The 144,179-nt window shown below is 42.6% G+C and overlaps 7 protein-coding genes and 1 pseudogene across 12 annotated transcripts in view; 4 read left to right on the top strand and 4 right to left on the bottom strand.

Moving 5' to 3' along the window:
* LOC139410124 (retinal homeobox protein Rx1-like) overlaps positions 1-7,434 on the bottom strand; it is an 8,493-nt gene extending 1,059 nt beyond the window's left edge. Inside the window, exons 1-4 of the mRNA XM_071155569.1 lie at positions 7,134-7,434; positions 4,838-5,230; positions 1,474-1,727; positions 1-231 (exon numbers count right to left, since the gene is read on the bottom strand). The exon at positions 1-231 is cut by the window's left edge and continues 1,059 nt beyond it. Coding sequence (XP_071011670.1) covers positions 1-231; positions 1,474-1,727; positions 4,838-5,111 — 759 coding nt within the window. The 5' untranslated portion in view covers positions 5,112-5,230; positions 7,134-7,434. The remainder of the gene's footprint in view (positions 232-1,473; positions 1,728-4,837; positions 5,231-7,133) is intronic.
* A 24,264-nt stretch (positions 7,435-31,698) lies between these two features.
* On the bottom strand, positions 31,699-43,445 carry LOC139410122 (megakaryocyte-associated tyrosine kinase). 2 transcript variants are annotated; one of them, XM_071155568.1, is made up of 13 exons: positions 43,326-43,445; positions 41,427-41,484; positions 41,090-41,200; positions 40,770-40,885; positions 40,328-40,547; positions 36,671-36,764; positions 36,407-36,472; positions 36,184-36,283; positions 35,922-36,006; positions 35,643-35,716; positions 35,233-35,428; positions 34,911-34,997; positions 31,699-33,309 (listed from the first exon to the last, which is right to left on the bottom strand). In XM_071155568.1, the coding sequence occupies exons 2-13, from the start codon at positions 41,433-41,435 to the stop codon at positions 33,136-33,138; spliced, it is 1,332 nt and encodes a 443-aa protein (XP_071011669.1). In that variant the 5' UTR covers positions 41,436-41,484; positions 43,326-43,445; the 3' UTR covers positions 31,699-33,135. The 2 variants fall into 2 exon arrangements, with proteins under 2 accessions (XP_071011669.1, XP_071011668.1); XM_071155567.1 differs by lacking the exon at positions 43,326-43,445 and adding an exon at positions 41,919-42,008.
* Positions 43,446-48,500: 5,055 nt separating this feature from the next.
* LOC139409103 (zinc finger RNA-binding protein-like) lies at positions 48,501-68,861 on the bottom strand. 3 transcript variants are annotated; one of them, XM_071153801.1, is made up of 19 exons: positions 68,746-68,861; positions 63,856-64,114; positions 63,563-63,677; positions 63,082-63,300; positions 62,608-62,912; positions 61,564-61,749; positions 61,114-61,333; positions 60,809-60,963; positions 60,595-60,714; positions 58,467-58,648; positions 57,555-57,681; positions 57,179-57,390; positions 54,460-54,631; positions 53,124-53,298; positions 51,599-51,687; positions 51,286-51,381; positions 51,068-51,179; positions 50,659-50,756; positions 48,501-50,379 (listed from the first exon to the last, which is right to left on the bottom strand). In XM_071153801.1, exons 1-19 carry the CDS (start codon positions 68,796-68,798, stop codon positions 50,200-50,202), a joined length of 3,075 nt encoding a protein of 1,024 aa, XP_071009902.1. In that variant the 5' UTR covers positions 68,799-68,861; the 3' UTR covers positions 48,501-50,199. The 3 variants fall into 3 exon arrangements, with proteins under 3 accessions (XP_071009902.1, XP_071009904.1, XP_071009903.1); XM_071153803.1 differs by having other exon boundaries at positions 58,503-58,648; positions 68,746-68,853; XM_071153802.1 differs by having other exon boundaries at positions 57,179-57,387; positions 68,746-68,844.
* Positions 68,862-70,451: 1,590 nt separating this feature from the next.
* Positions 70,452-83,014, top strand: LOC139410121 (caytaxin-like). 2 transcript variants are annotated; one of them, XM_071155565.1, is made up of 13 exons: positions 70,452-70,550; positions 72,582-72,681; positions 74,575-74,633; positions 74,862-75,113; positions 76,919-77,092; positions 77,328-77,430; positions 77,698-77,829; positions 78,109-78,195; positions 78,560-78,658; positions 78,968-79,003; positions 79,147-79,209; positions 80,586-80,655; positions 81,211-83,014. In XM_071155565.1, the coding sequence occupies exons 2-12, from the start codon at positions 72,605-72,607 to the stop codon at positions 80,617-80,619; spliced, it is 1,116 nt and encodes a 371-aa protein (XP_071011666.1). In that variant the 5' UTR covers positions 70,452-70,550; positions 72,582-72,604; the 3' UTR covers positions 80,620-80,655; positions 81,211-83,014. The 2 variants fall into 2 exon arrangements, with proteins under 2 accessions (XP_071011666.1, XP_071011667.1); XM_071155566.1 differs by lacking the exons at positions 70,452-70,550; positions 72,582-72,681 and adding an exon at positions 73,551-73,670.
* A 13,617-nt stretch (positions 83,015-96,631) lies between these two features.
* Positions 96,632-100,354, top strand: LOC139410120 (nicotinamide riboside kinase 2-like). Of its 2 annotated transcripts, none has more exons than XM_071155563.1 (8): positions 96,632-96,857; positions 97,780-97,870; positions 98,318-98,366; positions 98,588-98,762; positions 99,128-99,199; positions 99,347-99,453; positions 99,580-99,665; positions 99,758-100,354. In XM_071155563.1, the coding sequence occupies exons 1-7, from the start codon at positions 96,832-96,834 to the stop codon at positions 99,663-99,665; spliced, it is 606 nt and encodes a 201-aa protein (XP_071011664.1). In that variant the 5' UTR covers positions 96,632-96,831; the 3' UTR covers positions 99,758-100,354. The 2 variants fall into 2 exon arrangements, with proteins under 2 accessions (XP_071011664.1, XP_071011665.1); XM_071155564.1 differs by having other exon boundaries at positions 99,761-99,952.
* Positions 100,355-105,838: 5,484 nt separating this feature from the next.
* On the top strand, positions 105,839-108,112 carry LOC139409727 (protein-lysine 6-oxidase-like; annotated as a pseudogene).
* A 10,630-nt stretch (positions 108,113-118,742) lies between these two features.
* On the top strand, positions 118,743-127,856 carry LOC139410119 (myeloid-derived growth factor-like). The gene is made up of 6 exons (XM_071155562.1): positions 118,743-119,025; positions 122,747-122,797; positions 123,027-123,088; positions 123,316-123,397; positions 126,649-126,721; positions 126,969-127,856. The coding sequence occupies exons 1-6, from the start codon at positions 118,882-118,884 to the stop codon at positions 127,046-127,048; spliced, it is 492 nt and encodes a 163-aa protein (XP_071011663.1). The 5' UTR covers positions 118,743-118,881; the 3' UTR covers positions 127,049-127,856.
* Positions 127,857-138,333: 10,477 nt separating this feature from the next.
* The window catches only part of LOC139409102 (tumor necrosis factor alpha-induced protein 8-like protein 1), a 16,029-nt gene continuing 10,183 nt past the window's right edge, over positions 138,334-144,179 (bottom strand). The window contains exons 2-3 of the mRNA XM_071153799.1: positions 141,034-141,313; positions 138,334-140,608 (exon numbers count right to left, since the gene is read on the bottom strand). Coding sequence (XP_071009900.1) covers positions 140,320-140,608; positions 141,034-141,305 — 561 coding nt within the window. The 5' untranslated portion in view covers positions 141,306-141,313 and the 3' untranslated portion in view covers positions 138,334-140,319. The remainder of the gene's footprint in view (positions 140,609-141,033; positions 141,314-144,179) is intronic.

Raw genomic sequence — 144,179 nt, 5'->3', positions numbered from 1 at the left:
CTGCAGGCCCTGTCCTGGGCCCATGAAACCCGGGATGCTGTGGACTGGGGTGGCGCTGGACAGAGGGGAGGTCAGCCAGGGGTCCAGGGGGAGGGCGTTGCTCATGGGCCCCATGTTGCTGTGCATGGGTGGCCGGTTGAAGGAGAGCATGGGCGAGTCATGCAGCTTCATGGTGCTGGCGTCCATCTTCTCCTGGCGCCTCCATTTGGCTCTGCGGTTCTGGAACCACACCTAGAGGAAGGCAGAGGGTTTGGATTTATAGTCCAGAGTATTTACAGCACCGATCGTTCCAATTGGTACCAAATGGGTTTAGAATTGTGCTTTATCAAGCTACCTATTTTGGTTTCTTAGTATCCTCATAAATAAATAATCATTGTATTGAAATGTTCTGAGACCTTCAGTGTTGTCCTTGTTTTGACCTGCTCTAAGACTTAGCCCCCTTTGCACTGCTGTCTTGCACAATTGTTGGGATGTCCCTAGAGAACCTGGGACCTGAGCCATTGTCAGCAAGGTTTGGACAGTGACACTTGTCTTAATTTAAAGTTTGGTACCTACTGGAGTCTCAGAGCACCTATGGGCATAATGTGCTGATGTGGAGCATGTTCAGGCCCTACAGTAAAACGTCATCCCTCAGCAGGTCAAGTCCATAATATCAATATTTTAGCTGCATCCGTCTCTATTCAAGTAAACCATCTAAATAAATCATCATCAACTAATTGAACAGTGGTATTCTTGAATGGTTAGTATTTTGGATTTCTACATTTTGTTGGATTGGAAAAATAAGCAATTTGCCAATTGTAATGCACTCCAATCAATTGCCCTGGGCGCTTCGTGAACAACAGCTATAGTTGTATTTACAGTACAGAGTATTTTAACTGTACTGACCAATCTTAATCATTTCGACCTTCATCCATACCTACTGTGTCATTTTGCCGTGCTTTAAGACTTTGCCCTTAGATTCTGCTATAAGACCTTGCCCTTTTTTCTGCACTATGCCCTGCTAAGACAACCTTCTTATGTCTGACCTGAGCTTGTGTGGGCAGGACACAGCTTGCTTTGTTACTTGTCTGTATTTATAGTGTAACGCCTGCTGTGAGTGACCTTGAAGCTCCTGAGGATCTAGAAATCGGCCCAACAGTAAAGATGTCCTATCGTCACTCCCCATTATCATCTAAAGATTCAGAGAAGGTATTTCTGACCCACTGAGGTTTTTCATTAGAAAACATAAGCCCTTTAACCATTTAACTCACCTGCTGATGTAAAAAAAAGGCTTTATAAATACATTTGATTGATGATTGATATTCAGCTTCAATCAATTTACCTGGGGGCTGAATTCACATTGGATCAAGGTTGCACCTGATCAGAGATGTTAGTATTTGAGTCCACTCCTAGTCACAATGATTGGCAAGAAAGTCAGAGGAGTTGACCAGGGCAGAGCACAGTACCAGTAAAAGTGGTGGTGGACAAACCTACCTGAACTCTGACTTCAGGCAGGTTAACCTTCATAGCCAGCTCCTCACGGCTGTACACGTCGGGGTAGTGAGACTTCTCGAAGGCACGCTCCAGCTCGTGCAGCTGGTACGTGGTGAAGGTGGTGCGGTTGCGTCGGTGCTTCTTCTTGGGCTGCTCTTCCTCGCAGGGCTCCGGACTTTTCCCTCCATTGCTATCCACACTCTTCCTCAGATCACTAATTTCCCCATCACACTTGTCCGAGTACAGTCCTGAATCTGTAGAGCCCATAGCGAGAGAGGGAAGAGATTCACATTAGATGAAACCATCAACAAAGTGACTTGGACTCATTTTGATTTAACCAAACAAGCTTCTTTGGCTTTCTTTGCAAAGGTAAGTCGTTCATTCTCAAGCTTTGCGTAGTTAAGTATCGTTAGCTTGTGAGACAAATGTTGGTTTCAGGCTCTCCTATCATCAATAGCCATATGTTATGTCTAATCAACATGTCTGTCTTCGCTAGACAGGGATTCTTCACAATTAAAAGGCCAATGTGAATGAAAAATCATTGAAATGGGAAAAGAGGAAAAAGACAGTGAAGAAAGGTCTAGCTGTTGAAGAGTTAGGGGTTGACAAAAGCTGAAAACATGGAATATTCAAATGAGCTCCACAACCCCTTAATAACTTGTTTGTTCTGAAAACGTCCCAGGACACACACATTTGACACCTGCAACAATAGGCTACTGTAGGCCAAATAAAGCTGAAGTTGTGCCTTACTCTACGCATGCAGAAAGACATGTAGATTGTCCTCCTGCCTTGTAACGAAGCATACATGAGCAGCATACATGAGCAGCATACATGAACAGCATACATGAACAGCATACACGGCGCTGACTCGCTAAGGCTTTCACTGCAGGTTTCCACTAATCCTCAGAGGGAAACAGATGCAGCCTGTTAATTCCTCTGATAGCTTCCATGTATTCTTAACTGTAATCTACGTAGGACCTTCATTTGTATCAGTCCCATAATCAGGAAAATACTGTAAACATTACAAGGTAAAAGCCATAAAACGCTGTCATCGTGGTTGTTGAATTGGAATTATCAAAAAAGGGTAATCAAATTATATTGGGCACAAAGATGACCATCAGATCAGTTGTCTACGCTTCAGCCATCATAGCAGTGATCTGTGCACTAGTCCTGTCTGGTATAATTCATTATTGGTAAACACATTATCTATCGGGACACTTTATTGGGACAGCCTTTATTGACACATTTGAAATATTACTTCATAATGGTAACATTACTCTCTTATCAATTCTGTAATTTGTCCCTCACATAAAAGTAATAGGTTGTCAGTTTGGGTTGGTATTGTGGGTGATATTCATGACCAGTTCCCAATGACCACATAACTGTATAGCACATGGAGAGATAGGGACTCTTTGGGTGTTTCACTTTACAGCAGTGGTATTCAAACTTTTTCGCCAGAATTTCAGAATTTCATTTTTTCCCCAGTAATTTCTCGAGACCTCACCCCAACCAAGCACAATCTTAAAAATCTGTACATTTAAATTTTTACATAAACAAATAACCTTCAATTCATTACATTTTCATGTTTTTTTTTCTAATTATTTTTCTGAAAAATGTTTGTACATCGTCCCATACAATAATCTGTACTCTTTGTTAAATTATAAATAAATAAAATATTATTTAAATTTTGGCGACCAGGTCGCGACCCCAACTATGGATACCATTACTTTACAGTATCAAGCAAAAACTTGATGAAAAAAACCTTATTGCACAATCACCAAACTAAATATGGCTAGCCCAACCCAGTTCAAACCCATGACAAGTAGGAACTAACAAACCCAAACCTTGCTGAATGGATCTTCATATCAAACCAGTGCTTGATAGAATCAGGACAGAAAGCCAAGAAAAACCTTTAATTCCCAGACAGGGGCAGCTAGGAGGATTTTGGGGTCCATTGATCTATCTCTCATTAACAGCCTACGACAATGCCCATAGTGGCACAATGGAGGGGTCAGGCTGGGTTCAGTGACCAGCTCCCTGCCTGTCGGCCTGTCGGAACCGCCCGTCTAAAGACCTTGTCATGTTTACAGTCCAGCAGAAAACCTCAATGTGGAGGGGACAAAGTGACGCGATGTAGTACAAAATGCCCATTCAGACGGAACAGGGATGACTAACAAGTCAGTTATGTGTTAAGGACATGTAAATTAGTGCTGAATGTTAAGTGGAAACAAACAAGAATTTAGCCATTGCTGTTGCACTGGTTGAACAGTGCTTATGATCATATTTTATAATAACCAACACTGTCATAAGACACTTCCAATTACGTTGTAATTTCATGAGTCATCAAATGCTGGTTTGTGCTACGTGTTTCACTAAAACCTTTGTTTTTATGACCCCATAGATAGTAACCAGAATGTAAAAACTACCATAGATTAAAAAACGTCACATTTTATGCAGAGTTGAAATGTTAATGAAATGAAACTGCACCACTGTAAAATCTCATCTGTGTCCCAGAGAAGATTAGGGGAATTCCACAAGGGGATGGGATTTGGGATGAAACCCCCTCACCGTCTTGTTTTGTGATTTATCTCTCAATCTCAGCATGATTTCACAGTATTTACAAGGTACAGACACATGTCATCTACTGCCCCCCCTAGAGATACAATATAATGTTCTATTTCATTCTGTGAGCTGTTGAGAAACGACCCGGACTCTCTGCAAGGCTACAACCAATGCAGCCATTGAGGTCATCGTCGCCTCAACGCATTGATGCAATGGAAATAATCAAGTCTTAATGACTTAAGTAAAGCTGCTAATCATTACATCACATAAAGACAAAGGGAAGTGTGCAAGTTCAGGCATCATAGACAGGATCCTCCGACACACTTTGTGGTCCACTTAAATTAAATGTTGGTATGAAAATTTGAATTAAATGAAAAATACACATTATCATGTATTTGTTTGGTGTCTTCCCCTGCCATCTAGATTGCATGTGATTGTGTGTGTTTTAATGCCACACTTTAAGTCTGTAATGTGCCTTATTGTATGACTGTGACAATAAAATGTCCCCCTTGGTAATCAATACAATACATTTAATACAATCAATCTTCTGTCTCCTTGACCTCATCTTAGCTGCTTCCTACAGGCAGTATGTTCCTATCAAATGCAGCAAAGCTTGAAGTGAGAGGGCTTGATTGATAACTTATGAACATCAGCGAAGCACTAGTCGACGTGTCTTAATGTGTTTTGGCCTCAAACATATACTGTACATGCAGAGAGTGGGCTGTCCATAAATGCCCCAGAATCAGAACAGTGATTTACAGTATGCCCAGTGGAGTGTTTATCTCACACCTAAGAGACTCACCATGGTAGGACTGCTGCTCTGAGAGGTGCCCGTAGGGGTGTGCTGGGTCCTGCTTCCCAGGGTCTCCCAGGCCATCCACGCCCACTTTGTGAAGCCCTGGGCCCCCAGATGGGCTGAGCAGGGGGTCCTGGTCTTTGCTGAAGCCCAGGATGACATCAATGCTGTGGACGCGGCCCCCCATCGCCGCCCCCCCTCCTTTCACCATCTCGTGGAAGTTACTGGGTGAGAGGCAGCTGTCGTCCACCATGCTCATGGTATCCAGTGATAAATGCATTTGAACGTTTGGATGCTCTCTCTATCCTTTAGCGGGGGAAAGTAGACTTGGCTCGGCTTTGTGAAGGAACAGGTCCAAGGATGAGTTTTAAAGAGATGTCCTCCACAAGTTCTGTGCACCTGCAAAACAAAGTCACAGTCATCACATGATCAGAAGCCAGTCTTGAGTCTTTGCCATTTAGTAGTGCCACATCAACATTCTCAAACACTGTCATATACTACCAGTACTACCTACCACCACTATAACATACAATCAATAATTGTACTAACATAATCTATTCAATATCAACAAAATATCAGCAAACATTTTGGGGGGCTAAATCAATCAATCAATCAAATGTATTTCTAAAGCCCTTTTTACGTCAGCCGATGTCACAATGTGCTATACAGCAATAGTTAAATGGTTTTATGGTATATGTGTTGTCTATCAGAACATGGATCTGTCACTGAGGTTTATCTTTTAATGAGCCATGATATAATTATAAAGCGGATGATAAAAGACAGAGCCTCTTTATTCTATTGCATAAACTCATTACCAAGCACATTGAGTGCAATGAAATTGATATGCGTGATTGACGTGGTAGACTTTAGTATATTATACAGCATTAACATAAAATCAATCTGTATTTGTATTTATTATGGATCACCATTAGCTGCTCCTGGGGCCAGCAAAAATGAAGGCATAATACATTAGAATAAAAATGTTAAACGTTAAAATAGATTTTAAAACAGATTTCACAATCCATTGTGTGCCCTCAAGCCACTACTCTTCTACAATACACAATACAGGTGTATGTGTGTGTAGAGTGTGTATGGTATGTGAGTTTGTATGTGAGTGTTTGCTGTTCCATAAGGTGTATTTGTATCCGTTTTGTTTTATCTGGTTTTACTGCTGGCGTGAGTTACTTGATGTGGAATAGAGTTCCTTGTAGTCATGGCTCTATGTAGTACTGTGTGGCTCCCAAAGTCTGTTCTGGACTTGGGGACTGTGAAGAGACCTCTGGTGGCATGTCTTGTGGGGTATGCATGGGTGTCCAAGCTGTGTGCTCGTAGTTTAAACAGACATCTTGGTGCATTCAACATGTCAATACCTCTCACAAAAACAATTAGTGATGATGTCAATCTCTCCTCCACCTTGAGCCTTGCGAGATTGACATGCATATTATTAATGTTAGCTCTACGTGTACATTTAAGGGCCTGCCGTGCTTGCCTGTTCTGGGACAGTTGTAATTTTCCCAAGTCCCCCTATGTGGGACCTGACCACATGACTGGTCAGTAGTCCAGGTGTGACAAAACTAGGGCCTGTAGGACCTGCCTTGTTGATATGGTTGTTAATCAAAGACAAGTTGATAAATTGCTTTCTGAAATATCTTATTTACATAGCTATATTTAACACGTTTATAATGACATAGACAGGCCCACAGCTTGAAGTTTAGGGCAAAAGTTAAATTTGACAGAAAAAAAACTTTGCTTTGGAGCAAAATCTTGTTTAACATGAATGTATAAAATATTAACCATGAAATTGTAATACGTAGCTTTATACAGTAGAGGTAAGAAACCCTTTACTGAATAAATATACATAAACTTAAAAGGACCAAATGTGAAATTAACAAAATGTAATTATGCCCTACATATTATACATTTGCATAGTTGTATTGTATTGTACTCTGTTGCATTGTATTCTATGATATTCAATATAATATAGTTGAATGATATTCAAGAGCACATGTTTAAGCACTAGGCATATCATAATTGTATTAAAATATACAAAGTACAATGCATAGTCCTTAAAATGCAGAATCTTTGTATTTTATATTTAACTGATACTGTAATTCTATACTTTGTGGAAAACAAAAATGGTTTCCAATACTAACAACATTCTCACTTTCAGTGTCCATCTCCTCAGATTTAAATGTCATATAGACACATTATGTTAGACTAATAAAACGTTAACCTTTCTTTTATAGTTGCCTAAATGTCACCAACATTTGCGGTGGTAATAGTAATAGCGGTTTGAACCTACCTTTGAAGAAATGACGTGCTGAGCGCATGAAGTTGAACTGTCAATATTCCACCTGTTTCCTCCAACACTTCACTTCAACTACTGAGGTAGTTCACGCCCCTTGTCCGGGTGCTGCACACCAAAGCCGCGCAAATCTCAAACCCTGTCTATTTTACCTTGCATCCTCTCTAGCCTTTCTTCAAAAACAATGTGCATAATACGCTGAAAAAAACAACAAAACGTGTGTGCACAAAACAAGCTTGACAACTAATGTGGTTTTGTTGCAGGCTATAGTCTTTTCAAAGTGCAGAGAGAGAGTAGCCTAGTGCTGGTGAATGGAAATAAAATGAGCGGATTACAGAGGTTATTAATTGGAATCCTTCCCCTTTAAGAATGATTGACAGTTGTTTTCTAGTCAAGTAATTGCAGTAAATGTAGCTTACATTCACCCCACAGGAGGAGGCTGGGGCTAATGAAGCCATGACAAGACTTTCTTTCAGAAATCTATTGTTTTAAAGACAAAGGTCTGACTGAAAGTTTTCACTAATCCCCTCATTATTCCAGAGAAAGACTACATAAAAACTCTGGTAGGGACAAGTTATACATGGTGCATGAGAATGGAGAACAGCGTGAAGACCTGAACTCATGTTGACACATTTTTTTAAACATTTTGAAAAGCTTTCAATTTTGAGTAAATATTAATTTAACGTATGATAGAAGAAAACGTTTTAATATTAAACTTAAATCAGAAGTCAAAGTAAATATCCAGCTACAACGTATTTCAAATGCATTTATGCAACATGAAAAGTGACAGATAATATAATTAGCAATATGTATTTCAAATCAGTTTGTTCGTTTGCAATAGAAAAACAGAAAAGCAAATGACAGTCATCAGCATGGAGCTTTTACTTCTTGAGGCAATTAGTATTGCAAGTAGTAAATCAATCAATGACCCATCACTAATGAGGGGAATTAAACATGGGGGAAAACTAATGCAATTAAATGCAATTAACTTGCCTAACTTGGAGAGAGGTTAAAAACAATGAAATTAAAATGTACCTCAATTAACAAATAGTAATGTAAAAAATAATGTTTTCAAATAATACACTGGATGTATTACATTAATACACTGGATGTGGTCATACTGAACTTGTAAAACATCCAATTATACACATCTATAGCACACCTATGTAATGAGGCATAATTAACATAAAGTAATATGTTTACAACCTGTAGCTACAAAATGTATGATGGCTAGTGGACATAATATGTCCAATAAAGAAAATAAACAATTAGTGACCAGATCAATTCAAGAGGAGTGATCTCAGACCTGTTTAACAGCTCATTAAGGATTTAACCCGAATTGTGTCAATTGGCTTGGACTAATTGTTGCAAGTGTTCATTACATGATCATACCATGGTCAATCCACATATACTAAATCACTATGACACATAGAAACAATGAATGGAATTTTGTCACATAGCACTATTTTAATCAATTTTCTGTGGTTTATTTTTAATAAATCACGGTGATAATGCATAAGGAATCAAAATTAAGATTAGCATATGACTAAAAAGGTTGCAAAATACACGAAACAAAAACAATTACATTATTTACTAACATAATTCATATTGGCCCATCTATAACTTTTTGTCACATAAACATGTTCCTGTGTCGATGGAGGTATTTGGGATGATGCTGTTGTTTTAAGAGAGTATTTGCACCAGTTGGCCACTCTGAAACCTTGCCTGGGCTTGGAGAGGTGAGTGCCACAGAGATCAACCCTGCCTTTAATGAGATTAAGGACTTTTCCAGAGATTTCCGCTGACCTGTACGGAAGTCCAGTGAGGACATGTGAATTCATTAAAAAAAAATGGTTTTATCGATATGCCAAAATATATATTTTTTGTGGTCACAACATATCAAAAGTTGTTTTGTCGAGATCACATGATAATTTTCTCATGATCTGTCACGTCCTGACCTTAGTTCTTTTTTTATGTCTCTATTTTAGTTTGGTCAGGGCGTGAGTTGGGGTGGGCATTCTATGTTTTGTGTTCTATGTTTTCTATTTCTATGTGTTTGGCCTGGTATGGTTCCCAATCAGAGGCAGCTGGCATCATTGTCTCTGATTGAGAACCATACTTAGGTAGCCTGTTCCCACCTGGTGTTTGTGGGTAGTTGTTTTCTGTGTCTGTATTTTCACCATACAGAACTGTTTCGATTTTCGTTGTTTCACGTTTGTTATTTTGTGTTCAGTTGTAATAAATTTAACATGGACACGTACCACGCTGCATATTGGTCTGAACCTTCCTATTCCTGTTCCTCAGATGAAGAAGATCGTTACATGATCACAACATAACAAACTTTTTTTTTGTAGAGAGCACAAGATAAACTCTATAAATAGGAGTGAACGTGTTGATGATACATTGACAGTATGGCTGAGGCGGCAGAGCCCATGGTGGATCAGCACACCCGTTTTTATTTTGTTTGTGGATTAACCCAGGCAGAAATAGTTTTATGTATGTCAGTTACAGATGGCATCCAGTGTTGGCTCCAATGAAATTCAATTTTAAAGACGTGAAAGTGTGGTTGCGCAGCTAATTGAATTGAATTGAATGTGAAATGTTCAGTGAAAGAGGAGTTAACATTGAGATCTCTGGTTCTAGACTACCAATGAAAGTTTACCAGACTACCAATAATAGTTTAATTTAATCTCTTTAATAGTTTTAACGGGAATGTTGGCTTGTCAATAGCAGCAAAAACAATCACAAACAACAATTAAAAAGTAGAAAAATTGTCACGTTCTGACCTTTATTTCCTTTGTTTTGTCCCACACTTCCCTCTACAACTGGATCCTGGACTTCCTGACAGGCCGCCCCCAGGTGGTGAGGGTAGGTAGCAACACATCTGCCACGCTGATCCTCAACACTGGAGCTCCCCAGGGGTGCGTGCTCAGTCCCCTCCTGTACTCCCTGTTCACCCACGACTGCATGGCCAGGCACGACTCCAACACCATCATTAAGTTTGCTGATGACACAACAGTGGTAGGCCTGATCACCGACAACGACGAGACAGCCAATAGGGAGGTCAGAGACCTGGCTGGGTGGTGCCAGAATAACATCGTATTCCTCAACGTAACTAAGACTAAGGAGATGATTGTGGACTACAGGAAAAGGAGCACCGAGCACGTCCCCATTCTCATCGACGGGGCTGTAGTGGAGCAGGTTCAGAGCTTCAATTTCCATCAACAACAAACTACATTGGTTCAAACACACCAAGACAGTCGTGAAGAGGGCACGACAAAGCCTATTCCCACTCAGGAAACTAAAAAAATGTGGCATGGGTCCTGATATCCTCAAAAGGTTATACAGCTGCAACATGGAGAGCATCCTGACCGGTTGCATAACTGCCTGGTACAGCAATTCCTCGGCCTCTTACCGCAAGGCACTTCAGAGGGTAGTGCTTACGGCCCAGTATATCACTGGGGCAAAGCTGCCTGCCATCCAGGACCTCTACACCAGGCGATATCAGAGGAAGGCCCTAAAAAATGTCAAAGACCCCAGCCACCCCAGTCATAGACTGTTCTCTCTACTACTGCATGGCAAGCGGTACCGGAGTGCCAAGTCTAGGACAAAAAGGCTTCTCAACAGTTTTTACACCCAAGCCATAAGACTCCTGAAGAGGTAACCAGATGGTTACCCAGACTATTTGCATTGTGTCACCCCCCCAACCCCTCTTTTACGCTGTTGCTGCTCTCTGTTTATCTTATATGCATGGTCACTTTAACTATACATTCATGTACATACTACCTTGGGCTATCTGCATTGTGTCCCACCACCCTCCAACCCCTCTTTTTACGCTTCTGCTACTCTCTGTTCATCATATATGCATAGTCACTTTAACGATACCTACATGTACATACTACCTCAATAAGCCTGACTAACAGGTGTCTGTATATAGCCTTGCTACTCTTTTTATTTCTTTACTTACCTACACACACACATACCTTTTTTTTTCGCACCATTGGTTAGAGCCTGTAAGTAAGCGTTTCACTTTGTATTCGGCGCATGTGACAAATAGACTTTGATTTGATTTGAAGTCTAAAGATAAGTTTAAGATGCTATGTAGATTAGTTTTAGGTTGCCTAACTTTAAAGGAATAAAAAGCTGTTCAGGAACAATGCTCCTGGCCAAATCAGTTGTTCTCTGTCTGCCATAATGTGACTAAATCAAATCAAATTTTATTCGTCACATCTTCCCGAATACAACAGGTGCAGACCTTACTGTGAAACGCTTACTTACAAGCCCTTAATTAACCAACAATGCAGTTCAAGAAATAGAGTTAAGAAAATATTGACTAATAAACTAAAGTTTAAAAAAAGTAATTAATCTCAAGATAACACCATACATTTACATAACAATAATGAGGCTATATACAGGGGGTACCGGTACCGAGTCATTGTGCGGGGGTACAGGTTAATCGAGGTAATTTTTAAAGTGACTAAGCATAGATATTAAACAGCGAGTAGCAGCAGTTTAAAAACAAAAGGGAGGGGGGTTCAATGTAAATAGTCCAGGTGGCCATTTGATTAGTTCAGCAGTCTTATGGCTTGGGGGTTGAGCCTTTTGGCGCTCTGGTACCGCTTGCCGTGCCATAGCAGAGAGAACAGTCTATGACTTGGGTGACTGGAGAGTCTTTGACAATTCTTTGGGCCTTCCTCTGACACCGCCTAGTATATAGGTCCTGGTTGTCAGGAAGCTTACCCTCAGATTTTATTTTATTTATTTTTATTTCACCTTTATTTAACCAGGTAGGCTAGTTGAGAACAAGTTCTCATTTGCAACTGCTACCTGGCCAAGATAAAGCAAAGCAGTGTGACACAGACAACAACACAGAGTTACACATGGAGTAAACAATAAACAAGCCAATAACACAAACAAGTCAATGACACAGTAGAGAAAATAAATATACAGTGTGTACAGTGTGTGTCTATATACAGTGTGTGCAAAAGGCATGAGGAGGTAAGCAATAAATAGGCCATAGGAGCGAATAGTTTAGCAGATTAACACTGAAGTGAAAAATGAGCAGATGATGATGTGCAAGTAGAGATACTGGTGTGCAAAAGAGCATAAAAGTAAATCAAATAAAAACAGTATGGGGATGAGATAGGTAGATTGGGTGGGCTATTTACAGATGGACTATGTACAGCTGCAGCGATCGGTTAGCTGCTCAGATAGTTGATGTTTAAAGTTGGTGAGGGAAATAAAAGTCCCCAACTTCAGCGATTTTTGCAATTCGTTCCAGTTACTGGCAGCAGAGAACTGCTGAGCAGTTGACATACCAGGCGGTAATGCAACCGGTAATGCCCTCAATGTTGCAGCTGTAGAACTTTTTGAGGATCTGGGGACCCATGCCAAATATTTTCAGTCTCCTGAGGGGGAAAGGTGCTGTCGTGCCCTCTTCACAACTGTCTTCATGTGTTTGGACCATGATAGTTTGCTGGTGATGTGGACACCAAGGAACTTGAAACTCTCGACCCACTCCACTTCAGCCCCGTCGATGTTAATGGGGGCCTGTTTGGCCCTCCTTTTCCTGTAGTCCATGATCAGACCCTTTTGTCTTGATCACATTGAGAGAGAGTTTGTGGTCCTGGCACCACACTGTCAGGTGTCTGACCTCCTCCATATAGGCTGTCTCATTGTTGTCGGTGATCAGGCCTACCACTGTTGTGTCATCAGCAAACTTAATGACGGTGTTGGAGTCGTGCTTGGCCACGCAGTCGTGGATGAACAGGAAGTACAGGAGGGGACTGAGGACGCATCCCTGAGGGGCCCCAGTGTTGAGGATCAGCATGGCAGATGTGTTGTTGCCTACCCTTACCATCTGGGGGTGGCCCTTCAGGAAGTCCAGGATCCAGTTACAGAGGGAGGTGTTTAGTCCCAGGGTCCTTAGCTTAGTGATGAGCTTTGTGGGCACTATGGTGTTGAAAGCTGAGCTGAAGTCAATGAACAGCATTCTCACATAGGTGTTCCCTTTGTCCAGTGTAGAGTGCGATTGAGATTGAGTCATCTGTGGATCTGTTGGGGCGGTATGCGTATTGGAGTAGGTCTAGGGTTTCTGGCATGATGGTGTTGATGTGAGCCATGACCAGCCTTTCAAGCACTTCATGGCTACCGACGTGAATGCTACGGAGAGTGCTGAATGCTATCATTTAGGCAGGTTACCTTCGCTATCTTGGGCACAGGGACTATGGTGGTCTGTTTGAAACATGTAGGTATTAGAGACTCGGCCAGGGAGAGATTGAAAATGTCAGTGAAGACACTTGCAAGTTGGTCCGCGCATGCTTTGAGTACACGTCCTGGTAATCCGTCTGGCCCCGTGGCTTTGTGAATGTTGACCTGTTTAAAGGTCTTGCTCACATCGGCTATGGAGAGCGTGATCACACAGTCGTCCAGAACAGCTGGTGCTCTCATGCATGCCTCAGTGTTTCTTGCCTCAAAGTGAGCATAAAAGGCATTTAGGTCATCTGGTAGGCTCGCATCACTGGGCAGCTCGTGGCTGGGTTTCCCTTTGTAGTCCGTAATAGTGTTCAAGCCCCGCCACATCCGACGAGCATCAGAGCCGGTGTAGTAGGATTCTATCTTTGCCTGGTTGATTGTTCGTCTGAGGGCATAGCGGGATTTCTTATAAGCGTCCAGATTAGTGTCCCGCTCTTTGAAAGCTGAGCTCTAGCCTTTAGCTCGGTGCGGATGTTGCCTGTAATCCATGGCTTCTGGTTGGGAAATGTACGTACGTTCACTGTGGGGACGACGTCATCAATACATTTATTGACAAAGCTGGTGACTGAGGTATACTCCTCAATGCCATTGGATGAATCACAGAACATATTCCAGTCTGTGCTAGCAAAACAGTCCTGTAGCGTAGCATCCGAGTCATCTGACCACTTCTGTATTGAGCAAGTCACTGGTACTTCCTGCTTTCGTTTTTGCTTGTAAACAGGAATCAGGAGGATAGAATTATGATCAGATTTGCCAAATGGAGGACGAGGGAGAGCTTTGTATGCGTGTCTGTGCGTGGAGTAAAGGTGGTCTAGAGTTCTTTTGCCTCTGGTTGCACATGTGACATGCTGGTAGAAATGAGGTAAAACGGATTTAAGTTTGCCTGTATTAAAGTCCCCGGCCACTAGGAGTGCTGCTTCTGGATGAGCATTTCTTGTTTGCTTATGGCCTTATACAACTCGTTGAGTGGGGACTACATGGAGCTGTATCAGGGAAGCTGTATCGGCCGTTTCTGATTTCAAATTCTCAATTTAATGCAGCGTCGCAGTCCAACATGAAGTTAAAAGGTAATTTGGTTTGGATGTTTTTAACCTGTAGCTATTTAATATTTGACCTTCTTAGGTGAGTAATTACAATACCAAAGTATGCCAAACCCCAGTACACAGTTAGTTCAAGTAATTAATTGGTTGAGTCAGAGTAATGGTAAGTCACAACATACCTTAATAAAATTAGTACAATTGTCTTACCTTGTCATAATCTACAACTAAGGACCTATTACTCCATTGTTTATGTTGATGTTGTCATATTTGCTTCAAATGAGTACCACCAAGTGCTATTTTTGTTTCTTTGGGCAGTCTTACTCCGTAGAGAGGAAAGGTAGAGTAAAAAGGAAAGAGTAATGGCCGGGACTTGAACATGTGCTGGCAGCAGCAAGTTTTCTAGGGGCAGCGGCCAAGACTGCTAGACTGACCCAGGCTACACCAAGTCCTATTTTCATGTGAAAATGCCAGAATGCAACTAATGCACCTCATACAGAGTGGCTTTAAAACGTAGACCAAAAATTGAATTTTAACATGATCTGTGAGCAATGTTCCCTCTAAACTGCGCGTGCAGAGAAGCACGAGATTGAATGTCATTCAACTTTCTAGAGTTCCCCCCCTTAGTTAACTCTATCGAATCAATGTAATACTAGCCACTTTCATTGCAACATACCAAAACAAAATGAACTAAGCAAGTCTTAGTATGCAAAACTATCTACGTAGGAGATGTTGTTGTAGGCAGAAGGCATTGGAGTAGGATTCTATTGCATTGCACCTTTTTCACCTAATACATAGCTTAGGCCAAAAAGTGAATTTTAAGATGATCCTTGAGTCGTGTTTGCTAAATGGCCATATATGAATACATTCAGAGTATGAAAAAAACGATCCCACTGAGCAATGTCCGACGTCCATGGAAGTTGAAAAGTAGTTGAAATGTGATCCGTCCGCCTTGGCCTTGACTTCAATGTCCACAGATGCCGTTTTTTAATCCGGACCAGACTTGATTTAGCCCAAACATAGACATCTAGAATTGGTTCAGATTTTGCCCGTTTCAGACCGGCCATGATTTCAATGTCCACAGCTATCCAGACCGGACTTGATTTGGTCCAAACATAGACGTACGTCTATGATCAGTTCAGGTTTGATCTGTTCCCGGATCGGACCAAATCTGAACCAATCAAAGATGTCTATATTTCACATGTTTGGACAGCACAACATTGCACAGCACAGTACAGCACAGCAGTGTACAGGACAGTAAAGAAAAATAGTTGGGTGTACAGTAGTTTAGTACAGTACACTACTAAGTAGAGTACAGTACAATGGAGCGTAGTAGAGTATCGTTCAGTACAGTACAGCACAATAGAGTACCGAAGTATACTAAACTAAACTCTGTCATGTATTGCACTGCACTCTAGTGTGCTTTACTGTGCTGTACTGTACTATGCTGTCTAACATGTGAAACATAGACGTCTATGATTGGTTCAGAGATTGGTCTTATTTTGCTCAAAGAAATAATACCCAGTGTGCTTTACAAGTGTTCATTTTTACATTTACATTTTGGTAATTTAGCAGACGGCCTTATCCAGAGTGATTTACAACCATATAATTATATTATTTTATATTAATACAATTGCTCAGAGAAAGAGATTTGTTTAACAAGTAATACTTTTTTTTTCTCAATAACGTAGGGGTCAAAATGATTGACGCCCTTAAAGATTCTTATAAATAAACTAGTCAAAAGTTTAGTATTTGGTCCTATACTCCCAGCATGCAATGACTACATCAAGCTTGTGACTCTACAAACTTCTTGGATGCATTTGCAGTTCCTTTTGGTTTGCCATTCATTTCCATTTGTTGAATGCTGACATGGCAACAGAGATACTGGACATATTCAACAGTGCAACGGTGTGTTAGACGGAGACGTAACCAGGGGACCTTTTTAAAACAACACCGACAATCTCTACTTAGAAGAGATGAGAAAACAGTTACAGCATTATTATGCAACACCAGTGCAACAACAACAACAATGTTCAGTGCCCCGTTGAACATTTGCCAACCCAGGGCACTTACATTAGATTTGTGTGTTTATATTGTATCTTTGACCTTGAAGGACAAGCTAATCTGAGGATGAGATGACTAGAGAAACCAACAAGCTTCACCATCGTCCTGTTAATCTGAGGAGATGTGGTAATCAGAGACTGGGAGCTCACTCTTAATGTCTTAATGACGTCAAGAAATTACCTATTAAACAAAGCAGATTGAATAGACAGGTGTCCTACGTTGCCTATCCAAATAGCCACAGTAAAGCATGGTTCTTCTAGGAACAGGCTTAGTATTCTCCAGAGACTTCTGCAGCTACTAGATGTTGGAAAACGTTGGAGGTCAACATTTCACCTTCAACATTGGCTTTGTTACCGCACAAATCTGACCATCTGCTTCATAATGCACAATAACCATTTTGTTGGATGATAATTGTAGTGGGGTGTGTTTGCAGTCTGCAGGCATAGTCATGAGAATGTGTTGGCCTGCTCTCTTCAACAAGACCTGCATTCTGCAGAACATGATCATGATGCAGATTTCTGAGGGTTTACAAAAACCTGAAGGTTGCAGGTCTGATCATATCTTGAGTATGTTGGTGTTTGATACGCAGCATACCTTGTTGAAGACAGCTTGTCCGTCGAAATGTTGGCTACACAATTATTGCATCTGAGCTCCTAGAGTGTGAGGCTCTCCTTTTCTTTTTCAGGTGTTTGATATAACCAGCTAGCATCTGGAATGGCCCACCAGCCATATGTGTCACCTCTTTGCATCTTTGGTTACAGGTGAGAGCGGCCTTGCCCTGTGAAACATGACGCTAATGGCTAATGGACTTAGTGAAATGATACCTTCATTCTAGGAAGGAATCATCCTGTCGGTGAGAAGCTTTTCAGGAAACTCCTTGCAGAGGATGCTCATTGGGACTGCTGAACGCCACAGGGAAAGGCTCCTCACGTGTGGACAGGTATGGACATACCTTTTCAAATCAAATCAAATCAAATCAAATTTGATTTGTCACATACACATGGTTAGCAGATGTTAATGCGAGTGTAGCGAAATGCTTGTCTGGCAACGTCCAGAGGGTTGAGGCCAAGAGGATGATATTGAAATCCCTGGATCACCCGATAAGCACTTTACCCATTACCAGTAAACAAACATGGTGACAACGCTATTAAGTGCCATCTTAATCATGTTAAATATATTGCTGAACCTATTTATATTGTTCATGATCATATCCATATCATGATATGATGGATAGATCACAGTTACAGATTTGACTTCTTTGGGGTTTGGGGGCTCAGTTATCTTATCAGGTTAATACATTTTTGGCCCGTCCTCGCTTGTTTCCTCATTATCCTAATTGAGTACAAATTGGTTAAGAAGGAGCAGCGCAGATATCAAGCTGCTTAGTTTTATCAGATGACAATGTAAGTCTGCTTCATCCTATTAGAGACAAAGCAGCTAACGCTTAAACGCGCTGTGTCAGCTTACTGAGGAGATGGATGGGGGATGGAGAGCTGGGTTGGCAGTAAAGGGGGTGAAGGGGGTGTGAGGCCAGGGGAAGTGCACGTGATACTCCCTCCCTCTCCTCAGTATTGAACCATTTTAGCATTTCCCCGAAAACCCTCTGTTTCTAAGACTGTTTGGCTTGGCTTGTCCCTGAGCCTCATTCCCATCCAACTGACAGAACTACCAAGAACTAGAAAAACTCCAGAATTAAAAGGTCAGCCTAAGAACAGTAGTCAACTCCTTACTGTAAAGGCAATGGGATTGGGGATGCTTGGGATGCAGAGCAATTAAAGGACAATCTGCAGTTCAAACAACAACAAAGCGGACACACCACCAGTGTTTTGGTAAATAGCTGAGGGATGGGTCTGGAAAAATGTAATCACTTTGAAATTCATAGGCAGAGGTATGGAAGCAAAGACTGACCATCCGTGAGATAAAACATTATAGTTTTAACTATGTTTTCAGGCTATACAGTGTTTGTTTACAATTTCATTGTTTACAAAAAAAAGGAGTAAAACAAGCTTATACAGTGCCTTGCGAAAGTTATACAGTTTTATATCTTTATGTTTGAAGCCTGAAATGTGGCAAAAGGTCGCAAAGTTCAAGGGGGCCGAATACTTTCGCAAGGCACTGTATTTTGGGTTCTGATTGGGTATGACAATTGAGCTAAGCTCACAAGGTACACTACTGTACATGACCAAAAGTATATGGACACCTGCTTGTCGAACATCTCATTCCAAAATCATGGGCATTAATATTGAATTGGTACCCCCTTTACTGCTATAACAGACTCCAATCTTCTGGAGAGGCTTTCCACTAGATGTTGGAACTGATATTGGGTGATTAGGCCTGGCTCGCAGTCAGTGTTCCAATTCATCCCAAAGATGTTCAAGGTTGAGGTCAGGGCTACGTGCAAGCCGGTCAAGTTCTTCCACACCAATCTCGACAAACCATTTCTGTATGGACCTTGCTTTGTGCACGTGGGCATTGTCATGCTGAAACAGCAAAGGGCCTTCCCCAAACTGTTGCTATGCATTGGGGCAGGTAGCGTTCTCCCGACTTCTGCCAAACCCAGATTCATCTGTCGGACTGCCAGATGGTGAATTGTGATTCATCACTCCAGAGAATGTGTTTCCACTGCTCCAGAGTCCAATGGCGGCAAGCATTACAAATTCAAATAAAATGTTGTCACATACACATTTAACAGACGTTATTGCGGGTGTAGCGAAATACCTGTGAAGAAGAATTGCTTAGGAGCTAGAAGCAGAGCTGCCCTGTCTGTCTTGCATTATTTATTTATTTGTTATCATTTTTTTCATTGCGCATGGTGATCTTAGGGTTGTGTGCAGCTGCTGGGCCATGGAAATTCATTTTATGAAGCTCCCGACAAACATTTATTGTGCTGACGTTGCTTCCAGAGACAGTTTGGAACTCGGTAGTGAGTGTTGCAACTGAGGACAGATGACTTTTACATGCTACACGCTTCAGCACTCGGTGTTGCCATTCTGTGAGTTTGTGTGGGCTACCACTTCCCGGCTGACCCGTTGTTGCTCCTAGACAATTCCCTTTCACAATAACAGCACTTACAGTTGACCTGGTCAGCTCTAGCATGGCAGACATTTGACAAACAGACTTTTTGGAAAGGTGGCATCCTATGACGGTGCCACGTCGAAAGTTACTAAGCTCTTCAGTACGGACCATTCTTTTGTATATATATTGTGTTTACTGTTCTCAGATTATTCATTAATAGATTTGCGATGTGTATGAAAATGAGATTTTTTGCAATATTTTTGTATATTTGACTGTGATATGTGGTTGTCACCCCTTGCTGTCTTAATGCACTTACTGTAAGTTGCTCTGGATAAGAGCATCTGCTAAATGACTAAAATGTCAAATGTAAATGTTTACAAACAGATCTCATATTGAGTTATATATCGAATCTGTTTAAAAAATACACTGCTCAAAAAAATAAAGGCAACACTAAAATAACACATCCCAGATCTGAATGAATGAAATATTCTTATTAAATACTTTTTTCTTTACATAGTTGAATGTGCTGACAACAAAACCACACAAAAATGATCAATGGAAATCAAATTTATCAACCCATGGAGGTCTGGATTTGGAGTCACACTCAAAATTAAAGTGGAAAATCACACTACAGGCTGATCCAACTTTGATGTAATGTCCTTAAAACAAGTCAAAATGAGGCTCAGTAGTGTGTGTGGACTCCACGTGCCTGTATGACCTCCCTACAACGCCTGGGCATGCTCCTGATGAGGTGGCGGATGGTCTCCTGAGGGATCTCCTCCCAGACCTGGACTAAAGCTTCCGCCAACTCCTGGACAGTCTGTGGTGCAACGTGGCGTTGGTGGATGGAGTGAGACATGATGTCCCAGATGTGCTCAATTGGATTCAGGTCTGGGGAACGGGCGGGCCAGTCCATAGCATCAATGCCTTCCTCTTGCAGGAACTGCTGACACACTCCAGCCACATGAGGTCTAGCATTGTCTTGCATTAGGAGGAACCCAGGGCCAACCGCACCAGCATGTGGTCTCACAAGGGGTCTGAGGATCTCATCTCGGTACCTAATGGCAGTCAGGCTACCTCTGGCGAGCACATGGAGGGCTGTGCGGCCCCCCAAAGAAATGCCACCCCACACCATGACTGACCCACCGCCAAACCGGTCATGCTGGAGGATGTTGCAGGCAGCAGAATGTTCTCCATGGCGTCTCCAGACTGTCACGTCTGTCACATGTGCTCAGTGTGAACCTGCTTTCATCTGTGAAGAGCACAGGGCACCAAACGTGGGAATGCCAAACGTCCTGCACGGTGTTGGGCTGTAAGCACAACCCCCACCTGTGGACGTCGGGCCCTCATACCACCCTCATGGAGTCTGTTTCTCACCGTTTGAGCAGACACATGCACGTTTGTGGCCTGCTGGAAGTCATTTTGCAGGGCTCTGGCAGTGCTCCTCCTGCTCCTCCTTGCACAAAGGCGGAGGTAGCGGTCCTGCTGCTGGGTTGTTGCCCTCCTACGGACTCCTCCACATCTCCTGAAGTACTGGCCTGTCTCCTGGTAGCGCTTCCATGCTCTGGACACTACGCTGACAGACACAGCAAACCTTCTTGCCACAGCTCGCATTGATGTGCCATCCTGGATGAGCTGCACTACCTGAGCCACTGGTGTGGGTTGTAGACTCTGTCTCATGCTACCACTAGAGTGAAAGCACCGCCAGCATTCAAAAGTGGGCAAAACATCAGCCAGGAAGCATAGGAACTGAGAAGTGGTCTGTGGTCACCACCTGCAGAACCACTCCTTTATTGGGGGTGTCTTGCTAATTGCCTATAATTTCCACATTTCCACATTTCCAATTCCATTTGCACAACAGCGTGTGAACTGTATTGTCAATCAGTGTTGCTTCCTAAGTGGACAGTTTGATTTCACAGAAGTGTGATTGAGTTACTTTGTGTTGTTTAAGTGTTCCCTTTATTTTTTTGAGCAGTGTATATTGCAGTCACACATGTATTGTCGAGGAAATTCTTACACAGGGACACTCAAAGTCAATCTTAAATTATTCATTGTTTATTGTCAGCGTGCCGGAGAGGTTCCAACCAACTCAATGCACCATAGCACACATGTCAATCAGAAGCTCTGCCTGGGCAGACGCAGCAGTTGTCTTATATACGGCTATACACAGACAAGTTATATTTGCATGATTTGGCATAATTAATGAATCATTACCGTTTTGTTTCCTTCATGTGACCGACCAATACTGTTTCATAACATGTGACAGACCAACAACTCACGAGGCTTCTCCTCTGTAAGCTGAAACTGAGATATCTTTAATTTGTTTCTCAAAACGCGGTCGTTTGTTCTCAAAACACGGTCGTTCGTTCTCAAAACATGGTCTGGGCGTACTACTACTGATAGGTGTGATTTGTACAGTCAGCCACTTGCATGAACACAGAAATTGGTTAATAGAACATCACATAAATAGAACACCCAAATTAGTACAAACATTAAAATTCCCATTTCAGTATCATTTGTACATTTCTTTATAAAAAATACTGTTATTTGTTACATTTGACTGTGTAAAGCCTAGCAGTACTACTAAGTGAGGTGAATATATAGCATTTTGCAAAACAACATGATTATTTGTCTCTCTGAATTTACACTATCAAATGATTTTAAACAAATACATGTCTGTCATTGAACAGCCCCATGCCATAATTTCCTAATTTCTTTAAACAATAAAAGCTCATTTACCAACATTTCTGAAAATGGATATATAGCGTTTTGGAATGAAATTCTTCAAATGTATTTGAGCAGGGACTGCTGAACTGCAAGTTTATCTGCAGTCCCTTGACCATTCCGGGTTGGATGGCGCTGTGTTAAGAAGCAGTGCGGCTGGGTTGGGTTGTGTATCGGAGGACGCATGACTTTCAACCTTCGTCTCTCCCGAGCCCGTACGGGAGTTGTAGCGATGAGACAAGATAGTAGCTACTAAAAACAATTGGATACCATGAAATTGGTGAGAAAAAGGGGTAAAATAATATATAGAAATGCAACATGCAACAATTTCAACGACTTTCCCGAGTTACAGTTTATACAAGGACAACAGTAAATTGGTTCTATAGATTTCACATGACTGGGCAGGGGCGCAGCCATGGGTGGGCCTAGGATGGGCATAGGGCCACCCACTTGGGAGCAAGGCCCACCCACTGGGGAGCCAGGCCCAGCCAATCAGAATGAGTTTTTCCCCACAGACAGAAATACTCCTCCGTTTCATCGGCTGTCCTGGTGGCTGGTCTCGGACAATCACGCAGGTGAAAAATCTGGATGTGGAGGTCCTGGACTGTAGTGGTTACACATGGTCTGTGGTAGAGAAATGAACATTCAATTCTCTGACAACAGCTCTGGTGGACATTCCTGCAGTCAGCATGCCAATTGCACGCTCCCTCAAAACTTGAGACATCTGTGGGATTGTGTTGTGTGGCAAAACTGCACATTTTAGAGTGGCCTTTTATTGTCCCCAGCACAAGGCGCAACTGTGTAATGATCATGCTGCTTAATCAGCTTCTTGATATGCCACACCTGTCAGATGGATTATCTTGGCAAATGAGAAATGCTCACTAGGGACGTAAACAAATTTGTGACCAACATTTTAGAGAAATAAGCTTTTTGTGGGTTTTTTGTGGGACCAACACTTTACATGTTGCATTTATATTTATGTTCAGTATATAGTATGGTTGCATAGCAGGAGTCGATAAATACAAGATAAACACTTAACGGTTGCTTGTTGTCTGACCCATTTAACCTTCGCTGACATAGGATACCTCATCCGCCCAGACCAGTCTCTGCCTAAATGTAAATTAAATTAAACTGGTCTAATGAGCAAGCAGTAAACATCTAGGCTTAGAAACATCCCCATGTTACTCCACAGATGGTTGTTTGTCAGTGTACAGTACTGTATCTAATGAAATCACAATTCTTTGTTGTCTGGTGTACAATTCCGCCTCCTTATAGATGTCATGGGCAGTAAGCAATTTCTTGTGGGAGGCTCATTGAAAATATGCAAAATATAATATATGCCATTTAGCTGACACTTTTAACCAAATTAGTCATGCGTGCAAACATTTTCATATGGGTGGCCCCCGCAGGGATCATACCCACAATCCTGGAATTGCAACCGCCATGCTCTACCAACTGGGCCATGCCATATTGTTTATAATAATGTCTTAATCACAACAATATAGACTGTGTGTTGGCCTTAGGACAGAGAGGTAAACTGTGCTGTGAAACATCCAGAGGCTAAATGCTACGTCACTGTTGAGCGTTAAGTCACATATCCACTTAAAGTGTATACTGTAAGTCAAGCCCCACCTATCTAAATCCGGCTTGTCCCTTCATCGAACCATCAAAAATGGAGCATTCCATATTCTTTAATACCTGCAACATGGTGTAATACTACCATAGCAGCTATTAACTCCCACTGATGCAGGACTTATCCGCAAAAGGGTCGGTGAGTGCAAGCTTTTCCCCGCCTCCAAGCAGTGTCACGTCTGATTAAATTAATCTATATTCAGTAAATACTTTGATTAGTTTATTGAATTAGATGTGTTACTTCTTGGCCAGAACAAAAAGCATGCACCCACGCCGGGCCTTTGTGGATATGGCCGGCGACCCTTTCCCTTCACGCTGCAGGAGTCAGGATGCTCTCTAGCGCCATGCAGAGGAAAGAGCCTATGGCTGTTTCCACCGCGACTGGAGCCTAAATGTATGGGGATAACAATCCGTCTTTAGCACTTAATCTAATACTCTTTAACTTCAGTAAGCATGGGCTGCCCTGGAAAAGACTGACGTACTTTGGCATTTAATCTGCTGCTTAGGTGCTTCACTTTGTCACTCAGGTGCCTCTTCCTCCTCCGGTTCCCAGACTGTCTGACCCTCCTTAATAGCTTCTGACCCCTCTTGACCCACATCCTCTTAATCTCTCCTGACTCTTTGTTTCCAGGCTTTGACCCTATCTATCAAACACTGGCCATTACCTTCTACTCACAAATCACCCAAATCAACAAGTACAGTAAGTAGCTAGCTCTTCAAGTCATTATCTATTTACCCATTGACACTAGTCTCCAAGTGTAGAGTGCTGTGTTGAGGCATTTGCCACAGTAGTACTATTGTAGGATCATTATTATCATCATGAGCTATAAGTCACTGCTGACCACATGACCTGACCAGAGAGAACTCTGGGCCTTGATGAAAGTCTACATTCCACTTATGGAACTATTACCTTAAAGCCTCTAAAGGGAGTCACTTATGAGAGGACAAAAACACCAGCACTAATTATGCCTGTAGCGTTAACAGAATTAAACCAGTTATAGGTTGCTCCAGGAGCAGGCCATGTCATATTCCATTTTATTTTATTTTAATTTAACCTTTATTTAAGCAGGAAGTCCCAGTGAGACCAACGTTGATTTTGCAAGGGAGCCCTTCCTCCTTTGCCTATTTCAAGGAAGAGTGACACCTCTTATCTTCATGTACATTTGAAAGCTGTCCTGTAATTACATATGTCAGTCAAAAGCAGTGAAATAATGTAGATATTTGAAGGACCTTGCTCAACTTTTCTGTCCACAAATCTTTACAGACACCAGACACAGACCTTCAGAGTGTTAGGCAACTTGAAATCCAGCGTCATAACACATTATGACACGGCCATAACCATGTCATAATAGCTGACATAACCTGACATAATATGGTCATAACACTGTCATGACCCATATATTTACATCTGTTGTGACATATTGCCATATTTTATGGCTTGTTATGACATCTACATAAGAGTGTAAAAACCGACATTTATTCAAATGTGGTTTTTTTCCTGCCAAGAAGTTTCCTTTTGTTTGAAAGTGTGTTTCTTAAGTCTTTTGCTATTGTTGTTGTTTACAGACATGTTTTTTTCCCATCATGTTTTAAATAACTTATAGAAAATACACTTTGTGACACTATCAAAGAAGCATTATGACATCATAATCATACAAGCCAGATAGACCTATCAGGTACATGCCCTTATGTCAGTCATGACTCACAAAGAGGGTGTCTTGTCCTGCCGCTGAAATCTGTTCCTACATTCATCCCAGATTAAAAAACATGAGCGTTGGGAGGCCAAGAAAAAAATAGTTTGTGTGGAGGTGCTGACGGCGAATAAACTCTAAACTATCAAAATGAAGAAAGTCGCACCCTCCATATATGAACTCCCAGTAATTTCTTGGGTATTTACCAACGTTTCGGCATCACTGTGCCTTCTTCAGGGTAATCGCAGTCATCAGAAAGAGAGCATTGGGGTAAGAGTATGTCTGACATATAAATGTGTGCTCAATTACAATGATAATATAACACGTCAATTTCAGAAAATATTATATAACATTAACATACTGTTGACAAGTAGGCTCATGTAAATGTTATAACTAGCATTAAAATAATGCAATATATGTTACAACAGGTCTGAATGTGTCATGACACTGTTATGACCACATTATGACATGTTATGTCAGCAGTTATGACATTGACAGGGTTATGACCGTACCATAATGTGTTATGGCGCTGGGTGTCAAGTGAAGTGTTAGTGTTCAACTCATGAGAGCTGCTGGGGATGATATTACAGTCTTTTAGACACTTCAGTATATACACGTTTGCCCATACAGGACTCAAATACACAACCCTTGAGTTGCAGAACAGATTTATGAGGCCATTACTGGGCCTCCGCAGTCCAATAAAATCTGATCTAGGATCACTCATAGGACAAATCTGCATGTCTTAGAACGCTAGTTCACCAAGGCTCAATCTCAATGTCATGACAACAAATCACGACCAAGAAGTGCACTGGAGAATAGAGGGTCCGTTATGATGGTGCTGGTCTGATCAGTTCCTTCTGGACCGGCTTTATGGCCCGAGATTACAGGACCCACTGGGGGGATTAGGCATGCAGGCCCAGATCAGTAAACACACACACACACACAACGATCAAAATCACGGCAAGAGCACTCCATCTTTCTTAATCTCTCAAGGCATAATATAGGTCATAGGACGTGGGTTTTGGTCTTTAATAATAACATTCTTTGTGCAGTCGGTTTTTAATTCATCATTTCTTTCTATCTGTGGGATTTTGCATATCGTTCCAAGAGTCTTAGAAAATGTGTAATGTGACAATCTATTTAAATTTACCCTAATGTAAGATGTATAAAAAATATAAAAAATGACCTGTTGGAAAACCATATAACTACAGCATGTACCTCAACTGAGCATATTCAACATTAGTAGAAAGAATACACTTGCTGATGACTTTCACCTAAGTTATGAAAATAAAAATGTAACTTCCGAAAAGATTATTCGCAGAGGGATAGGGTTCTACCAATAACCATTTTCATCTGAAGAACCCTTTTGGAAGACAAGGGTTCTTTGTAAGGGAAAGGGTTCAACCTAATAACCATAGGTTGATTCTTTAGAAGGCAAGATGGGTTATACATAGAACTCTTGAATCTGAATAAGCTTTTAAAAATTTTAAATAGTGCCTCAGAGTATAAGCATTAACCCTTCAGAGTTCAAAAAGATATGAGAACGTTTTAAACTGTACATACATGTACAGGTCCTTTGGAAAGTACTTAGACCCCTTGACTTTTTTCCACATTTTGTTACTTTACAGCGTTATTCTAAAATGGATTAAATATATATTTTTGCAATCTACACACAACACCCCATGATGACAAAGCAAAAGCAGGTCTTTAGAATTTTTTGCACATAGGTGCATCCCGTTTCCATTGATCATCCTTGACATGTTTCTACAACTTGGATTCCACCTGTGGTAGATTCAATTGATTAGACATGATTTGGAAAGGCACACATCTGTCTATTTAAGGCCCCACAGTTGACAATGCCTGTCAGAGCAAAAACCAAGCAAGGAGGTCGAAGGAATTGTTCGTAGAGCTCCGATACAGGATTGTGTCAAGGCACAGATCTGGGGAAGGGTACCAAAAAATTTCTTCAGAATTGAAGGTCCCCAGAAACACAGTAGCCTCCATCATTCTTAAAAGGAAGCAGTTTGGAACCACCAAGACTCTTCTTGGAGCTGGCCGCCCGGCCAATCTGAGCAATCGGGAAAGAAGGGCCTTGGTCAGGGAGGTGACCAAGAACCCGATGGTCACTCTGACAGAGCTCTAGAGTTCCTCTGTGGAGATGGGAGAACCTTCCAGAAGGACAACCATCTCTGCAGCACTCCACCAATCAGGCTTTTGTGATAGAGTGGCCAGACGTAAGCCACTCCTCAGTAAAAGGCACGACAGCCCGTTTGGAGTTTGCCAAAAGGCACCTAAAGACTCTTAGACCATGAGAAACAAGACTCTCTGGTCTGATATAACCAAGATTGAACTCTTTGGCCTGAATGCCAAGCTTCACATCTGGAGGAAACCTGGCACTATCCCTATAGTGAAGCATGGAGGTGGCAGCATCATGCTGTGGGGATGTTTTTCAACGGCAGTGACTGGGAGACTAGTTAGGATCGAGGGAAAGATGAACGGAGCAAAGTATAGAGATCCTTGATGAAAACCTGCTCCAGAGCACTCAGGACCTCAGACTGGTGCGAAGGTTCAGCTTCCAACAGGACAACGACCCTAAGCACAAAACCAATACAACACAGTAGTGGCTTTGGAACAAGTCTCTAAATGTCCTTGAGTGGCCCAGCCAGAGCCCGGACTTGAACCCGATCGAACATCTCTGGAGAGACCTGAAAATAGCTGTGCAGTGACGCGCCCCAGCCAACCTGACAGGACTTAAGAGGATCTGCAGAGAAGGATATGAGAAACTCCCCCACACACAGGTGTGCCAAGCTTGTAGCGTCATACCCAAGAAGACTCAATGCTGTAATCGTTGCTAAAGGTGCTTCAACAAAGTACTGAGTAAAGGGTCTGAATACTTATGTAAATGTGATCTTTTTTTAAATGTTAGATTAGCAAACATTTCTTAAAACCTCTTTTTGCTTTGTCATTATGGGGTATTGTGTGTAGATTAATGAGGGGGGAAAAGATTTCATCAATATTAGAATAAAGCTGTAATGTAAAATGTGAAAAAGTGAAGGGGTCTGAATACTTTCCAAAGGCACTGTATATTTGGCAATATCTGTACACAGTAAATTGGCCAGTGTTACCTAATGTTGATTTCTCATTGTAACATTTCTGGAGTTGATTCAGGAGTTAAATTATGCCTGTAAAGAGGTAAATTAACACTCTGTGGTGTAAAACCCAAGTGTTTGTGTTAAGAACCAGAAGTGAGTGTAATTGTATAATTGTTACTCTGTGAAGAGTAAAACTCTAAAAACCACGCCCATCATGAACATATTTCTCAGCATACTCTACAGCAGGTGGATTTTTAGAATTGTTTGTTTCAATCTCTTTGTTTTTGCATGTACATTGATTGACTGATCCTATGTTACACAAAGATAAATTACATGCATGTTTCTAAACAAATTGAATCTTGTTCCAGTTTAGATGGTTTAGGTTGTCAATCTTCCATGCCATGGCAATCATTCTGAATGCAGGTTGAAGGTGATTCAAAATTCCAATTGTCAGAAATCTGTCTATATTCGAATAGGAATTACACATCACTTTGTAGGCCAGCATAATGTGACATGCAGGCCTGATATGGCCTGTAAATCAGGAGTTTAACTAGGCCCTCAAACAAAGGACCTGTGATATATGTAACGTATTGTCATATTTAGAGTTATATTTTAAAGGCTAATAAGGCTGGTGGAACTGCAGAGGGTTCTAGGAAGAATGATTCATAGGGTTCTAGGTAGGGGTTCTAGAAGGAACCCTACATAGAGGGTCCCGTACCTGACAAACATGTCTAACATCAATCAGAAATAATTAAGTTAAAGGCTGGCCTTGATCCCTTGTTTCATAATTGAATTGCTGTTCCTCCCTACCACTTGGGTGCACAGGCCCGGCTCCAGGCATAAACGGTCGCTTATGGCCCCCAGCCACTAGGGCCCCGAGTTACAGTAGTAGAATACACAAGGAGCCCAGGGCCCCTGACCTCCAGGGGGCCCCCATTGATTAGAAAATTGCTACATTTTCTCTCCGCCCCATGGCAAAATCTATGCATAGTCCCTTTACCCCAACCTACATGTACACATTACCTCAATTTACCTCGACTAACCTGTACCCCCTCACATTGACTCGGTACCGGTAACCCCTCTATTTAGCCTCATTATTGTTATTTTAAATTCACTTTTAAAATTTACTTTTTTTCTCTCCCCCATCAAAAGGGTAACCACAAAGCCCCCAAAAGGCCATAGCCAGCCCTGGCTGGGTAAGCAGTATTATTATCTTGGCCAGGTCGCAGTTGCAAATGAGAACTTGTTCTCAACTAGCCTACCTGGTTAAATAAAGGTGATATATATATATATTTTTTTTTTATTGTGTAACTGTGTCCAGCCTGTAGCATGTGTCCTCAGAGTGTAGCTAACTGATGTAAACAATGGCACTGGGGCAGGAAGCCTTCACTATCAACTGGCTCTCATCCTCATTAACAATCACACATGCCAGTAACCAAAGGCCAGGTGAGCTTTGATTGGGTTCACCTGGTACTTTTGTAAAAGAAAAACACCTGGAAATCCAGTAGCTGACTCTCAGTTCACTCGGTGTTAACAATTCAGTTTCAAAATCCTACTGAAGTTGGAAGGGTATATCTTTCTGACCTATCACTACTCCGGAGCATCACCTCACGGTTAGCCCTCAGATCAACTTCCTCCTTCCATTTTGAGTTAACTGCATCACAGACAACAACAAAAAAACGCACAGGATAATTGGCTAATGAGAGCCTAAAAGGAACTTGTTCATATTCAAATATCACATTACCTTTCTAAAGCCATGCACTGAAGGAGAGCTCGCCCCAGTATCTCACTCAATTTGATTCAACAGAGTATGAGGGGATAAAAAAATATTTCAGAGCAGCTTAGAGTGTCAAAAGAGCAGTTTCCATTTGAACTGTAAGCCTGGATTATAGGAGTCTGATAACTGTGTCTGCTTAATTAGTAGCCAATAATTATACCAATGCCACCCTGGTTGTGGCCTGCTGCTTCTATAAGGCTCATAGTAGGCATCCAGGGTTTTTTCTCCATGTTGGCCCAACACTACTTATGGCCCAGTCTAACAGTTCCAGCACAGGCTTGGTCAACATGATCCTTATTTCCCAGTCAACTTTAGGTTAAGCTCAGCCTTGGCCACAATTATCAACGGAGCAGTCCAAGAAAGGCCTGGCCAACGTAACTAATAATGACCCGGTTGACGACAAGTCAAACACCAACATGGTCTCATTAGAATGTCTAAATAGTAGCATTTAAACACGCTTTCAAAATATATATTTTTTTAAATGCTCCCGTAACCACTCTGACCTCCACTCTAGCACCAGACTTCTCCGGTCTTATTGGAAGAGCCATAACGATATACTGTAATATGTTATTATAGTGACATGTGTAGTTTTCATACACTTATGCCATGTTCATACGATACTTGGGTGACTAACGAAATCAATGGAGGCATCCTGGGGGTCGGAGTCTCCCTGGAGGTTAGGGCTCCTGGGAACGTGCCCAGTAGATGAGGTTTAGATAGCCGGCTAGACTTAATTACCTAAGAAATCTTATAAACTGTTAGTGAACATGGACTAATTGAGTGACTGTCAGTGACTGACACTGACACAAGAGAAAAACTGCTGATGCGCTACCAAATTTTGAAATTGCACCCATTCTACAGTAAATTGAGACTTAGATGTTTTCTTTGTTTTTGGTGGGGGGCCCCCTAATGGCCGCGGGGCCCTACGCACAGAGTGTCGTCTGTGTATAGGAAGACTACCATAGTTAAACGTCAACATTCTAAAATATTTCTAATGAGATGGCTAACAGAACAAAGGATTTTTAATCATAAACAAACTCCTACTTAATGTTGTTCTACAGTAGTGAGTTTGCAATAACTTGAGTGCATGAGAATGGGATCCAGTTGAATTTAAGTGGTTTCCAGTCATTTTAAATCTACAGCATGGTACCGGTAGTGGCCAGTACACTGTAGGGCTTCTCCTTAAATCACAGACAATTCCTTCTTCAATTCACACAATTCCGTCTTCAATACCCGTCGTCTTGAACCAGAAATAAGTCAAATGCCACCTAAATCTTTGAATAAGTTAAAAAATATTCCTATTTATTTTTTCAGCATTTCTTGGAACATTTCAAATCATCCATGAGAAGTTTTAGGGAAACAAAGCAAATCAACACACTATGGTGATGTGATGGGAGCAGATCAGGACCCAATCTGGGGTCCATCCCATGGGTGAAAGACAAATACCAGGCTTACAAAGACTTAAAACTAATGACATCTTTAATTTGGGTTGTAACGTGACAACAATAATAAAATAAAAATCTCTCCCCTCTCTAATCTGGGTTGAGTTAAATCATAGCTGCTTGAAGACAGAGGAACCTTGGTTGTTTTAGAGGCAAGTCCCTTATCTACATTATTACATGACATTATTTTTTTAATATATTTTTTTGTAAACCCCAGATGCAGCATGTTTTCTCTTCTTTGCAAATGTCCATTGTCCAAAATCCAACAATTTCTGTTCAAACCGAGCACCCCTTTGCTTTTAGGAACTGGATTTAATAAAGAAATTCCTATTACACAGATAGATCGACTAAGACCTGCTGAGTCACTGGTTTTATGGGAGTATAGGTCTACTACATTTATGGCAAATGAACTGAAAATAAAATAGGATATTCCGTCCCAATCCCCTGTAGCTCCTCAGAGCTTGTACACAGACAAACTGCTGTCGGCTTTGTAATTCCTTACTAATATCAGCAATAACATTCAAGATTTCACATATTAAGCCCCCGAGTCGCAGGGCATATTGCTGGACAATTACAGTCTGAAACAAGCAGATACGGATGATCTGGGATTTAATCCCGGATCAGCATTTTCCCTCTTTCCATCTCGCTCTCCCTCTATCCTTTTCGCTCTCTGTCTCTTATGAAAGAAAAATAATGGCCCCATATTGGTAACACAAATAATGTGTTACTCAGGAAAGAGAATTGGGGTGTGGAGACATGACGAGTTGAATTGCTCCCTCTAATAACGCAGACAGAAATAAGTGTAAGGACTCCTCATTACAGTAGATCATTCCATAAAAATACAATAAAAATCGATAACATGTTGTTACAGGTTATGTCTTAGTATAATATCCTGCATCCTTCATCGCACAAACTCAACATACGTTTAAACGATTTTGCCATAAAAACGATATGCTTTTTCTTTAAGCAAATCAAGATGCATGATTTTAGACTGTAGCATGTAGTATGTGTGCACGCACAAAGCACCACCGCCACGCGGTGTGTTCTACCGCGAACGCAGCAGCAGCAGAAGCAAACTCCTTCATCCGCTACACTTTTGTCCGTGTGATGCTAGAATACAGAGAGTTTCCCGGGAAAGCTGTGAAGCGAGCGGTAACCACTTGGGTCCACCTGTCCCGGGTTACTGTCCCTGCTCCAGGCAGCTCAAAAAAAGAGCCCAGTAGTTATTTGAATAGGATTATTAAATTGACTTCAGCAGCCAGGGCCAGGGCTATTGTTTAGTCAGCTCTCTCTCCAGCTTCTCCTGTAGTTTCTGGAAGGAGGGCCTCTTCCTGGGCTCAGCCTCCCAGCAGCACCTCATCAGGGCGTAGACACTGGGGGGACACTCCTCTGGAGCCTCCATACGGTAACCCTGCTCCACAAGCTCCTTCACCTCCTTCAGAGACTGAGGAGGGAGACATAAGGAGAAAGATAGAAAAAGATGGGACACGTGATAATGTCATCCCCTCTTAAAGGGCCTGTTAACTTTTTAGTGGACACAAAATGAATATCAAACACACAACATTTTGTCTACATACTGTATCTGTATGCTACATCGCCTGCATTAAACAAGTACAGTATGAGCCACTCATTCTAATTATATGGTTAAACCACCACTAAGCATGCTTTAAGTCAGTCTAGTTGATCCCCCGCTGGCTGCCCATGCCATGTCCTCATATTCCCCCTGACCTGCCAGGTAAACAGGGATAGGGCTGCACAGGAACAACGGATTGACAGTGAGACTGTGTGTCACAGGAGAGTGCAAGTTCCATAATCTCTTCCCCCCCTGCATGTACAAACACACATACGCACTCATGAACACACAAGCTCTCTCACCCTCCTCACCCCACCCCTTCGTTCTTCTTTTTGGCTGGCTGCCAACAGGAGCTGTTGCCGTAGAAACGCGGCCTACAAGCACTAATCCTGGTTTATCCCTGCCATGATTACCTGCTTAGTGCCATTGCTTTGATTCTCTGCTTTACATACCTGTGTGGGGAGTAACTGAGACTCCCTACAAACAGATAAGGTATGAATAAAGAGGATTTTAAGTATGACGTAAATAAATAATGTACCCTTCCATTTCTCTAGAGTTAACAAACTCCGCCGTGATGACAGGGCAGTTATCGGTGCTGCTTCACCAAGACTAGGGTGTTTTTCTTCAAATGAACACATTTGGTGTCAACGAAAATGTAGTGCTAAAGAAACAGAGGTCTGGGACAGACTACAGTATATGACGGCATCAGAAACCATGGGACAGAAATATGGTTTAAACCTATTCACAGGGGTCCCCTACTGGTAAAACATCATAACTACACACAGTAGGACCAGAGCCAAGCTTATGAATCCCCTCATTTCCCCCGACACCCATTCAGGAGAGATAAAATGAGTCCGGTGCAAATCCTTGTCCTGTGACGCACTTACATGGCCTTTAACCTCCGGCGGAGTTTCCTTCGTTTCAATACCGTAAGTCTATCAGTGGATAAAGCACTGCTGACGTACGTGGATAATGGGTCATAAAGGCATACATGTCAAAAATATATATGTATTAAAAAATAAACGTTTCCCCATTAGGACCAACCATAATAGGTGAAACGCGCTGGTGTCAGGATGTCTATGGTGCACCAGGTAGTAAAAACTACTGGGTTGGCACTTTGTCACTGATCAGCGGTAAGATAAGGACACTGGACACTGTCGCAGGTATCCAGAGGACACCGTGGCTCTCCTCCCACAGGCTAAGACCTCTGGGACACCTGCTGCAACACTGGTGTCAGAACAGAGGACCTTGCAGCTTCCATGAATGACAGAGAGCTATGGCATGCCATCGTTTCGCGCATTACACCACCTTAAGAAAGTGAGCAACTGGGGTGGACTGCCTTGATTGATTTTTCGAAGGAAAAAAAAAAACAGTTCACATTTGTCTCATTCAAATTTTTGTGGCATTGTGCTTCCACAGTGACTCATAACTCCACTGATCATTATGAACGGTGATGTAAAGTCAGGACTCACCATCTTGGGGTAGGGTTGTCGACCATAAGAGAACGTCTCCCAGAGGAGAACTCCGTAGCTCCATACGTCTGACCGCGTGGAGAATTTCTGTAAGACAACCACACATAACCACAAAGGCAAATCAATGATAGGTAGCAAAAATCACAACACCGATGGCTGACTGACATGAGAAGTATTGTCTAATAACGACATAGGCTAAAGCCCTGACACCAGCCAACAATCGTACACGATTCACATGAATTATACATTCTTTAAGTCTGTGAATACACATACGTCTCTACTGCAAGCATGATAAACGTTTGAGAGGTAAACACCATCATACCTCTTTCTTCAGGGCTTCAGGGGCTGTCCATTTGACTGGTAGTTTAGCATTGTCTGAGGCCTTGCAGTCCAACTTGGTCAATCCAAAGTCACTGACCTTGGCCACGCCCTCGTTGGAGACCAGGATGTTACGGGCCGCTAGGTCTCTGTGGACCAACCTCTTAGACTCCAGGTACTCCATACCCTCACATACATCTCTGAACACACAACAACACACACAGTCTTATATACTGAAATAGACACAAATGTAAAGTTGGTAATGCGGCAGGGAGAGTACCAAGAAGAGCCATTCAACTGTATATGGGATGGGATCAGCTATGAATGACTGCTATGAATGACTGTTAAAGGGCAGTGTGACTGTAGTAATGTACAGTGTATAGAGTTCTATTTAACTCTATGATAAGGCCTCACAGTGCAAAGCGCAGTAGCTGGTCAGTGTTGATGACATAACGGCCCCTTGTCCGGAGGAAGTTCACCAGATTACCCTGCAACGCACAATTAAAGAGACGGTTGGAAAAGAGTTGTGTAATCTAAATTAGTCCCTAAGTGTGTGCTTGCTACAATTGTTTTGCATCAACAAGCTTTTAAGGCCAGTCTCCTGGACTGAGATTAAGTCTACTCCTAGTATATTTGTTAGTCTTGATTGACGGTGATGACAGATTGACTGTACTGAAGTCACGGCAGCAGTACCTTGGCCATGAGCTCTGTGACGATGTGCAGTCCATTGTGTAGGATCACCCCCAACAACCGCACCAGATTCTTATGCTGCAGTTTCCTAGTGGCGAGTCAGACCAAAAACAATAAATTAAGGAAGGAATGAAGGGTGAGGAAGCAAGGAAGTAAGCAAGAAAAGGAAGGAAAAAGGGGACGAAGGAAAAAAAGACAGATAGAAATTCCTAAATTTAATTAATTAAGTTAATCAAGAAAACATGTCTCGTTACTCTCGACTCACGTCATAACAGTGGTCTCTTCTAAGAATGCCTGTGCTGTTACATCACATTTAATGTTCTTTACTGCCACCTTCTGGCCCATGTAGTCTCCTTCATACACCGCTAGGGGACAAAAGGATGAGACTGTCAATTCAACCTGTAACATCTAGAATCAGGGTTCAATTCAACGTTAGAATGGTTTACCGGCTCATTAAAAAAATTCACAATAAGACATTGCAATCTCACCTCCAAACTCCCCCTCCCCGATACTCCCTCCCAAGGTCAGCTCCCTGATATCCAGCAGCCATCCCGCTGTGACACAGACAGAGACACCAGTCTAAAACAAGTAGCTTTTCATTCTTTATAGCTCTCACTTCAAAAGAAAAGACGTGAGACACACCCTCCCACCCACAAAATACCCTGTGGCCCCCACACAGAAAGGCATAGATCTCTGAGCCTTGAGGAGGCCAACTCTGACACATCATGAGACTGTAAAGCCCAAGCACTTACTTTTAGACAGCTCCAACTCAGCTGACTTTGTGCCCTCCTTCTCTTTGGGCTTTAGAAGTTTGGTAACAATAGCTCCCTTGTGCTTGGAGTAGAACTGCAAAGATAGCCATTAGTGACAGCTTATATTAAAAACAGAGGCTGAACTATACTGTCATTGACACTTTTGGAGAGAATAATGCTGTGTTATAGAGCTAAGCTTCAACACCTGCTCCATTTTATTTTTATTTTTTTATTTCACCTTTATTTAACCAGGTAGTTACCAACACCTGCTCCATATCAGCTGTGGCTAGTGCACTCTGTGGCTAGTGCACTTTGTGGCTAGTGCACTCTATGGCTAGTGCACTCTGTGGCTAGTGCACTTTGTGGCTAGTGCACTCTGTGGCTAGTGCACTCTGTAGCTAGTGCACTTTGTGGCTAGTGCACTCTATGGCTAGTGCACTCTGTGGCTAGTGCACTCTGTGGCTAGTGCACTTTGTGGCTAGTGCACTCTGTGGCTAGTGCACTCTGTAGCTAGTGCACTCTATGGCTAGTGCACTCTGTGGCTAGTGCACTCTGTGGCTAGTGCACTTTGTGGCTAGTGCACTTTGTGGCTAGTGCACTCTATGGCTAGTGCACTCTGTGGCTAGTGCATTCTGTGGCTAGTGCACTCTGTGGCTAGTGCACTTTGTGGCTAGTGCACTCTGTGGCTAGTGCACTCTGTGGCTAGTGCACTCTGTGGCTAGTGTGGCTAGTGCACTCTGTGGCTAGTGCACTCTGTGGCTAGTGCACTCTGTGGCTAGTGCACTCTGTGGCTAGTGCACTCTGTGGCTAGTGCACTCTGTGGCTAGTGCACTCTGTGGCTAGTGTGGCTAGTGCACTCTGTGGCTAGTGCACTCTGTGGCTAGTGCACTCTGTGGCTAGTGCACTCTGTGGCTAGTGCGCTCTGGCTTTGCAGTGAAACTAAAGAAGACTTGTGTCCTGACGACTGTTATGACGTGCCGTTTGAGCTAGATTCACAAAATATATCTGTCGCAAACTTATGAGGGTTGTTCATTTTTTTTACTAAGTTTGTTGCCAAAACTCATAACACAAGTGTGTGTATGGGCCACCTACAGTATACTGAATGTATGTACAGTACTTAATGTTAGTTTTTCCATTCTAAAACTAAACCAATTTAGTACTATCGAAACGAAAACAGAATGATGGTATGGTGAACTGTACACAAACATATTTTATTTTTAAATCCAATAGTCCTGCCCACAGCTGTGTGTGTGTCAGGGAGCAGCTGGATTCTCCCTTTATTTCCTCACAAGAGTTAGTCAGCGATATGAGTCTGGACTAAAGACATCTGTGCTCCACAGATAAGGGAGTGGTGAGGCATATTTAGTCTTTACAGTCACTCACATCTCCAAACACCATTGTGGCTGTGCTTTCCAATAGCTCGGAAACTCATAGGCTCAATATAAACATTAAAAAGGTCTGCTGAGACTTAAGTCTTTCTTGTAAACCGTAAACGATACTTCCTTTCAAATGGGTCACAGTTAGCCTTGGTGTGGTTCAAGTCAAATTCAGTGTGATCATTTTTCCATAGAGAGGCTCCCTGTTGTGACAATGAACATTAGCTCATCAGTATAAAACCCTAGGCAAGATATTTGTTAGGAAACCCTCAAATCAAATGTTATTTGCCACGTGTCGTAAACCACAGGTGTAGACTAACAGTGAAATGCTTACTTAGTGGTATTTTCCAACAATTCAGAGTTAAAGATAAAGTGCCACAAGGAATAAATACACAATGAAAAACTAAAACGATTCAAAATAACATAGCTATAAACAGCGAGTACCAGTACCAGATCAAATCACATTTTATTTGTCATGTGCCGAGTCGATGTGCAGGGGTACGAGGTAATTGAGGTAGCTATAGGGGTAAAGTGAGTAGACAACAGGATATAATAGAATGAGCTGTAGCAGCAGAGTATGTGGTATGAAAATGTGTGCATGGCGTCAGCATGCAGGTCGTAGCAAATACCACCAGCATGCAGGTGTGGGCGTATGTAGTGTGTGTGTGTGTGTGTATGCGATGTGGTGTAAGTGTAATATGTGTGAGTGTGTGGGTTGAGTCCAGTGTGTGTGCATATGCAGGTAGTCCTGGTAGCCATTTGATTAGCTATTTAGCAGTCTTGTCTTTTGTATGGCTTAGAGATCGAATCGTACTACACCGGCTCTGACACTCGCCGGATGTGGCAGGGCTTGCAAAGCATTAAAGATTGCAAATGGAAGCACAGCCGAGAGCTGCCCAGTGACACGAGCCTACCAGACAAGCTAAACCACTTCTATGCTCGCTTCAAGGTAAATAACACTGAAACATGCATGAGTGCACCAGCTGTTCCGAAAGACTGTGTGATCACGCTCTCGGCTGTGTACTGCGAGCATGAGCTGACCAACTGGCAAATGTCTTCACTGACATTTTCATCTCTCCCTGTCTGAGTCTGTAATAACAACATGTTTTAAGCAGACCATCATAGCCCCTGCGCCCAAGAACACTAAGGTAACCTGCCAAAATCACTACTGACCCGTAGTGCTCAGCCGTAGTGCTGACCCGTAGTGCTTAGCGTCTGAAGCTATGATGTGCTTTGAAAGGCTGGTCACCAAAGAACTTGACGCTCTCGACCCACTCCCCTACAGCCCCTTTGATGTGGATAAGGGTGTGCTCACCCCTCCGTTTCCTGTAGTAGTCCACGATAGGCTCCTTTGTCTTGCTGACATTGAGGGAGAGGTTGTTGACCTGGCACCAGACTGCCAGGTCTCTGACCTCCTCCCTATAGGCTGCCTCATCTTTGCCTGTGATCAGTACTACCAATGTCGTGTCGTCAGCAAACTTTATGATGGTGTTGGAGTCGTGCGCCGTTCATCCACAGCCGTGGATGAACAGAGAGTACAGGAGGGGACTAAGCAAATACCCCTGAGGGGCCCCAGTGTTGACGGTTAGCGCGGCAAATGTTGTTGCCTACCCTCACCGCCTGGGGACGGCCCGTCAAGAAGTCAAGGATCCAGTTGCAAAGGGAGTCCCAGGGTCCTGAGCTTGGTGATGAGCTTGGAGGGAGGTATGGTGTTGAATGCTGAGCTGTCGCCAATTAACAACATTCTTACATAGGCATTCCTTTTGTCCAAGCGCAGTGTCAGTGTGCGTCATCTGTGGATCTTTTGGGGTGGTATGAAATTTGGAGTGGGTCCAGGGTGTCTGGGATGACGGTGTTCATGTGAGCCATGACAAGAATTTCAAAGCATTTCATAGCTATAGATGTGAGTGCTACGAGGCGATGGTAATTTAGGCAGGTTAACTTGGCGTTCCTGAGCACGGGACTATGGTGGTCTGCTTGAAACATATAGGCATTACAGAGTGGATCAGGGAGAGGTTGAAAATGTCAGTGAAGACACTTGCCATCTGTCAGCGCATGCGCCGAGTACGATCCAGGAATTCCGTCTATGAATGTTAAGCTGTTTATTAAAAGTTCTGCACTGTGTACACATATCCCAACATGTTCAGCTAATTTTCTATATAAAAACTCCTGACCCTACCAATAAGGTCTGTCTTACAAAATTTATATTTTTTTATCTCAATGAGACTAAACTTGATAAATAAAAGTTTAAATAAATGAAACAGATATATCTCCTCCTCACCTCGATCATGTCTAAGAGGTTGTAGAAGTACTGGGTGTTGTCGATGGTCAGTTTGCTGTCCTGGTAGATGACTCGGTAGTGGATGACCTGGCTGGAGTAGCTGACACAGAGCACGTAATCACCATGGTGGCGGATGGACTCCCGCACCAGGAACAGGCCATCTTCCACAGGCAGCAGCTTGGACACCGCCTCAGGACCTGAGATCTTCCCATGGAACCAGCTGGCATGGACCAACAAAGTTATTGGTCAGGATTAGATATGTTCTATAAAGGGCCAGGAATTGTCGCATGGTCAGGAAAACCACTTGGCCCTAGCTCACAGCTAACCAAACTGGACCAAATCTTCCATCTCAATAGTACTATAGTTGTATGCTATAAAGTAGGTGTATTGTAGTATAGGTCTATATATAGAAGGCCAGACGCATAGCCTTAAATTGACCTACGGCATGAGACTGAGACTAGGGTCAACGCAAATGGCCTCTCGTTCTCGCACGTTGGTGGCAGAGACGAGTCCTTCCTCTCCTGTGGTGTTGTGTCTGGCCTTGAAATGTCGTTTCCCCTAGAAAACAGCATCAGAATAGCATTCAGTAGAATCATAGCTTCATTTAATCTCAACTGTATTTATAGAGCCCCCACCAGAGTAGACGGAGTGCACAAAGAGCAGGGGAAAGTTTGGATTATTACATTTGAAAAGTACATTGTGTGCAACGAGGGCCTCTGAGCCCCTTTTCTGACCCCAGAATAACAACAAATTGTTATGTACCGTCCCCGTTTCCACAATAGTGAGGATGTCTCCTTTGCGGTAGGCCAGTTCACCAGCTTTAGGTTTGCTGTGGTCACTCTTGGCAACACGTGTGCCGGACGCCCAACTCTTCTATAAGGGAGAGATAGAGAAGGCGACTTTGACATTTACAGCATCAGTTGCTCAGAAACTCAAAATAAAATTCAAGTTCAGGCATGGTGGTACATTAACCAGTTATTTCTCAGGAGGGAATGAGTCACTATTACCTACAAACTGATAAACAAGCCATTCAGTGTCATGACAGAACTAATGATTTTATCTCCCAGTAACTGACCCGGGACATACAATTGATACATACCGTTGCCATCCTCAAGAATAAGTTTGGGTAGATGTAAATTCATCAGTAATGAGAACACCTGTTCAAGGAGAGCAAATTTCTTATGAGAAACACCATCTGGAAAACTTGTAACACAATTCTAGCAATAATAGTAGGCTAAATAAACAATATGTTAGAGTAACAGTAGCCTACCACTGCTCCCTTCCTAGTCATTAAAATATATACATTCCTAAAAAAATAAACCCTATCTGTAGGAGCAGTTCAATATAAGAAAAAGAAATAGGCAACAGCATTAAAACAGACCACTCAAGGTGGGACATCATATGGCAGTCAGATACCTGTGGCTCAGCAATGAAGCAAACTGTAATATGGTCCAAAGACAGACGTGATGAGTGGTCATAAGATGCAGGCATTTAGTGAGCTGTCGCAGTGGACGTGTGAACTAAGACTATTTATTTCCTGATAATGAGAACTCAAGTGAAGCTATAACATTGACCTGAAACCGTTACTTACCTATGGGAACACGCTAAATGTGTTCACAATGTAGATCAGCATTAGGATTCGATCTGTCATATTTCTCATTGCAGTTTCGATTTGTGGAATGAGTGCGGAAGCCAGTGACCAATTGCACCGGCGTGTCGCATTACAGGCTATTTAGTAACAAAGAGAATCGAGGTAGAAGTGGATGCGTAAATCTTCCTTCATGTGGTTAAAAGTTCCAACGACAAGCACATAATGTTAAGATAATGGCTATAACGCCAACCCAGGGATGTCGCCAGTGGGGCTATGATATATAAACAGGTATATTACGAGTGTCTGATTGGGATGTTGTGACCTGTAACACCTGAGTAAAGGATTATGCTTGAACTTTACCAAACTCTCCGACGTGAGTTATTCACATTAAAACAGGGTGTCAGCGAAAATAACCCAAAGTCAAGCGCCACGGAAAATAGGATAAAGTATGTGGACAATGTAATCGCTGTCGGATAAACACAAATAAGTGGAACAAATGAGCGAGTACGAAGAGCCTGCAATGTGTCTCAGTAAAAATTCCGGTGGCTAGCGCCATGGACATGAACGGTGATTTGTACCAAAACTGGTTGTTTTTCCGTGATCAGTGGGAGAATTATTAAAACGCTACAGGTTTAGATTTTTTTTAAAGACCCGCATGTGAGAGTGGCAACACTGCTCAGTGTTATTGGAAGAGAGTGCCATATGCTTCAGCGTCACCTAGATCTGGGGGAAGAGGATATAAACAATTATAAGAAAATCCTTGACGTTTTACAAATACATTTTTAACCCACTCGTAATGTGATTAATGAAAGATTCATTTTTAACACGTGAACAAACTCAAGAAGAGACGTCTGGTCAATATATTGTGAGGTTGCGTCAATTTTCGGATTCTTGTGATTTCGGGTCAATGAGAGACGAAACGAGCAGACAGACTTGTGATTGGCTGTAAAGATAAGTAAGCTGTATGCTGTAAGTAAAAAGTATGCTGCGCGAACCACAACGCTGAATAAAAAGGCATGGATATATGCAGAGCAAACGAACAGACGCAGATCCAATTTAAAAATATGAACACTGTCCCTGAACAGGCAGAATCAGTCACTTATGCCACTCAGAACAAATACAGAGACCATGTCGACAGAAAATGGAAACATGATTCATCGGACAGTGGTCTAAGGAGAAAAATACTAAAGAAGTGTGCAGGTACTGTGGATCAACACACGCAAGAGCCAAATGCCCACCATATGGGGTTATTTGCAAAAGTGTGCAGACAAAGTAAGCCTGTCAATCTGCTAGAACAGGATACATGCAGTGATCAAAATGATGCTGAAGAAGCAGACATTCTATACATGAGATGTTAATTCTGTTCAAAGTGGCAAAGATAAATGGTTTACAAACTTTAAAGCTTACCCCATTGATATGTAATAACTGTGATTATGATCAAATGCCAGCTAGACAGTGGCTCAACTGTCAATATACTCAGCGACAGAGACTTTATGCAAGTAATGCAGGATGGAGATACAAAGCCACAACCAAGCAAGGCGAAGGCAGTAGGGGAGTGAACTACAAGCCAATCAGGATGGGGAAACATGTACTCAAGTTCCAAGTGGTGAAAAACCTTGCAAAAGCCTCTCCTTTCAGCAGAAATATGTGAAAAACTTAAGTTGCTACAACCACCAGCATGCCATTCATCATGTCAACACTAAAAACAAAAGGTCCCGCCAGACTCGAACACCTCAGAAGCAATATTGAAACAGTTTGAGGACGTTTTTGAAGGGCTTCGCCTGGTGGTGGATGAGTCTGTTAGATAAGTTCAACAGCTTCCCCTCTGAATCCCCATTCCACGGAAGGAAAATATACTAAAGGCTGTTGAGTCAATCGAGGAACAGGGTGTCATTACGAAGGTCACCAAACCTACTAAGTGGATAAGCAACATGGTTGTGGTGGAAAAGCCTGGCAAAATAAGAATCTGCCTTGATCCAAGTTCACTGAACAAAGCCTTATGTAGGACACATTACCAAATGCCTACCATTGAAGAGATACTGCCAAGCCTGGCAAAAGTGAAAATCTTTTCAGTTATGGATGCAAAAAATGGTTACTAGCAGATATGTTTGGGATGAAGAGTAGTTAACCCACCACATTTTGGACCCCAATGGTAGATACCGGTGGACAAAGTTACCATTTGGAATGAAACCAGCGAAGGCAACATGAAGCACTTCAGGGACTGTCAGGAATAAGCATCATAGCTGATGACATCACGGCTGTGGTGCTACAATGGAAGAAGCAGTGCAGGACCATGACCACAACCTGACTCAGCTCTTGCAAAGAGCAAGGGAGATGAATCTAAAGCTGAATAAAGACAAAGTTAAGCTCGCTCACCAGTATTACATACATCTTTTGACAGCTGAAGACCTGAAGCCAGACCCCAAGAAGGTGGAGGCAGTAAAGCAAATGCCGCCACCTACAGGTGCAAAAGCAGCGCAGCGACTGCTTGGTTTTGTAAATTACTTAGCCAAATTCCTACCTCGTCTGACGTATGCGAGCCATTGCGTCGGGTGACCAACATGATGCATTGAAGCAAATCAAGAAGTTGGTAAGCAACGAACCAATACTGAGGTACTTTGACCTCTCTGAAGTGACCCTACAATGTGATGCAAGTGGTAAAGGCCTAGGGGCAGTGCTCTTGCAGAAGGGGCAGCCCATTGCATTTGCTTCAAGGGCATTGACACCCATGGAGCAAGGATATGGCCAACTTAAAAAGGAGTGCCTAGCCATGGTCGCCTGTGACCGTTTTGATCAATACCTTCATGGTAGGAACTTCATCACGGTGCACACTGATCACAAGCTGCTTGAGGTTATCTTCAAAAAACCTCTTCTGTCTGGGTCGAAGCGACTTCAAAAGGATGACGCTAAAGCTTCAGCGTTATCAACCACAGGTAGTATACAAGAAAGGAAGACACGGGATGCTAGCAAAGCTCATTCAGCAGAGGACAAGACTTCTCAAATGCTTCAGTCTTTTATCCTAAGAGGCTGGCCGGAGACAAGAAAGAGTACGCCCATCCTGGTGAGGGACTACTGGACATACAGAGATGAACTCACAATGCAGGAAGAGGTTGTCTACAAAAGCGACAGGGTGGTAGTGCCAGAAACTCTACGCCCAATGACTCTCTCTCGTATTCATTCAGGGCACTCAGGGGTCAAAGCCAGTCTCGGGAAAGCCAGAGACTCCGTATTCTGGACCAACATGACCCAAGAAATGAAACATCTTGTGGCTGTGTGCAGCATATGTAATGCTAATCTACCTAAGCAGAAAAAGGAAACACTGCAGCCACATGACAACCAACACATCCTTGGTCTAAAGTGGGAATGGATCTGTTCACAGTAAAGAACGTTCCTTTTCTGATTTATAGTGAACTACTATTCAGATTTTTGGGAGGTGGAGAAAGTGATTTGTCACAACAGTCAGTTGCATCATCGACTGTTGTAAGCACCAGTTTAGCAGGTATGGCATACCTGACAGTGGTGTAGTTACAGATAATGTGTCCCAGTTCACGAGTCAAGACTTTGCTTTGTTTGCAAAAGCCTGGGGAATTCCATCACGTGACCTCTTCACCATACATACCACAGTCAGAGTAATGGTAGGTCAGAGTCAGCAGTGAAAATAGCAGACAAAGGCAATGCAGGCGTGGAGAAATACTCCCACAGAGGGCTTCGGCAGCAGTCCTGTACAACACCCACTCTCTGTTGCCAACAACTCCCAAGCTCCTCGCACCAAAGGTCATTAGGGATGTTCAGGCACACAAAGTGCACGTCAGGAGAAGTCAAAACAAGGCAAATATAATAAAACAAGGCAAAACTGTCAGAGTGCTCCTGTCACCTCACGCCAGGGATGCCACTTAGGAGGACATACGCCCAGTTCAGGAGAGCATAGGACACAGGAGGGACAAATGGGAAGATCCTCTGGATGGTGTGGGCAGGACACATAATGAGGAGATGGGGAAGACCCCACCAGGGCAGTTATCTCTGCCGACCGTGCCTACACAATTTCAGGAGGCTGTGGGAGAGAACCTAAGGATCCCAGAGGTGCCCAATATGCTACCAGTGCGCCGCACTAGGACAAGGGCTAATGTAAGACTGCCCCTGCGGTATGGGCACTGTGGACAACGATTTTTTATTTTTAAATCTTTAAAAAAATTACGTGTTTAATGTAAATAGGTATTTTCACTGTATTAAATTGGTATGAAGTGTTCGAGTTAACATCTTTCTTTTAATTTTGAGTTAAGATAATGGTTATAATGCCAACCCAGAGATGGCGCACCTATCTAGGATATATAAACAGATGCATTATGAGTGTCTGATTAGGATGTTGTAACATGTTATACCTGAATAAAGGATTATGCTTGAATTTGACCAAACGCAACGACGTGAGTTATTCACATTAAAACAACGAGGTTGTGTGTTGTACAATAACCTCTCTAGGCTAGGGGGCGGGATTTTCACGTCCGGATGAAAAGCGTGCCCAAAGTAAACTGCCTGCTACTCAGGCCCAGAAGCTAGGATATGCATATTATTAGATTTGGACAACACTCTGAAGTTTCTAAAACTGTTTGAATGATGTCTGTGTGTATAACAGAACTTATTTGACAGGCAAAACCCCGAGGACAAACCAACCAGGATTTTTTTTTTTTTTAGGTCACTCTCTTTTCAATGGGTTTTCTATGGGGATCTAAATTTCTAAAGCACTTGCTTGCAGTTCCTATCGCTTCTACTGGATGTCAGTCTTTAGAAATTGGTTGATGTTTTTCCTTTGAGAAATGAAGTAGGGCTGTTCAGAACGAGGGTCGAGTGAAGTGTACTGTTGTGGTTGGGGCACGTGACCTGAACTCGCTCCACTTTGTTTTTATCCGCTATTGGACAGCAGTTTATCCCGTCTTAAATTGTATCGATTTTGGTAAAAATATACCTAAAGTTCTATTAGGAAAGTTGTTTGAAATGTTTGGACAAAGATTACAGGTAACTTATTAGATATTTTGTAGTCATGTTGCGCGAGTTGGAACCAGTGTTTTTCTGGATCAAACGCGCCAAATAAATGGACATTTGAGATAGAACGACGGAATTAATCGAACAAAACGACCATTTGTGATGTTTATGGGACATATTGGAGTGCCAACAAAAGATCTTCAAAGGTAAGGCATGAATTACATCGTTATTTCTGAGTTTTGTATCTCGCCTGGAGGGATGAAATATGATTGTCTGTGTTTGTTTGATGGGGTGTTATCCTCAGATAATAGTGTGGTTTGTTTTTGCCGTAAAGCCTTTTTTGAAATCTGACACAGCGGCTGGATTAACAAGAAGTTTCTTTAAACCTGTGTGTAACACTTGTAGCTTTCATCAATGTTTGAGTATTTCTGTAATTTGATTTGGCTCTCTGCAATTTCACTGGATGTTATTTGAGACAATGCATTACTGAACATAACGCGCCAATTTAAACTGAGGTTTTTGGACATAGAGGGACTTTATTGAACAAAACAAACATTTGTGTAACATGGAGTCCTGGGAGTGCCACCAGATGAAGATCAAAGGTTAGTGATTAATTTAATCGCTATTTCAGACTTGTGAGCCTTCTCCTTGGCTGGAAAATGTCTATGGTTTGTTGTAGCTAGGCGCTCTCCTAACATAATCGCATGGTGTGCTTTCGCCGTAAAGCCTTTCTGAAATCAGACACTGTGGTTGGATTAACAAGAAGTTTCTTTAAAATGGTGTATAATACTTGTATGTTTGAGGAATTTTAACTATGAGATTTCTGTTTGAATTTGGCGCCCTGCAATTTCACTGGCTGTTGTCCCACAAATCCCAGAGAGGTTAAGCAAATACGCATCTTCGAACACTAGGCAACGCTTCAATGATTATTCACCACCTTGCCTGGAAACCCGACATTGAATTCCAACATTTGAATCAGGAAAGTTTCCCCTGGCTCTACAAGCCAGAATGTTTAATCAAATTATATTTTAACGTACTTTAGCGGTTGTTAGTGTGGTTGGTCCTTTTGGCAGTAGAAATGTGAGACAACTTTTCAAAGCGCTGGTAGTGCATTCAGATTCCCATCACCTGAAACATGTGCACGAGTTCAGCAAGTATGCATGTATTTTTATTTTGTGCACATGCTTAAAAGAAATCTGAACACACTATCAGCACTTTGAAAAGTTGATGTAATTATACGTGTGGATATATTGGTCTCACATTCCTACCGCCAAAAAGTCCAACCGCATGAACAACTGGTAAAGTATGTTAAAATAAATGTATTCAACATTCTGGCTCAGAGGTTGAGAGAACTTTCCTGATTCAAACACTCATTTCTGCCATACGGAATTCAACTTCAGTTTTCCAGGCAAATCATTACCCACTTTAGCCCATCTGATTGCTGCACCCTTTATAGTCAATATACCAGAGGGGTGTGATAGGATACAATTGCTACTTTGTGGAAGCCCTGACCATTTTTTCAGTGGCATATGAATGGAAAAACATTTTACAAGGTGTGGAATGCAAGTTCTGTCAACATCAAAAAAAATTCACATAATCAGAAAATTAGACCATGGGTTAAGTCTTTAATATTCATCCTTGGTATAAGGCGCCACTACAAAGAAATTAAAATATTAGCGCAACGTTAACTCTCCGTTCAACAATACAAATTCAATTGCAACATCCTCCAAAGATAACAAAAGTTAAAACGGTGCTGCGCAGATGCTCTTTGTAAATAAAATCAATGAAAAGCACAATCTGCTTCTTACAAAACCTTAATGCACAAAGATACAGGATGTGAATAAGATCTTCAAAATGTTGCATGATCCAGTTTCGTTTAAAAATGTTTCCCCCTTTAGAACCTTCAGTCCACAGATATGACATTTCCTAGACACAAAACAATGCAGGCACAAGGAAGAAAGTCTAAAGACTATTATCCCTGGATTATTTCAGTAGATATCCATACTTTAGTTCTCGCTCAAGACATTTTCCCCCAGTAACACAAAAGACAGATTGTTAATAGGCAAGTTTACACGATAAATATATGGCTGCATATAATATCAGTCATTTTATAAGTGCTTCATTCCCTCAGCATGCTAGACTTAGACTGTGCAACATACTGTATGAGCTATCAGTCAACTCCTCTTAGACAAAACATTTTCTATTACCCAGTGATTCCCTTAAGTGTTTTGTGGCAAAAACAACTTGTATATAGCAGATTTTTTTTTCTTTCACGTGTCCTGACAAATGTGTAGGCCTTTATAGACTATACGGAGTGCTTTTCAAAGAGCAATGTTTTCAAAGTGTTTTTCTTTACATTACAGCTTTAGAATTTGAAATGTGTCATTGCCTGCGATGTAGGCACAATGAAATGTACATTCTTAAAACATACTTTAATTGACCCATGTCTTTGTATTTAAAACCTCCTGAATAACAGGGCTTCCCCCGGGCCCATCAGCAAAACCCACCCTCATCTACAGAACTCATCTCAATTCATGCACCTAGATGAGGAACTCCTGCAGTCTTCGGTATATAATAAAACACTTGAACTAGCCTGTGCAGTATAGGATTAAAGCTAGTCTTCAATAAGAAAAGCAGGGGAAAAAGCTAAAAGAGCTTTGTTACAATGTAGGTATCCATGTAAAAGTACTTACAGTACATAGAAGACAATGGTAAGTAACAGTGGTTCGTACAGGTACTGAAAATGGGAGGGCTTCAGTAGCTGAGTGGGCAAATATTCTGGAAATGGAATGATTCAATCATTTAGCCTGGTTCCAGATCAGTTTGTGCTTTAGCAAACTCCTGACGATCGTTGACTCCTCTGACAATCGTTTTCATGCCATAAATACACGAAGAGGACTTGGACTGAAGCACATGCAGATCTGGGATTAGGCTATCAGTCATTAGCTCCTTAATCTCAGTCAGTCAGTGACGTTAAAGTCAATTTTCAGCACGATTTGAAGTACATCTACAGTATGTTACAGTACAGAATGCATGGGAGAGAATTATAGTAAATCATCTTTACCTTTCCCCTCCCGTTCTCTCCTCCCTCTAGGGGAGGCAGAAATGTTACAACTAAGTCAGTTATATTCATATAGATTTTGAGAATAAAAATAAACGTAAAGGATGTGACATTCTGCCAGTATAGACTACTAACCTGCTCTAGCCTGGGTGCCAGTCCGTTTCTGCATTACTCCCCTATCATTCTTATGCCAACAGAAGCAGAACCAGGCGGGCGCCCAGGCTAACACTGCTCTGGGAGAGATCAAGCATCCACCTCTTCTGCATCCTCCTTCTTGTCTTTCTTTCCCTCCCCCTCTCCTTCTCCCGTCTCGCTCCCATCCCGTCTGCGCTTGCGGTTCCGAGCGCTGGCCTTGGACGCCGGCAGGGAGTCCATCCCCAGAACCTTGTGGATCTGACGGAACGCCAGCAGTCGCAGAGCATGCTGAAACCAGAGAAATGCGAGGAGAAGTGGATCAGTGGACTTCAAACACATTCCGTTCTCACACATATCAATAGGTGGAGTGTAACCAGAGCTAGCACTTATAACTAAGGGGTTAAGTTAGGTGGATCTGTACCCATATAGTTTATCCATGACTTCTTTACAGAAATCTGTATTCAACGTCTTCTGTATGCCGCCCCGTTTCCCAGTCTAAGGTGGTAGACTTCCAAAAGTTACTGTTGATTATGCCCAATCACATGGTGAGTGTGGTAGTGACAGTACCTGCGCGCTGGCAGTAATGTCTTCCCGGGCTTGCTTGGTCATGCTCCCCAGAGCATCGGTTTGGGCTTTCTCACAGGGGTCCAGCAGCCCAGGACCGTCTGAGAGAAGGAACACAAATCACTCAAACTGCTATATATAGACTACTGCTACATTATTTATATTGTTCCACTCACTGCTTACATACCACCGCTCTGAACAACTTCTGCTTCAAGATTGTAAAGTAACACTGCTAGCTATGTATACCGCTGACAAAGCACACTGTACAGTTCAAAATGCAAGTTTCCCCTGAATGACCTGTAGGACGCACTAGAGAACAAAGAGGGTCCAGGTCAAAACAACTGCAGTAAATGTGGAGTGAGCGCACCCTGGCTAACTAATACTAACAATTAATACTGTCAAACTCCCTCACCTGGCAGTAGGATGCCCGTGGCGATACACTCCAGGACCCTACGCATAGCTTCCCCTGGGCTGAGGGGCCCTGTGGCACTGCTGATGGCCTTTTCTACCAGCAGCTCCATAGCCTGAACACAGGGAGTTCACACATACCACGTAAGACACAATTAAGAACTAACGTCAATTAGCTTCGTAAAAAAAAAAAGAAGCTGAACAGAGACAGAACATCCTCACCCAGGCTGGCATCTTGCCCCAGGTTGGCACTCGCTGGCACAGATCACGTAACAGTCGAATGATGATCACACAGGACTGAAGACCGTTGGCACGAGCCTGTAGGTACCACACACACACACACCTGTTACAGTGCACTGTTTTACCTAGGCCCTGTTTATGGACCGTGTTTATGAAGATTCTGGGACTCAGTACTTAGGCGTAAGTCCCAGATCTGTTTGTGCGGTCTTGACAACTCCATTGCTGTCTTAGTCACGATCTGGGACTCGGGATACTTAGGAGTGAACAGGTTTGCCATTGTACATATTCTCTTTACCTGGAACCACTTGGCATGTCTCAGAGCAGCTAGGTATTCCAGGCACTTCCTTTGGTTCAGAACATCAGGAGGGTCTTTCTCAGGCACCCCTACAGTAGGAGAGGAACACACTGGCTCATTGATTACTGCTCTCACTCGTATGACTCTGTCCATCAGACCCACCTACAGTACTGTTTCACCCAGTTTCTCATGAGTTATGGGTAATAAGAGAGACAATGAAAGTCGGGAGGAAATATTAAGTGATTGCATTGGATGTGTTGAGTAACAAAATATGACAAACAGGGTAATTCAACTACTTTACCACTAATCCCTTCCATGGTAAGAAAATGTGCCAATAATGCATTCGATTTGGGAACTCAAGGAATTTTGATGTGGGACGTGTTAATGCATCCATTGCCATATCATGCTATTTATCAATAGACATATTGAAGTGAATAGTCATATGGAATGTCAAATGGTAACTCCTTAGTCATTTAGAGATGTAATTTCACAAGATAAGCTGCAGTAGCACAATGGGGCTTTCCATGTTCCATGTGGCAAGAGTCGTAGATGTTAGCGCCTCTGTTACAGGGGGGAATGCATGTACATACTGTATGTTTTGCCAAGGTCTGCTGATACAGGCGGACAAACTGATCAACAAACCCAAACAACAACTTAAGCAATGGGAAATATCAATTTTGAAACCTTTTCCAAGTACGGGTATTTACAGTGATAGAAAAAAGGGGAGATCAGCTCACATAGGTGAGGGAGTGTTTTGCATCTCACAATGGTTCTACGAGTAGGCCGCAATGCGACAGGGGTTTAACTGTATAGCAGACTAATCAATTCAACAATCTCGTCCCAACTTCAATAGAGACCATTGTGTGGGGATAGAATGACACTCCAACACCTTGTCAATCAATACTTTGATGATGCCGTTTCAGTTAACAGGGATGAGAGAGGTTTCATGGCACCTCTTAAAACCCCATTAGCAACTATTGACTAACTATTGATAAGATGATGAAAATTGACATTAGCCTAGATGGAGATTAATAGTAACAAAATGACATTTAAATTGATATCAAAAGTGATACAATTATTCCTGCATGTCATGTTAATGGAAGCACACTCATCCCTGGGCATTATCTTTGTATAGTTCATCACTTCCATTGTTTTTCTTGGTTTCCCCTGGGCATGTGTCCATAGACACACACACACACAAATGGCATAGAAAGGTCGGAGAGCCCTGCTTTAGATTTCCATATCGGACAAAGTAAAGTGGAAAACAGAGGGACTACTGGTACTGGAAATAATGGATAAATTAAAACAAGAGACAAATGAATGGGCGAGTCAATTCACTTCATACCTTCGAGGGCCGGGAGGGGAGAAACAAAAGTGTGATTCTACGATATCTACCACATTTGGATGAAAGTCTATGGGCTTGGTTAAAAGTCCCATTTTTTTGTTTTTTTTTTTGTTTTGAGTTTGAGTTTGAGCTTTGGAAGACACAGTGCATTTATTGGACTGAAAGCTTGGCTTCTCTAACCTTTCTCAGCCGCTTTGTCTCCTGCCTTTTCCTCCTTCTCAGGGGCAGGGTCCTCCCTCATCAGCGGCGAAGTTAGAGAGATGGTGACCTGCATTTTTGGCTCCTTGCTCGAAAAAATCACGATGTTGGCTTCCTCAGGGTGAGCCTGTACCTCATACTGATCTTCAGAAAATGTCTGCCGGTTAAAAGGACACTTTGGATTACTCACTACAGAGGGGGGTATCTTTTTGAACTGGGGGCGGGGTGGGTTCGTTTGATGGGGCACTGGGTTAATCTTAACTATGTATTTGGCCCTAGATATTCAAATAATTTCTCAATAGCTGCATTTAACTTTAAAGAAATGCCCATTTATAATCATCTTGTGGAAGTGGACAAATGCTTACGAGACAGTAATTCTATTAACAGTTTTTTTTGGGGGGGGGGGGCTTCATGTAACCTTAGGGAAGTACATGTTTAAATAAAGCCCCAGTCTCTGTAGGGTACAGGTGTCATGACTCATAACCAGGCAGTGGTACTAAAGATCAGTCAAAAGCACTTCTGATGAAAAACACTATTATACCAGAGGAAGGAAATGTGACACACCACAGTCTAATATACAAATTAAATTTGTTATAAGACCTGGGTTCAAATAGTATTTGGTTTCTTTCAAATGCTTTGGACATTTAACTGAACCTGCTGGAGTGCCAGATGTGAAAATCCAGCAATCATTTTTGTTGACGATTCCATTGTGCCAGACAAGCTCATAACGTAAATCAGGCTAAAGCATTTGAAAGAAAACAAATACCATTTGAACAAGTCTTTTTGGTATAGGTCCTTTCCTTGACTGTTTCTTCTTGAATAGTCTTGATGCCCATCTGTAGGCTAAATGTTGTGACCACTGGTAAGGCACAGACTGGTATTGTGTCCCATCTGCACTAATCTTGGCGTCTCAGGCACCACAGATGCAAATACACGTTTCACTGTTCAGAGGATTGCAGGTTTAGGAACTGAGCTCTGCAATACAGACAGAGGGGAAACCGCTCTCCTTGAATCATTAATGATACAGTGTTACCTTACAGTAAATTCATTTTCTAGTGTTGGTGCAGCCCTGATGACAACTTCATGACATGAAGTCAAGAGCTGTGGTTTGTCATTTGATTATGAAAATCAGACTTCCTCTTTTGACCAAATATAGCATCAAAGATGATCGGGAAAAGTCCCCAACTGTTCCTTATAACGGTTGACGTGTTATTTTCTGGTGTATAATCCAACAGCATGTAGAAAAACCACACCATCTCATACACAGTGGATCCCGAAAGATATGATTCCACTTAAGGGAAGATGAGAATTATCTTACCGTCAGTTCTTTGGGCAACTGCTCAGCGATGTCTTTCAGTAGAGAGAGGGTGGGCTTCTTGGCAGCCAGCAGGATGAGCTCCACGTTCCTGTCCCCATGGAGCAGCAGGCCCTTGGCCAGAATGCCAACCCTCATCACCCCCTTCAGCATACGGGCCGCCTGAGTGTCAGGTCTACACACCAGGGATCAGAGGTCAAGCAGGGATGGGTAAACAAAAATACACATCAGGCGGGGCCTCCCGGGTGGCGCAGTGGTTAAGGGCGCTGTACTGCAGCGCCAGCTGTGCCATCAGAGTCCCTGGGTTCGCGCCCAGGCTCTGTCGTAACCGGCCGCGACCGGGAGGTCCGTGGGGCGACGCACAATTGGCCTAGCGTCGTCCGGGTTAGGGAGGGATTGGTCGGTAGGGATCTCCTTGTCTCATCGCGCACCAGCGACTCCTGTGGCGGGCCGGGCGCAGTGCGCGCTAGCCAAGGTTGCCAGGTGCACGGTGTAGCCTCCGACACATTGGTGCGGCTGGCTTCCGGGTTGGAGGCGCGCTGTGTTAAGAAGCAGTACGGCTGGTTGGGTTGTGTATCGGAGGACGCATGACATTCAGCCTTCGTCTCTCCCGAGCCCGTACGAGGGTTGTAGCAATGAGACAAGATAGTAGCTACTACAACAATTGGATACCACGAAAATGGGGAGAAAAAGGGGTAAAATTCAAAAAAAAAATATATATATATATAAATAAATAAAATACACATCAGGCTACATGCTAAGGTTGAGCGATGTCTGGAATGATACATTGTCCTGTCCAAACATCGTTGATATACATTTGTATCGTCTACGCGTTGCTCAAAGAGGAGTCAATTGGCGGGAAGAAAGCAATATAAAAGACACATTGCTAGGCCTAAGCAGTGTTAGACCTACTTCTTTTTTTATCTAGTCTAGGCTGCATGATTTTCAAATTGGTAGGTCTATGATTCATATTAGCCTACCTTTTAAAAACGAATATTATAGCCATATCAAGTGTAGGCTAATTGGTTATTTCATCTTGATCTGGGTAAGCGCATTTGCAACATTCTTCCATTAAGCTACTTTCCAACAGTTTGACTGTAAAAAAAAAAAAGAAAGTATGTGATGGCATTTCACTATAGTTTAGTCTGCCTTACGCTAAATCAGAAAAAAACTATGGCTTATTTGGTGGGAATGAAAAGCACGTCTTCGCCTGTTTGGCGGTCCTTTGGTTTCAGGCCGAATGATAAAAGGTGAGCCAGCAGACCTGACCAAAGTCACTTGCAGAATATGCAAGTATGGAGAGACTACAAACCTCTGTCAACATTTACACATCCATCTTCCTACGGAGTTTGCTCCTCTTGGACAGAGAAGGTGAACATGCTGGTGTTCCTTGCCAGAAACCTTTAGGTAGGCCGTAGATGTGGTCAAAACAACTAGACCTAATGGTTCCTCGTTGCACTTCATTTAATTTGAAATGCCTATATTCAAAGCTGAAATAGGATAAGCTAAAATATTCTGTCAAACCTTGAAAGACTTGTTTTTTTTGTACTAATTTCAGTTATTTTTATTTAAATTTTTTGTCTACTTTATTTTGTAACTTAGGCTTATATTTAGGATTTGTATAGTTCAGTAGGCAAAAGGCATATACTAATAGGCCTATTCGTTATTAGCATAAGCCAATGTTCATTCAAGTTTTATAAAGAATGTTATAGGCTAAATCATTTATTTGATCTGATTGTGCATTTATATAAGTCAACAACAATCTGTAAGCTATTTGAAACACTTTTGTTCCAGCTTATTGAAAGTGCTGCTGTGGGAGCTTATGCCCAATTGCCCATTACACAATTCAAGGACAGTAACAAAGACTTCAACAATATTATACATATTCGTTAATACGTTTAAACTTCTCAAAGTACCTTTCACTTCTACTTTTACTGACAGCCTGTGTGTAGGCCTATATTATTGGCTTTTTGGTTTGCAAGGAGGGATTTTCCGACGGCGAAGTTGATTTTGCCCACACTAGTCAAGTAAAGCTGAAAAGTACCAGGTTTGTATAAACTTCCTATTTGATTGGTTCAACTTGCAATGGTTTGTTCTCCCTCTCATTATTACTATTATGTTTTTATGTAGGATATTCACAAAAAAAATTGATGGAACGCTGTTAGACCTATAGATTCATTTGATGGTTGATATTGAAATAGTAGGCTAGTATGCTTATGCCAACAACTCACATTTTAATTGAATGGGAAAATGGGGAGAAAGAGAGAAATCAAGATTTTAAAAACAATAAGCCAGATAACGGAGTGCCCACTGCAAAAGGCCCATGATCATCTGACGGAGGGGGGTGGACAGACCTTACCTGACATTTTTGCGCAGATTTGGTGCTCTCTCTACAATCTACATTGTTCTCTTGCATTTTGTGAATAGTCTAACTACCACATATGTATCAAAATGTATTAGGCTATGGCAAATAGGAAATAGGCCATTTGGCATGTTGTCCTGCAGTGTGCTCACAGACTCCGGAGGAGCAGACAAACTCAAATATATAAAAAAATGTTTGTGTGACATCACGATGGCTGTCAAACATCGTCGATAGACGATGCAATCCTGAAAGCTCCCCCCCAACCCTACTACACGCCGATGGCCCACACCAGGAGGGAACAGCATTACAGAACATTCCAATAGAAAGGTGTGCACTAGTACAGACCCATACAGCTCTTACCCTTTCTCGCCAGCATCAGCCTCTGTATCAGTCTTAGGAGCAACAGCGGGGGGCTCTTTCTCCAGCAGGGAGTCAGACACCAGTTTGAGGGCTCGCTCAGAGTGGGACACAATCCTCTGCACCGCCTGCAGCTCCTCCTCCACAGGGTAGACGGTGGAGTGTTTGGCCATGATGTGGCGGTCGTCTGGGGAGTCCGGCCGACGCACGGGCTGCTAAGGGGAGAAGAGAAGAGCTGAATAGAACCAGTTTCTCTCTACAACGAAACACGTCTGGAAACAAACTGAAAAGCTAAATACATCAATCCTGGTTGCACCAGTTTTCCCTCAAGTGATCAAGTTCACATAGACCGAACATTGATTGAATCATTGATTCTCACCAGTAGGGGTGGCACTGGCATGCCAGGCCGGCTCATGAGTGGAGGGGGGGGCATCCTGCGTCTCTGCTCCCCCCAGTATAGCTGATCCTCCTCCATCCTCCTCCAGTACATGTCCTCCTCATAGCGCCTGGCAGAGGAGACAAATACAGCACAGGATTATTAAAATATTCAGACTGGGTAGATTTTTCTGCTGAGTTATCTGTTGATCAGGAGTTATAAGACATATTTGAGACTGTTGAAAGGTATTTGGCCAGATTATGCAGGGGGATTCAAGAGTTTTCAGCACTTAAGATGTTGGGTTTCAGAACTATATGGGTAGTGGACTCAGCAGCAGGGTTCCCCTGCTCTGCCTTCTTCTGAAATCATCTCCAAGAAAAAATAACTATAGGGAGAAGTTGCCCCTAAGCACTGCTCAGACCTTAAGAGATTTTGGCAATTAAGCCCTTTTTCAGTTGAACTCATCGATAGGGTTTTTTATTTTATCTCTGCGTGCAGTTTAAAAGGCAGTTAAAGGTAGTTTCGCAAGCCATTGCTAACGAGCATTAGCGCAATGACTAAGTCTAATGACTAAGTCTATAAGTATAGCTATAAGTATGTGCAATGACTGGAAGTCTACAGGTACAGCTGTACATGCTAGTTAGCAATTTCAATAACACTAGTTAGCAAATCCCTTCAAACTGCACGCAGAGAGATACAAATGGTATCCATCTGACTTTGGGTAAGTAGAAAAAGTGCGAGATTTTGGCAATTAAGCCCATCTGTTCAACCCCAAATGGATGACAAGGATTTTTGGGGCGAGTAAGCTTGATCCTGGATCTATGCCTAAGCAAGGGCTCTGACCTCATCTCTGTGTGCCAGCTGCTGTCTGGCTCTGACATCATCCCTGTGTGCCAGCTGCGGTCTGGCTCTCACCTCATCTCTGTGTGCCAGCTGCTGTCTGGCTCTGACCTCATCTCCAAGTGCCAGCGCTGCTCATCATCCCTCTGTCTCTTCAGCACAGCCTTCTGTTTCTGTTTCCTAAGTTTGCCCTCCTGCAGTTTCCTGGCCCGGTTACTGGGCTTGATCTCCACCGGCAGCTCTGGGTTCACCTTCTTCTACAAGAGGGGAATGAAGGGATAGTAACAATGTCAAGAGCTGTCATTCATACAGTAGCAGTCAAATGTGTACACACCTACTCATTACAGGGTTTCTCTTTATTTTGACAATTTTCTAAATTATAGAATTATAGTGAAGACAAAAACAATGAAATAACACATATGGAATCATGTAGTGTTAAACAATCTAAAAAGTGTTAAACAAATCAAAATATTTTTACATTTGAGATTCTTCAAAGTAGCCACCCTTGCCTTGATGACAGCTTTGCACACTCTTGGAATTCTCTCAAACAGCTTCATGAGGTAGTCACCTAGAATGCATTTCAATTAACATGTGAGCCTTCTTAAAAAGTTAATTTGTGAAATTTCTTCTTCTTAATGCACTTGAGCCAATAAGTTGAGTTGTGACAAGGTAGGGGGGTATACAGAAGATAGCCCTATTTGGTAAAAGACCAAGTCCTTATTATGGCAAGAACAGCTCAAATAAGCAAAGAGAAATGACAGCCCATTATTACTTTAAGACATGAAGGTCAGTCAATATGGAAAATGTCAAGAATTTTGGAAGTTTCTTCAAGTACAATCGCAAAAACCAAGCGCTATGATGAAACTGTCTCTCATGAGGACCGCCACAGGAATGGAAGACCCACAGTTACCTCTGCTGCAGAGGACAAGTTCATTAGAGTTACCAGCCTCAGAAATTGCAGCCCAAATAAATGCTTCAAGTAACAGACATCTCAACATCAACTGTTCAGAGACTACGTAAATCAGGCCTTCATGGTCGAATTGCTGCAAAGAAACCACTAAAGGACACCAATAAGAAGAAGACTTGCTTGGGCCAAAAAACACAAGTAATGGACATCAGACCGGTGGAAATCTGTACTTTGGTCAAAAGTCCAAATTGGAGATTTCTGGTTCCATCCACCGTGTCTTAGTGAGACATGGTGTGGGTGAACGGATGATCTCCACATGTGTGTTTCCCACCTTAAAGCATGGAGGTGGTGATGTTATGGTGTGGGGGTACTTTGCTGGTGATACTGTCTGTGATTTACTTATAATTCAAGGCACACTTAACCAGCATGGCTACCACAGCATTCTGCAGCGATACGCCATCCCATCTGGTTTGCGCTGAGTGGGACTATCATTTGTTTTTCAACAGGCCACCAAACTGGGTTAGGACTATTTGACCAAGAAGGAGAATGATGGAGTGCTGCATCAGATGACCTGGCCTACACAATCCCCCGACCTCAACCCAATTGAGATGGTTTGGGATGAGTCAGACAGCAGAGTAAAGGAAAAGCAGCCAACATGTGCTCAGCATATGTGGGAACTCCTTTAAGACTGTTGGAAAAGCATTCTATGTGAAGCTGGTTGAGAGAATGCCATGTGTGCAAAGCTGTCATCAAGCCAAAGGGTGGCTATTTGAAGAATCTCAAATATAAAACATTTGTTTAGCCCTTTTTTGGTTACTACATGATTCCATATGCGTTATTTCATAGTTGATGTCTTCAGTATTATTCTACAATGTAAAAAATAAAGAAAAAAACCTTGAATGAGTAGGTGCCCAAACTTTTGACTGGTACTGTACATTCACACATTGTCACACACACACACCTAGTGAGTCGTAGGCTCTCAAACTGAGAAGTATGCATATAGCCATCATGCAAATCAATTATAATTTGATGTAAATTACATAGTTCAACTGATGGCCAAATGACAAGGGGGCTACAGGACATTGCAAGCAATTTCTACATCCTGCCTAAAAGTCTGCCATCTAGTGGTGATAGTTTTGCTGTGACTTGACATACACTTGTACAACAGGTCAAAGAGTTCAATGCTTACGTTACAGTCAATTCATTTTGCCAGTACAATAAGTACATTGTAGTACGTAGCGGTTAGCTCTAGAAACACCTTGCACAAATGTTTCGCTATATGATGCACTTTCTGACCTTGTACTGCAGCCGGTGCCTGCGTCCCTTTAGGTGCATGTCTTTAGCGTTGGGGTCATTGAAACTGCATTCACAGAGTTTACAGTGGAAGCGAATCACCTTCCCATCATCATTACGCACCTTCCCATCATCAAAATGGAAACTTGCATTAGAACATACCATATCCTTTGCATATTTTACAAATGATTAGTGAATCAAGAAAAACAACTCCTACCTCCTCCACATAGTCATGTCCCACAGGCTGGACGTCCCCCTGCCCCCCCACTCCTTCCCCGTCCTCATCGTCACTCGTGGTCTCGCTCTTAGAAGCGGTTGCTAACTGCTTGTCCTCATCCACCTTGGCTGAAGGAGGGGTGGCCAGCTTGTTGGCTGTCAAGAGGAAGGCCAAATATTAGTATGGTGCAACTTAGTGTAGTTTGAGTCCAAAATTACTGCTTCAATTATCCATCATTGGTTTAATCTGTCAGCACAGATATCATAATCACAACTACTAAACACAGATTTCTTGGGAAGATTTACCAAGAAGGGTTATTTTGGGTGTGATTTGCTTCTTCACAGGTGCTGGGGCCTTGACGGCGTTTACGACCACCGGTTTGGGTGGCGCTACAGGGGCAGTTGACGTGACGACAATAGGGGACGTCTTCCCAGCGGTCGACGTTGAGATAATCGGAGCATTGTTCACCAAAATGGGTTCAGTTGAGGGTATAGGTTTGCCTAGTTTGGTGTGGAGCTTCACCACCTATACAGGGTTAAGGGAGATAAATAACACAAACCATTGTGAGCTGGGATATCACATAAATACCTGATTAAAAGTGGTACACTAACGAAACACCAACATTTACAACTATCACAGAGCTGATCTAGACAAATTAACTAGCTAAACAGGGCTTCAATTAGCTAGCTAAACAGGGCTTCAATTAGCTAGCTAGCTGCCTGATGTTTATCTTCCTGTCAGTGCAGCTGTGCTACCTTCTGGTGCTTGGCCCCTCGGATATGGGCAGCGTACGCGTCTACGCCAGTGCAGGCAACGTCACATAGTTCACAGCGCAGCTGGGTCTGAATCCCCCGGGGCCCGTTGCTCCCCACCGCGCTGCCAGATTTCAGAGCAGCCTCCTTCTTCTTGTGCTTCTGGCCCTCGAGGTGTTCCCGGTACGTCTGCAGAGAAAACCATTCAACAGTTAATTCAACATACCTAGAAAAACAAACCTGCAAAAAACATTGAATGTCAACCCTGGGTTTCTACAGTATGTCTCATCTTAGGCACATTACATGTTCTGCCTGCGGCTATGGAACCCTGACCTGTTCACCAGATGTGCTACCTTGTCCTGGACCTGCTGTTTGACTCTCTCTCTACCGCACCTGCTGTCTCCAACTCTGAACTGACATGTACTCCTGAGGTGCTGACCTGTTGCACCCTCTACTACCACTGTGATTAATATTATTTGACCCTGCTGGTCATCTATGAACGTTTGAACATCTTGGTTATGTTTTTATTTTACCTTTATTTAACTAGGCAAGTCAGTTAAGAACAAACTCTTATTGTCAATGACGACCTAGGAACAGTGGGTTAACTGCCTGTTCAGGGGCAGAACGACAGATTTGTACCTTGTCAGCTCGGGGGTTTGAACTTGCAACCTTCCGGTTACTAGTCCAACGCTCTAACCACTAGGCTACCCTGCCGCCCCAATGTTCTGTTATAATCTCCACCCGGCACAGCCAGAAGATGACTGGCCACCCCTCAGACCCTGGTTCCCTTTCAGGTTTTTTCCTAGGTACAGCCTTTCTAGGGAGTTTTTCCTACCCACCGTGCTTCTACATTGCTTGCTGTTTTGGGTTTTAGCCTGGGTTTCTGTATAGCACTTTGTGACATCGGCTGATGTAAAAAGGGATTTATAAATACATTTGATTGATGTTAAAATACTGTAAATTCAGTTGACTCTGTAGTCGTTACGTCCGTTGCCAACAAATGACCTGTCCCTCTCATAACGTATCACCCAGACAGTTCACCACTACCTGCGGGCCAGCACAGCTGATCTTGCAGATGTCACAGTAGTGCAGCTGGGGCTGCTTGGGTGGCCCTTTGGGCTTCTGCAGCCTGTTCTGGTGGAACATGGGCTTCTTGTAGGCGTTGACTGTGGGAGCAGTCACCATGTTGCTGCCCGCGTTGCTCCAGGAAGAGCTGGTGAGCTGCTTGTGAGGCAGCTGCATGGACGGCTGGGGCTGCTGGGGTGGCGGCTGGGGAGCAGGCAACTGTGCAGGTTGGTAGTAGGAGGGGGTGGAAGTGTAGCCACTCGAGTCATAAGTAGAGTAGCTGATGCCTAAGGTGAGAGATGGAGAGTTGAGACGGGGCAGAAGGGGGGGGGGGTCACACAGTAAAAACACATGCTGTGACAAATATGCAAGCTGTGCCTGCTTGAATTTCACAAGGGTTGATCCTGGCGCTAAATGTGGAGCTCTGGGAGTGTGGGAAGAAGCTCTCTATCTTACCCGAGTAGGAGGTGGCAGCTGTGGAGTTGAAGGAGGAGCAAGGGGTGTAAGACGAGATGGGAGTTGGAGGCTGCTGAACACTGGTGGACACTGGGTAGATGTTATAGCTGGTGGACACTGAGCTAGCGGGGGCCAGAGGCTTTAAAGCTGTGACCTGCCTCTGTGGTGGAGGAGGCTGGCTGTACACTGTGCTGACTGGACTGTAGCCACTCTTCACACCTACAGGGAAGAAAAATAAATCATCAACAGTGTTGTTAAACAGGCTTGGCTCCAGTTACACGACATTCAATACACAGACTTTTGCAGTATACCAGCAGCCAAGTTCTTTTGCACAATAGTATGTTCTCATGAATAGTGTATAAAACGATGTATTCTCTCTCATTCAGAGAGAACCTTTCAAATGAATCGGTGGCTCTTGCATTGCAGTGTTATGATTGTCTGTGTGGGATTACGCATGGGAATAAGGTTGGCAATGACTCACCTGTCTGGTAGTAAGCTTCTGTTGGTGTCCGCTGGGCTGGAGCTATACTTGTCTGGTAGTACTGCTTAGTCTCATAACTAGTGACTGCAGGTGGGCGTCCGTAACTGTAGTTATCCTGAAAGGTTGTTTTACAGAGTAAAACATGCATAGCAAAAAAAAAGTGTATGCAAAACAGATTGTGACTTGAACATTCTAAAACTCTCCCCAGGTACTTGCATTTATATACAATAGCTAATAGATAAAACACGACGACAGCACGCAACGGGATGCTAAAGAAAGGAAATGGAACTGACCGTTTCGGTGTATACCGGTAGCTGGTACGCCTGTGGGGTGGTGGTAGGTTGGGGCGTAGGGTCCGGCTGCCGATAGCCATAATCTGGGGGGGCAGGGTGGGTCTGGTAGGCCGCCAGGTAGGGGGCAGAGGCCACGGGCCTGGCTGCTTGTGCAGGGGCAGGGGCATAGGAGGCAGTCACTGCATGGGCCACGGCAGGAGCCGGCTGAACACTGTAGCTGGCTGTGGTGGGGTGGGCAAAGGCCGGTGGAGGCTGAACGCTGTGGTGACAGAGACAAGATGGAGAAGTTGGAGTGAAGAATGAGGCACATTGTAAACAGAAAATGCTCTGTCAAGCCCATCCCTACATGGTAAGTGTGTTGTCTGAGTACTGTACAACTAGGCTATTTCCTGTAGTCAACATTATTTTTCTCGTCAAGCACTGTTGCCTACCGAACATGAACATTTCATAATGTGGATTTAAAAACTTGTAGAAGTTTGAAGCTAGCATCTTCAACCAAAAGATAACATTTACAAACAGCATCAACTGTGGCTGTCTAGAGACAGGCCATCTATTAAATAGGATCATGCTTGATGCATTTACCTACAGCACACGCTGCCCTGATTTGTTGAGCCCCCTATTTACTGAAACACCAGTTTAAGTTAAACAATTACTCAAGGATGAGTCCTGAAAGAACTCATCACCTACAATACAGAAAATACTGCGCAGACTACGACGCTCTACATGAAATCAATTTCCTGCAGAATATGCAATGCCAAAAGGATGACCTTGCAAACAAAGCAACAGCATCACAATCCATGCTAATGATAAGGCTAACAGACAGCATTCCCAACACAGGTGCTCTAAAATCATGTGTCAGCATTTTGTCTGGAATAACCCAGCTTTGTTTCATGTGGGAAAAGGACATAAATGTAATGGATTATGGGGAGAATAAGCTCTCAAATTAAAGCTGCGAAAATGTTTAGGCTGTTCCTCACACTGTAGTGTACTGGTACACAACTACACACAAGGCAGACAATTCAAAGGAACTTGACCAAAGAAAGCAATGTTTCTATAAAAGTAGAGTGCAATGACGTCGACCGTCAGGTAGCATATGTAATGATCCCGATTTATGCACAAAAATAATTATACATTATTACTGTAATCAACATCATCAGCCACTGCTGCACCACTAGTTCAGAGGCATCAACTGAGACTGAAAGCTGTCACTCGAATCAATAATAGGCCTACAGCAGATGCAGAATGAGCTGGCAACTAGTAGCTCTAGGCTGCCATGTAAACATCTGGGAATAGTGTTAATGTATGGTGGTGATGGTTAAAAACAAAGTATTCTGACTGTAAAATAGGTTGGCAACATATTTCTAGGTTGCAGTTTTTGAGTTTGAAGCAGCAAAGCATCCACCCTTCTGGAATGCAAGGGTTACTGATCTGGTTGGCTGATAATACATTTGACATCTTAGTCATTTAGCAGACGTACTTATCCAGAGCGACTTACAGTTGTGAGTGCATTCATTTCATTAAATATTTTTCTAATTACTGGTCCTTGTGGGAATCGAGCCCACAACCATGACATTGCAAGCGGCATGCTCTACCAACTGAGCCATATGGAACATTATAGCCAAAACAAATATTATTAATTGTCACGGCTGCCAGGTTCACTTGACATGACTCTCTCTGGATAATGACAGTACACAGACACTGACATTAGGCAACAATTATTTATTTAGCAAGTAAAGTTAGGAAGAAGCTAGCTAACAAACTTGTCATTTTTCAAGGGGCAGCTCCTCCCCAAAAAAGCTTAACCGGATGCTAGTTAAGCAGGACGAATTTTGGAATGTTTACATTTTAATCATTTAGCAGACGCTCTTATCAGAGCGACTTACAGTTAGTGCATTCATCTTAAGATACTGTAGCTAGGTGGGACAACCACATATCACAGTTATAGTATGTACATTATTCAGAAAAGTCATGGCTACGAGGGACATTAGTCAAGTGTGAGTGCTAGTTCAAGAGAGGCTGCAGCATTCTGGATAAGTTGGTGGCACAAGCAGGGAGCCCAGCCAACAGAGAGTTACAGTAGTCCAGACGGTAGAGGACAAGTGCCTGGATTATAGAAATGATAGGAGAGATAGAAATGATAGGAGAGACCATGTGATGACATGACAGAGCTGAGTAACTTGGTGTATAGCAAGAAGAGAGGGCCTAGAACCGAGCCCTGGGGAACACCAGTACTGAGAGTACATGGTGCAGACACAGATCCTCTCCACGTCACCAGGTAGGAGCGGCCTGCCAGGTAAGATGCAATCCAAGAGTGTGCAGAGCCCTGAGAGGGTAGAGAGGATGATCTGATGGTTCACGGTGTGGCAGTGGATAGATCTAGGACAGGGGTACTGAAGTACTATTTGAGAAGGTCCGGTCACAAATTTCCTAGGTGGCAAAGGTCTGGATGGATAATGTAATTTCTCAGCGTAGTAACAAACCTCCACCTCACAACCCATTCGAACCCAAACTGTTCACACCCCTCTTGTTGGCAGAGAGAAGATTGTAGTTTTAAAGCAAATTTCCCACAATTCTACACATTGAGGCAGAGATTTTAAGGGCCGTTTTAAAGCTAATTTCATGCAATTCAACACATTCTTCCATGTCTTGTGCGTTTATATGCTAACAGGGGAGAGAGAGTCAGCTTTGGCAGTGCGGAAAGCCTCCTTGACACAGAGAAGTCTTGGTTGAGTGACCCGTCTTGAAGCCTCACTGGTTAAGGCCAAGAAGATCATTCTGAGAGATATAGCGACAGAGTTGGTCAGAGACTGGTGGAAAAGAGTTGCCTAGGGTTAGAGCAAGAAGCTTGAAATGTATAATGGTAGAAAGTGGCTTTAGCAGCAGATAGAGAGGAAGGGAAGGTAGAGAGGAGGGGGTGAAAGGATGATAGGTCCTCTGGAAGTTTAGTTTCCTTCATTTTCACTCTGCTGCCCGCAGTCCTGTTCTGTGAGCTCACAATGAGTTGCTCAGCTACAGAACAAAAGGGGCGGGCCAAGCCGGCCGGGAGGAAAGGGGACAGTGCGAGTCATAGGATGTAGAAAGGGAGGATAGTAGGGTCGAAGAGGCAGAATCAGGAGGGAGAAGGATTTAGCAGAAGGGAGAGATGATAGGATAGAAGAGGTGAGTAGTGGGAGAGAGAAAGCGAAGATTGCGATGGCGTATGACCATCTCGGTAGGGGCTGCGTGGCTATGGTTGGAAGAAAGGGAGACAGAAAAGGAAACAAAGTGATCAGAGACCTGGATGGGGTTTAAAGTGAGATTAGCATGTGAGCAGCCTCCTAGAAAAGATGAGGTCAAGTGTATTGCCTGCCCTGTGCGTGGGAGGGGATTGGGAAAGGGTGAGGTCAAAAGCGGCAATGAGGGGAAAGAAATGCATTGAAGGCAGACGTCGGGAGGTTGAAGTCACCCATTAGGAAGAGTGGTGAGCCATCTAGAAATTAGCTTATCAAGGTGTCAAGCTCATTAAGGAACTCTCTAAGGGCACCTGTTGGGCAATAGATGACAATGTTAAGCTTGAGTGGACAAGTGACAGTATGAAATTCAAATGAGGAGATGGACAGGTGAGTGAGGGAGGAGAAAATAGAAAATCGGTACTTAGGAAAAATTAGCAGCCCTGTGCCACCACCGCGGCAACAAGATGCTCTCGGAGTACGAGAAAATGTAGTCAGATGTAGAGCAGCTGGAGTACCAGTGTTCTCTGGGGTGACTCATGTTTCTGTCAGGGCCAAAAAGTCTAGGGACTGAAGGGCAGCATAGGCTGAGCAGGGTACACTAAATTAGAAGGGTTGCAGCCAACGGTTGGGGAGCGTCTGTAAAGCCTACATGTAGAGGAGCAGACTGGGATAGAACACACACAGTTGCTAAAATGACATCTGAAAATAACTAGGTGAGATACTCAAGTGAGAGAGGTGTGGAGCCTTCCGCTCTTTCCTTCCTCAAATAACTCAGTGGAGCCATTTTTGTTTCGGACCACAACAATCACAAATTGCCCTGCCCCTTAATCAAGGTCGATGTGTCAACAATCTGCAAGTTATGAGCAGTCAGCAGTTCACACACCAAGTGGCTACTGGGAAGAAGGGCAGCACTTAAAGTAGATGGCCCTAGCTAGCAAAAAGACAGCACTAGACAACAAATGAAAAACAATTATACTTCTCACTCCTGGAGAGATCAGGAGTCCTCTAGTTATATAAATGTGTTAGAACAAAACAACCCTCTACATTTATAACAAGGAATCATGTGGGCTCTATTCATAGGATCTCTATCTGCAACTGAACGGCCTAAAAATTTAGCATATTCGCCCAAAATGACTGCTAGTTTGAAGCTGACCAGGGGCATATTCATTACGCCGATTTTGTTGCAAAACGTTTCTTAAACGGAACGAAACGGGGGGGGACTATCTGAATTTGTCCAATAATATAAACTTTAGTTTTCGTTGCAAAACGCAACTGTTTGGACTAATGACTACACCTCTGGACCTCAATTTAACTAATTCGTATGTCCCTACCGCTAGGAAAAAAGCTAACTAGCTAGCCATTTTACTACACAAATATCAAGCTAGGTACAGTAGCTAGTTAATCATCTTTGCTAAACGATTGAGAGTTTGAGGTTTCATTATATTCTTAGTGCGAAGCTCTCCCTAGCCAGGCAAGAATGGAACCTGCTTTGATGCCTAACAGTAACGTTAGCTAGCTAACTAACTAATCTGGCTAGCATATCCATTGCACTCCCAAGGCCTCGAGCTAGCAATATCGCACCGGCAATGAGGCGTTTGGAGGCATACTCGTCGCAACAAGACCGGGCGACGACTCGGGATGAGTGCATGCTACCCATAGCCAGAAGCTATGTAATTACCTGTACTGCGGACCGGCACCATGAGTGAACCCATAATAATTGCTTGCAGCCATCTTGGCATCTACTGTAACCGGACCACCAGACGGGATCCGCTATCTGTCACGTGTCCGTCAGGTACCATTCGCGCGCACGCTTGGATATTTAACCACATAGACGTCACAGGGGCTATAAAACTGAAGCATCCGTCCAATGTTTTTTCACCGCCAAATGTGGTAGTGAGAGGAGGTCTAGTAGTGGGAGATGATGGAATTAGGTGAAACTGGGCAGACATTCTGCAAATGCTATCATTGATGAAACATCGGATCAAAAAATATATGTTCCCAAAACTAGAATATGTTACGAACACAGTAAAGTTTTATAAACTTCACGCTTTGCCAAAGTCGCGTTGCTTAGAATGAATGCAAGGCTGACTGAGTTTGTGCACACGCGCACTAAATAGTAGGCGTTCCCTACCGGAAATATGAAAATATATGCTACCACGAGCCAATACGATCTCGCTAGCTCATGCTTGGCTTTGCCCACCTCCTTGCTTGTTCTGCCCACTATGCTTCATTTGCTCACACTGTAAACGAGAGAGATGAACTGTCTTGGGTTAGTTATAGACATCTATTGATTTAACTCTAGAGGTGCTGACACAATTAATATTTCGTCGTTTGAAACGATATCTACAAAGTATCAATTTCAGTTCAAATCCATATAAGCCTAGGTATAGCCTACTGAACATTTATATTCTGTTTAAAAACTTTTCAAGCTGTGCAGAGTCCATCCCGACGCACCCGTCCTAGTGGAAAATTAAGCTAGTGGCAAATGAAGCGTGTATTATTGGTCAGACAAGTGCCACATATAAGCCCTTCTGGTGTGTCCCACTGGCATTGCATGGCCGCCTGCCACCGCCACTGCTGTCTAGGGCAGATTGCTCGATAGAGGGGAAGTCCACTCCTGCAGCTGGGCAGGAAAAGGGGAGAATGGAGAAAGGAGGACAGGAATGGGTGGAGCATAAGCAGCGGGTGAGAAATTTGTGGATGAAAGGGGGATATGATTGGTGGAGAACTGAAGTGCGCAAGGGAGGCTGAATAAGTTAGTGTCTGTGTATGGGTAGGGGTTGGGTGGGGTGGTGATGTGTTGAGTGTGGAGAGAGAGAGAGAGAGAGAGATGCTGTTGCCAGGAAACAGTGGGCATAGAGGACCATTCACAGCAGTTCATGGAGTAAAAACACAAAGGGAGACTTGATATGTAGGTGGTGTTTTTAGTATAAACAGGCAGATATGAACAGGACGGTTATCCCAGCATGGACTGGATTAAACCAGCATGAGCAGAGAGGAAAGTACAGTATAACTACTGAAGAGGATTTGGCGCTGATGTACACACTATTATGGGATGGAGAGATGAGAGATTCTCATAATTTAGAGATTTAGATTTAGAGTCTAGACAGAAATACATGGGCAGAGTAGACAATCAGAAACAGTCATCATGATAACAGCACTGATTCCTTCAAATTAAAAGGGTAGGGTTGAGCTCTAAAGGAGCCTGTCACTTCAGTCTTCAGGGCCAGTCTCTTTCACACCCTCCTTCCCCAACAGAAGTGGAGGGAGACAGGCGGGGAACAAAGCTGCCCCCTGTATTCAGACACCTGCTGCTGCTGCCTGACACGGGACGACGAGGGGGGCGACTCACTAGACCCATGCATTGACCCTGGTCTGAAGGATTTCAATTCCTAGCTGTCCAATCTCTACATCAGTGAATAAGGAGGGAGGACGCAAAGGAGGGACGGACAGCAGTGATTCAAGGGATCTTTTACTGCCCATGTGAGTACGCCTTTGCATTCTTCCTCTACTCTTTATTACACTCCTCATACAGTGTGTGTGTGTGTGTGTGTGTGTGTGTGTGTGTGTGTGTGTGTGTGTGTGTGTGTGTGTGTGTGTAGTAAATGTATAGTAGCTCATGAATATGTTAACTCTTATATAAGATACAAATCTATAGGATTAGATGACAAAGAAAGACTGTCGATTTCCATTGTATTCAGCTTTTGCATTTTCCTTGCACATGCAGACTGCAGATGTGATTCAAGTCTTTTGTCGAGTTTTCCCACACTGCTATTATTCCTCGTCATGGCAGCATCCTGAATACCTTCCTGCCTACAGATATAGCCTCCATTGGTATGCCCTCCAGAAATGTAGTACTGTCATTGGATTGTCAATGTATTAACTTATTAAAGTGTTCGGATGCGAAACAATCCATAGTGTTTGGAAAATGAAAGATGCGGGCAATTGATTACTTTCATTACCTCTCATGCTGGTGGGTTTTTCTTCTTCCCTCCATATTCATAACATGCCAGCCCTCTCTTCATTTGACAAATTATAGTTTGGATACTGTGTCACTTCACTAGGCACACACAGTTGGGTTTATGCGTTTATTGGGTGTATGGTATGCAAATTGTTCTGGTCACACAATAAGGCTCACAGTTGCATGCTCAATCGAAGTGACATGGAATACAAGCAGCTTCTCTTGTGGGTTATGGCTGGGGTCTTATAGTATGCTGCTTTTCCCTTCGGGATACAGTACACTGCTCTACACCCTCTCGGAGTGGATATGATGTAGCTGTACAGTATACATTCTGTACAGAGGTTGACCTTACAAAACACTTCTTACAATGCATCTAACAGTATTGTCGGGCAACAACCTGATGGAAACAATCATGTGAACATTTTGATGTGTGTAGGACATTGCCTTGCAAATCATGTTCTGATCGCCTTATTTATTTTGCTGTGTCTATGTTAGGTGAATTCTCAAAGATAGTATTGCCACTTATCCACACCCACAGGCAGGTAATGTACTTTCGGAGCCCTCCCTGAGTGTATCTGTTTTTATAATTATTTCCACAGCTGACCTGGGGAACCTAAGCCGCTCAGTACACCTCAGTGTACTTCACTCATGTTGATTTTCCACATGAGTGAAGAGGTACAAAGAGAGGAGTAATTTAGTTCAATTAAACACAATCAGTCCCATGCAGTGAACCGTACACTGTATATTTTATACTGAGGTTGTATCTGACTTTGAATAATATTAGTGTCTGTTTCTGATTCAATATAGCCGATGATGGTAACGAAAACTGAAACCCAAGTCACACATTTCCCTCAAAAACAGAATGTGAGTGATTACAATACGGTGCACTGACTAACATGATGTCAACCCAGCTTGAGGTATCTGGAGCCAGGATTATTAAGCTGTAGAACTGTCTCTTTAAACTTGTGTCAGACAGGATAAACCAGAACACATCAAAAAGGTGGCAACTGCGCTGAGGATTAGTAGCTGATCAGGGGGGATTAAGAGTTGATTTCTCCTGGCCTCTTGGATTCCACCTACGAAATTCCTTAATTGTGACTGACTTTGAGGGAAGGAGCAAGGGGACCTCAGTCACATGCTCCTCTCATGCTACACATGGGGATAAACGCCTCGTGACCTGGATTCAGTTTCTCAAATGAAATGATAAATACTAATGAATAAAATAAAATACTAATAACCATATCATTGTTCCTCTTGTATAAATGCATTCTCTGTTTTATAACGGAGGAATTCTCTGTGTTACACAAGACATGGGCTTATTGCCATTTGAGCTTCATACCTGAGGATGGGATTGATTTGGTTTGAGCCCGCTTATAGCCAGAGGCTATGATTTGATTATGCCAATGATAATGGTGATAGGGATAAATTGGATCTACATATCATTTCCAATGCTCAAAGCGCTCCCTTGTAACAGGAAGGAACTCACCCCATCTGTGATTGATTATTGTTGGTTGGTTAATTATGTATGGTCTGTCTATGTCTGTGTGCCCTAGGCTCCTCCCCTCCCTTCCATGGGATGGGCACCACAGAGGCGACACTACGAATGGATAACATGGAATGTAAAGATGAGTGGCAGGACGAAGACTTCCCCAGGTGGGTGTCAGACAACTTTGATGATGCTTTACTTTACAGGGTCCTTTAGTCCTGCAGAGTCCAATACTGTGTAAAAAGTATTGTAATAACTCACCATAACATTATACTGACAGCAGTAATCCATCACTAAGTACACTATACAGCCTACAGCGTAACAACAAAGGTTACACTATTTGTTACATTGTACTTGCAAGAATAAGCACACAGTAATACACTTTAAAATGATACTCTGTGTGTTTTTTTCCCCTCACAACTGGTAGATGACAATACCTCATGCCCGCAGTGATGTTTGTTGTTGGACTATAATCTGCTCCAGTATAATTTGCTTGAGGATTTCCCAGTGAGCTAACCCTGTGCAGCTGGTGTACTTATAGCCTGGAATACCTAGCAGATACCCCATCTACTGAAATCAACCTCTGACATTGATTGCAATAGCCACATGACAATAATATGTGCCGTAAACATTCACTAACACTGGATCTATACAGAATTTAAACAAAAATTATAATTGTCCTCCAAGCACTGAAGAATTACAAAGAGGACTGGATTTAAGCAGGACTTTCCTCTTTATTGTCATTGCGAAACACAGAGAGATCAGATAATTGCTCAGTATGAAATTAAAGGAGTGTGAAGAAGAAAGGCAAAGAGAGAGCATTCTGACAGCAAGGAGCCTCCTCCTGTCTCTCTCCATCTGAGGGAGCGGAGACAGGGAGCAGGTGCAGCTCTCTCCTTAAATGGTAGTGGGTAACGTCATGTGACGCAGCAGCCAGTCAACAACACAGCATCACCAGGAAAATGGTGGCAGATCAGCTTTAAGGAAAAGGAGGAAGAGAAAATAAGTCTATGTATCATTAGGCTCTGAATGATGATGTGCCTGAGGCTCCCTATGATCGACTGAGAAAAGGGCATGCATAATATTCTAAGATCCTGTGCTGTAAAATCAAGTAGTTGCCTGGACCGTCTTTGAATCCATCCTCATTTTTGATAAGGTAAGCAGGAGCTCGTGATATCTTAGCCCTCATCATCATATAGGAGAAGAATATGGCCTGACTGCTTGACATTTTGGATTATCATACCCTTGGTTAGACATAATTCCTATTTCATTTCTTTATCATGGTGTCATTATTGTAGGAAACTGGTTATTTGAACAATGGAAGCTTGCCAGTGGTTATAGCAGTGGGACGCCTCAGGGATGCTAGATCGGACACCATGCAGTGTAACGGATGCCCTTGTCATTTGTTATTGCCAGTCATGTTGATTTGGCAACACTGTTATAGACTGTCTGTCCTCCCTGGGATGTTAGGTTGGAAAGATGGTTTAGTATTATGCAGCAGTGGAGCACAGTGGAGCTGTAAACTTTATATTTCCCCAGTGCCTCTTGGTATTTGGTTGCTGTTGACATTTCCCCCCTGTATTATACCTTTCATTCTCCACCTCCTCCATGTCCTCCTGGTTTCACGTTACAGGAACTGACAAGGGAAATTACACCACGTGTTAAGGGGTAACCTAACGGTGTGTCTGCCTCCCCTGTACAGTGAATAAGGTTTGTTGACATACCACCGCCTCTACCTCCCCTCCCCACATCGCACACCGTGGCAGGTCTATAATCTAAAGAGCTCCCTGGGGAGATGCTAATTACCACCCAGCCTCCTCTCTCTGTGCTCCCTTTGTGGTGCTGAGCCAGATCACTGACAACCCCACTGACATGATCGTTGGCATGTGTTAATTTTGCACCAGCTGGAATGATGTGATGTTGTACTAGTGTGCTTCCAGGACTATTTGGGGTTTGGTTTATTTGAGTCAGGCTGGCTGGCTTTAGTGTTTGCTCATGTCATGCTATTGTGTGTGGCTGTGGCCCTGACAGAATGATGGGCTCTCTGTGTTGATTTTCAGACCACTTCCTGAGGACGGTGACATGGAGTCTTCCTGTGGCCTCACCGATGACCGAGCCTGTAAGTGTAATAACACCTCACCTGTCTGGCATAAGATAGATGTTTTTGGTTTGGTAAAGTTAACTAATTTGATATAGTATAAGCCACTTTAGCTTAATATACAGTATTACTTTCTAACAATGAGCCTCATCTCACATGCTACTTCCTGGACCCTGCACCCGTGAATTCAACTTGATGTCATGTGTGTACACTATTAGTAGCTAATAAGTCTCACCTCCTCTGTCACAGCTCCCCCCAACTCTCTGAATGTTAATGCAGTTGGAGGAGGTGGAAGTGGAGGAGGGTCCACCCATCGTAAGCGGCGTACATTAGTGGCCCCGGACATGAACCTGTCCCTGGACCACAGCGAGGGTTCCCTGCTGTCTGACGACTTCTTGGATACGCCCGACGACCTTGACATCAATGTGGACGACATCGAGACCCCAGACGACAACGACTCCCTGGAGTTCATCACCAACGGCAACGAGCTGGAATGGGAAGGTAGGTAGAGCTCATGCGGCGTGGAATAATGGAAGCCCTGGTGCCAGCCTGGTAGCCTGGGTGCCAGTCTGTGTGCTTTAGACAACTTGTTGTTTGGCAAGATGTACGTAGCTAGCGCAGACACGGTCTGGCACCCACTCTGGCTCGATATATTGAACAAAAATATAAACGCAACATGTAAAGTGTTGGTCACATGTTTCATGATCCCAGGAATGTTCTATTCACACAAAAAGCTTATTTTTTCAAAAATGTTGTGCACAAATTTGTTTAAATCCCTGTTAGTATGCATTTCTCCTTTGACAAGATAATCCATCCACCTGACAGGTGTGGCATATCAAGAAGCGGATTAAACAGCATGATCATTACACAGGTGCACCTTGTGCTGGGGACAATAAAAGGCCACTCTAAAATGTGCAGTTTTGTCACACAACACAATTCCACAGATGTCTCAAGTTTTGAGGGTGTGTAATTGGCATGCTGACTGCAGGAATGTTCACCAGAGCTGTTGCCATATAATTTAATGTTAATTTCTCTACTATAAGCCGCCTCCAACGTTGTTTTAGAGAATTTGGCAGTACGTCCAACCGGCCTCACAACTGCAGACCACGAGTAACCACGCCAGCCCAGGACCTCCACACCCGGCTTCTTTACCTGCGGGATCATCTGAGACCAGCCACCCAGACAGCTGATGAAACTGTGGGTTTGCACAAACTGTTAGAAACCGTCTCAGGTAAGCTCACCTGCGTGCTCGTCATCCTCACCAGGGTCTTGACCTGACTGCAGTTCGGCGTCGTAACCGACTTCAGTGGCCAAAAGCTCACTTTCGATGGCCACTGGCACATTGGAGAAGTGTGCTCTTCACGGAAGAATCCCAGTTTCAACTGTACCAGGCAGATGGCAGACAGCGTGTATGGCGTTGTGTGGGCGAGCGGTTTGCTGATGTAAACGTTGTGAACCGAGTGCCCCATGGTGGCGGTGGGGTTATGGTATGGGCAGGCATAAGCTACGGACAACAAACACAATTGCATTTTATCGATGGCAATTTGAATGCACAGAGATACCGTAACAAGATCCTGAGGCCCATTGTCGTGCCATTCATCCGTCCGCCATCACCTCATGTTTCAGCATGATAATGCACGCCCCATGTCGCAAGGACCTGTATGCAATTCCTGGAAGCTGAAAATGTCCCAGTTCTTCCTTGGCCTGCATACTCACCAGAATTGCCACCCATTGAGCATGATTGGGATGCTCTGGGTGGAGATGTACAACAGCGGGTTCCAGTTCCCGTCAATATCCAGCAACTTCGCACAGCCATCGAACAGGAGTGGGACAACAATCCACAGTCTGATCAACTCTATGCGAAAGAGATGTCACACTGCATGAGGCAAATGGTGGTCACACCCGATACTGACACACCAGATACACGACCCTACTTTTTTTTTTTTTTAAAGGTACAGTTTCTGTGACCAACAGATGGATATCTGTATTTCCAGTCATGTGAAATCCATAGATTAGGGCCTAATGAGTTTATTTCAATTGACTGATTTCCTTAAATGTGCTGTGACTAAGTAAAATCTTTGAAATTGTTTATGCGTTTATATTTTTGTTCAGTGTAAATAGCTGCGTAGTAAAAAGTCCATTCTATCAGACTACAGCTGAACAGAACAGCAGCTAAAATACTGAAGAGACAAAGGTGGATGACATAAAACACATCCATTATGTCTCACTAATAGAAATACCTTTGTTTTAAACCCACTTCACATTACAGCATAAACACCTTCAAACTTTTCACTATGTACATCCAGATGACACGCCAGTGGCCAACGCCAAAGCGGGGCCTGGTGACGGAGAAGAGGAGGATGGTGCTGATGGGACGGGGGGTAACGGGCGCCTGTGGAGGACGGTGATCATTGGGGAGCAGGAGCACCGCATCGACATGCAGGTCATCAGGCCGTACCTCCGCGTCATCACCCATGGGGGTCAGTATCCAACCAACAGCATCCAGCCAGAGCCATAGATACACTGTATGCATAGTTAAACTAATTAAAATTGAATTGTCATGGAACCTTCGGTGCCAACATGGTGCCCATTCAATCTCAAATTGAGTTTACGTCGGTATATGTCTGTATCTTGATGGTTCTGCATCCAGGTAATTGACACCAACGGGATGAACTTACAGGCCATGTCAACTGTCGCTCTTCTCTCCCTCTGCAGGTTACTATGGCGAGGGTCTGAATGCCATCATAGTGTTCTCAGCCTGCTACCTGCCCGACAGCAGCTGTGCAGATTACCACTACATCATGGAGAACCTCTTCCTGTGAGTAACTGGATTTACAAATTGCAGAGATACTGATTTATGGCAAGAGGCACAAATGCCCAACTTCCACAGAGTGATATTTAAAACTAGGTCATCACGCCTGGTATACTGTCATTGAAATCAGAGAGATCATGTCATACATCACACAATCATTTTGTAGTGAAGATTTATGCTGCCAGAAAATGGGAACTCGAGATTTCATTAGTGCTTGCCACGGTAGCAATAAAATAAACCTCAATATTTTTCCCTTCCTCATTGCCATCTCAGGTATGTGGTCAGCAGTCTAGAAATGCTGGTTGCTGAGGACTATTTGATCATCTACATGAATGGAGCCACACCACGGGGCAAGATGCCGGGCATAGGATGGCTGAAGAAATGCTATCAGATGATTGATAGGAGGTAAGACTATTTATATCATATACACCACTGCATGACAGCATGGATAATGCAATCATTCATACTGTCAGCATAGGATGGATGTGCATAACACAAATGTTGACTGACTCTCAGGAGAAACTAATGGGGAGTAATTGAGCTTGTAACTGCTACTGGCAGTCAATGGGAAGTGAGGATTGACTCATACTACGGTAGCCTGCTTGATAGAGTCTTCCAGCACTATGAGATGAATGTATGTATGTATTGCCTTATTTCAACTATTTATTTCTGTTGTCCCTGAAGGCTGAGGAAGAACCTGAAGTCTCTGGTCATCGCCCACCCCACCTGGTTCATCCGCACTGTGCTGGCCATATCTAGGCCTTTTATCAGGTGACCACAGAACAACAACATCATGTTAAAGGGGTACTCCAGGATCTAAAACATAACACATTTGTAACATATAGTATGAATTGGATTCGTAACATATGTGAATCGCTATTTAAAAAAATATATATATATATTTTTATATTTTGCATGACGTAACATATCATACGAAATGGATGATGTAGTACACAATTTGATGATGTAGTACACACAAAACTGGGACCACTTTTGTCTCATTAGCAGCACTTTCAAAACTTCTGTCTGAAATGATACAAACGTTTTTTCATAATACAGTTATGCTACATATCGCCACTGTGATGGATAAAACCAATATAACTGGTTGTTGTGTTTATCCTGTTCTTATTTGCAGTGTGAAGTTTATGAATAAGATCCAGTATGTGCATAGTCTGGATGAGCTGGCAGAGATAGTCCCCATGGAACATGTGCAGGTCCCGGAGTGTGTGGTGCAGTAAGTATCATCAACCACTATGGGGGGTAACTAAGCTGAAGACTCCCACCATCATTCACTGACCTGCAGTGATTTGCAGACTAATAAATTGTGTAAACTTGCAAGCTAATAATTTTCCCCAGTGGTAGAGACTTTGAGGCAGTAAATAAATCATAGAAGAACACATTTGAATATCAAAAAGTTTTCAAATGGGAATTTATGTTCATTTGGTTTGTCAGCCCAAAAAAATAGATGTAAGATTGTATCTGTATTTCACTCTTGGAAAAGGACTTGGATCAGAAAAGGGATCTTAATCTTTTCTTTTTACAGATTTGAGGAGGAGAGGATCAGAGCTCGGAAAGAAAGGTAAAACACATATAATTTTTTTGATCGAATTAACTGGGCATACATGCCATGCTCATACTCAATCAGGGGTGATCCATGCTGTATCCTCAGTCAATTCATTCATCAAGCTTTTATTCAAGTGTTGTTTCCCTCTGCCTGTACAGGATGGAGCAGGAACAGCAGGAACAGCCAAACCCACACGCGTCTTCTTCAGCCAAGGCAGAGAGGTAGGGAGTAGACAGTTACACTATAACGGCCTGTGCGTGATAGCCGGATATCTTAAAGCTCTCCAGGACCAGGGTTGGAGATACCCTATATATATACAAAAGTATGTGGACACCCCTTCAAATGAGTGGATTTGGCTACAGGTGTTGCTGACAGGTGTATAAAATCAAGCACACAGACATGCAATCCCCGTAGACAAACATTGGCAGTAGAATGGCCTTACCGAAGACCTCAGTGACTTTCAAAGTGGCACTGTCATGGGACGACACCTTTCCAACAAGTCAGTTCATCAAACTCTTGCCCTGCTAGAGCTGCCCCGTTCAACTACGTGCTGTTATTGTGAATGGGAAACGTCTAGGAGCAACAACGGCTCAGCCGCGAAGTAGTAGGCCACACAAGCTCACAGAATGGGAACAGGGAGTGCTGAAGCGTGTAGCGTGTAAAAATCATCTGTCCTCGGTTGCAACACTCACTACCGAGTTCCAAACTGCCTCTGGAAGCAACGTCAGCACAGTAACTGTTTGTCGGGAGCTTCATGAAATGGGTTTCCATGGCCGAGCAGGCACACACTAGCCTAAGATCACCATGTGAAATGCCAAGCGTCTGCTGGAGTGGTGTGAAGCTCGCCGCCATTGGACTCTGGAGCAGTGGAAATTCTCTGGAGTGATGAATCACGCTTCACCATCTGGCAGTCCGACAGACGAAAGCTACCTTCACGGAGGCATAGTGACAACTGTAAAGTTTGGAGGGGGAAGAATAATGGTCTGGGGTTGTTAGGGCCCTTAGTTCCAGTGAAGGGAAATCTTAACGCTACAGCATACAATGACATTCTAGACGATTCTGTGCTTCCAACTTTGTGGCAACAGTTTGGGGAAGGCCCTTTCCTGTTTAAGTATGACAATGCACCCGTGCACAAAGCGAGATCCGTACAGAAATTGTTTGTCGAGATTGTGTGGAAGAACTTGACTGGCCTGCCCAGAGCCCTAATCTCAACCCCATTGAACACCTTTCGGATGAATTGGCACACCGACTGTGAGCCCAGCCTAATCGCCCAGCGTCAGTGCTCGACCTCACTAATGCGCTTGTGGCTGAATGGACGTCCCTGCAGCAATGTTCCAACATCTAGTGGAAAGCTTTCCCAGAAGAGTAGAGGCTGTTATAGCAGAAAAGGGAGGACCAACACCATATCAATGCCCATGATTTTGGAATGAAACTTTCGATGACCAGTCCACATACTTTTGGTAATGTAGTGTGTACCTGGTATAGATCAAGCAGCAGTCAACATGGCCATTGTCGAGCACTATTACCTCTCAACAGCAGTATAGCAGGAAACAAAGTCACAGAGACATTTATTTATTCATACTCATGTCATTTGCAGGCCCAAGTCAATGATCACAGGGCAAGGAATCTGAAAGGGACCTGCTCCTCTTTATTCATCTCATACCATGGTAAGGAAGGACACAACACTACTGCTCTTCTCACACTGACTACAAGGTGACACTGCACTCATAAATACAATGTACATTGTGCATACGGTATCCACTGGCAGCCTGTGGCAGGAGTCAGGCCCATAGAGATCCTATTAAATGAGTTCTAAGATATCATTCTGTGGTCAGGCCATTTAACCACTTAAACAGATGTTTAAACCACCAGCACCATTTGAATGTCTACTGTTACGTAATGTCCACCTGCTCAGCCATTTAAGAATCAGACCCAGCCAGTCCTCAGTGCTATTGTACAGGAATGCCCGGTCAAGTGCAGCCAGCCAGGCCTTAATGGGTGAGCGTGTCAGGAACGTGTGTGTGTCTTACTGTGTCATCAAGGGACTTTCAGGGGTCAAGAGGTCAGGCATGTTGCAGCCTCACTCATGTTACAATAAGGTCAGCTGTATTAAATGAACTGCTCTGTGAACCTGGTCTGCTGTTTTGAAAAGTGTATTCTTCTGGAGGTTTTTATATCATTAACCTGCTTCTTAATGACGGTGTCTTGTATCATCTGTGCAGTTGTTGAAAGAAGTTTGGAGCATGAAAACTGTGTTTATAAGAAGAAACATGAAGTCCAACAAGTCTAAGAATACTTCCTAATCTATAAATATCAAGCTGAAGATTTTTCCATCAAGATATTAAACTCCCCAACACACTCCTCAGCGGTTCTTAGGTTGCCAACTGATTCCATCAGGACATTCCAAGGAATTGTCTGTTCTGGGGACTGTACAACTCCATGTTACATCATTTTACGACCGCTGAAAGTAGTTACTTTTAAACGACACCCCCAGTCACCACCGTGGGTTTTGTATCCATTTCAAATATAGATGACACTGCGATACTTTTGCCTAAGTCAAGATGTAAGAAAAAATAACATGAATATTGTAGAAAATGTTCCACCGGACATAAATGGTGTAAGGTGTCAGTGGCAGGCAGGTAACCAGACCTTTTACAGTTTTGTGTTGGAGGCTCTTGCAGGGACAATGGTAGACTAGACTTGAGTATGTATACTGTATACAGACAGTGTTGGATGGTGTGTCCTAGGAGCTGCACTGAGGGCTCTGCCAGGCCTAGTTACTGAGAGGAAGATATGCCTTAGAGAAGAAGAGGGGAGGAGGAACAGAGAGTCAGGCAATGCCCCTTAGTGCTCAGCATTGGTGTGCTGTGGCATCATTTCACCCATTAGCGCTATGCTAGCCCTTGAACATTTAGATGTAGACTGGAATGCTTTGCGAGACATCGGATGCCTTCACCTTTGCTTCATTTTGGCCTCATAATTTGTCAGAGTACAGGCTTTATTTTTGATCAACTGTTTTGCATTAATAATTTGGATGTCATCATGTTTCATATACCCAGATTGGTCCGGGGATCATTCAGTGCCCAACTAACCAACCCATGTACCTTACATTCTGATGTGCCTCAGGATTCTTGTCTGTACATTAATATGGGGGCCCACTGAAAGTAAGAACAAGAAATGTGCTGGTTTGACTGTAATGTCAAGAGGACTGCATTTCATTTCAGTTTTTCAGTCATTGATGTTGTGACTTAATGGTATCATTTCTGTATCATGCTGTGTTGTGGGTGCAGTCAAAGCATGCCAACATGTTGTCAGCATGTAATGTACCTTCAGATGTCCTATTGGATTATGGACCAGTCGCCTAATGGTCAATCTTCTATTGGATACTTACCTACCGGGTGGTAGAGGGGAGGAAGTGTTAAGAGTTTTTATTTTTGTAAAAATTACATACATACATGTATTGTAAGTGTTGTTTTGCACTATAGAATTTGATTGTCATTAAATTGTGAGCATAACATCTAGATGTGTATATTTGGGGACAGGTTGCCGTCCTAATATGTAACTCAAGATGGATTTTTGTGTGCTCTTCTAATTTTTGTACAAGTATACTGTAGTACAATCAATATCATGCATTGCATTTGTTGGTAACCTGTCAACCCGTCTAGACAAGTATGATAATCAAAAATGTCTCTTTCTGAAGTGCCATCCAAATTCAAACGATATCTTGATAAATATAAAACATAACAGAAGTCATTTTCTGTGGACAGGTTTGTGGATGGCGATGGGCTAGACTAGAGGTGATTGATATTCAATGGACAAAGTAAGAAAATGGCTTCCAAACATTTGTATACACATAATTGTAGTGTTACGTTAGAACATTGGACAGATTCATTTGCCTTTGATTTCTGGTAGAGAAATACCTATCCCATCAAAAGGTAGGCTTAAACGTGGCACAGAATTGCAGGAGTTTTTCTGCAGTCTCCCAAAGCTGCTGGAGAGAGAGTGCCGTTTTCTAAAGGATGTCAGCTCTTCCTGAGTGCCTACACAGAAAACTATGATATGGAATGTACAATTCTAAATTGACTACTGGGATTTTTCCCCCCAAATTGCTAGTAAACTGATTTTGTTGACACAAGTGTATTTTGTTTTGGTAAAAGGTTCTACATGGAAAGCAACCCCTGAGCGTCCAAAAATATCTTTCAATCATATTTTCAGTCTTTAAAAGCACAATATGTTATTACACTGGAAGATTTGGAAGAGATCAGTGGGCAATTTGTCGGCTGGAATACTGTGTGTAGCTTATTTTTCAAAACTGCAAAGCTTGAAATGGGGTTGGGATATGTAGCTATGTAGTTTGGATGTTCTTTAGATTGTGATGTACATTCTTCCATGTAAATACAAAGAAGTAAACTGTTCCACCCGACAATCTCTCTCTGCGGCCTGTATTCTTCCATTTCTAAATTTACCCACTGCTGTAAATTAATCCAAGATATATCATTCAGTCATTCAGAAATACATTTTTATTTTTCAGACATTCCGAATGTACGGATAGATTCAAGCTTTGACTTGAATCAAACCTGATTTGTTGAGAAAAGGAACAGTTACATTTGCCTTACCATAGAAGTGAGGGTGTCCAGGTGTTCACTGAGTTTACTTAAAGCAACGCCGGACATCCCTAAAAGGTGCTTGTTGTGGTTCAAAGGAACCTATTAATACACAGTCATGATACACACGTCCATGTACACTCTGACGCTTATCACGAGCCCCCCGGCTCTGTTAGAACAACTCTGACAGTTACATCAGCTCAGCTGTATTAGTGACAGAGGCAGCGCTGGTCACTGGTCAGTCACACATAGGATCTAAATTGAGAATGGCCTTCAGGAAATGAGACAAGACAACAGACCTGGTTTCAAATACTATTGAGGGTTTTTCAATTACTTTCAAAGACATTTTGAAGTAGGCTTGGGCGGTGTCCAGATTGTCATACCTTCATACCGACCTTGTTCATACAGATTACTGCATTCTTGGGAAAGAGCAAGAAAGGCATTCCACTGTACATGTGCACTTGACAATAAACTTGTGACCTTCTGGGATATTCAGTAATACCGGCACTGAACACAAGAGGCAATGTTTTCAATCCGAAGGTTAGCAATGCTAACAAGTACATGTCAAATCCCATAGTGAATGCTACCTAAATGATAATGAACGCATGCTAACATGTTATACAGTCTTTGAGATAAACTATTTGCAGGACAGACATCTTAGCTCATAAAGTTATAGAAGTAACAAAAATAATGCTACTCACAGTTCTGTACACACAAACCAAATATTAGGATGCAAGGCTCTTGATCCAGCAGGGGATTATGTTACCAATAGGAGCTTGACTGCAAGAAACAAACCCCTTATCTAGATTACTAGCTACTAAGTTAGCAAAGCAAATGCACAACTGCTTAGCATTTAGCCTATTTTAGACAGTTCATAGTTATAAGATATCCAGCTGGCAAACATTTAGTTGCAATTCCATGCTGTAATTAGGTCACCTGGTATGTGCTGCACAACAGAACGACTCACAAGGCTCCAGACTCTCTTCCTCTTCTTCTTCTTCTTTAGGATTTGGTTTGGCGGATTGCATCCAATTTTTAGGTGGCACACACCGCCGCCTACTGTACTGGTGTGTGAGGCCATTCACTGCCGACCTACATTAAATTATTGTTACGGTAATACAAAACTGGGAAAAATGAAAATTACCCTGCCAACTATTGACCCTCTCTAAAAAACACCACCCCATTCCACTATTTAACGCTATGTAATCCTACTCCAGAACAACGACCAAACTGTTCTGCAGTACATCCTTGCAATCCCAAGTACTTCTCTGCCACTGCCACCACAACCTCTATTTTCTGTGACGACCATGGCTACAAATGCTAAAAATCCCACCTTACTGAAGCAGATATTCTTCCCATCACTCTCTCTTGGTCTCTGCCTATCCACAGGAATCCTCTCACTATCCCTCACCCTGTGCCCATCTTCCTCAACCACTCTCTTCACACTTAGACATACAACACTCTGTGTACTACTCTAACTCTACATGCCTTTCTCTCACCGGACACCTCCGATCTCCCGCCCCGTGATCACCCCCACAGCTAACACACACAACTTTCTCCACCGCTACTACGCATTCCTTCGTCTCGTGCCCTCCTGCACACTTCTCACATCTAGGAATCTCCCTCCTACATGCTGCTGTAACATGCCCATAAACTTGACACCTAAAACGCCATAGTATTTCCAGAAAACAAAAGCTCTCACGGGATAACTTACACTTCCTAACTTGACCTTGTCGGGCACTTAACGCCACCCCTGTTATCACTCCTTTCAACGGCGCCCTCCTCAGGAGAGAAGAGCACGTCACATTTCTTGTCCCTAATAGCGTGAGCCTGAGCACCCACTGCCTCTGGATTGAATAAAAACACAATAAATCATCACTAATGCACTCTGAATTACTCTCACCAACTCAACATTCCCCAACCCCATCTCCACCCAACACGAACACCACATATGGATCAGCCAAAATGCAAGGATTCATTCTCTCCACAAACCTCACCCCCACTGGTCTAGAATCATCCTTTTCATCCTCGGGACGAGGCCCGAACTCAGTGGTCCTCACAGCAGGTACTACATCCATACTCTAGTCAGGTTTCATCTCTAGAGCACATATTACTCTTTTTGCACTGGACGCCAACCCTCCTCAAAACGCTGCTTCCCTCTACACTCAGCTCCTTTACGGCGGTCATCACCTGCCACCTCAATGAATTTACACTCACTCTCGTCACATTCACTTTCCTTCCAAAATGAAAGTGAATGCTCTTCCAAAAGTTCTGTGCAATCCTCCATTCCATATTCCATTCCATTCCATCATAACATATGCCACTTTTCTGCTTTTTTCCTTATCCGCCATCTTCTCCTTCACCAGATTTTCCAGAAGGCTTCTGCAATCCCCCACTCCATATTTATTCATAATATGTTCCACTTTCTTCCTTTTTTCCTTATCCGTCATCTTCCGGGCACCATGTTGATAGTGAATGTTTTGGGCATCAGAAAGCCACTGGGTTTCCATCCCAGGTTGTTCTTTGTTTTCTCTACAGGAAGGGATAGCAATCTCTCCCGTCTTTCAATGTTGTATGCTTGTAAACAAACAACATGTGACTGGGGACTACCGGTAAGCTTAATAATGTATAATAATGTGACATATGAAATTAAGAACGGGGATCTACTTTATCTCCTAATGTATTGTACAAGTTGACGGCTGGTATTTACTTAAAAGGTAACTACTAATATTAAAATGTATAAAAAAACTTCAAAAGTTTCAATGATACTGAAAAACCATCCAGTGGCTATTTTCAAATACTCCTGTATACTGCCCAAGCCTATTTTACATTTACATTACAGTTGTTTAGCAGATGCCCCAAACAGAAGCCATGGATTACAGGCAACATCCTCACTGAGCTAAAGGGTAGAGCTGCTGCTTTCAAGGAGCGGGACTCTAACCTCAGACGAACCATCAAAGTGTCAATACAGGACTAAGATTGAATCGTACTACACTGGCTCCGACCCTCGTCACATGTGGCAGGGCTTGCAAACCATTACAGACTACAAAGGGAAGCACAGCCGTGAGCTGCCCAGTGACACGAGCCTACCAGACAAGCTAATTATGCTCTATGCTCGTTTTGAGGCAAGCAACACTGAGGCATGCATGAGAGCATCAGCTGTTCCGGACAACTGTGTGATCACGCTCTCCGTAGCCGATGTGAGTAAGACCAGGTCAACATTCACAAGGCCGCTGGGCCAGACGGATTACCAGGACGTGTACTCCGAGCATGCGCTGACCAACTGGTAAGTGTCTTCACTGACATTTTCAACCCTGACTGAGTCTGTAATACCAACATGTTTCAAACAGACCACCATAGTCCCTGTGCTCAAGAACACTAAGGTAACCTGCCTAAATGACAACTGACCCATAGCACTCACATCTGTAGCCATTAAATGCTTTGAAAGGCTGGTCATGGCTCACATCAACACCATTATCCCAGAAACCCTAGACCCACTCCAATTCGCGTACCGCCCCAACAGATGACACAATCTCTTTTGCACTCCACACTGCCCTTTCCCACCTGGACAAAAGGAACACCTATGTGAGAATGTTGTTCATTGACTACAGCTCAGCGTTCAACACCATAGTGCCCTCAAAGCTCATCACTACGCTAAGGACCCTGGGACTAAACACCTCCCTCTGCAACTGAATCCTGGACTCCTGACGGGCCGCCCCCCAGGTGGTAAGGGTAGATAACAACACATCCGCCACACTGATCCTCAACACGGGGGGCCCTCAGGGGTGCGTGCTCATTCCCCTCCTGTACTCCCTGTTCACTCATGGCTGCACGGCCAGGCATTGGCGACTCCATTACCCACAATATTAGACGCAAAAATAATCATCCAGCGATCATACACTGTTTACCAGGGGGCAGGGCTACCGACGTAAAGGCTAATCTGAAGATGGTACTGGCTAGGCTAAATCTGTCGAGTGTAGAAAGTATAGTGAGATTGTTATCCATGTCACTCTCCATGCCGTCCCACAGGACGTGCTACATTGTCGTGCTGCTACTCCAGTTTCAACTGTTCTGCTTGCTCCTATGGAACCCTGACCTTTTCACAGGTCGTGCTACCTTGTCACCGAACCTTATGTTTTTGACGCTCTCTCTGTCTCTATGCCACACCTGCTGTCTTGCTCAGCTATGAAAAGCCAACTGACAAATACAATCTATTTTTTGGCTTAGTTGTGGTCAATTTGCAGTGTATACATTATTATAATTATGTTTCAGCCCCCCGGCAATCCACTCGTAAAATCATCATCAAACTAGTTGCCTACCCCTGGTTTAAGCTTTCAAAACCTAACCAACTTTGAGAGGTTCAGACTGACCCAACTTAGATTGCTTGTATTCATATTTTTGATTTTACCTTTTCAACTATAACGATTTAAGATCTGCACAGATTAACATTGGTTTGAATGCTCCATAAACCTAAATGGGAAATACATCATGTTTCAGTCAGGTCAATCACATCAAGATTATGATCAGTGATTAGTTCATTGACTATGACTGCCTTGAAAGAGGTCTTTATTCCAGGGAGATTGCTAAGGCGAACACCACCATGTTTAGTTTTGCTCAACCTAGTTCGAGGTATAGACACTGTCTCAATGGGGATAGCTGAGGTGACTACACTGAGTGTGCTAGTGGCAGTCTCCACTAACTGGCAGGCTGGCTAACATCCTGCTGCCTGGCCTGCACCCTATCTCTTTTTAGAGCAAGAGGAGTTAGAGCCTGGTCTATGTTGATAGATAAGATGAGAGCACCCCACCAGCTACGATGGAGTCCGTCACTCCTTAAGAGGCCAGGCTTGATCCTGTTTGTGGGTGAGTCCCAGAAAAAGGGTCAATTATCTACAAATTCTACATTTTGGGAGTGGGGGAAAACCAGCGATTGAGTTGTGAGACTGCTGTAGAGCTCATCACTCCCCCTAACTGGGAGGGCCCAGAGGCAATTACTCGATGCTGACACATCTTTCTAGCTGATTGACACGCTTGGTGACCTCTGACTGTTTCACCCTAACATCGTTGGTGCCGACGTGGATAACAATCTCCCTATACTCTCTACACTCGCAAATTTTAGCCTAGCCAGTGCCATCTTCAGATTAGCCTTTACATCGGTAGCCCTTCCCCCTGGTAAACAGTGTATGATCGCTGGGTGATTCTTTTTAAGTCTAATATTGCGGGTAATGGAGTCGCCAATGACAATGGTTTTCAATTTGTCAGAACCAATGGTGGGAGGCTTCAGCGGCTCAGACCCCGTAACGGGTGGGGGAGAGATCTGAGAAGGCTTGGCATCTGACTGACTCGTTGCTTAGTGGGGAGAACTGGTTGAACGATTCTGTCAACTGAATGAGCGACAGCATTTTTTCCCAGAAGCCTTGAGAAAAGGCGGAGACACTGTGCGGAGGGGATTTAGACTGCTATCTATACTTACTGGTGGCACAGACGTTGTTTCATCCTTTCCTAGACTTAATTTATCCTTGCCTAACGATTGCATCTGAAGCTGTGCTGCAACATGGCTATCCACACTATAAGGACATTTGAAACTCATTTTTGTACAATTCCTGACATTTAATCCTAGTAAAAACTCCCTGTCTTAGGTCAGTTAGGATCACCACTTTATTTTAAAGAATGTGTCATGTCAGAATAATAGCAGAGAGAATTATATATTTCAGCTTTAATTTCTTTCATCACATTCCCAGTGGGTCAGAAGTTTACATACACTCAATTAGTATTTAGTAGCATTGCCTTTAAATTGTTTAACTTGGATCAAGCATTTCGGGTAGCCTTCCACAAGATTCCCACAATAAGTTGGATGAATTTGGCCCATTCCTCCTGACAGAGCTGGTGTAACTGAGTCATGTTTGTAGGCCCACATTGCTCGCACAAGCTTTTTCAGTTCTGCCCACAGTTTTCTATAGGATTGAGGTTAAGGCTTTGTGATGGCCACTCCAATACCTTGACTTTGTTGTCCTAAAGCCATTTTGCCACAACTTTGGAAGTATGTTTCGGGTCATTGTCCATTTGGAAGACCCATTTGTGACCAAGCTTTAACTTTCTGACTGATGTCTTGAGATGTTGCTTCAATATATCCATATAATTTTCCTACCTCATGATGCCATCTATTTTGTCCCTCCTGCAGCAAAGCACTCCCACAACATGATGCTGCCACCCCGTGCTTCACGGTTGGGATGGTGTTCTTCGGCTTGCAAGCCTCCCCTTTTTTCCTCCAAACATAAAGATTGTCATTATGGACAAACAGTTCTATATTTGTTTCATCAGCCCAGTGGAAATTTCTCCAAAATGTACGATCTTTGTCCCCATGTGCAGTTGCAAACCGTAGTCTGGCTTTTTTTATGGGGGTTTTGGAGCAGTGGCTTCTTCCTTGCTGAGCGGCCTTTCAGGTTATATCGATATAGCACTCGTTTTACTGTGGATATAGATACTTTTGTACCTGTTTCCTCCAGCATTATTTACAAGGTCCGTTCCTGTTGTTCTGGGATTGATTTGCACTTTTCGCACCAAAGTATGTTAATCTCTAAGAGACAGAACGCGTCTCCTTCCTGAGTGGTATGGCGGCTGCTTGGTCCCATGGTGTTTATACTTGCGTACTATTGTTTGTACAGATGAACGTGGTACCTTCAGGCGTTTGCGCCCAAGGAGGAACCAGACTTGGGAGTCTACAATTTTTTCTGAGGTCTTGGCTGATTTATTTTGATTTTCCCATGATGTCAAGCAAAGAGACACTGAGGTTGAAGGTAGGCCTAGAAATACATCCACAGGTACACCTTCAATTGACTCAAATTATGTCAATTAGCCTGTCAGAAGCTTCTAAAGCCATGACATCATTTTCTGGAATTTTCCAAGCTGTTTAAAGGCACAGTAAACTTTGTGTATGTACACTTCTGACCCACTGGAATTGTGATACAGTGATTTTAAGTGAAATAATCTGTATGTAAACAATTGTTGGAAAAATGACTTGTGTCATGCACAAAGTAGATGTCCTATCCGACTTGCCAAAACTATAGTTTGTTAACAAGAAATTTGTGGAGTGGTTGAAAAACAAGTTTTAATGACTCCAACCTAAGTGTATGTAAACTTCCGACTTCAGCTGTACATCTGTAGTTTGTAATTATATAATTTTCATGGAATTTTAGTGGTAATAAAATATAATAAATAATTTTCCAATTATGTTTTCATCCGCTCCGTGTATTGTCAAATTGGAAAGAAATTGGGATTGCCGCTCCCCCCGCGGTACGCCTTTACAATAAAAGATAGCAGTTTTGAAACTGCAGTAAAAGTGCAGTAACTGCAGTCGACTGTGGTATTTTGGACACAGTAATAGCAGAATAACTGTTATACTGCACTCTAACTGCAGTTACACTGCAAAATTACTGCAGTGAAGAAAACAGTGTTATTTTTGATGCAGTATTTACAGCATACTGCGGTTTACTGCACTCTTACAGCAATCTTTTTTCGTAAGGGCGGCAGCACTACATCCCTGCTACCGACCACAACCACACAACTACTGACCACTTCTGACCACAACTACTGACAACAACTACGACTCTAGTCTGCACTAGCTATGGTCCAGATCTGTTCCTGGGCGTAGCTAGATTCTAGCTAGCTCTGGTTCACACTAGCTCTGGTCTGCAATAACTAGCTGTGGTCCAGATCTGTTCCTGGGCGTAGCTAGATTCTAGCTAGCTCTGGTTCACACTAGCTCTGGTCTGCAATAACTAGCTGTGGTCCAGGGTATAGATAGTAGCTAGCTAGCTCTGGTCTGGACTAGCTGTGGTCTTGCTCTGGTCTGCACTAACAAGCTCGGGGCCAGGGTGTAGCTAATAGCTAGCTAGCTCTGGTCCACACTAGCATTGGTCTAGTGCTGATCTGCACTAGCTCTGACCCATGGCATAGGTTAGCTTTGTGTAGCCATAGCAGGAAGTAAAAGCAGGAAGTGTACTCTTCAATCTGTGCTGTGATTTATTTAGTTAAATTGTGGGATTTGTTGAGCTTTCCCCTCCTCTGCATAAATCTCGCCCCCTCCCCAGACAAAAGCATCACAATGCCAGGCAACCTTTGCGAGTGTACCCATGAGTTTATCAGTAAAATTGCCAGGTTTGAAATCACTGCCACAACACTTTCAGAATGTTAAATAGTACTGAATGCAGGTAAAACTAAGTATAGAGCGCATAAAAATAAGTCTGATGATTTAAGCATATGTATTTTAGACGGTATCCATATTGATCATATCAGTGCTTACAAATATCTGGGCAGCTGTATAGATGAAAAGCTGTCTTTTAAAAAGCATATTGATGAATTCGTTATGAAGTTGAGAATAAAAAGTGGATTATTCTATAGAAATAGGTCTTGCCTCTCGCTAAATAGTAGAAAGCAGATTATTCACTCGATGTTCCTATTGGTCCTAGACTATGGCAACATCATCTATATGAACGCAGCTGCCACTTCATTAAAAACGTTAGCTGCAGTTTATCATAACGCACTGCGCTTTATTACGGCCGACAAGTTTAGTCAGTGATGCCAACTTAGCAATTTTGTTGCTAGATTTAGCAACTTTTCAGACTACCCTGGCAACCTCTTTTTCAAACAGCACCTAGCAACAAATGTAGCTACTTTTAAAAATGTACTTTTGAAAAGTGACTCAAATGTGACTCAAATGCTAAAATGCAAGTATTTTCCCTCTAAATTACACAAAAACGATTTTCTCTGTCACACACTCAGTCACAACACACGTGCCCGGCTGCAAAAGTGCATTATGAATGATGTCAGCAGCAGCAATTTCAGCAAATTGCAAATCATTGTTGGCTGACTGCAGCAGTAGTAGTACGGGTTCGACGAGCCAAACCCGATGAATATAGTTGGTCACGAATGTTTGATCTTGAACAGAACTTACAACATCAATCAACATCTCTCAATCAAAATTGTACAGACAGAAGTACAGAAAAGAGTGGGAGTCTGTACCTGAACAAATGTCAAATCCTATTTTTTGCCGAGATGGCCAGTCAATTTGACGATATTGAGTGTTCTACGTAATGACGCAGTTTTACGTTATCCCGCAATGACATCACAATGTCATTTAGCAACTTTTAGCAACAAATCAACCTTGTAACTTACCCTTAAAAATGAGTTGGCAACACTGAGTTTAGTACTCCTCACTGCATTCTCTACCAGAAAGTTGGTTGGCTGTATTTTATGTCACGTAGGTTGATACGCTGCTTTGTTTTCATTTATAAAACCCTTTTACAAAAAGTCCCACTTTACCTAACATCATTACTAAACTTTAGATTTAGAAATTACCACACCCGGTCTCAGGGATGGCTAACTGGAAATTCCTTTGGTCTCTACTGAGTTAGGTAAATCCACTTTTAGTTTTCTTAAATGTGATGTTTTGGTGCCTCTGGGGCAATTCAGAAAGCTGATTGAGTACCTTATTACTGATGAATGTGTTTGTTTTATATGACCATGTTTTTCTTTTTTCTTGCATTTTGTATTTATATTTGGTGTGTGAATCTTGCAGCCTGCCAACCAACATAAACCCAATACACACAAATCTAAGTAAAGGAATGGAAGTAAGAATATATAAATATATGAACAAGAAATGTCAGAGCAGCATAGACTAAGATACAGTAGAATATTATAGAATACAGTATATAGATATGAGATGAGTAATGCAAGATATATAAACATTGTTAAAGTGATTAGTGTTCCATTTATTAAAGTGGCCAGTGATTTCAAGTCTATTTATATAGGCAGCAGCCTCTGTGTGCTAGTGATGGCTATTTAACAGTCTGATGGCTTTGAGATAGAAGCTGTTTTTCAGTCTCTCGGTCCCAGCATTGATGCACCTGTGCTGACCTCGCCTTCTGGCTGATAGCGGGGTGAACGGACAGTGGCTCAGGTGGTTGTTGTCCTGATCTTTCTGGCCTTCTTGTGACATCGGGTGATGTAGGTGTCCTGGAGGGCAGGTAGTTTACCCCTGGTGATGTGTTGGGCAGACCGCACCACCCTCTGGAGAGCCCTGCGGTTGCGGGCGGTGAGGTGATATAGCCCGACAGGATGCTCTCAATTGTGCATCTGTAAAAGTTTGTGAGGGTTTAGGTGCCAAGCCAAATTTCTTCAGCCTCCTGAGGTTGAAGAGACACTGTTGTGCCTTCTTCACCACACTGTCTGTGTGAGTGGACTATTTACAGTGCCTTGCGAAAGTATTCGGCCCCCTTGAACTTTGCGACCTTTTGCCACATTTCAGGCTTCAAACATAAAGATATAAAACTGTATTTTTTTGTGAAGAATCAACAACAAGTGGGACACAATCATGAAGTGGAATGATATTTATTGGATATTTCAAACTTTTTTAACAAATCAAAAACTGAAAAATTGGGCATGCAAAATTATTCAGCCCCTTTAAGTTAATACTTTGTAGCGCCACCTTTTGCTGCGATTACAGCTGTAAGTCGCTTGGGGTATGTCTCTATCAGTTTTGCACATCGAGAGACTGACATTTTTTCCCATTCCTCCTTGCAAAACAGCTCGAGCTCAGTGAGGTTGGATGGAGAGCATTTGTGAACAGCAGTTTTCAGTTCTTTCCACAGATTCTCGATTGGATTCAGGTCTGGACTTTGACTTGGCCATTCTAACACCTGGATATGTTAATTTTTGAACCATTCCATTGTAGATTTTGCTTTATGTTTTGGATCATTGTCTTGTTGGAAGACAAATCTCCGTCCCAGTCTCAGGTCTTTTGCAGACTCCATCAGGTTTTCTTCCAGAATGGTCCTGTATTTGGCTCCATCCATCTTCCCATCAATTTTAACCATCTTCCCTGTCCCTGCTGAAGAAAAGCAGGCCCAAACCATGATGCTGCCACCACCATGTTTGACAGTGGGGCTGGTGTGTTCAGGGTGATGAGCTGTGTTGCTTTTACGCCAAACATAACGTTTTGCATTGTTGCCAAAAAGTTCCATTTTGGTTTCATCTGACCAGAGCACCTTCTTCCACATGTTTGGTGTGTCTCCCAGGTGGCTTGTGGCAAACTTTAAATGACACTTTTTATGGATATCTTTAAGAAATGGCTTTCTTCTTGCCACTCTTCCATAAAGGCCAGATTTGTGCAATATACGACTGATTGTTGTCCTATGGACAGAGTCTCCCACCTCAGCTGTAGATCTCTGCAGTTCATCCAGAGTGATCATGGGCCTCTTGGCTGCATCTCTGATCAGTCTTCTCCTTGTATGAGCTGAACGTTTAGAGGGACGGCCAGGTCTTGGTAGATTTGCAGTGGTCTGATACTCCTTCCATTTCAATATTATCGCTTGCACAGTGCTCCTTGGGATGTTTAAAGCTTGGGAAATCGTTTTGTATCCAAATCCGGCTTTAAACTTCTTCACAACAGTATCTCAGACCTGCCTGGTGTGTTCCTTGTTCTTCATGATGCTTTCTGCGCTTTTAACGGACCTCTGAGACTATCACAGTGAAGGTGCATTTATACGGAGACTTGATTACACACAGGTGGATTGTATTTATCATCATTAGTCATTTAGGTCAACATTGGATCATTAAGAGATCCTCACTGAACTTCTGGAGAGAGTTTGCTGCACTGAAAGTAAAGGGGCTGAATAATTTTGCACGCCCAATTTTTCAGTTTTTGATTTGTTAAAAAAGTTTGAAATATCCAATAAATGTTGTTCCACTTCATGATTGTGTCCCACTTGTTGTTGATTCTTCACAAAAAAATACAGTTTTATATCTTTATGTTTGAAGCCTGAAATGTGGCAAAAGGTCGCAAAGTTCAAGGGGGCCGAATACTTTCGCAAGGCACTGTAAGTTTGTCTGTGATATGTACGCTGAGGAACTTGAACCTTTCCACCTTCGCCACTGCGGTCCCGTCGATGTGGATAGGGGGGTGCACCCTCTGCTGTTTCCTGAAGTCCATGATCATCTCCTTTGTTTTATTGACGTTAAGTGAGAGGTTATTTTCTCGGCACTACTACTGTTGTGACCTCTGCAAACTTGATGATTGAGTTGGAGGCGTGCTTGCCCATGCAGTCGTGGGTGAACAGGGATTACAGGAGGGGGCTGAGTACGCACCCTTGTGGAGCCCCAGTATTGAGGATCAGTGAAGTGGAGGTGTCTGGAAGTCTAGGACCCAGTTGCACAGGGTGGGGTTCAGACCCAGGGCCTCGAGCTTACTATGGTACCATGTTGTTGAATGCTGAGCTATAGTCAATGAACAGCATTCTTACATAGGTATTCCTCTTGTCCAGATTAGATAGGGCAATGTGATGGCGATTGCATCGTCTGTGGATCTATTGGAGCAGTAAGCAAATTGAAGTGGGTCTAGGGTGACATGTAAGGTAGGGGTGATATGATCCTTGATTAGTCTCAAGGCACTTCATATGATGACAGAAGTGAGTGTTACTGGGGCGATAGTCATTTACACGTTTAAATGTCTTACTTACTTCGGCCACGGAGAAGGAGAGCCCACAATTCTTGGTAGCTGGCCACGTTGGTGGACCTGTACATTCCTCAAAACTGGTGAAGAAGGTAGGTGAACCATATCATAACATTACACATCATTCACCATGTGTCCCCATGTATACAGAGACAGTATAATTCCACTGCAGTTACATGTGCTGGTGCCTCTCAGGCAGTATAAATTATTGACTGAGGACCTCTATGTAGTTGAATGTGATTGCTTTTTTAAAGTATGTTTATTTTGTTATTGTGTGCTGAATTATATTGTTTTATACACATATATGTGTATGTTACATTATTCCGTTTTTATTGTAATGTATACAGAGCTCTCTTGCAAAATAGATTCCTAATCTCAATGTGACTCCCTGTTTAGATAAAGGTTAAATAAAAATGAATATGCAAATCTTTGCGAAACCCCGAGGTTGATTGGTGTCGTTGGGTGTTCTGGGACAGTGATTGGTCACTGTAACAATGACACAAATCTGAGCTCACGTCTGCGTGACGCAAGTCACAGTTGTCTACAAATTGAGGGCTCGCGCCTCTTCATCAATGAAATAGTAAAGACAGCTGGGCTCTGCCACTACACTGGAGAAAAAACACCGAAACTTGAGCTACTCCCTGCCTCGTATTAGTTGGATTGTATTTGTTATTGATTGTGAGTGTCACTTCAACTGGGACTAGGAGCAGAAGTTTCAAAAACCGACTCAAAATGAAATACGTTATAGGAATTGGCGGGTAAGTTCAGTTTTTATTTCTCGTTTGAAAATATGTTTTATTATATAATGTATATTTTGATTAGTAAAACATGTTTTATAAATTATTTAGTTGATAAACGTAACACCGGTATAAAAAATCTAAACACATGCCATGTTATTTAGCTGGCTAACGCGTTACGTTGGTTGGCAAGGGGGTAAGCTACGTGAGTTACCTATCAACGTTGAATTTCTCGTCTAACATTTTAAGTTATTTATGCAAAATAAGAAACTAAGGATCCAGGGCTAAAAAATAAATAAATTACTAGCGCAATTTATTAACGCCATGTGCTGTAGGTAGTTAACTGGGGACTTGGTTTTAGCAAATCGCCTGCCACGTTTGTATGTTGTCGTAGTCGGGCGGGAGATTTAAAATTCCAGCGCGGACTTTCACATTGAACACATTGGAGGGAGTCTCAATTTCTAAATTTGCTAACGTGAGCGCCATTCTCCTTACTGGCAACTTGTATTGTACATGTTTATTAAGCATGAATATTGCTTTTTGCCAGCTATGTTTTACTATAATGTAAAATTTGTACTTGGATGAATATCAGGCTAGTTAACGCTAAATGTAGGACTGGCAACGTTCCGAGTTGTTTTCAAAGCTTCTGACTAAATTCAGAGATCCACTTAGCAAACTTACCCAGCTAACGTTAGTTATAAAACGTTTGATTGCAGACGTATTCAGAGTAGCTAACATTTTGTTGACCTTGCTATTTTAGGTAGCCAGCTATGTGCCCTGTCCCGCCACAATGGTTAGGTTGCTAGCTACTACTACAATGCATACGATGTTGACTTACTGCAATAATGCCTGCAAGGTATGCGGATGAGTGGTGTATAGACCGCTTAGACTTTGAATACACGGACGCCTTGCTAAATCGCATGACATGTTTATCTATTTTCAGTGTGACTAATGGTGGGAAAACCACTTTGACGAATAGGCTGATCAAGTCACTACCTAACTGTTGTGTGGTTCATCAAGATGACTTTTTCAAGGTAAACTTGGTCTGCTAAAACGTCTCTATACAGTGTTGTATTTGCATGACCTTGTTATGGGAAAATATCCCAAACACTCACACATTAACCAATAGCCATGATGCATGCCATCTACGGGCACCTGTCCTTCCCTTTTATTAGATCTGTGTAGTATGCTGTAAATTAACCTAGTTGTCTTTTCACACACACGCCTTGCTTGTTGCCACCTTTTACATTTTTTTTAAAAAACTGCATTAACCTGTACAGGATCAGAACTTGTGCGGAGTAGCTCACTGCTCTTGTGCTTCGTTTCCTGTTTTATTGATGTCTCTGGTTATATATGGATTCTCAATGCTCTTGTGCATGTTATACCTCCATGCTTCAGCTAGGTGTGCTCATCTTGCAATGGGATCTGCCCTATTCAGATCAGCCTGAGCTTGCAGCAATGTTTTATTGATGTTATTTCAGAAACCTGACCAGATAGAAGTCGGGGAGGATGGCTTTAGACAGTGGGATGGTAAGCCTGGACTTCACTGTAGGAGACTCATAACTGATCATTGTACTTGTCCCTTAGTGTAACAAAGCATCCCTAAAAATGTCATTTGATAGTACATGCATAAATATTAATACTACCCTAGAGCACAATTCCCATTAAACAAGACTGAATACATTTCTTCATCCAGGTGTGTCCCTTTTTTGCTAAACTTCTTCCCCTCTGCCTTTCTCTGTTCTATGCAGTGATCACAGCATTGGACATGGATGCCATGGTGAACACGATTCGAGGCTGGAGTGAGAACCCAGTGAAGTTTGCACACTCCCACGGCGTCAACGTGTCCCCTTCCACAGAGGTTGCTGACCCAGATCAGCAGATCCACATTCTGATTGTAGAGGGCTTCCTTCTGTACAACTACAAGTGAGTTCGTCTGCACCACTGCTAACTGGAAATGTACTAGTTGACGGGGGGGTGAAAGTAATCAGCTGGTTTGTGCGACATGTATTCAAATAGCTTGTCCCCTATTCATATGACAACTAATGCTTGCATGCTCTCAACTGGATTTGAAGAATTATGACGACAAATATTTGGACGAGTGTCTGTTCAAGTGACGCGTCTGGGCGGTGTTGTCAGCTAGCTAGATTAAGTAAGAGGATGTCAACTGAATGGATGTGGTCTCCAGGAGTGTGCTATCTGTATTACGGTGCTCTGAGAACCTCAATTGTACATTGGTGGAGAGTTGAGGAGAACTAAAAGTTGTTCTGTCATGTTCCTCCTTCCCCCAGACCCCTGATGGATGTGTATAACAAGTGCTACTACATCTCCATTCCATACGAAGAGTGCAAAAGGAGGAGAAGGTGGGAATGGGGGGTGGCATCAGATCACTAATATTCATATGTAGCTATAGTATGGTTGTCGTTCTGGCCAGATAAATAAACCTGTAATCTTTATTTTTAGTTGGAAGTTGTGCTAAATTCATAATTTTGTTTCCTTTTTTTTTTTAGTACAAGACAATACACCGTCCCTGACCCCCCGGGTCTGTTTGAAGGCCATGTGTGGCCCATGTACTTGAAGCACAGGAATGAGATGGTTGAGAGCGGTTTAGACATCGGTATATACACATTTTGCCTCTTTTCCATTTGTCGTGAACGTTATTGGTTTTTGTAGGAGTTTTGGTGCTAGTAGCTATGACTTCCCTTTGACAAATGTCCTGATCAAGGTTTACACTTTGCTATAGCATATCTGGATGGCTTGAAATCAGAAGAAGGGATCTACAGCCAGGTGTATGAGGACATCCAGAATACACTGTTGAATCGTTTATAGGTAAGAGGTGACACTGGTGTCTGACTTCTGTCTTGTGTTGATGATCATGATAAATTGAGTGTGGTGAGAACTTTACCTTTCTGTTTGTACAGCAGGAACTCCATCTCCAAACCTGTATAGACCTGTAAATAGCATCAAGACTGAAGATTTTTTTTAAAATTGAAGCATTTTTTCTTATTGTGTAAATTATATTGAAGGAATGTTAACTTATGTTTGACAGAATCATTTCTGTTTGTTTTCTTATCTAATCTGTTAGTCCATTGCTTGTGTTAATCAAACCACTGCCTAGTATCTGAGGGAGAGGGACAAACTGACCATCTGTCAATGAAAATATTTTTTGTATGGAGGTCAATGCGAATTGCCAAGTTTCTACATGAGGCTTATTTGATCAAATAGATTCATGTTTACGTTTGTTACAAAGGAACTGATATGTGGATTCACATGGCATTTTGATAACTTTGAGGTACAAATAATAATTCTTTATTGGAGTTGTGCCTCTGCCCTCATGGTCTAGAAGGGTCCCACCTGAACTGGCCGCTTGCCTTCCATATTTGAGGAAATGTATTTCCTTTGTTAGAATAGAGCGGTCACTTGACTACATTATGAATATATTACATCTTTGTTAGTATGTACTTGGCTTTGTTTTGGCAGGTAAATTGTTTAAAATGTGTTCAGATTTCTCAATGTTACTCCTGTGTCCTGTCTTTATTTACAGTTATCAACTTAATTGTGGTACATGGGGTATGAGTAAATAAAGTTTACATACACCTTAGCCAAATACATTTAAACTCAGTTTTTCACAATTCCTGACATTTAATCCAAGTAGGAGTTCCCTGTCTTATGTCAGTTAGGATCACCACTTTATTTTAAGAATGTGACATGTCAGAATAATAGTGAATTATGTTTCAGCTTTTATTTTCATCACATTCCCAGTGGGTCAGAAGTTTACATACACTTATTTGGTAGAATTGCTTTTAGATTGTTTAACCTGGGTCAAATGTTTCAGGTAGCTTCCCACAATAAGTTGTGACTATTTTTGTCCATTCCTCATGCTAAAGCTGGTGTAACTGAGTCAGGGTTGTAGGCCTCCTTACTTGCACACACTTTCAGTTCTGCCTACAAATTTTCTATAGGAATGAGGTCAGGGCTTTGTGATGGCCACTTCAATATCTTGACTGTTGTCCTTAAGCCATTTTGCCACAACTTTGGAAGTATGCTTGGGGTCATTGTCCATTAGGAAGACCCATTTGCGACACAGCGTTAACTTCCTGATTGTCTTGATGTTGCTTTGATATATCCACATAATTTCCCACCCTCGCGATGCTATCTATTTTGTGAAGTGCACCAGTCCCTCCTGCAGCAAAGCACCCCTGTGCTTCACGGTTGGGATGGTGTTCTTCAGCTTGCAAGCCTCCCCCTTTTTCCTCCAAATATAATGATGGTCATTATGGCCAAACAGTTCTATTTTTGTTTCATCAGACCAGAGGACATTTCTCCAAGAAGTATGATCTTTGTCCTCATGTGCAGGTGCAAACCGTAGTCTGGCTTTTTTTTTGTGGCAGTTATGGAGCATTGGCTTCTCGAGGTGTGGCTTTTCGATTTGTGTCTCGGTTTACTGTGGCTATCGATAATTTTGTACCTGTTTCCTCCATCTTCAGAAGGTCCTTTGCTGTTGTTCTGGGATTGATTTGCACTTCTCGCACCAAAGTATGTTCATCTCTAGGAGACAGAATGCGTCTCCTTCCTGAGCTGTTTGACGGCTGCGTGGTCCCATGGTGTTTATACTTGCATACTATTGTTTGTACAGATGAACGTGGTACCTTCAGGCTTTTGGAAATTGCTCCCAAGGATGAACCGGACTCGTGGTCTACAATTTTTTTTTCTGGGGATTTGGCTGATTTTGATTATCCCATTGCTTGTCAAACAAAGAGGCACTGAGTTTGAAGGTAGGCCTTAATACATCCACAGGTACACCTCCAATTGACTAAAATTGTCAGCCTATCAGAAGCTTCTAAAGCTATTACATTTTCTGTGATTCCAAGCTGTTTAAAGGCACAGTCAACTTAGTGTAAACTTCTGACCCACTGGAATTGTGATACAGTGAAATTATTCTCTTAACAATTGTTGGGAAAATTACTTGTGTCGTGCACAAAGTAGATGTCCTAACTGACTTGCCAAAACTATAGTTAACAAGAAATTTGTGGAGTGGTTGAAAAACGAGTTTTAATGACTCCAACTGAAGTGTATGTAAACTTCTGACTAGATTCCTGGCAGTCTACAGTTACAAGGATCCCCTCGCTGTCCTAGGGTTGAAACGGAGTGTTGATCTGTTTTCTTTTGGTAATATACTAGTGTAATGTTTGGCATGGTTAGGCTATTGAAGCAACATCACAGACATTGTTTGGTTTTAATAATTATGTCACTGCCTGACCGATGGTGCTCCTCTCTGAGTGTTGTGCCTTGTCTACAGTCTTTCTCTTATCTGTTAAGGCGCCTTTGGAACAAATAATTGTATTCATTTAAGGACTGATCTTAATTTATAGCTACTGAACTTGTCAACGATTATAACAGTCATTGCCATAACACAGTGAAGTACCAAAACTGTTTCTGAACAAAATGCTACAACTCCACCTTGTTTGAAATAAATGTACAAATCTGGTTTACAGATGACAAGGGGGGTTGTTTACACAGAATATTAGCTGGTGCAATGAACATAAAACATGGAAATAATTAAACTGATCAAAAATGTGAAGAAATTATTTGAAATATACAATAATTTATGGTAGCTTAGCACTTTACAACACAAAGTGGTAATAACACGGCAATAGTATGGTTTCTCATAGCAACTACTGGTAGCTAACATAGTGACTTTCCAGAGTTCTACCTGCAATGCTAGCTGTGACCTGTGCCCCATTGACCTTAAATAAAACCTGTTGACAGGGGAAGGGCTGTGAGGAACCTGTAGGAGACTGATATAGTAACCAGCCGTTGACACACATCCAGTTAACGCATCCAGCTAACCTTGTAATGGTTGCCCTCTGGAAGACAGGCCCTCAAATACACATTGCTAAAAGGCTCTGAGTGCTTGTGGACATAGACAGGCGGAGTGTTTATATTTAGCAGGGATTCCTGCATTGTCAGGGGAGGACATATTGTACTTGTATAAAGATGGACACCCCCACCCTCGAATCCACAGCATGACTGGCCTGTTGCCCATAGCTACCCTTCTGACTGACAGGCAGCTCCCTACCCTCAGCCTTGTCTCATAGACTAAACATTACATAGTAAAAGTAAATCCGGGAAACTCAAATTGGTATGATATGTTACGTTTGGTATAGTTACATAAGACAAATGGTTACTTAAGGCAAAAATTAAATGGTCAGGGTGGGCGTGTAACACGAATGTCTAGCAACCCAAAGGTTGCGAGTCCAAATCTCATCACGGACAACTTCAGCATTTTAGCAACTTTTTAACTACTTACTACTTTATAGCTACTTTGCAACTACTGAGCATGTTAGCTAACCCTTATCCTAGTCATTTTAGTGAACCTTAACCCTTTAAACTAACTCCTAAATTTAACCCTGAGCCTAGCTAACGTTAGCCACCTAGCCAGAATTTGTAACATATAATACGAATTGTAATTCTTAACAGATACAAAAAGGGTATTAGACATCCACAAATTATTACAGTACATACCATGCCAAACGTAACATATGGAGTGTCCCAGATTTACGTACAGAAATATATGAAATGCTCTGAGACCAGGTTGCAGCCAACCTTGCTTCTCTTCCAGCAAAAGTACACAGTGCATCAGAGGGGGACAAAGCAGGGGAACTGCGAGACCTGCTCTCTCAATCACGGGCTCTTATGAAGCCACTCTACACCCTCTCAATCACGCATATAATGAGTGGAAACAGAATGACGCACAATAAACCTCGTGCCTTCCCACAGAAACCTACTGTCCCTATCCTCTGTCACCTTGCAACATATAATGGCTGGACAACTGTTGCATCTAAGTTGCATTGGCACAGAACTGAGCTGTATATTTACTCTATTAAATCCAATGTATATGTTATAATGGTATACCACAAGTGGTCGTGGAGACATTTTATGCACAGTATATGCAATAACAGTATATGCAATAGCTTACATAATCTTTTGCTCATACTATTCATAACATACAGGCATTCGTACTCTACTGTATACTGCCATCGGACAGGGATAATTAGATCTCTTCAGTTGCAGACTATTCTAAGACTCCTGCACTGTAACAGATCTGACGTGAAGGCTTCATGTAACATATCTGACCAGGACCGTAACAAATCTGACCTGTTAGGTATCACATCTCTGAGGAAGGAAAAGTTCACGCTGTTTGACAGCAGCCAACACTTCCATAATGATTATGTCCAATCATCATAAACCATTAAGTGAGATACAGATCAGTTTCACAGCCTTATGTAACTATATAATTAATGTATGGGTAATACTGTCAAAAAGTATTGCATGTTTGTTCTTCACTGCAGATGTTATGGTTATAAAATCAACCCTCATTTAGATGTCAACCTTGTCATCTATCATGGTGCTCTTGAAGTAAATTAAGTGTATACAGATATCGTATTTATTTGTCCCATTATGGCTCTGTGATCACATGGATGGCGCCATTGAGGCATCTCCATTTTGAAGTAGCACATTTTTTCTACTTCATGTACGAGTTGGCAAACAAACTGAAAGGATGCATACTGCCACCTAGTGTTTGCTCATGAATACAATTAATTGGCAGATCCCTCCTGATGACCGGATGGAATCATGTGATTCTTCCTCAACCAATAGGAAGCCCCACCCAGTTTAATCCTTCACTGACAATCAGTGTCCAAGCCCAAACAAGTTTTATCCATCTATAGTCCTCTGTCTAACTCTATGACTGCTACCTTGTACAGAACAGCACAGGGGTAAATTTGACCACAGGTCCTATGGCAGGCATTTTGTAGTCTTAACCAAGTCAAGTGCACTACGTTTTTTCCACTCAGTAAATTTAACAGGCTACCTTCCCTAGAGTTCCACTGCCATCATGTGACAAGGTTTTTGTGGTGGTAATCAAGTTACTAGATTACAGAGAGTCATAGAGAAACAGAACTCAGAACTATGCACTACAGTATTTCAGAGAAGTAGTGTGAGTTAACACAAAAAATGCCCACTGTGTGATTTTACCGTGTGGCATTTACCGTTCAAATACACCGTGTGAATGGATCTCACAGGGCCATGCGGCCGCAGCGCGCGCCACCTGCCCGTGTGCTTATTTTCATGATGCAAATAGCTCCTACTATGACACATTTTCTGCTCAAGTATTATGAATGTTTTTATATTTAATCCACGTATAAAACGTATTGCTTATGATGACGATTAGTCACTTGAACAGAAGTTCCCAATTAATGCCGAAAGGTGTGTCATGATATTTGACTAAAAATGTATCAAATTTGGATGACCAATCAGGGACGTAAGTTTTTAAAACTAAGATCACTTTATTTGCTTTTAGATATCTTGCCTTTTCAGTACAACATATCAACGTGCACTGAGAAATGGCTACCTACCAGCTATGCGCAAAGTGTAAATAGTTATATAGACTGAAGGTTAAGTTAAACATGGTATTTGTAAAAGAAGCCCTTGCTCCTGTCTGCGCATGCGTAGACAAACTAATTCTATGAAAGTGAGTGCCTACATTTCCACCTTCCAAGTAGTTATACCTGACATTCACTGTGGAGATGTGGTGCGCAACTGCATGACGGAATCAAGTGTGTGTACAAAACATCACCCGTATCCCAGCATCACTTAGATTACATTTTTACAGAAGTTAATGTCACAGAGTTTGGTATAGTTCAAATAAGTTTAACCATGTTATTTTCTACCGTTCTGCCTGCTTCGGCCCAGACGACTCTAGAGGGCTCTCCAACCCTGTTCCTGGAGAGCTACCTTCCTGTAGGTTTTCGCTCCAACACTAATCTAGCGCACTTGATTCTAATAATTAGCTGGTTGATAAACTGAATCAGGTTAGTTACAACTGGGGTTGAAAGGAAAACCTACGGGAGGGTATCTCTTCAGGAACAGGGTTGGATAACCCTGCTCAATATAACTAGAACATTGAATCTGGAGGAGAGCATTCGATCGAAACCCAACATATGCTGAACAGTGAGTCAGACGTCTTGGTTCTGGGCTCAGATATTGGTCGATACATCTTCGCCATTGGCTGCCAATGCACGAGCTCAGCCAGAAACATCCCGGAGGGACACGGAGCCGGTCTGCGTGTCTGCCTCCCCAAGGAGGCACCGGCTCTACTTCCAACGGTACCGGTCTCGGGGCTCTCCAGGAGTTCTCAGGCAGTGGGATCCCGAGGGGAGGACGAAACCCTGCGCGGGATGATGTCAGCCTGCCGGTTCGACGAGAAGTTTTTGCGTCGCCAGAGCGAGGAGATTACGCATGTTCGCGGCACAAACCAGGCACGACACGAGAGACCAGAAGCAATAAGCATCAACCCAGGTACCCACATCTGGGTACATGATTAATGCCGATGATGCAAACACTAGACAACGCGCCCAGCGCACTGCCCAAGCCTCTGATTCCATTTTTGTCATCCAGACGCATTTCAGCTCCAGAATCAAATGCATCTCCAACTGCACTGAGTGCGCTTTCTGACAATGGCGTGGACTCGCTCACAGCCCCAGCAACCAAGAACGATTGAAAGTAATAATATGACAGCTGATGATCCCACCGATCCAAACAAAAAACACCAAAATGCAGTTTTACATCCATATAAAAGTACAGTATATTACAAACAATTTATAAAACTCTCACACTTCCTTGGAAATCATACAACTAACATGGATGGCTTATGATTTCTCTTCTCTGGTCTCCCAGACCTTGTTCCTGGCCCCTACTATATCCAAGCTGCCTATTATATCCAACTTGTATAGATATATGCCCTGAGATGTGCTGGAGAGGAAAACGGTCTGTCATGGTAGGAGTTCATGTTTTATGATTGATTATGCATATCCGTGTAAGATCAATTGCGCTAAAACATTTACCTTGACGTCATCTATGTATTATCTCACAAATGACATCTACAGTTATTTAATTGATTAGGTAGAAATCAGACTGGTTGTTTGGACCAGACTTGTTTGGCGTTGGCCGGCTCAGAAGTAATAGTATAATAATGGAGCGCCATACAACCTGGCATCCGACCTAGATTTTCTCTCTCTGCTCTACCAAGGAAAATAAACTCCAAATGAAAGTCAAAAGTACACTCCTCCTCAGTGTATTCTAAAGCATAATAGGTGAACAAATACTAACTTGTTATGATGTTGTTATTAAGTTGTCATTAATGATAATTCAAATGACTTTCCATGCACTTATCAGTCATAATTGGGGCCAGGATTTTTTTCTGACCAAGAAAGTTATGGTCAGGTCACACTGTCAGGAGAAACTCCTGGTCTTAGTCATTATGTAAAGTACATTATTTTGAGGTCAACATATCGACCAGGTGTCAGAGACTACAGGACTGAGGTTTCCCCAAAGGGTGAAGAACCAGGGGACAGCTGACTTCCTTCCAGTCAAACCCAGACACCAGTGTTAATGGAACAGCTGCCACCAGCATTACCACAGCATGGAGGCCTTCAGTAACTATGACCTGCTGGATGTCATCACAGACAGGAAGGTGGCAGAGGGACACAAGGCCAGCTTCTGTCAGGAGGACACCAGCTGTGACCCAAGAGTCCGCAGACGCTTGGCTTGCACTGCACACACACACAATCTCTGATAGTTTAGTCGATCGATCAGCCAACCAATCAATCAGTTTGTGTTTTTCATCACATCTGGTTTTTACATGTGTTTGGTGCTATGACACCTACAATGACAACGTTGACTGCAAGTGGAAACAATATTATTTTTTTCATTTTCCCAAAATCTATTGCCAAACTAGCAGCATGTCATTGTCCTATCTTGCCTCATGATGTCATACCCGGTGCAGGAGTCGGATTTCTCAAACAACATAGTCTATGAACATTTGATCATCTTGAACATGTTCTGTTATAATCTCCACCCGGCACAGCCAGAAGAGGACTGGCCACCCCTCATAGCCTGGTTCCTCTCTAGGTTTCTTCCTAGGTTCTGGCCTGTCTAGAGAGTTTTTCCTAGCCACTGTGCTTCTACACCTGCATTGCTTGCTGTTTGGGGTTTTAGGCTGGGTTTCTGTACAGAACTTTGTGACATCAGCTGATGTAAGAAGGGCTTTATAAATACATTTGATTTGATAGTGAGGTGTGACATCAGGTTCACAGGAACCTATGTCCACGCCAGGAACTGTAAGTCATAGAGACTTTCCGTATATAATTTATGTACAAATTGTATTTCTGGTACTGTGAAATATGTGTTTGTGTCATTGATTCCACAGGAGTTGATCCTAAATTGCTTTGATGGAGGGGGATATTTTCTGCTTACCATGCACTTGCCAATGATAACCAAGACAGACAAGTCTTGTTTACCATTTAAATGAGCCATACATACAGTTGAAGTCGGAAGTTTACATACACCTTAGCAAAAAACGATTAAACTCACTTTATCACAATTCCTGACATCTAGTCCTAGTAAAAATGCCCTGTCTTAGGTCAGTTAAGATCACCACTTTATTTTAAAGAATGTGAAATGTCAGAATAATAGTAGAGAGAATGATTTATTTCAGCTTACAATTTCTTTCATCACATTCCCAGTGGGTCATAAGTTAACATACACTCAATTAGTATTTGATAGCATTTCCTTTAAATTGTTTAACTTGGGTCAAACGTTTTGGGTAGCCTTCTGCAAGCTTCCCACAATAAGTTGGGTGAATTTCAGCCCATTTCTCCTGACAGAGCTGGTGTAACTGAGTCAGGTTTGTAGGCGTCCTTGCTCACGCACGCTTTTTCAGTGCTGCCCACAATTTTCTATAGGATTGAGGTCAAGGCTTTGTGATGGCCACTCCAATACCTTGACTTGGTTGTCCTTAAGCCATTTTGCCACAACTTGCTTGGGGGTCATTGTCCATTTGGAAGACCCATTTGTGACCAAGCTTTAACTTCCTGACTGATTCAATATATCTACATAATTTTGTTCCCTCGTGATGCCATCTATTTTGTGAAGTGCACCAGTCCCTCCTGCAGCAAAGCACCCCCACAACATGATGCTGCCACCCCCGTGCTTCATAGTTAGAATGGTGTTCTTCAGCTTGCAAGCATCCCCCTTTTCCTCCAAACATAACGATGGTCATTATGGCCAAACAGTTCTATTTTTGTTTCATCAGACCAGTGGACATTTCTCCAAGAAGTACGATCTTTGTCCCCATGTGCAGTTGCAAACCGTAGTCTGGCTTTTTTATGGCGGTTTTTGAGCAGTGGCTTCTTCCTCGCTGAGCGGCCTTTCAGGTTATATCGATATAGCACTTGTTTTACTGTGGATATAGATACTTTTGTACCTGTTTCCTCCAGCATTATTTACAAGGTCCGTTGCTGTTGTTCTGGGATTGATTTGCACTTTTCGCACCAAAGTACATTCATCTCTAGGAGACAGAGCGGTATGACGGCTGCATGGTCCCATGGTGTTTATACTTGCATACTATTGTTTGTACAGATGAACGTGGTACCTTCAGGCGTTTGGAAATAGTTCCCAAGGATGAATCAGACTTGGAGGTCTACAATTTTTTATCTGAGGGGGATGTAGGCAGGGGGATGGAGCATTGAAAGTTAAGACCAGGTTTAGCCGTTGTTCTCTCTCTTAAGTCTGGCCTTCACAAGAGAAGGTGACTGTTGTTTTATTCGGTATCTTTCATTTATTTGGCTTGGGCTACGGCCAAACAGTAGCCTGTGTCAAGTAGAGGTCGACCGATTATGATTTTTAATAATAATAATGACAATTGCAACATTACTGAATGAACAATGAACACTTTTATTTTAACTTAATATAATACATATGGGCTTTTGGATGGGTGTTCTTAAGGTGATTCCACAGGTTGGTGGTATTTTTTGATTTAGCCGTTGCTGACCCCATGCTTACATCTTTATCACAAATAAGACACCTTGCTTTCCCTGGTGCCAATTCCATGTAATAGTCCCACACTGGTGCTCTGCTTTTCTCTGCTATCTGTAAAACACACACACATATCTCTGAAGTGACAATGATACTGAAGAGTCTGCTTAGGAGACAAATACTCTCAACTGTTTGAATAAAAATAGAGTTTAAGTTACCTGTGATGAATGTTGAAAACAAAACTGTAATTTCTATATGCAGGAAATCCTATTTTAATAATGGGCATGGTAAGAATTGACTACCAAAGTGCTAGTCATAATTCCCATGACACCTTCTAGCAAAATCTGAAAAGCGGTTCCTTCATTCATTTATTCCATAGGATATTTTTAGATTCACTTAAAATAAGGTCTTTGTTTCGTGTAGGCTTACACCACCTTGCCAATTGTATAACTGTGTAGATATCCATAGGACAAGGTAACTCTGATCAATATTGGCTAAATATAAGCGAAGATCATTCTTTTTGTAGAGTGGATTTATGAAAATATTTTGACAAACGTTACCTTATCCTAGTGAGATTTACACGGGTATCAAAACGCCGAGGCGGTTTAAGCCTGCACGAAACACAGTCCTTATTTGAAGTAGATCAAGACATTCTCTATGGAAGGCATGAACGTTAAATAACGAAGGAACCCCTTTCAAATTCAGCCGCAAGTTATTACAGTAATTATAACGCGTCGACTATTTCTCTCTAAACCATATACCATACTCCCCTCAGTCACTGCTCTATCAAATATCAAATCATAGACTTAAGTATAATAAACACACAGAAATACGAGCCTTAGGTCAAATCCGGAAACTATCACCTCGAAAACAAAACGTTTATTCCGTTCCGTATTTTATCTAACGGGTGGCATCCATGAGTCTAAATATTCCTGTTACATTGCACAACCTTCAATGTTATGTCATAATTACGTAAAATTTTGGCAAATTAGTTTGCAAAGAGCCAGGCGGCCCAAACTGTTGCATATACCCTGACTCTGCGTGCAATGAACGCAAGAGAAGTGACAATTTCACCTGGTTAATATTGCCTGCTAACCTGGATTTCTTTGAGCTAAATATGCAGGTTTAAAAATATATATACTTGTGTATTGATTTTAAGAAAGGCATTGATGTTTATGGTTAAGTACACATTGGAGCAACGACAGTCGTTGATTGATTGTTTTTTATAAGATAAGTTTAATGCTAGCTAGCAACTTACCCTGGCTTACTGCATTCGCGTAACAGGCAGGCTCCTCGTGAGGCAGGTGGTTAGAGCGTTGGACGAGTTAACTGTAAGGTTGCAAGATTCGATCCCCCGAGCTGACAAGGTAAAAATCAGTCGTTCTGCCTCGTTCCTAGGCCGTCATTGACTTGCCTAGTTAAATAAAGATTAAATAAAGGTGTAAAAAAAAAAATCGGCAAAACCGGGCCCAAAATACCGATTTCCGATTGTTATGAAAACTTGAGATCGGCCCTAATTAATCGGCCATTAATCAGTCGAACTCTAGTGTCAAGTTGGGTTAATAAACCGTAAATTCGTAAATACATTTCTCTGTCTGGACAATTGTTCCTTTATGATCTAGCCAGATCATTACAGTATCAGCAGCATAGTGTCTTGTTTCTTCTCTTTCCTGTTAGCCATGTGCGGAATGTCATTCACCTTTTTACCTTGAAGCCTATTAGCAGCGCACAATAAAGTCATATTGCATTCAGTCTTTGTTGTTCATTCAGTTAGCTTGTACTCAATTGAACTGTTTTTTTTAGATTATGTGTACCATATATCCTTATGTATTTACATTTGTCATTTATCAGACGCTCTTATCCATTGCGTCCATCCCCTTTTTGTTACAGCCTTATTTAAAATGTATGAAATATTTTTTTTCCTCATCAGTCCACACACACACACTACCCCATAATGACAAAGCAAAAAGTTTGTGTGTGTGCAAATTGATAAAAAACAGAAATACCTTATTTACATAAGAATTGTAATTAATACTTAGGGAGATGCCGTCGCAGAAGGCAGGAATCGTGGTCCCAGGCAGGCAATGGTCATACACAGGTAGGCAAATAGGCAGGTGAATCAAAACTAGGACTGAAAGCTATAACTGCTTCTCACAAACAAGCTAGGAAAAGGCTTAGTCGAGTCAAAATGAACAACACCTCACAAAGGCACAAACAGAATGAGCTGAACTAAAATAGGCAAGTCAGTTAAGAACAAATTCTTATTTACAATGACGGCCTACACCGGCCAAACCCAGACGACGCTGGGACAAATGTGTGCCGCCCTATGGGAGTCCCAATCAAGACCGGTTGTGATACAGCCTGGATTCGAACCAGGGTGTCTGTAGTAACACCTCAAGCACTGAGATGCAGTGCCTTAGACTGCTGCGCCACCCGGGAGCACAGGTGCATGCTGTTTCCATTGATCATCCTTGAGCTGTTACTACAACTTGATTGGAGTCCACCTGTGGTAAATTGATTGAACATGATTTGGAAAGGCACACACCCGTCTACATAAGGTCCCACAGTTGACAGTGCATGTCAGAGCAAAAACCACGTCATGAGGTCGAAGAAATTGTCCGTAGAGCTCCAAGACAGGATTGTGTCAAGGCAAAGATCTGGGGGAGGGTACCAAAAAATGTCTACAACATTAAAGGTTCCCAAGAACACATTGGTCTCCATCATTCTTAAATGGAAGAAGTTTGGAACCACCAAGACTCTTCCTAGAGTTAGCTGCCGGGCCAAACTGAGCAATCGGGGGAGAAGCCACGCTCAAGGTCCTAAATGATATCTTAACCGCCATCGATAAGAAACATTACTGTGCAGCCGTATTCATTGATCTGGCCAAGGCTTTCGACTCTGTCAATCACCACATCCTCATCGGCAGACTCGACAGCCTTGGTTTCTCAAATGATTGCCTCGCCTGGTTCACCAACTACTTCTCTGATAGAGTTCAGTGTGTCAAATCGGAGGGTCTGCTGTCCGGACCTCTGGCAGTCTCTATGGGGGTGCCACAGGGTTCAATTCTTGGACCGACTCTCTTCTCTGTATACATCAATGAGGTCGCTCTTGCTGTTGGTGAGTCTCTGATCCACCTCTACGCAGACGACACCATTCTGTATACTTCTGTCCCTTCTTTGGATACTGTGTTAACAACCCTCCAGGCAAGCTTCAATGCCATACAACTCTCCTTCCGTGGCCTCCAATTGCTCTTAAATACAAGTAAAACTAAATGCATGCTCTTCAACCGATCGCTACCTGTACCTACCCGCCTGTCCAGCATTACTACTCTGGACGGCTCCGACTTAGAATACGTGGACAACTACAAATACTTAGGTGTCTGGTTAGACTGTAAACTCTCCTTCCAGACCCATATCAAACATCTCCAATCCAAAGTTAAATCTAGAATTGGCTTCCTATTTCGCAACAAAGCATCCTTCACTCATGCTGCCAAACATACCCTTGTAAAACTGACCATCCTACCAATCCTCGACTTTGGCGATGTCATTTACAAAATAGCCTCCAATACCCTACTCAACAAATTGGATGCAGTCTATCACAGTGCAATCCGTTTTGTCACCAAAGCCCCATATACTACCCACCATTGCGACCTGTACGCTCTCGTTGGCTGGCCCTCGCTTCATACTCGTCGCCAAACCCACTGGCTCCATGTCATCTACAAGACCCTGCTAGGTAAAGTCCCCCCTTATCTCAGCTCGCTGGTCACCATTGCATCTCCCACCTGTAGCACACGCTCCAGCAGGTATATCTCTCTAGTCACCCCCAAAACCAATTATTTCTTTGGCCGCCTCTCCTTCCAGTTTTCTGCTGCCAATGACTGGAACGAACTACAAAAATCTCTGAAACTGGAAACACTTATCTCCCTCACTAGCTTTAAGCACCAACTGTCAGAGCAGCTCACAGATTACTGCACCTGTACATAGCCCACCTATAATTTAGCCCAAACAACTACCTCTTTCCCTACTGTATTTAATTTATTTATTTATTTTGCTCCTTTGCACCCCCATTATTTTTATTTCTACTTTGCACATTCTCCCATTGCAAATCTACCATTCCAGTGTTTTACTTGCTATATTGTATTTACTTTGCCACCATGGCCTTTTTACCTTTACCTCCCTTATCTCACCTCATTTGCTCACATCGTATATAGACTTGTTTATACTGTATTATTGACTGTATGTTTGTTTTACTCCATGTGTAACTCTGTGTTGTTGTATGTGTCGAACTGCTTTGCTTTATCTTGGCCAGGTCGCAATTGTAAATGAGAACTTGTTCTCAACTTGCCTACCTGGTTAAATAAAGGTGAAATAAAAAATAAATAAAATAAATAAAAAGGGCCTTGGGTCAGTGAGGTGACCAAGAACCCGATGGTCACTCTGACAGAGCTCCAGAGTTCCTCTGTGGAGATGGAAGAACCTTCCAGATTGACAACCATCTCTGCAGCACTCCACCAATCAGGCCTTTATGGTAGAGTGACCAGACAGAAGAAACTCTTCAGTTAAAGGCACAAGACATCCCGCTTGATGTTTACCAACAGGCACTTAAAAGACTCTCAGACCATGAGAAACACAATTCTCTGGTCTGATGAAACCAAGATTGAAATCTTTGGCCTGAATGCTTAGTGTCACGTCTGGAGGAAACCTGGCACCATCCCCATGGTGAAGCATGGTGGTGGCAGCATCATGCTGTGGGGATGTTTTTCTCCGGCAGGGACAGGGGGACTAGTCAGATTCTGCTCAGGACCTCAGACTGGAGCGAAGGTTGGCCTTCCAACAGGACATCAACCCTCAGCACACAGTCAAGACAACGCAGGAGTGGCTTCGGGAAAAGTCTCAATGTCCTTGAGTGGCCCAGCCAGAGCACGGACTTGAACCCAATCAAACATCTCTGGAGAGACCTGAAATTAGCTGTGCAGCGAAGCTCCCCAGACAACCTGACTGAGCTTGAGAGAATCTGCAGAGAAAAATCGGAGAAACTCCCCAAATACAGGTGTGCCAAGCTTGTAGCGTTATACCCAATAAGACCCGAGACTGTAATCGCTGCCAAAGGTGCTTCAACAAAGTACAGAGTAAAGGGTCTGAATACTTAAGTAAATGTGATATCTGTTTTTTAAATTGTAATACATTTGTTTTTGCTTTGTCATAATGGGGTATTTTGTGTAGATTGATTTGGGGAAGAAAAACAATTGAATCGATTTTAGAATATGGATGTAATGTAGCAAAAAAGTAAAGTGGTCTGAATACTTTCCGAATGCACTGCACAGTTAGTGCATTCGTCTTAAGATGGTTAGGTGGGACAACCACATATCACAGTCATAGATAGCGACTTTATTGCGGAAAAATGTACTATCAGCAAAGTCAGAGCTAGTAAGGGGGAAAAAAGTTGACGAGTGTTAGTTAACAAAGATTATTTTTATGGATAAAAGAATGTTTGGTATGTACTATATGATTTCTTTGCATTATGTTATAGCTTCACACTGCTAAAGCAGGAATAAGAACACAAACTTCTTATGTCAAACAGTGTGTATGTATTTGATTTTGTTATTTTGTAATGGAAATAAGAAACTGTATGTTTTTGAGGAAGTTGTAGAGCAACTTTTGTTTTGTATTTGTTTTTTGCAATAAAGTTTGCCTGAACATTTTTGAAAAAATATCAAATTAGACTGCAGCCTTATTCCCTTTCTATTAATGTAAATCCCCTTTCACTAAAAACATATTTTGCACTAACTCTTTCAGTTCTACTTTACAGTCCGTCTGTTTAACTCAGCGTTTCCCACACTCGGTCCTCGGGACCCCAAGGGGTGCATGTTTTGTGTTTTGCCCTAAGACATAGCTGATTCAAATGATCAAAGCTTGATGATTAGTTGATTATTTGAATCAGCTTTATAGTGCTAGGGCAAAAACCAAAATGTGCAGCCTTTGGGTTCCCAAGGACCATATTTGGCAAACCCTGGTTACATTTAAAAAAAAATGTTTTTGTTTATTTTTTAAATGTAACCTTTATTTAAATAGGCAAATCAGTTAAGAACAAATTCTTATTTACAATGACGACCTACCAGGGAACTGCCTTGTTCAGGGGCAGAACAACAGATTTGTACCTTGTCCGGTTTAACTCAAGCTAAGCCAAAACCATTTGGTTAATTTTTTAAATGATTTAAGAAAACAAGGCATGCCTCAGAGAAATGTATAAAATTATCTAACTTAGCACATTGTGTTTCTTTTGAAAGGATTGAGCATGGAAGTTGCTGTTTCTTGTGTTTTGCTAGTTTCTCTCCCAGTATGTCATTAAAACTGTCTCCCCTGGTGTCAACTCTATGTTGGATGTCTAGGAATTCTTGAACTGTGTTTACATTCAGCCGAAGTGTTAACCAGAGCCTCAGTGGTGGAAAGTACATAAGTAAAAGTACTTGAAAGTACAACTTAAGTAGTTTTTGGGGGATTTTGTACTTTACATTACTATTTATATTTGTGACTACTTTTACTTCACTACATTCCTAAAGAAAATATAATGTGCTTGTTGCTCCATACATTTTCCCTAGCACCCACAAGTACTTAAAGTTACATTTTCAATGCTTATCAGGACAGGAAAATGGTCATCCCTATATCGCCTCTTATCTGGCAGACTCGCTAAACACAAATGCTTCATTTGTAAATGATGTCTGAGAGTTGGAGTGTGCCCCTAGCTATCCGTAAATAAATAAAACAATAAAATTGCTTTGCTTAATATAAGGAATTCTAAATGATTTATACTTGTAGTTTTACTTTTGATTCTTAAGTATATTTTTGCAATTACACTTTTGATACATAAGTATATTTAAAACCATACACTTTTAGACTTTTATTCAATTAGTATTTTATTGGGTGACTTTCACTTTTACTTGAGTAAGATTAAGGTATCTTCACTTTTACTCAAGTATGACAATTGGATACTTTTTCCACCATTGCAGAGCCTCTATCTGGTGGTTCCCATTGCGAAATGGAAAACCTTAACTAGTCCAGAATACCCTTGAAATATTACTGACGGAAATTTGGGTGAAGTACTGTAACATGGTGGTGCCTGTTTCTTAATTTTATAACAGGGAAATGCTGATCACGAGTTAAGTTGAAAGGACTCCAAGTTAAGTACATTTTCTGATTATCTTGTAATCTTAGACATGCCATGGAAGTATAAGAGGCTCCTGTTTGATCAGCTGGATGGAGGTAATTCATTAAAGACAAATGTAAAATTGGTCTATGGAATGACTCTGATGCTACGGAGTAAATTGCTCCATGAAAATACCTACTCCATGAAAAAAAAAAACACCTACCCTTGACAAGAGGAAATACCTCTGGAGTATTTATGATAACCTTCTGCCGACTGGTGAGGAGGTCATGGAGTACAACCATCTCCCCAAATCATCAGTCAAACATTGAAAAGCTTGTTATTTTCATCATTAACCTTATTTTGTTGCACACCATCTTTAGTTTGATGTAGCAGCAAGACTGACACAAATAGGTAGAAGTGTGAAGAAGAACCATTCTGGATGGGAAAACAAGGAAAATAACTGTACACTGTTCTTGCCATAATATGGACTTGGTCTTTTATCAAATAGGGCTATGTTCTGTATACCACCCCTCCCTTGTCACAACACCACTGGTTGGCTCAAACACATTGAGAAGGAAATACATTTCACAAATGAACTTTTAACAGAGCACACCTGTTAATTGAAATGCATTCCAGGTGATTACCTCATGATGCTGGTCGAGAGAATGCCAAGAGTGTGCAAAGTTGTCATTAAGGCAAAGGGTGGCTATTTTGAAGAATCTCAATTATAAAATATATTTTGATTTGTTTAACACTTTTTTGTTTACTACATGATTCCATATCTGTTATTTCATAGTTTTGAAGTCTTCACTATTCTTCTACAATGTAGAAAATAGGGGAAAAAAGAAAGAAAATCCCTGGAATGAGTAGATGTGTCCTACACATCGACTCGGTACTGATACTCCGTGTATATAGCCAGGTTTTCATCACTCATTGTGTATTTATTATTACATGTTATTACTTTTCTATTATTTCTCTATTTTTTTCCCTCTCTGCATTGTTGGGAAGGGCCCGTAAGTAAGCATTTCACTGTTAATCTACACCTGTCGTTTACCAAGCATGTGACGAATAACATTTTATTTTATTTCCATGTGATAACACTCACACAAAAATTACTGGTGCTTTCAAGACAACTGGGAACTCGAGGTTCGACTTTCCAAATGGGAACTTGGAGAACTCTGACTTCAGTGCGTTAATGACATCTGGGAATTTATGGAAAAAACTAGCTCAGACTGGAAAATATCGTTTTGACCGGTCATCCAAATAGGAATTCGTTATTCTAGAGCTCCGACTTTCCGACCCAGATGTAATTTACGCACTGAAGTCGTAGATGTCCGAGTTCACAGTTATTTGTGCGCAGTTTATCTGGCAACCATCAATTTATATTTACACTACACAACTAATAAGGGCTCTGTGTTGAAGCTACCATGCCTCCATCTTAGCACTCCCCACCGCTGTAATCTTTTTTTAGAAGCTATAGAAATGCATTTATTAATGTCTACATATTTTTTTACCACATGTATTATATTACAGACACCTTAATGCATACTTTTACATTATATGAGCTAAACATAACATTTAAAAATATATAAAAACATTTTCGTTAAAGTATCATTTTTAGAGATGACTAATGTTACTATCCCCAGTAAAAAATAAAATAATGAAATACTTGTAGTTGAAATTGAAATACTGTACAATTCCATTCATTCCTATGGAGGATCGCGTGGTGCAGCGGTGCATATCAGTGCGAGAGGCGTCACTACAGACCCTGGTTTGATTCCAGGCTGTATCACAACCGGCCATGATTGGCCCAGCGTCGTCATGGTTAGGTCGTCATTGTAAATATTAACTTGTTCTTAACTGACTTGCCTAGTTAAATAAAGGTTCAATAAAAAATAAAATACTGGGGAGTGCCAATATGTCCGACCGGTGTCTTCAAATCCTCTCAAAAGCCAATAGATAGCCTCTGTTATCCAGGGTTTATATACATCACTTCCTGAAAACCATTCAATATCAGTAGACCAAAATGGCCATCATCATTAACTTGCATTTTCTTGCTTTATTGTTTGTAACTTTAACAGTTGCATCGGCTAGTGCCGATGACCGAACGAAAACGGTGGAATTCAACGTAAAACCCGGCGGAGAGGTGCATACGTTCTCGGAGAAAATGGTAAACGATATTAGCTAGTTAACGTTAGTTATGCTATCTTGGTAGAGAGCTTTGATGCATGAAACCTCGCAACAACATTCAGCTAGGAAACAGTACTGCTAGTCAGCTAGTGAAGTCGTGTATGCTGCATTGTGTGCTCAGCACAATTTTGTCGTCAATGAGCTGTTTATCTTACTGTTTATTAGATAATGTGTGTGGCACATATGAATACGAATTGACTGCTTAGCCAAATAGGGTTAGCCAGCATGCTAACTTGCTGGATAATTCCCTGCAAGCTATCTTGTTGAATATTCACATAGCTATGCTTGCTAATTAAAATAACAACCAGGCATATGATGGCACCACTCACAGTTGTCAATTAGAATTCATATCTAAAAACAACCAAGATTTTGAAAATACTTTGGTCGTCGCATGATGATGAGGAAACGACCTCTGATATGCTGACACGTCTCAACTAGAGTGCCACAAGGAGGCCATTCATTGGTCTAGAATTGAGCTATATTTCCTCCATGCTAATTTTCCAGAGTCAATAGCTGTGTTCGAATACTCCTACTAACCGTACTATTTGTGACGTAAATTGCTTATTGGTCATAGTATGGATTTATTTTTATTTACAACAAATCAGTACAAAAGATAAGTTTTTTAAATAGATTTATTTCACCTTTATTGAACTAGGCAAGTCAGTTTATTTAATCTCGCTCATATATATATTATCCAGTTTATTTTGTAACTCAAATCAGTTCCATCTTCTCCTCCCCAAGAGGCTGGTCGGGGACCTCTGAGATGATCACCTTTTTCGCCTCAGCTCTTCTGGTCTTAGCAGGATGACTTACCAGATTGATTTTTTAAAAATATATATATATTTACCCACCCCTTTTTCTCCCCAATTTCGTGGTATCCAATTGGTAGTTAGTCTTATCTCATTGCTGCAACTCCCATACGGACTCGGGAGAGGCGAAAGTTTGTCCTGCGAAACACAACCAACCAAGCCGCATTGCTTCTTGACACAATGCCCACTTAACCCGGAAGCCAGCCACACCAATGTGTCGGAGGAAACGCCGTACACCTGGCGACCGTGTCAGTGTGCACTGAGCCAGGCCCGCCACAGGAGTCGCTTGTGCGTGATGGGACAAGGACATCCCTGCCGGCCAAACCCTCCCCTAACCTGGATGACGCTGGGCCAATTGTGCGCCGCCCCATAGGTTTCCCGGTCGCGGCCGGCTGTGACAGAGCCTGGACTCAAACCCAGAATCTCTAGTGGCACTGCAATGCAGTGCCTTAGACCACTGTCCCACTCGGGAGGCCGACTACCAGATTTTCTAAGGTCTTTGGCCACCTCAACTTGAAAGAGCTCCCAGTTCTAGCAATATTATTTTTCTCCACAAGCCGTTTCCCAAAAGTATGAGAACAGACCTTTAACCTCACTTAACTATATCATTATTTAATAAGGAGCTATTTAGCTTCCAGTAGGATGCTCTACCAAGGTTAGTGATGACAAAACCCCTGACAATGTAAATGGCCCTATGGTCTGTGAGGGGACTAGTACAAGTATTTTTAGTAACACACTATCAATACATTTCAATATAAGCCAAAATTCTAACCTGGACTGTCCCTGTTTTGTTACTCCAAGTCAATGATCTATCGGCCTGAAACCGCTCACCATATATCAGTAAGATCAAAGCTTTCCATAAAAAGTATTAAACCAAATTCTGATAGATGGCCCCCAGGTAGGCCAACCAATCAGTTGAATTATCTATGGTATTGTTAAAGTCCCCTCCTATCAATAATAACGAATTGGGACATTTAGATAACCAATGAAGTATATGTTTCTCTATAGATTCAAGCAACTCATCATTCTCATGTTTGGCGTTGTACCCGTAGAAGTTTACAGTAATGAGCGTAATGTCATTGTAACTGATCACAAGACAAATAGTGATCAATGGGGTCACAGTCCGAGTGTAGAATATCACTACCACCAAAGGTATTTTTCATTGTAATGACTCCAGCAGAGCGTTCAGAGGCATGTGAAAGTCAAATACTGTTGCCCCACTGTGACTTCTAGAAGTTGGCATCAGCAGAAATTGAGTGTCTTTTTAATTTTTTTTTTTAAAGTAGTATGGATATAGTTAGTATGTCTGAAGTTCCCGGATATCGTACTACATTCGCCAAAATGCGAAGTATACAAGCAGTGGACCCTTTCTATGCTTTTCTGAGCTTTTGGACACTTTCCGTGGCTTCACAATCTTTTCAGATTTGAAGAAAATGTTTGAAAATATGCAGCCAAAGTCTGACGAAAGCAGATACAAATGAATTGCTTTAACTAATTATGATAAATGTCAAGGCAATGTAATAAAGTAATGCCTTTTCAAAGAAGTTATGTTGTCTGACAATTTGTTAGCTTCGCTAGCCTTACGAACTGCATAGCATATCATTACAGCAATTACTTGTATGTACCGGTATGTTAGCTAGCTACCGTCCTAACACTAGTTGGCTACTAATACATCGGACTTGCCAGTATATTAACTAACTAACTACCATAAGCTTATTGACTTGATTGTACACGTCATTCTTAGCTTAGCTAAGTGGTCTAGTCGTTGTTAATGAAGTAGTAAGATGTCTAACAAGCAAGCTGCATAGCAACAGCATCCACTCCCGGTAGACAGGTGAAGTGCTAGTACACTCAACTGAAAGGATATCGTTTGTTTACAAATGAACTAATAGCATGTAGTGTATATACTCATTAAGTATACAGTATGTTAGTATGGGTATTCGAACACAGCTAATGTTTTATGTTCAATCACAATTATAAACTGGGTGGTTCGAGCCCTGAATGCTGATTGGCTGAAAGCCTTGGTACTGTATATACAAATAATTTGTACTGTTCTAATTACGTCGGTAACCTGTTTTTATAATAGCAATAAGGCACCTCAGAGGTTTGTGGTATATGGCCATATACCACACCTCCTCATGTCTTATTACTTCATTTTAACCTGGGTAGTTTGGCTCCTGGATGTTGATTGGTTGAATGTCGTGGTAAATGATGCCAAGTTCAAAACAACTGGGAACTAGGGAAATACTAGGGGGAAAAGAAGAAAAAACTAGGAAACTTCTGATTTCAGTTCGTTAGACAACTGGGAGCTTGGGAAAAAACGAGCTCCGACTGGGAAATAGTTTTGAACCGTCATCCAACTTGGAATTCCAAGTTGGAAACTGGCATCTTTCTAGAGCCCCGACTTTCTGACGACTGACATCATGTTATGACCTAGTTTTTTTCTCAATTTCCCAGTTGTCTTAAAAGCACCATGAGACAATATACCAGGAGTATGATGCAAAACAACTTGTTTATTCTAATTACGTTGGTAACCTCTTTTATAATAGCAATAGTGCTCCTCAGGGGTTTGTGGTATATAGCCACTGTATCCAGGCACTCCGTGTTGCGTTGTGCCCAAGAACAGCCCTTAGCCGAGTTGTATTGGCCATATACCACACCCCCCTCGGACCTTATTGCTTAAATATACAATGGTAGCCTATGCATTTGAAAATCAAGTGCCACTATTTTATTACAAATTGCAGATCTTTGAAATAATGAGCTAATCAGCTACAGTAGCTGTAATTTGACTTCCAAACACATTTGTCTTGTCTATTAATTATGTTAATTCCTGGCTCCGTTTAATCACCAAGAAAATGTCATTAATTTCTACAATTCCTACTACTTTTACAGAGAGAATATGAATGTTCATTCACTTATGCATCACAAGGGGGAACCAATGAGGTAAGTTGTATCCTAATCAAAGTCGAGGTTATTTCAACCTAGTCTAGCATTGAAACAGGCTACCTGCTATAAACGGATTAATAGCTTTCTAGTGTGAAGTGTAAAACTCAATTCTAAAGTAGATCATCAGAAAGTACATTTCAACCTTTGTCATACTACTCGCATATCTAAAGAATACGTTATCAAAATCTTGATATTCTAATAACATGTATTCATGTTGTTTTAACAGCAATGGCTGATGAGTGTGGGCCTAAGCGATGATGACGGCCTGTTCTCCTGCTCAGTGTGGAGGTAAGCTGTAAATCAGTCTGAGATTACACTCTGAACAACGGATGTTAGGATGCAGAGATCCATGTACACTGAATGACTTACTCATTCAAGTGCCGCATGGTGGTTATTCACCCGAGATGTTCCAGTTTGTCGTCTTGGCTTTGCCTAATAAATAACTAATAGCGGAATCAGACTTCTGTAGTGATTTTAATCAGTCTTCATTTTGATTTCTTCCTTTTTGTTGACAGACCCCAGGGGAAGTCCTACTTGTTTTTCACTCAGTTCAAGGCAGAGCTGAAAGGAGCCAAGATTGAATATGCCAACGCATATGTAAGTATCCAACATACAGATGGGTAATCTAATTTGCTATCCTATCTGTATCTCTACATAATAATGCATTGGAGCAGAAACATTGCGAACATGTTTTGTTGTATATAAAGAAGATAACATATGTCCAATATCAGCATATCGTTGCTGTAGCATTGACTTGTTTTCCCTTCTGGTCTCCTGGTTCAAGTGCACTATTTTCTATCTGTGATAAGAGGTAAAACTGCACATCCCCATGGAAACATTTCTTCTGAGTTTCCGGTGTGTACCAACACGTTGTCTGACTTCATCCTGATTTACTGGCAAAGCTAGTATAGAGTTTTATATGGGTAGAGATTATCAGAGATTTATGGCAAGTCATACTGTAGGTATGTGTTTATTTGGACAGTGAGGCTAAAACTTTTAATTTGGCTCTATACTCCAGCATTTTGGATCTGAGATCAAAGGTTTTATATGGGGTGACAGTACAGAATATCACCGTTTATTTGAGAGTATTTTCATACATATGTTTTACCGTTTAGAGATGAAAGCACTTTATGTATCTAGTCCCCCCGTTGTAAAAATTTTCAAATGCACTTGTTTACAATTCCGACCTGTTGGCGGTCTTCTGTTTTCAAACCCTAGCGCCAGGATTGGTAATTTACCTGAGCTCGCTTGCACAGAGATGGGAGGGGTGGCCATATCTGAGGTGTGTCCTTAACATGCCAATTTCAGGCAGCGCTGGTGGGGATATTTTAAGACCAACCCTAAGCTGGTAACACACATGGTTATGGCATGGATTTTGACAGCGGAAGCGCAGCCTATCCAGCCGTGAAGTACATTCCCCACATGCACATCGAACAAGATAAGTTTTAGTGCACATCGAACAAGATGTTTTTTCCCCCATTTAATTTGATTAAAAAACATAGCCTCCCCTTGACTGAAAGTAAGATTACCTTAATAAAATAAAAAAAGACTCAAGTGGAAGTCACCCAATAAAATACTAGAGTAAAAGTTTAGAAGTATTTTGGTTTTAAATACACTTAAGTATCAAAATGTGAAAGTATAAATATTTAAAATTCATTTTATTAAGCAAAGCAGATGGCACCATGTTCTTATTATTTTAATATATGGATAGCCAGGGGCACGCTCCAACACTCAGACATATTTAATTAAACGAAGCATGTTAGTCCGCCAGATCAGAGGCAGGAGGGATGACCAGTGTGCGAATTGGACCATTTTCCTGTCCTGTTAAGCATAAAAAACAGTAACAAGTACTTTTGGGTGTAAGGGGAAATGTATGGAGAAAAAGTACATAATTTTATTTAGGAAGGTAGAAGTAAAAAATATAAATACCCCGAAAAACTACTTAAGGAGTACTTTAATAAACTGTATCAATCCACAATGGACTAGAAAGATAATTTTCCGTGCCCCCAGCTGATTTGGAGTTGGTTGACAGCACGAAGACACCAATAACAGAATTTGCGACAACGGCAAGTTGCCCATAAATTTCCTTCAAGTCATTGCGCTAACGCTATTTGGCATTGGCTCACAACACTAGTAACGTCCTTCATACTGGACACAGTGACATAAAGATGGTATCCACGACTTCATCTGACAGGGGAAGTACTGTTTTTACAGGGCCTCATTGCCAAAATCCCAAAGTATCCCTTTAAGCCATCAAAACCCAGCCTTTTCATTTACTCATAATTCCTCCAGGGAAAATAGCTACATTTTATAGCCCTGTCGTTAAGGTTTACGTTGCATTTGGTTTGTTAAAAAGGAGCCCTTAGTGTAGGCCTATTAAATCAGTAATGATGGTAGAATAAAAAATTAATGTAGAAGTGTTGAAAAAAATATTCTAATTTACGAGAAAAGTGATACATTATTTACCATTCATGTATTTTGGGCACAAAAGTATCTGAAACTTTTCAACCAAAACAAACTGCAAATGCATCCAGCAAGTTTGTAGAGTCACAAGCCTGATGTAGTCATTGCGTGCTAGGAATATGGGACCAAGTATTACATTTGACTAAATGTAATACACTAAGCAAATTAGTCCAAATAATTGATACCTTCAAGTGAGGGGGGGGGGGGGGGGGGAGTGCTTTCATTTCTAAACGGTAAAACATGTATATGAAAATACCCTCAAATAAAAGGTGACGTTATGCACTGTCGCGCCAACTTTTTCTCAAATCCAAAATGCTGGAGTGAAGAGTCAAATTGAAAGAAATGTCGTATTCAGTATGTTTAGTAATTGCTTGCTTTTCTAAAGTCTACCAATATTGCCAGCAGGCGTCCCAGCTAAAATAGACAAGCTAGCTACTCTAACTTGATTGATTGCCTGAAATGGCTTCTTGGTAGCTAGTTACGAGGTTGGGAATATCTGGGCAAAGCCTACTTTATACAATTCATAGGTGGCTAGTAGTATTACAGAGAAATAACACATGTAACAAAAGTTTTTATTTATTTAATTTAAACAGAACAAATCTGAGGGGGAATGTGCCCCTGTCTCCCGTTAAAGGCTCTGTAGGGGGGTGAATTTGGGGGGTGAATTTGAGAGAACTATATATATATTGCAGTCAGAATACATTGTTAGCATGTAGCATTCAGATCTAACAATGTGTTCTTCTCCAAAGTGAATGCTTCACAGTTCAGGCAACGGTCTCAGATTAGTCGTATCACATGTATGTTGCTCACAGAGTTCTAAGGCAGTGATTCCCAAACCCTGTTTGTGCTGCGGCCCACCCACCGTCAACTTCTGATTTACTAAGTAAACTAGACCAATGATTGTAGTCACAACCCAGTTTCTCGCCACAACTCCACCCTTCCTGGGTTCCCAAAACTCCATTCCAGGAAACACTGTTCTGAAACTGTTCTGAGGAATCTGACAGGGGGAGGAGGCTTTGTACATCGCAGCACACACACCGCTCGACCACAGGGCTCTCGTTGAACAGCCTCCCTCGCAAGGACAAAGCCCCAGACAGGCGCTGTCATCAGAACAGCACTGTTCATCCTCTCCTCCTGCCGTCACTGTCCCCCTGGGAAAAGACAGACAGAAAATGACTCACTAAACGTTGCGATGAAAATAACCAGTGCTACTGAGAAGCAGATTAACTCCTCAACCTCGTCTCTCCACTGTTACTCTCCTTGCCTCTGCCATGATGACTCTTTTTTTTCCCCATTCACCCTCCCATTCCCTTGTTTGTTATTTATTTTCTTGTCAATCCCCTGCTCTCCCCTGCTCTCATCTCTCCCTGTCATCCTCTCCACAGTCCCAGACTGCAGCGGGAGGACAGAGGGATGTGACTTTGAGGGAAGATGAATTCACTGTGGGAGATTCTACAGGTGAGATGACTAGTCTGCTTACTGCTGATCTACTACACCATCTGTCTATCACAGCAGCTCAAACTGCTACAAAAGTGGATGGAATTGATGATGGATCTAAAGTTCTACCATCATAGCTATGATTTTCCAAACTGAAGATTTCATCTACAATTTATTACAACAATCTACTGAATGTTGTTTTTGAATGGACGTTGTACTTGTGTTTTGATGATGCGGTAACTCATTTCCTCTCCTGTCGCCCTTTCAGTGACCCACAAAGACGGGAAGTTCCGCGCTGAACTCTCCAAACTGACCATTATTGCCCGGACACGACACGATGAGCTCTAATTGGCTGGAAATCTGAATGACTATTGTCCAATCGTGAGATCCTGGCGAGCTCTCAAGGCAGGCAATGTGCTCTACTGTCCATGACAGTGGCAAATGGATGGCATTTAAACAAAAGGACAGCCTATCAGCTTGGTGGTCTACAACTTTACTGTTCAATAAATCTATATATATTTTTGGGGGAGTTTCTTTTAGGAATATGGCTTTACTGTTTGAGAATGTATGTGGGGATGTCTGATCTTGGCAGGTTTAGAAAGATGTAGTCTCAGCATAAGACTTAGAAATCCTCTAAGCCAGGGAAATGTGAGTAGTCTATTGTCTTCATCGTGCACACAATTATGGTTTTTCCAATCAGCTGCAGAGTAGAGCAGGTAACCCAGATTCTGTGTTTTTGATCTGCATGGAGCACCTGATTCAACCAACCAATCGTCAGTCAATGCGGTTGATGACGTTTTACTCCTACCAACAGTCTTAATGAAGTTAGGTTGAGCTTTAGAACAGACACTAATTTGGCCCACCAGGATTAGAGATGTACTGTCTTGCCTTGATTTATGGGACAGTTAGCTAGCAGCACGTACCATATCCATCCAGGTTTATCCCTCTGTCCAGAGGAGGACCTTTGTGTTGATAGTGGAGTCCCCCCTCCTCGCCAGCGAGAGTCCCTGGGGTCCCAACAGGAAATGCCACAAGGCGCTGACAGGCATCGAGAGACAGAAAGTAACATTTTTTTTAAATAGTCTTTTCTACTCTGTGTTCTGATTCACAATGTGCAACGTATGCTCCAATAAAAGACATGTCTGGGAATGTGAAATGTTTGTTCTCCTGTTTTGTTTTGACAGAGCTGTGCTTGATCAGAAAGTCCCTGCTGTGTGACGGTTGTCAGCTTGGATTACTTTCAGAAAAGTTGAGTGCTGATCTCATGCTCTTGTTTTCCTGTTCAGCAGGTTCCATAGCATTATATCCAGTGTAACTAGAATGTTCCACATAAGAATGGAGCTAATACGTAAAGTAATTCAAAATGCTTAACGTTTTTGGACATTACAAATGTATGCGTGTGCACATCAGTCTTGGCAATACATGGTTTTCCCTCCACTACAATGGCTCCTTTATCTGCCAATGGTTCTGTTGGTTGAGTTGCATTCCATCTCAAACCAAACTATAAACACGTCATTAGTATTGTCCATCTGTTACTACTCAAACTGTTTACTTTCCCGTGTCTATTTAAGCATCAAAAAACATAGCCAGAGCCAACATTGTTTAAAATTGCATTGGCATGTATTCCTAAGATCCCTGATTAGAATGATGTTTCCAGTGCGGAAGTACATGTCATGTCCACAAGAGGGCATCAAATTGAAACATTGATCTACAACATTCAATGACGTTACAACTGGGATACGTTTAGATTGCTTCTGAACTACAGACACGATGATACGACCCAATGAGTGAGTCATGATGTCTCACGTAAATGATCTCAGACAGTTTGGCCTGCATTTCCCTGTATCTCCTGACTGACATTTACAGGGAACAGATGGCGCTTGTGTGTGGGGGGGGGGGGTGTCAGGCTAGAGGCAGTAGAAATTGCGTCACCACGGGTCCTTTGAAGGGTAGGACTAATGATCAGCTGCCCCCCTGTCTCTGTCCCCGTCTCCCCCTGACACACATCCAAGCACAGGGTAACCAAGTCAGCCAAGAGACACGTGACGCCAAAGAGACCTCACTTCCTATTTGGCCCTGTCAATATCCTGCAATGTGAGCATCTGCATCGGGCCCTAGTCGTTGCAAGTGCAGTGGAGCCAGCTGTTTCCGTCTCTTACCCTCCTATTAAGATGAGATCCGAGCCAAGAAAGGGGGACACAGTGTCAGCACAAACGCAGCATGGCTTTGCTGACATATACTCACCCGAGATGCCTCCCGTCGCCTTGGGATTTTGGTCTCTGCTCAATATGGCGAGCCTTAAATCACCCTCTACTCCTGCAACTCTGGCTGTGGCTCCATCCATCTGACGGCCTCCCTCACACCGTTGTCGAGAGCAGTCTTCTTTTCACAGTGTATGGGGGAGCCTTCCTGGGATCCTTTCCTTTACTCACCCGATCAAAGTGTCCATTGTGCGGGTAAGGAGGAGGCTTGCAGCCCCTGGTCCCTGGAACTCTCCCTGGGCCGCGAGGGGCCATCTGGCCCTGGGTCAGCCCCAGTGATTTAGCAGATGTTGGCCTCAGCCCCTCCACCCTGGTCTCAGGGTCTCTGGGTGGTCTGACAGGGAGAGACTCCACATTGGGTGGCCCCGCTTGGTTCGCTATGGTGACAGAAAGACCAAGGGCAGATGGGTGAGGGGGACTACTTTTTTTGGGGGAAAGCCCAAGGCTGTGAAAGAGAGTAGGGTTGAGGGGGTAATGTAGACTGCTCTTTTTGGGGGAGGAAGCAGGGTTGTGTGGGTAATGCTGACTCTTGACTGAGAGAGCAGCGGTGTTGGGGTGAGGTGGGTTGGTACTGAGGGGGAGAAGAGCAGGGGTGGGAGAGCGAACAGGGCTACTCCTATGAGGACTGGGAGCAGGTTGGTGGGGGAGGCAGACCAGGCTGGAGGCAGGGTTGTGAGGCTGGAGTGAGTTAGTCCTGATGGGGGAAGACAGAGCTGCCTCCCCCTGCCTGGCCTCCTCACCCCTGAGCCTATGGTGGCTGCTGCCCTTCGCCACTCCACTGGAGCTGCTGTCGCCGGGCAGGCTGGGGCTGGCCTCTTCACTCAGGTCAATGGACGAGGTCAGCAGCTCAATCTGCTGCACCACCTGTGAGAGGGATTAGGCTACATGGTCAGAGATGAGGCTGGAGAGACGGGGAGAAAATGAGACTGGAGAAAACGTTTGATCTGTGTGCTCGTGTTGTTGCTAGACTAATTGTTTTTTCTCACTTAACTATTCAAGTTCTCTGGCGTCTTCCTTCAGGTCCCTGACCTGGTCTGAGAAGAGATTTTCCCTGGCCAGACTGCAACAGCGTCGCTGGATGTTTCTCTACATATTTATTCAACTTTCTAACGTTTGCAATACCCTCGCTCTCCGGCTGCGCTGATGCTGGGCTTTCAGATGCAGCCAGATACTGTGAGGGGACGATTTACGTGTCACTTTTACAGGATGAGGGTCAAGGTTCAGGCGTTTGAATAAATGGATTAAAAGCATGGTTCCAGCTGCTCCCCTGTCAACATCTGGTGGTGGAAGGACTGGAGAGGAGACGGTGCCGCTGTTGAGCATCACTTTCAACCATTGCATACATTAGGTAAATGGAGCATAGCGAACGCCACTTCCTACCTTTAAAAATTCAGTGAAATCTTCACTTCTGTGCTGTTTCATAGAAAGACTGTCACACTGTGGTGGATAGACACTTTGCAAGCAGTGATTCTGAGTGCTAGTATTACAGTGTATATCAATGTAGGCGCCTCTTTTTAATGATTGTAAATGTAACAAAGTAGGGACTGGGATTATGCTCTTTCTGGGACGTGCAAAAATAGCCCACGGTACAACTGCTCTTCGCAGTCCCTTCAGGACCTGAAATAGCATGATAATCTGTTTATACGAATATCAAAGGAACATCAAAAGATCCTAGCTGTGATATTTGTAGGCTATATGACAATACCAGGATCTCGCTCTCCCTCAGAAACAATTTAAAATCCTTCTATCAAAGACAGACCATAGCTGTAACTTATAGGCAAACAGAAATGTCTTTACCTCCTTCATCTCCTGATGGATGTCCTTCAGGCCTCCTAGAACCTCATCCAAGTTCTCCACCACTCTCCGGATCTGATCCCGGACAACCTTCTGGTGCTTCTTTGACCCAGTCAGGCTTGACCCACTCCTGGAGCCCTGGTCACCTCTGGGGGGCCTGGCTTGGATGTCTTCTAAGGTGGGACATGGCTTACTGGGACTCTGCTGGGGTCTGAGAGTGGGACCTCCCATATCTCTCTGAGGAACCTCTGTGGAGAAGATGACATGCAGAGAGCTGGGTCCATTGTAACCCTCCACAGGTCTTGTCAAGTCTTGCTGGTGTAGTTTGGTCTCTGGTCCGCTTACTGGTCTAGTCAAGTCTCTCTGACTGTTTCGGACATTATTTTTGTTGGATCTCAAGGTGGAACTGAAACTCTGGTGTCTTGGTAAGCCCTGTGTGGCTGTAGCTGAATCCACCCAGCTGGATGTATGAAGGTCTCTCTGACAAGTCTGTCTGGAATAGCCCCAAAGCTGGTCCTCCAAACAAACAGGCACTTTACAGCCGTCTTGACCTTTGAACTGTGTTGGCTGAGCGAGGGCGGGGGCCTTCACGTACTTCCTGACTGAAGTGTGTAGTAAAGACTGGCGGGCGTTCCCAACAAAGGAGCGTTCTGTGTAGTAGTCCCTGACAGATGCCCTGTGTCTCAGGCCTGGTGCTGGAGACTGGCCATGGCTCCACCTGGAAGGGCTGCCCTCTTGGCTTCTCAAATCTGGCTGCACACGATGCTCCCACAAGCCGAAGCGCAGCCTCCTAGCCTCCAGGCACAGTTCATTCAAATGGGGACCCGTCCTTTCCTTCCCATGTATGTTGTTCATCACCTCTTGTGACGTAAAGCCTACCTTCTTGACTCTGTTGGGATAGGTAAGGTTGGCGTCAGCCCGCCTGCACTGCCCATTGAGTCCCATTTCACTGTGGTGAGCCCTGAGTCCATTGTGAAGCCAGAGGTTGAGATGAGGGTTGCTGTGTTGAAAGCCTCTGTGCTCCCCAGGCACTCTGGTGTCTGAGAACATGATAGAAGCAGTCCAGCAAGCAGTCACAGAGGAAGACTCCTTAAAGAATGAGCTTTTCCTCCAGCTTCCCGCCCTTGCCATTCACATGGAATGTTTTTCTCATTGACTTCTCTCTCTCCCTCTTTCTCCCCCCCAAAAATGTATTCCGCTTATTTCTTCTTAGACCCCCACCCACTTGCTCTCTTTTCCTGTTCAAGCCTGTGTCTGCCTCTCACTCGCTTTCCCTCCCTGCATCTCTGGCTCAGTTGCTGTGGCACGCTTCCTGTCTCTCCCCCTCTCTCCCTCTCTCTCACTCATTCCCCCCCCCCCCCCCCCCCCCCCCTGCACTGCGCTGACTCTCTTTCTTCCTCCCACTCTCTCTCACTGCTGTACCTCCCTCTCCACCTCTCTCTTTCTCCCTCTGTCACTCTCTCTCTCTCTCTTTCTCCCTCTGTCACTATCTCTCTCGGTCTCTCTCTCTCTCGGTCTCTCTCTCTCTCTCGGTCTCTCTCTCTCTCTCGGTCTCTCTCTCTCTCTCGGTCTCTCTCTCTCCCTCTCGGTCTCTCTCTCTCTCTCGGTCTCTCTCTCTCGGTCGGTCTCTCTCTCTCTCTCTCTCTCTCTCCCCTTTATATCCCGCTTGCGGAGGGAGACTAGTGGAACTTCAATCAAGATTCCTGTTTTTTAATCCCTGGTAGACGCTGTGTCTCCACGTGAGCCTCCCCACTCCAGCTCTCATCTGATTACTCCGGTTCTGGCTCAGCAGTCCATAGCAACACTGCACCCACAGCATACAGCAGTTAGTTACACAAGCATAAAAAACCCTGACCAGGTACATGCTGTAACACACCTCCCCCAGCCTGTCAGCTAAAGGACCGCCACCAATGGAGCCGAGGCACCTCTTGTTGTTTCATCCTATTTTCTGCTTCTCTGACTTCTATTTGTTCCAATTATGCAGTAGCAGCTGCTATTTGCAGCTCATTTTGGCTTGCCAACTGTCTGGTTTAGTTGGCATGTGTCTGACGAGCCCAGAGATGCCTCCCAGGTGTCTGTTTACTCACTGTGCAACTCCCTCCTTGGATGCACCCTAAATGAGACAATGACAGCCCCGGAGAACCCTGACAGTGGCTGTCCCTCGGTGGAGAACAGTTTCAGCATTTGCCACAACAAACTACTCACTTGGAATCCCCTTTAATGGCAATAGGAAAATGAATGGAGAAATACTGCAAAAAGACCATGACATAGTCTAATAAATACATGTACTCAGTGATGGGGGTCATTCCAGGGTAAGAAGATTCCTTCTCAAAACATGAGCGGCTGTCCTTAGTTGTTATCCACACAGCAGTGGTCCACTAACTCTGGAAGTAATAGAGGAAGCTGTATTAATCACTCTAAAGCTCTGCTTGAACATAGCTCCCATTCCCAGCTGCTTCCAAATGACTGTTTCCTTTGTTTCAGTGAACACCTCTGGTGCACAATCACTCCATTCCCCATTGTTCACAAGGTCACTCATGTGAACGTAAACAGATACCAAAAAACACACACACCTGGATTGTAGTGCTCTCATGTGCTGGACTTTAGTCATCGTGTAGCTACCTCTGATTAAACCTCGGATTTCAACCAATCACCCTCCCACTATGTGTGGACCATAAATAACATCCAGGCTGCTAAATGCACAATGGTAGCTCATTTTAAAGTCAATGTGGAATAATAAGTACGTGTCGCGGTTGCTCGTCTCACAGCAGTTGGCGTACAGTGGAGCCCAGTTAGAGACCTTCACTCCATCCACTGCATTATGGTAATGTGTGTTCTTATAGTGCCACCACAACTTTACAGGATTACACAGTAACAGAGCCACCACAACTTTACAGGACTACACAGTAACAGAGCCACCACAACTTTACAGGACGACACAGTAACAGAGCCACCACAACTTTACAGGACTACACAGTAACAGAGCCACCACAACTTTACAGGACTACACAGTAACAGAGCCACCACAACTTTACAGGACGACACAGTAACAGAGCCACAGTAGACTACCTACAGTGCATTTGGAAAGTACTCAGAGCCCTTTTCTTTTCCCACATTTATTTGTTACAGCCTTATTCTAAAATAGATTAAATAAAGAAATTAAAAATCCTCATCTACACACAATACCCCTTAATGACAACGTGAAAACAGGTTTAGACATTTTTGCAAATGTATTAAAAAACATAAAAAATAGATACCTTATTCAGACCGTTTGCTATGAGACTCAATTGAGCTCAGGTGCATCCTGTTTCCATTGATCATCCTTGTTTCTACAACTTGATTGGAGTCCACCTGTGGTAAATTCAATTGATTAGACATGATTTGGAAAGATTGTCCATAGAGCTGTGAGACAGGATTGTGTCAAGGCACAGATCTGGGGAAGAGTACCAAAACATTTCTGCCTCAATGAAGTTCTCCAAGAACACAGTGGCCGCCATCATTCTTAAATGGAAGAAGTTTGGAACCACCAAGACTCTTCCTAGAGCTGGCCGCCCAGCCAAACTGAGCAATCAAGGAAGAGCCTAGGTCAGGGAGGTGACCAAGAACCTTATGATAACTCTGACAGAGCTCCAGAGTTCCTCTGTGTAGATGGGAGATCCTTCCAGAAGGACAACCATCTCTGCAGCAATCCACTAATCGGGCCTTTATGGTAGTGGCCAGAGGGACGCCACTCCTCAGTAAAAGGCACATGCCAACCTGCTTGGAGTTTGCCAAAAGACTGCTAAAGGACTCTCAGACCATGAGAAACAAGATTATCTGGTTTGATGAAACCAAGATTGAACTCTTTGGCCTGAATGCCAAGCCTCACATCTGAAGGAAACCTGGCACCATGAAGCATGGTAGTGGTAGCATCATGCTGTGGGGATGCTTTTCAATGGCGGGCACTGGGAGACTAGTCCGGATTGGGGGAAAGATGAACGGTGCAGAGTACAGAAAGATCCTTGATGAAAATGTCTCTGAATGTCATTCAGTGGCCCAGCCAGAGCCCGGACTTGACCCCGATTGAACTTCTTTGGAGAGACATGAAAATGTCTGTGCAGCGATGCTCCCCATCCAACCTGACAGAGCTTGAGAGGATATGCAGGGAAGGGGAGAAACTCCCCAAATACAGTTGTGCCAAGCTTGTAGCGTGATACCCCAAAATAATCAAGGCTGTAATCACTGCCAAAAGTGCTTCAACAAAGTACAGAGTAAAGGGTCTGAATACTTATTTAAATGTGATATTTCATGTTTATTTTTAATAAATGAGCAAAAAAAATTACCCGTTTTTGCTTTGTCATTATGGGGTATTGGGTGTAGATTGACAATTGAATACATTTTAGAATAAGGCTGTAACTTAACAATGTGGAGAGGTCTGAATACTTTTCTGAAGGCACTGTATATCCTGGTGGAGCTTCTGTCTCTGTATACAAGGCAGGGTTATGTAAGAGTGTGGTTGAGATATTCCTCTAGACAGACCCCACATGTTTTGTCAAAGTGAGGAAAAAATGGTTCCAGTCCGTAACTTTATATAAGCACTTGGACAGCATTTCTGGACAGCAGAAATGATTCAAGTGCAACACAGTATAGCAACTTTAGTTGTTGCTGTCTTAGAGAATGACTCATTACATTCAGAAAAAAAATGCTGTATTTTTCTAAGTGACTGAATTCCCTCAGTTCTGTCATTCCGGAGTCCAGCAGGAGTTCTTACCACTGTGTAAAATAACATGTTTTGTCGGTTCCTGTTTATTTCTAACATCGTTTTTCTTTGGATATCTCCCGGCTTACGTCTTTGAAACAACCCGCCAGTCAGGTGCACTCAGAGGATGCACTAGAGCAGGAGAAAAAAAAGAAGGCGGAGGGTTTGAAAGACTGACTTCCAAGTCCCAAGTAACTGTCATAGCTCAACTTGTCAGAGGGGATAGCCTCTAAGCATAAAGGATGAGGCAAAGAGTTCACAAAATAAAAGCAAATATAGCCATTTTCTAACCCTGGATCTACAGTTGAAGTCGGAAGTTTACATACACTTAGGTTGGAGTCATTAAAATGTGTTTTTCAACCACTTCACAAATTTCTTGTTAACAAACTATTGTTTTGACAAGTCGGTTAGGACATCTACTTTGTGTATGACACAAGTAATGTTTCCAACAATTGATTAGACAAATTATTTCACTGTATCACAATTCCAGTGGGTCAGAAATTTAGAAAACACTAAGTTGACGGTGCCTTTAAACAGCTTGGAAAATTCCAGAAAATGATGTCATAGCTTTAGAAGCTTCTGATAGGCTAATTGACATAATTTGAGTCAATTGGAGGTGTACCTGTGGATGTATTTCAAGACCTATCTTCAACCTCAGTGTCTCTTTGCTTGACATCATGGGAAAATCTAAATAAATTAGCCAAGACCTCAGAAAAAAATTGTAGACCTCCACAAGTCTGGTTCATCCTTGGGAGCAATTTCCAAACACATGAAGGTACCACGTTCATCTGTACAAACAATAGTACGCAAGTATAAACACCATGGGACACCAGCAGTCCTATCGCTCAGGAAGGAGAAGCGTTCTGTCTCCTAGAGATGAACGTACTTTGGTTCGAAAAGTGCAAATAAATCCCAGAACAACAGCAAAGGACCTTCTGAAGATGCTGGAGGAAACAGGTACAAAAGTATCTATATCCACAGTAAAACAAGTCCTATATCGACATAACCTGAAAGGCCGCACAGCAAGGAAGAAGCCACTGTTCAAAAACCGCCATAAAAAAGCCAGACTACGGTTTGCAACTGCACATGGGGACAAAGATCGTATTTCTTGGAGAAATGTCCACTGGGCTGATGAAACAAAAATAGAACTGTTTGGCCATAATGACCATCGTTATGTTTGGAGGAAAAAGGGGGAGGCTTGCAAGCCGAAGAACACCATCTCAACCTTGAAGCACGGGGGTGGCAGCATCATGTTGTGGGGGTGCTTTGCTGCAGGAGGGACAGGTGCACTTCACAAAATAGATGGCATCATGAGGGAGAAGAATTATGTGGATATATTGAAACAACATCTCAATACATCAGTCAGGAAGTTAAAGCTTGGTCTCAAATGGGTCTTAGAAAATGGACAATGACCCCAAGCATACTTCCGAAGTTGTGGCAAAATGGCTTACAAACAACAAAGTCAAGGTATTGGAGTGGCCATCAAAGCCCTTGACCTCAATCCTATAGAAAATTGTGGGCAGAACTGAAAAAGTGTGTGTGAGCAAGGAGGCCTACAAACCTAACAGTTACACCAGCTCTGTCGAAATTCACTCAACTTATTGTGGGAAGCCTGTGGAAGGCTGAAACATTTGACAGTTGACCCAAGTTAAACAATTTAAAGGCAATGCTACCAAATACTAATTGAGTGTATGTAAACTTCTTACCCACTGGGAATGTGATGAAAGAAATAAAAGCTGAAATAAATCATTCTCTCTACTATTATTCTGAATTTTCGCATTCTTAAAATAAAGTGGTGATCTAACTGACCTAAGACAGGGAATTTTTACTAGGATTAAATGTCAGGAATTGTGAAAAACTGAGTTTAAAAGTATTTGGCTAAGGTGTATGTAAATTTCCAACTTCAACTGTACATAGAAAAGAAACTCAAGCATGTATGAAACTCAATAACAATTCAGCATATGAACTGGAATGTAGTGCCGTGTACCTCATACATCAAGTAAAAGTGCTCTGTGGATTTCTGAGATTTGCTTGTATATAAAACAATACTGCAGGTGCATTACCCTTTCAGGACATTAAAATGATTGGAGCTACACAGCGGATGGCATGGGACTCATGCCATTCAACCATTTTAGAGGTCTGAAAATATCCCAAAAATTATTTTGGAGTGATCTATCCCTTTAAAACTCATCTCTATGGATGCAGTTGATTAGGATGCCAAGCGGTGATGTGTCTGGTACAGGGTTGGTGTAGATACTCATTCCATACAGTATAGTTAACACATGGCCTAAGTGAATGTGAGTGGACTGACTAATAAGGTCTTCACAGGCCTGCACGGTTCAGCTGCCTCCCTTCTTAAGATGAGTTCTCCTTTGTAGTTGGTTCATTGTGTACAAATTATAATCATGCCTTAATGGAAGGAAGCTTCATACCAAAATGTATTGAAGTTCACATTAATATCCACTTTGATAATCAAGTCAAAGACTGGCAGGTCCAAAGTTCAAAGCAAGTCACACTGGGGAGAAAAACAAAATAAATGATTGGACAATTACCAGTACCATTTCAAGTCTTTACAATAATTCCTTTACAAGTAGGAACCAAATACATGTCAAAAATGCCTTGAGTGGCTAATCTAGCCTGACACGGTCTTTCGTAAATGATCAAAACCAATAGCTACGAATTACTTCACACAGCTAGCATTGGAGCTAGATGATAGAAGCTCTTCCCATTCACAAGCTGATAGAAAATATATTTCCTGAATCCTGACCAAGGTAGAATTACTGTAGCCATATCACTGCTAAGGGGAAAGCTTCATTTAAGTGGTGAAAAATAAGTGGTGCTTTATCAAGAAAAGACAAACAATTTATTTAAAAATAGGAGTAATCATGTATATTCGTCATGTCTAGTATCGAGAAGGCACACTAAAACAAACACGTGTACAACAACATATAACAAATAACACAGAAAATATTTCACTTTCCATTGGTAGAAATACAACATTACTTCAAATAATGTATCTGTGGTGAGCTAATGTAAAATGTATGAAGCAGAAATTGGTCCGTATTTAATTCTCCAACATTGGGTCCAACGCTAGTAAGTGTGTCATGAGCACAAGCTCTGAGACTTAAACCTGAGAACTGTTGTGATTGGAAAGAACGGCATCTTTGACATTTAAGAACTAAGCCATCTCAACTATTCTGGGACTTCAATTTTCTAGTCCTGCGAGCGTTCACTTAATACAACTCCCCCAGATGTAGGAGGATGAAGTCAAATGGAGACCACATCTTCAAATAAAATGGGAGGGAATAACAAAACATTTATTTTTTTTAAAACAATCTTCATCAAGTGCATACCGATTACCCTAATGTTCCTTTGGAAAGGTCCTTATCGCGATTGCCGAGATTGCTTATCTCTCCCTTTCCTCTCTTTGGCAGAATTGCTACAGTACAGACCAGAGAGGTTTCTGTGACAGAGAAGAGAGCGAGAGAGACAGCAGATCCTGGAGAACACAGCGCTCATTACAACTCTCTGCTGCAGCTCCTCACAGGTATACACTGTCACTGAGAATACTAAATGAGGCCACAGCGCAGTCTCCTAGACAGGCTCAGCCATACAAAAAAACACACAGATTGGCCTAGAAAAGAAAATAAACATCCATTATGTGCAGGGTAGTACTATATAACAAACTAAACAACAATCTAAATGGTTCATTAAAAAACAACTTCACTCCCAAATAGGACGTGCACCAAGCAAAGATTTGATCTCAATCCCATTAAATGGAGGCTGGGGTGTTGGAATGGATTAGCTGTAGGTAGGCTATTATTGGCCTGGAGTGGGGGAATAATTAATAGAATAATGGAAGGTACAATCCGGTATTGTTTTAGTCTCTGCTCTAATCCATAATACTATGTTACGTGACGAAACAGCCTGGGCCTCACCAACAAAGGCAACCTACTTCCCTTTCCCATATCCTCCAGTCATTAACATGACTGTATATGGAGTTGGTCTCGGCTTCGCAGAAATCAAAGTGTTTGCTGGGTAGGGGTTTCGGTTCAGCTCAGATGAAGTTAAAGAGCTGACGAGTCAGCAGCTCGGTGACAATTAGGTTGCACAGCACAATCAACTTCCTCCATGTTTATAGCCCCCATGACCCAAATTATACGCTCTTTGGTGTGATTGTAATAAAAACAGGTAATTAGGGCCAAAGCAGGCAAAAGGTATTTTGAGCCAAACAAAGTGTAGACTTACTTAGGATATGGAGTGTAAATGCTGAAACTGGATTATTGGTCTGTTACGTGAATTATTGCAAAACAATTAGTGCCGTTTTAACCTCAAGTGGCACTCCTGTCTAACAACAGAGTCCCTTATGGTTGTCCTGAAGTAGGTTAACATCTACCATTGTCCTCTTCACTCTAAAAGCATTTCAGCCCATTCAATTGACTACTCGTACATATGATCTTCAGGCTGTGGTTGGGAGACCTTCCAGGGGGCAGACAACCATTGGAGAGAAAAAGACAGTTCCAAGGCATTGGTGAAGTCCTATGACTGGAAATGATTGACAAAAGCTTGTAATATACATTCACTGAAGAGGTCCATGTTGTTCCTTTAAATAAAGAGGCGTAGAAGAAACTTTGGACTAACTAGCCTTGGAACATCCTTCAGTGTTGTACAGTAATGTCGGAGGGGCAAAATGTCAAATGTCCACTATGCATAATGTTTGTCTATAAAATAAAATAAAAAAGCCAAGGCGGCAACCATGTGGTGAATGTCACACCACCAGGTAAGGCCTCAAAGGTCAAAGGGGTCAAAAGGTCCTGTGTGGGGGGTTAAAGGTTGCCCTCGTCCAGCATCTTATTGACACCATCGCAAATCCTCTGCAGGTGGTTGCGGTACACCTCAGAGGGGCCGTAGAGAGCTGCCAGGAAGTCACAGTCTGCGAATTGGTTGAACACGTGGTTGACCCGCGAGTGGCTCTTGGCTGTTAGGTGGCGGTTGATGGCCTGGTGCAGCAGCTCACGGCACTCATTCAGGATGGCGCTCATCACACGCCGGTCGAATGTGAACTCGATCTGGTGGAAGCTGACAGCTGTCATGGCCAGTGTGTGGACCTTCTTCCTGGAAAGGAGACGGTGGCCATTGTTGTTATGCATGATGGCTTAGGTACAGTAGATGGCAAAGGACATCCCATTTCTCAGAGGGCCACAGTTTTTTTTTCTTAGCCCAACACAATTGTTTTCATTAGGGCTGTAATAAAAACCTGTGCAAATTACAGCCCTCAACAACCAGGGTTGGCAACCCCAATCAAAGACTATTATACTCCTATTAAAAGATGCACTCCAGGATCTTAAGCATAACAAATGTGTAACATAGTACACAACTGGATGACTTAGTACACAATTTGATGATGTAGTACACAAAACAAAAACAGGGACCCCTTTCGCCTCATGAGCACCACTTTCAAAATCACTGGCTGAAATTATGCAACAGTTTGAGAGTTTATCTACAGCCATAATTACTAAATACATCAATCATAAATCAACCTGAAGCCCTCGACCAGCACCAGTTCCTCCCCGCTGAATTGGTTGTTGCGGTAGAGGACACCCAGCTTCACCACCATCTTGATGAGGTTCTTGATGATCTTCTGGGCCTCCTTGCGGTTGCGTGTGTACTCCTTGGTGACTCGGTAGAGCTCGTCCAGAACCTCGCTGCTGGTGTCATCAATGAACAGGTTGGCCACGCTCTTGGTGGCCATCTTGCTCATCAGCTTCTTCTGGGCCTGAAGGGCCAGGCTCTTAGTACTGAAGGAGTCCATGATGACGTCTGGAGAGAGAGTGAGAGAGAGGTCATACAGATGGACACTCACTAGGTGACCCAGGTTTAATCGGCCAAAGCAATGTCGCAAAAAAACTCATCTTTGCGACATGTGTAATGGAGAAATTTTCCAAAGATGGACATTTCTTTCTGTTCGACTAAGGTGGATTTTTCTTGTCAAACATTCTTTATTGCGAAAATAATGATGGAAACTGTCATGTATAATAATTGGCGAATAATTTTGAAGGTACGCGGGTGTCATCACGTAACTAGAAAAGCTCCACTCCCACATTTCATTCTAAATGCCTAAATCTGGTTTTCCCACTATAGCAATTATGTTTTTTTGCAGGACAAGGATGGTCCCGACTTTCAAGAATGCCTGAATTGATTCGCCTTACTTTTATGGTTGGCTGGCAAGCTTCACCATCCAATTATTTCAGATCTACAGGAGTGCAAGTATGACCATGTCACGGACCGCGGCGATTCGTTGGCACATGATAATTATTAGAATATGGCAAATATTATTCCATTATTGCATTCTATCCATGCTGGCTTTCGCGGGCTACCTGAGACATGAAACAGATAGGTGGGATGGCATTCAGGCTGTCGACAATTTATTATTGCGCAATTTGCCTAAATTAGTAATGTAACACTTCAACCACTTACATTTTTATTCTACACTGTAGATTTTTAGAGAAAAGGTGTATTTCTTTTATTTCGGTGTGACATCATGTCCAGCTGTTTTTTAATCGACACAAGATAGTTAAAAGGAAATTGTCACATCTATTTTCAATGCCAACTTTTTAAATGTCTACAAAAAACAAAAAAAATCACTGGACAAGTTAATAGAAACACACTGAAACCTGATGGTGGATTTTCTTCACTTTGAATTACATACTTAGAGGAAATAACAGATGTTTATCTGGGATGCATTCATGACAAGATATGGGAAACATCTTTGCCTTTTGCATTTTTGGCGCCAGCAGATGATCCAAAATGTAAAAAAATTAAAGAAGAGGAAACAAAGGAAACAGACAGACAATGAACAACTGTTTTATGCAAATGTTCACATCTGATTATTTCCTTTTCTCATCTGGATGAAGAAGCATTGAAGAGTCTTGCTATGGGTGTGCACTACTAGCATCCATTCCGATAACTATGATGTCATGGGACATGAACAACCAGTCCCTACAAAAGCTAGGCTAATCACAGAGATACCAGTGACATGATACAATAATGACATAATCAGATAAATTATTTGACCGTATTAGTGATTTAAATACTTGGATGGCTCACTACTTCCTCCAGCTAACTCAAGACAAGACAGTGGTACTTATTGTTGGAGCCAAAGCACAGAGAAAGAATCTGGCCGTACATTTTAATTATTTGGCAATAAAGATAAAACACAGGTTTAAAAAAACCTAGGTGTCATTTTAGATTCTGAACTCCATTTCGAATCACACATTAGGAATGTGACCAAAATAGCTTTTACCACCTGAGGAACATTGATTATGTGTGGCCGTTTCTCTCTCAGGCTGGTACACAGAGGAACACATATCCATGCTTTTATTACAAGCAGGCTTGACTACTGTAATGCTCTCCTGTCTGATCTACCCAAGAAAGATATTGGTCAACTGAAAAACATACAGAATGCTGCAGCGCAGGTACTGACCAAGACCTGATGGAGAGCACACATTACACCGGTTTTAAAAGCTCTGCACTGGCTGAATTTTAAGATTCTTCGATTCGTTTTTAAATCAATCCACGATTGTGCACCCCAATACATGTCAGACATGCTTTTAAGTTATGTACCCAGTAGGTCCCTCAGGTCCTCTGGCACTGGCCTTTTAACTATCCCAAAGCCTAGGACCAAGAGGCATAAAGAGGCAGCCTTTAGTTATTATGCCCTCAGCCTCTGGAATAGCCTGAAAGAGAATCTGAGGGGGGCCGAAACTTTGGACATATTTAAAAGAGATGCTATAACAACGTTTTAGCTTTGCTTTTCCTCAGGGTGCTTTTTTATTCTCAGTTTTTATTGTTATTTTTTTGTTTTTTATCCTTGTATGTTTGTTGTGTAGTAAAACATTTATTATAAAAAAAATATATATTCTGTGAAGTGCATTGTGTTGCATCCATGTCTGAAATGTGCAATATACATACAGCTTGATTTGAAGTTCTGCAAAGCAGCCAATGATAGGGCTGTCTCTAACTACTGGCTGAATACACATTTAGAACACAACATAGTTTTGTGTGTGAGGATTGCAAAGGGAACAACTGAATGCATTCAACCGAAATGTATCTTCTGCATTTAACCAAACCCCTCTGAATCAGAGAGGTGCAGTGGGCTGCCTTAATCAACGTCATCGGCACCCGGGGAGTAGTTGCTGTTGTGGGCAGAATAGCATGTTTTTTTTTTACCTTGTCACCTCAGGGATTCGAACCAGCAACCTTTCAGTTACCGGCCCAACGCTCTTAACCGCTAGGCTACCTGCTGCTACCTGCTATAATGTATGCGTATTTGTGTAGAGACTAGCTCCGAGCTCTCTGTGTGTGTGTGTGTGTGTGTGTTACCTGCCAAATGACAATGACTCAGAGGAACATTGTGGCAGCTCATAAACAATGGGTCAGGAGGCCACAGGCTTTTACATCTTCTGCATTTCCTCGGCCAGATGAGCCCGGGCCCCAGACATTACAGCAGCAGCGCCGCAACAACAGGAACAACAGGTTCAGGTTCAGCCTGCCTCAGCCCCTAATGAAGTAGGATGAGGTTAACCCTGGGTTGGCGCCCCCGCTTGGGTTGTGCCGTGGCGGAGATCTTTGTGGGCTATATTCGGCCTTGTCTCAGGATGGTAAGTTCGTGGTTGAAGATATCCCT

Source organism: Oncorhynchus clarkii, chromosome 5 (assembly GCF_045791955.1).
Source record: "Oncorhynchus clarkii lewisi isolate Uvic-CL-2024 chromosome 5, UVic_Ocla_1.0, whole genome shotgun sequence".
NCBI classification, from domain to species: Eukaryota; Metazoa; Chordata; class Actinopteri; order Salmoniformes; family Salmonidae; genus Oncorhynchus; species Oncorhynchus clarkii.
This window is presented reverse-complemented; position numbering and strand designations above follow the sequence as displayed.

Coding starts and splice junctions, on each gene's coding strand:
- LOC139410119 (XM_071155562.1), top strand. CDS start 118,882: ATGGCCATCATCATTAACTTGCATTTTCTTGCTTTATTGTTTGTAACT. Junction 122,798..123,026: donor CACAAGGGGGAACCAATGAG/GTAAGTTGTATC, acceptor TTGTTTTAACAG/CAATGGCTGATGAGTGTGGG. Junction 123,398..126,648: donor TTGAATATGCCAACGCATAT/GTAAGTATCCAA, acceptor TCCTCTCCACAG/TCCCAGACTGCAGCGGGAGG.
- LOC139410120 (XM_071155563.1), top strand. CDS start 96,832: ATGAAATACGTTATAGGAATTGGCGG. Junction 96,858..97,779: donor TACGTTATAGGAATTGGCGG/GTAAGTTCAGTT, acceptor ATCTATTTTCAG/TGTGACTAATGGTGGGAAAA. Junction 98,763..99,127: donor TTCCTTCTGTACAACTACAA/GTGAGTTCGTCT, acceptor TCCTTCCCCCAG/ACCCCTGATGGATGTGTATA.
- LOC139409103 (XM_071153801.1), bottom strand. CDS start 68,798: ATGGCTGCAAGCAATTATTATGGGTTCACTCATGGTGCCGGTCCGCAG. Junction 61,750..62,607: donor TCAGCTGTGCTGGCCCGCAG/GTAGTGGTGAAC, acceptor TTTTCTCTGCAG/ACGTACCGGGAACACCTCGA. Junction 58,649..60,594: donor GGCACCGGCTGCAGTACAAG/GTCAGAAAGTGC, acceptor CCCCTCTTGTAG/AAGAAGGTGAACCCAGAGCT.
- LOC139410121 (XM_071155565.1), top strand. CDS start 72,605: ATGGGCACCACAGAGGCGACACTACGAATGGATAACATGGAATGTAAA. Junction 72,682..74,574: donor CAGGACGAAGACTTCCCCAG/GTGGGTGTCAGA, acceptor GTTGATTTTCAG/ACCACTTCCTGAGGACGGTG. Junction 75,114..76,918: donor CAACGAGCTGGAATGGGAAG/GTAGGTAGAGCT, acceptor ATGTACATCCAG/ATGACACGCCAGTGGCCAAC.
- LOC139410122 (XM_071155568.1), bottom strand. Junction 35,429..35,642: donor CAGCTACTGCGCTTTGCACT/GTGAGGCCTTAT, acceptor TTGTGTGTTCAG/AGATGTATGTGAGGGTATGG. Junction 34,998..35,232: donor CTGAAGCCCTGAAGAAAGAG/GTATGATGGTGT, acceptor GTTGTCTTACAG/AAATTCTCCACGCGGTCAGA.